This window comes from Petromyzon marinus, chromosome 36 (genome assembly GCF_048934315.1).
Source record: "Petromyzon marinus isolate PM22_M1 ecotype Great Lakes invasive population chromosome 36, UKy_Petmar_22M1.pri1.0, whole genome shotgun sequence".
In the NCBI taxonomy this organism is placed as follows: domain Eukaryota; kingdom Metazoa; phylum Chordata; class Hyperoartia; order Petromyzontiformes; family Petromyzontidae; genus Petromyzon; species Petromyzon marinus.
In genome coordinates, this window is record NC_133702.1 from 5,493,909 (window position 1) to 5,638,087 (window position 144,179).

Below are 144,179 nucleotides of genomic sequence, written 5' to 3' on the forward strand. Positions count from 1 at the left end.
CACTGATGTGAGTCATGAAATATTTCACTCAGTTCGTGTTGGGAGTTGGAATTCAAGTGCTTAAATTAATGGGTATGTGGGTATTACGTTTTCTGTGTGTGTGTATTTTTTTACAATGTTATGTAGCCCTTAAATGATTCATTTATAATTATGCATTCCACTCATTCTCAATCCACCAATGAATGAAGGCCAATCCATGCCATGTCGTCTATGGGTTTTTTCTTCACGTGCCATACTTCACCCCTGATGCTAGCCGTGGCAGGGAATCAAACTCAGGTGGACAGTCCTCAGTTTGTTTCTGCACATAAAGATACAATATCATTTAGTCCTTCAACCTGAGTTTAACTAAGACACCTCTGAGTGAGGCTTGCTTAAATTGCCCATTGTGCTGGAAAATTATTTATATCTATATTATCCGTAACATTATCTCCTGGATTATATTTAGTTACGGCTTAGCAAGCAACGTTTTAAATATTTTTTTACTGTTTTATTTACCAGGTAAAGTGAACTGAGCTCTTATCTCTTTTTCAGAGACGATCCAGCAAACACAATATCGCTCATCTAAGTGGCTTATATGATCACATGTACGAATTTTAAGTAGCTGAATAATCTGGACGCATGATTCTAAATATGCAGAGCAAAACCGGAGGAACCTGTAGAAAAATTCATACAGCCACCACGGAGAGAGAGAGAGATCACACGAACTCAAAATATACAACAGGCCTCGTCAGGGTCGGGATCGAACGCATGCCCTCCTTCGTACCAGGCAATGGTGACAACTCATAGCTCCTCGAACGTTATTGGTCATGAGATCTGTGTGTGTAAGTGCGTGCGCTGTGGGTGGAGCGGTAGTGTAGCGATCAACGCGTTGCGCTACAAACCCGGCGACCCGAGTTCGATTCCCGCTCACGGCCAACACCAGTGACGATTACCTGAACCGGTCCTGGGCCTCCCCGAGGTTGACTCAGCCTCAAATGAGTACCTGGTGACTGTGTGTAGTAAGCATCGCCCACCCCCTGGTGTGCCGTGTTGGCTTTCATAGGAGCTCGCTAAGAAGCACTTGCCCCAACAGTCTGTTAAGGCTATGCGGGTGAACTTTTCTTTGTCTTTGCCGTGGCCCCTAGCTGAATTGTGGATATGCTTTAAACAATACACGTGCAGCCCCGAGTGAATCCATTGTCGGATAAAGGGCTCTCCAAGTCATGCGGGGTCGTTTGGGAGGATTCCCCCCCACCCCCCACCATACTTCACCACGATGGCCGGTGCAAGTTAATTCAAGTGAGGAGCATAGCAGTCGGACCATTAAAGGACTGCGCATGACAATGGATTTTTCCCACACTGCCCTCTACAACACACAACGAAGTCCCCCAAACCGCGCACGAACAGGTGACGAACCTGCTTAGCTTGCGAGATCTGACGAGATTGATGAATTGGATAAAAAACAACGTTAACATACTACAACTCACAAGGAATACTAGATCGGTTAATTAGTGATGAAAAGGCGGCTGTGCAGAATATTAAAATGCCAATATTTAGGAAAGCATCGGGGAGCCTCAAGACTCTTTTAGGGCCGTTTTGCATCAGGAATGTTGTCCAATTCTGTTTTTAGTGTGCGATGTGTCGGATGCAATTATAAAACACATTAGCAAACAGAGAAACCCCCATACGAGTGACACTCAGTACTGCTACATCACCTGGCCACCCATCCACCCCGCCCCTACTACTACCTGGCAATCCTCGGTTGCCACCCGTTAAAGTAATAACGAGAAAAAAGTTCAACAGTCTTCAATGACACTTGCCTTAAAAAAAACTTAAATTACAAGCAATGGCTCATTAATAGGCTACAGAAATCGCGTTCATGAGAGTTGGAGCCTGCCCTTAACACCATGGGGTCTGATGATAATTAAAACAACTTTTTTCCCTATAAGAGCAGTTTTTACATACTGTATGCCTGTAAATAATTATCTGATAGCTATTAAAAAACAAACCCCTTAACAATCATCATGAGCGGGTGACGTATTAATACGCATTTGTATTAATAGTAAAATTATGAAATATTGATGTCACGTCATATTGCATTGTGGGAAGGTTTGTTCCACCTGGCAATGCATTCCAGGGCCCGGTTACCATTTCAAGTGAAGGAATTTCTATAAATGTGTCTTTATAAAGAACGAAACAGGTGGACTTCTCCACTAATCTGGCTGTCGTCTGATGAAGCTAGTTGTAATTACTGGCGAAACGTCGTACTCGAATTGTAAATGTTATGGCTTGGCTCTCCAACACACCGGTGTGCTCTACTCAAGGCCGTACCCATGGAGTCAACATTTGGGGGGACCAAATCTTCCAGGGTGTCTGGGGGTCCCAACCCAGAAAAATATCTAAATTTGAAAACGGATTTCCTGTTTAAAATATTTTAAAAATCACTAACCATATGGGATGGACTTTTCTTTTTACAATGTCTAATAGTGTATTGTATTATATTGCTCTGTTTTTACTGTTTTGCCATTTCTTGTTTCATTGTATGTAATGGCAGAGATTGGGGATTAATAAAGTACATCCATAACCACAATCTTATAAACATAAATCTATGCATTGATTTATATGAAGACAAGTTCAGATATTGTGGCCAAGGTTTAGCAAATTGTTGTCTTTATTTACATAGCACAGCAATTATTTTTATAGCAATATATTGGGGGGGGGGGGCATTTTGAGCATATTTGAATATTGGGAGGGATGTGTCCCCCACCCAATATATATTATAATTACGGCCTTGGCTGTACTAGTGACGAATTGGCATGTTCTGTTTACGTGACAACCCCTACTAGTTGGCTGTGTCGGGTGGTGGCGGGTTTAATGACAGATTTATATATTTACGCGATCTAACCCAAAAAATCCCCTCTATTATGGATGATATTGGCCGCGAAAGTCTACAACGTGTTTTAAACTGAAGAAGAGGAGCCTGAGAAAGAACATTTGGGGTACAATTCTGAAACCAAAATCAATAAAATAAAACGAAAAACGCATATAATAGCCAGGCTCGTCTTCTTATTTGTTATACCGGGACACATTTAGGCTGATAGAGTTCATTGCCTACCGCAGGAGAGCCTCGATAATTTTTTAGTTGTCGTACAAAAGGAACTTTGTTGTCTTCAAATGAAACAAAGCTTTAATATGAACCATTGCTGAATTCTCAATCCTGCTATGTATTCCTGCTGTATTATATGCAGTATTTTACAAATACGTTGCTTTGCTTGTATGTAAGTTGAACTTCTTTCCCATCGTACGTAGCCTACCGTGCGAATGGGAGGTGCAGTTTGCAAGTGGACAATCCGCCGCACGAGATGTTCTGAGTGCCAAAGCTTTTGTGACTGCAGGAATTAATATTCTTTTGGTCTTTCGGTAAAGTCACGTAGATAGGTTCAAAGATATGAAAATAAAATTTTAAAAAACTACGACGTTTCGATCACAACACAAGCGATCGTCATCCTGATGACTTCATTTTTTATATCTTTGAACCTATCTACGTGGCTTTACCGAAAGAACCCAAAGAATAAGTAATGCTAATTTAAAGCTTTCGTGACTGCAGGGATTCATATTCTAAAGTCACGTAGAATGGAAACAATAATATATTTTATTATTATTTTATTGTTTCCCTTCTACGTGACTTTACCGAAAGAACAAAGAATATATGTAATGCTGTACTTTGAAATGTCTGCTGGCTGTGTAGGTGGTTCAACACTGCCCCCGGGTGTTGATGAGTGGTAGTGACAAGCACTGAACTTCAGTACGCCTCAGAAGGAAAACAATGATGTAGAATCGCATACTTCAGCATTTTTCTTGCTGTGGTTGTTCCACCTGATGAAGATTGCTTGTGTTGCGATCGAAACGTCGTGATTTGTTTTATTTTATTTCTACCGACGTGACTTTACCGAAAGAACCAAAGAGTAATGATAGACTAGACCAGGGGTCTGAAACATTTGAAAGAAGAAGAGCCATCATTCTGTTTTATGTCTTTGACCAAAATAGTTCGAGAGCGGCATCTCACACACACACCCCCCGCATCACACACACAGAGCCGCATCTCACACAAAGCTACTTGTACACAAACACAGCAGGTATACAGCAAACTACAAATTCTGACTTAATAAACAAAGTAGGTGATGGAGCTGCATTGATTTAATTCCTCCCCCCCCCCCTTAGTTATACATTTTGTTGTCACCAAGACAGTGACCCGTTCCCCTGCCATATTTAATAAATTATCGTTTCGTGAGATTGTTTGAGATTTACGTTTTTTTTCATTTGTATTTGTTTAAAAACGCTCTGCCCGCAAGGGGGCAGCCAAAGAGCCGCGAGGGGCGTGGGGAAGAAACCAAAGACTTATTCATTGTTTTTTTCGGTAAGGTCATGTATGTAGAAATACAATAAAATTATATTTAAAAAAACAATCACGACGTTTCGATCACAACGCAAGCGATCTTCATCAGGTGTCAAGAACAAATCACGGAGGTAAATACAACAAAAAGATGAGAGACGATAATTCAACAAACTTGAAAAAACATTATGTGAAGCACATCCAGTCAGGCCAACAACACAGACACTTCCTGGCGGACCACGAATTTCAGAAGAGTGTTATTAAGAAACCAACGAGCCACCGCAATCCAGTTCCAGAGACGCAGCTTTGCCGAATCCTGAACGAGACCAATGCTTTCAAGAAGGCAGTAACAACAACAACAACAGCAGTCAGCAGGGTTTAATCTCATCCGGGGGGAGAGTCCGTAGCGCTGTTCCGAGAATTGTTTTGCCATCTATCCCCTAATTTTACAAATCTGTTCTTAGGATTATAGGAATATTGGGAATAATAATATAGTATTATAGATATGCCGGGTTTTTTTCCCTCTCTCCCTCTCTCTACTCTAGTGGTAGATTTAGTGTCTCACGCCGATTTGCCGGACTCAAAAAGTCCAGCCAAGCTACACGTTCTGGAAAATATCGAGTGAGAAATTAAGCCCTAACAGGAAGTAAATTAAAAACTTAGCTTCGTAGGTTTCCCCCCCATCCCCCCCCACTTTTTTTCTGGCAACAAAAAAACCTTTTTACAAGGAATCATGTCTGCATTAACCACAATACTTGTGGCCAGAATACAAAACAAAAAACATACTCTGATAATATATGCATTGTCTTTGAAACTGATTGGTCCGCACCAGAGACAGCTTTCTTTTGAGCCTCGTCTCAAACGGTGTTAGACCAGAGGACGCCAAAAGGCGCACATACGGTATCCGTGTAGCCACGTAGAGGTACGCATATACATATTGCGTGCAAGCCTCTATGACTTCTGGATCAGTGTTTTGTCAGCAGAATTTGTTTAAATAGGCAAATTCCAGACCGGTTTTAACTGCATGAAGGGTGTGGGACTACGGCCACAGGCGTGGCCTGGACTGCGCCTTGAATCTAGCACCCTGAGTTCGAATCCCTCTCCCCAAGGCGAACGGACATCAGTGAGTGAGTGGTATCTGAACCTGTCCTCGTTCCCTCCGCCACCCACCCACCGCTTCACCAACTCGTACTGACCAGCATGGTGAAGTATGGTCAAACAAACCCCCAAAACCACCATGGCTTGGGGAGGCCTTCATCCAGCAGTGGATTTGATAAAAGTGCTCAATATTGTTTGTTATTATTACAATTGTATAGTTAATTTAGTGGATTCCCATGAATTGGAAGAAAGGTTTAGTAAAAGTAGATATTAATGAATGTATTGGAAATATGCCAAGGATACATTGTTGCCATGTATGCTAAAGTACATGATTGGTATGTAAAGATTAGATCTCAACGTTTTACTTTAGCTTTGAGCGTTATATTGTTTGACTAAGCTTTTATTACCACCCATTGTGTGGGTTATTGACTGGAGCACAAAATGTTTTATAGCTATAGAGCCCTGATTATTAAGTCCTTATTTGAAAAGATAACATTTTGGGCATTGCACCACCACATTGTTGTTTTTCAAAGTCTCATTAAAACTGTGTGGTGGATGGATGCGACGGTGAGCCAACACGTGGTTCTTTACAAGATCAAGCCTTTAAATCTGACAAATAGTAGAGGAACGGCACATTCTTTCTGGGCTGGCTTCAAATCATAAAATAAAACCCACCGGCGTTCTCATGGCACTAAAAGTCTGACCTTGTGCGGGCCCCAGTCTCTGTGTCGTCTTATTGTGCCGAGTGCGTGTGAACCTAGGGTGTATTTCAGGCGGTGGAGTTAAAAAGCGCCCTTTGTGGCTCATGTCTTCTCCTCTCTCCACTTTAAATAACCCGCCAATATTTGCCAAGGCATCACTCCCCCCCCACCCCCCCGCAGTGTTTCTCTCGCACTGTATACTTCTGATAGGTCTCCTTGTTGTTTTCTATGAGACTGGTCATGCCCCTGCTGCTGGTGCACCAACCGGCTTTTGCTATGTCATGATAACATTCATTCGTGTGAGACGGTGCGTTAGCGTCCAGGCTGGCCATATTTCTTCAGCATCAGTAATTGCGTATCCTTCCAGCAGACACGGTGCTTAATTTCCGGCAGAATAGTCCGTCCAGAAGGCTGTTGCGGGAGTGAGTACTTTGGTATGACACATCCATCTCGCCTTGTTTTGCCTTCATTGTACAATGATAGAGAATTGCAATATCGTGGATAGGCGGTACTTGTACTATGGTGATAGTCCTGCCTTAAGCTGATAATATCTTCTCCAAGCCGGCTTAGCAACAGTCTTGGATTTCTTTATTGATAGATCAAGCATTCGACGGATATATAGTAAAGTAATATTTTCAGAAATTGCCTTCTTTCAAAGGACGAATATAAAGCTTGGGTGATTGTTGCAGTTGTAATTGGGTACCTTGATGTCCTATTCTCACGACTGCTGAAAACACTGACAACTGGTCAGTCCAATTTGTGCTAATTGGCAAAGTGGCCCACACCCTTACCATGTCATCATCACAATCAGCCACGATCTAGCCACTGTTTAACAAAGGCCTCCCCAAAACTCGACTTAAAACTTTCGTGACTGTTTTCATTATAATTTTTTTTTCTATCTACGTGACTTTACCGAAAGAACCAAAGAAAATGACCTCCCCAAATCGTCTATATACAACGTGGTCCAGATATCTTGTGGCCGCCTATTAATTGACCCCTAACATTTTAAAAAATGCTTTCCTGTTTTCACACCAATTGGTATACAAAAAAAATATTACATTCTAGAGCATTAAATGGAGGTCACAAGACATCCGGACCACCATGTATATGTATAGAAAAGAAGTTAGGCAACCAGAGCTAACTTCTGTGTACAGTCCATCTTTCCAGTGGCGCGGTCATCAGATCCATCTCATGATCTTTTTCCCCCAAAATATTTAAAAGTCGACGCACGAGGCAGTGCGACGTGGGAAAGGCAACACAACTGTAGTGCGGCGTGGTGTTCAAAGGCCTGCGTGAGACGCTCACCCTGCCGCTGTGGCCTTAGAGACATGGGGCGTTAATCTCTACTGGGTGGCGAGATCAATCAGCACGACTTAACGATAAGGATACAGCTTTGCAATTGCTTGCTCACACCGCGGATGCCACTCCATGGAGCCACGCCCGTGGGCGTTTGGCCTCCTCTTCTATGCCGGCCGCGCCATCTGAGGACACGCTGGACTACCCACACTTTACTCCACCACACGCGATCTCTAAATCGACTAATTGCGGTGTAGCCATTCATACAGCCACACCGAGAGATCAAACTGGAAACGTCCGGATTGTAAGTCCGGTGTGCTAACCATTCCACTTGCATCCCAAGATAAGCACGGTAACTTTCCATTTTCACTTCTTGTGAGATGGTAATCTGAATAGGGAAGTTCCCAGACCAATCAGACAGGTTCTTTCTATCCAACACATGACCCAGTTGTTGCCCCATTATTTATTTTTCAAACCTGCCACATGCTGGTACTTGTCAGGTCATTGCAGAGCTGAGAAATTACATAATTAATCGAGCCGTAACCTGCTGTGTCATGCATACTTCCTTTTTTTGTGCGTAGCTGCTGTGCAATATGCGTATGGGGCTGGGGTACTGTATTTTTCGGAGATGTTGCAGTTGCATTTTAATGCAGTTCTAGTGTTTGGAGGGATCTCCTGTTGTGGTAGTTGAAAAAATAAATTAACACGCTTCTTCAATGCTTCCGCCTCTGTCCACCACGACGTATAAATGGGTTCACCACAATTAGTCGATGGGCAGTGCCAACACGGTCTGGTAATGTGTGGACACTGAACTAAACTAAACAATGGGATTTGTTTTTTTACCAGGTCAGGCCCACTGAGCTGCTATGTGGCTCTTTTTCGGAAGCGGCCTAGCTATCACAAGTGATAGCTCAGCGAAGTGGCTTTATCATGTTGACATTGTATAGCAGCTTTTGTGATCGATAAAAAAAACCCCGACTGAAGTGGCAGGTCAGGTCCAGTGTGTTCTTAGTCTATGGTTGTAAGTATGAATTTATTTTTCAGTATCAAAATGACAATGGGGTATCATGAACAGAAGTTGTGAATTTGTGGCATCATTATTGCCAATGCACGATCGTGAATTACCACTTGAAGCGTTTCCCCAGGATTAAACCAAACCGTGTCACGTAGTCTATCCTGATAATCCACAACCGTCCAGTGAAGTGCTTACTCACTACCTTGAGTATTTAAGCATTGACTTTAAAATGCGTACACTCTGCTTCACTTAGAATCGTCCTCAGCCTTACTCTTGAAAAGCCTCGTGTGCATAGATAAAGGAGCAGTTCTGTAATTAACTTGCTCATGTCACTGCTAATTGGATATCCGATTAGCACATTTGGCTACGTACGGTGCGAAAGAAGTTCATCATACATACATACTGCTGGCAGCATGATCTATGGCCTGCCCATTTTCGCTGGCCAAATACATCTTGGAGGAGGTTGGAGTACCCACACTTTACCTCACCACGTGTAACCAGCTGATTGGCCAAATGAGGGGTACCCATTTACACTGCTGGATGAACAGCGGCTGGGGGGGATTTAGGATGTGTTCACTATTTCAACTTCCGTGCCCGGAGTTTGAACCCGATGACTGCTGGACTACAAGTAAAGTGTGCTAACCATTACACCACGTGTATGAACGCCTTATATGTTTCCATTCATGAGAGTCTTTTGGAATGTGATTAAAACTCGCCTTTGGAGCTAAAATTAATTTCCAACTTTACAGTTTGGACAGGGAAGCAAGTCATTTGTTGTTGTTCTCGTTTGGTTGAACCACAACACAGCATGACTATTCACAGTTTCCACTGCCCGTGAGAGACTTAAAAGTTTTAATTGGGGTACAATGTACATCTTGCTCTTCTGCGGCGTCTGGAACGCTCTTCCTTCCGATATTAGGAGGGCACTGAAGCTGGGCGCTTTTAAATATTCATCTAGATTGACAAGTCATTTCTTTAGAACTGCCTTTTGTGTTTAGTTAATCTTCTCCCGCTCCTCCGATTAGCACTATTGGCTGCATACAGTGCGAAAGAAATTCAACATACATACATTCCTTTGGGAGAACATTTTTTAGACATAGACTACTGCGCATTAAATGGTTTAGCAACTATAATGCAAAAATTAAAATCCAATTATGAAATCACTGTTCTATCCTGATTTTCAAGAACAATAATACTAACACTGGCAGTTTGCAATTGCCCCAAGTGTTTAGCCTACTGTATGCATAATTCACAACCCTTTGTCAATCCATTGCTGGTTGAAGGCCTCCACCACACATTGTCCATCATGGGGAGTTTGTTTGACCTCTGTTAGCCATGCTGGTCAGTGTGGGATGAGGTGTGTCCGCGAACCAGTTCAGATGCCACTGATGGTGGCCGGGGACTTCATAGTACAGGGTGGTCGCGATGTCTTGTGACCCCCGTTCAATCCTCTAAAACTTATGTTGCATACCAATGGGTGTGAAAACAGATATGAATAAGCAAAGGGAAAAAATGTCATGGGTCAATAAATTGGGGGTCACAATACATCTGGACCAACCTGTACCAGTGCGCTAACCAATGCAGCACCATTGCGCCCCATTCAGATTATGCTGGAATAAAACATTGTTAGAAAAACAATCCCAACATTCATGGATGTATGGTGCTGCTTTGGCCTATACGTTTGGTGTTATTCATGAAAAATAAAATGTGCCTTTAAAAGTGCAACTCTTATTAAAAGAAAATAAACAATGTCAAGCAACGCGCTTTATTAATATCGATCAAACGAGTGTCTGAATTTAAGTATCTTAAGTTTATAATTTATAGCCATTTGCAAATTTAAGAAAAAAAAGTCAACCTAATAAATCACTCTTCATTTTCTGGTGCAAGGGAACTTTTGCGGAAGTGGTCAAAGTATTCAGAAGAAGAAAAAAACCCCCGCTCAGAAATAAAGGAGGGAGAACAGGAAAAAAGGAACCACAAAACAAAACACGTCTCTTGCAAAAGCACGAAGCCACGGTAACATCCTCCTCCCTGGGCGAGAATAGAGAGGCAGCAGCAGCAGTAGCAGCGCCGTGTTAGCACGCACGCACCTCGTACGCAGGGGGAGGAGGGGTGGGGTGACCAGGGATCCAGCCAGCTCATGATTACGCCAAAGGGGTGCATTTCCGCACGCACGCTTGCCAAACGTGTCAGCGGCGAGGGCTCTCGGAGGGCAGCTGTATTCTCGCCCGAGTTCTCCGAGTGACAATTCCCCAGCCGCCACTGCTTGGCACTGCCCTGCTGCCGTGGACATGAAGGATATCGCTTTGACGCTGAAAAGGTGAGTCCAACGAAACGCCTTTGAAATGCTGTGCGGGGGTGGGGGGGCTTATTTTATTCGATTATTGTCCCGCCGTGTGTCTCTTTAAGTTTGGCTGCATCAACAAGACGTTTGGTAAATGTTGAGTGAGCGGCACCGCCGATGACAAAGCACCGCGACATTGGATTGTGGATTGTGCTTCTCGCAAAGACGCGCAATCGGCGGAATTTGATCTTACGAACCGGCGCTGTGGTCCAGTATTAGAAAGTTTACCCGGGTCACTGCTCAACATCGATGTTTTCCCCCGGGAGCGCGAAGACATAGCGTGCGGCAGAACGGCGACACCGAAGCTTACACAATTGTGATTTGGAATCACCTCTGATACTTTAATCTTGATTTGAATCTTGATTTGAAGCTTTCGTGACTGCATGAAGCCATACTCTTTGGTTCTTTCGGTGCTGGGATGATGACAACGGAAATTGTGTACTATACACACACACACAATGCATGTTTAAATTACAGTGGCTTCGTCTATTATGAGATGACATGACAAAACGACAAGCTGCAGGGCACAAATTAGCGTGCGAATGTTTTGCTTTGGTATAATCGCGGGTTAAATTTTACTGCTTTGCGTTCCTCTTTTAAAGACGTGAGCATTTGATCATATTTACCGATGTCATTTTAGCGCAATTAAATGCCATTGTGAGTTCACGCAGTATCACTGTGCCGCTTGATTTTTTTCTCTCTCAAAAGAGACAAGGTCTGTATTTGCCCGTACATCTCTTTGTCAATCCACTGCTGGATGAGGGCCTCCCCACAACCCATGCGGGTCATTACTAGTTATCATACTTCACCACGCTGGTCAGTGTGTGTTGGTGAAGGCCGAGAGCATAGACATCGGAGCTCGGTAGAGTACAACAATGGATTTTGTTACACTTGCACTCCGCTCACAATGTTAGCACCGCAGCAGCCTATTGCACCTGATTCAGCTATGGCGGTCGACCATCCGAGTGCTCTGCGTGCTCTTTTTCTGAGATTTTATGAGATTGGGAACATTCCGAATGATTTAATCATCGGCATATATTAACAACAACAAAAACCCCTCAACATTCAACGACAACATTGTGGCATTAAAATAAGTGCATTATAGGCGACGTTTTGGACAATGGCCCTTCTTCATGTGCGATGAAGAGCGAGCGTTGTGGTTTATTTTTCGTTGTAAGGCAGAGTTATGGACGCATGTGTTGGAGTTTGTCAATTGTGGTGTACCACCGCCAATGTAGCACTATCACCACACAATGGGCATATACACGGCACAAAACCACTAGGCTGTACATAGTATTCATATGCAAACCGCATCTCACACTGCTGTATTGTGTCACATAAGTACACCACATTTAGTATTGCAGTCACTACAGTCTACTTTCAATCTCGGAACGATTTTTCCTAGCTTGCTAAAGCACTCACACAATTGTATGGACGCGGTTGGCTTTCCATTGTGTGGTGCTGAGTGCATCGTAAACACGGGGTTTGTGTCATGCAAGCAAATGCTGCACAGTTACTACATCACCACGTGTGGATTTTAATATCAGAATACAAACGCCGTATGCACCTCCTTCCTACGTGTTGCAACATATGATTACAGTTCTTTAAATCAGCTCGTGTACAAGTGCGAGGTGGATTTTACATCACAGGATCATGGGAGATGGCAAATGCTTGGAGGAGCTTTTATCCAGCAGTGGATTGATCATGGCTGATGATGATAATAATGATGATGAATACGTAGCCTGTATAAGTTTTATGGGTTCCCAGGATACCTCTTACTCTACCGTATTTGGTAGTTATGCTTATAAAGTGGTCAGAGAGTAAAATAACAACACGATAACAACAAGATGAGCTTGAATAATTATCCACGAATTTGTGGATAAGAAACAGAGATGGGCAGGCAGGAAGTTTTCCGAAGTGTACGGTGAATTATTTATTTTTATCCTTCATGAGTTCGTGAGTGTCCAGTGGCACAAGAAGGATCTTCTTTTTCAACGGTGAGCCTAGTCACGTGTGACTACACAGAATAAATCTTAAATTTGGGTCTGCACTTAATCTGGTTAAATTCTTGTGCTGAGAATATGAAATATCTGCATGACCCTGGTGTGTGGACAAGTGGCAACTTAAAGGGATCTCAGAAGTAGTTCTACAGTACCTGTTCCACGGGCTGTTCTATAATATGAGCCCTCTCTAGAAATGTGCTGGTAAGAAATGGTTCTCTAGGCTGCTCGGCAATTGGCTGACCAGTACGTTTTGTGTGAACAATTAAGTGGCAGCTGACGGTCGCTTGCATGGATGTACATTGAACTTCTTTCGCGCCGTACGTAGGCAACCGTGGTGTCGGAGGAAGGATAAACGAAACACACCCAAAAAAAGTTCTAAATAAATGAGCTTTCAATCTAGACGCAAAATCGAATAGCGCCGGTGGCTTCCTAATATCGGAAGGAAGAGCGTTCCAGACGGCCGCAGAAGCACACCTGAAAGCGCTCGATGGGGTGACCGTCATCGTTCGATGGCGAGCCGAAAACCGCTTCTGCTGCGAGGATGACCGGAGTTCGCGTGATGCATTCAGCACCACATTCGGTGACTCGAGTGAGCTGGAAGCCGTCGTGAAGAGGGGAGCAGTAGCGGGGGGGGGGTTGGCGAGCTGGTGGTGTCAAAGTGTTTGGCAGGACTCATCACAACGATCCGTTTAGGAGACGCTCTGCTGTGTGCTGGCTGAGACAGCTGTTGTGTACGGCCAAGCTGGCTGGAAATGCTGCGTGCTGTAATGGGGACGGCATGTCCCGGTAGTGTCAGGTCTGCCGATATGAAGGTTACGTGGTGGTTGTTGGACGGAGGATATTCCAATACACACAGTGTTAGGAGTTCCAATTCCAAGTGAAGCTTTTAGACGGGACTTATATGTGACGGCCAGTCTTCCTCTAGCCGCTGTTCAATGCTGCTTCTCCAAAACCTGTATGAATATCCAATTACATTATGGATTGTATACAAATTTTAATAGCTGCAACATTGGAGAATGCACATGCACAGACCTTGGTCATTCCACTTCACGATGAGGACCTCCCCACTCTGTGCAGGTTTCAATGGTTATTTGGCCATACTTCACCATGCTGATCAGTGAAGGTTAATAATGCCAGGGAGCATGAATGTAGGAGTATGGTACAACAATAGATGTTTCGCCGCTACTCTATGCTGCTCACCGCATAGGCCCTTGGGTGAGCCATACATTAACAGTGCCCAAATATTACCACAGCGCAGTGGTGGCGCGTGGCACTAATGGCAGATGCAACAGGGGTGATGGGGGGGGGGCAACCCCCTCCTCGCCACCTCCCACCCCACCCTGAGACCCATAACATTTATATTTATTGACCAAATTTTTTTAATTAAATGTATGTTATTTTTAAGCGTCTGTGTAAGGCCGTATTTAACATTTTGACGTTTTGGGACTGCCCCACCCAGTCTGCGTGGTGTATAATGTGGTCAAGCCGTGTTTGAGGCTGGAGTGATTTATGGACGTGTTCCAGGGTCCAAAAAAGGGGTCACCCAACGTGATGCCTTCGCACCAGGCGGGTGGTGTGGACACAAGGGAGATGTTTTCTCATATCGAGCAAGCAGCTTTGAGATCGTGCAGATCCCCCTCCCCCCCCCCACCTCCGAGGTCAAAAAATGGAGCTCGACATATCGAAGCTGCCTTGCATCAAGTCGGCCTCCCACAGCAGCATTATCTCCGATCAGAAGGAAAGTCGGTTTCATAATGACTACTGACAGACGCACCCCTTCCTTCTCCCACTCTCTTCCCGTTCTTAGAAGTTGGTGAAGTCAAAATGCGAGCCAGTAGGCTTAAGGGCTCCAGAAAGTTACAGCCTCGTGTCAGCATTTACAGAGACGCACCGTGGATTAAAAAAAAAACATCCCATTGGAGGACTCATTGGAAAACACTCTCATAGGGCCCTGTGTGTGCTTCCATGTATGTGTGTGTAAAGATGTGTTGCGAAGATGACACACGAGTATCACTATAACTGTTTGTATACATGTGCGTGTGTGTGTGTGTAATGGGGAGCGGTAGTGTAGCGGTTAGCGCGCTGCGCTATGAACCCGGCGACCCGGGTTCGATTCCTGCTCACGGCCAACACCAGTGACGATTATTCGGACCGGAACTGGGCCTCCTCTAGGTCCATTCAGCCTCAAATTAGTACCTGGTGCGGTGTGTAAACATCGTCACTGGGGAGACAAAGGCGTGGTGCTGGTCACCCACCCGCTCGTGTACCGTCGCTAACAGCACTTTCCCCTACAGTCTGTTAAGGCTATACGGGGGATCTTTACCTTTGTGGGTATGTTCCCGTTTACTTATTTAATTTTTACTATAGTATTGTATTTATATATATGAATATGAAATTGAAGTAGTTCAACATGACAGTGTTGTACATGGCTCATCTTAAAAGCCCTTGACGCAGAAACGATTTTATGACTCGGTAACCGTGGTGGTATTTTTTTTAAACACTTTTCCCTCTGGCTTTCTGGTATGAGTTTTCCAGGGTTGTGTCCGTATTATTGCCCGAAACGATGTCGGAAGCTTCATTCCACGTGTGCTGTGAGCTTCTTGAGGACGTGAAGAGCACCTGAAATCCAAATCGGTTGAATCTAAAATCTCCGACGCGGAACTGAAAAGCTGAAGAAGCTCCCAGTGCGTGGGGCGAAATGTCGGACATCATGTCTAACGGCACGCGATGCAACCAGAAAGCACGCCAGGGCAACCGCGAAAACCTGAGTTTCTCGGCAGGAATCACACGATGTGAAAGCCAATAGGAAGACGATTATAACAAAGCCACGGCACTCTTCAGAGCTGATCTTGACAGTCCATTATCAACTGTGCAACACTTGCAGTGTAGCAGATTACAAAAATAGGTGGCACTGTGTGTATGTGACTGCTTCGGTGCCATGATCTGTGACCACCCTTTTTGAGACCGGGTCTTTATTTTAATGCACGTGACGTTTCCATTGTCACTGCACGGCCGCACAAAGCGTAGGTAGAAATGTGTTTTGGTGAATTAAAGGGACCCAAAGTGTGACTTGCAATATTTGGTCATTGAATTACCCAAAAGCAGTAGCACACACGGTCACCGGAACCACAAAGAGCGCGGAGGTACCCCTTGTCCGTTGTTGTTTAACCGGACAACGCGCGTTGGCATTTTCCTTATTTTTTCACCGTTTAGTTGAGGCTGCCGTCGCAGGCTGTTTACCAACAGCCACATCCTGCAGCCACGGCAGACAATTGGTCCAGAGTGCCCATTCAGCTTGAAAGACAGTTTTGCTGCCACAGGGCTACGCGTTGTTGGCGCCAGCTGAGCCCTCTCTTTGGACATTGGGCCGCAGTGCCAACGCATTGTTTGCCTTGTCAACCGTGACAGCTACGGGAAGGTGCCCCGACCGAGGTTACATTAAGACTCCCATCGAATGAATCCCTGCGACGTCCTACGTGACGTACCGTGGAATTACTGAAGAGAATTAAGAAAGGTCAAGAAGCAGCCCTTCAATTGCTTGCTTGCTCACGCCACTGCTGCCGGTAGGGCCCACACTAGAGGGGGCTCAAGGGAACCCCAACTATTTTGCCTGCTCTTCCACGACGGCCAGACGAGGTGAGAGTACCCACGCTTGACCCCACCACACGCGAGCCTGTCAATCAAATGTGTGTACGTTGAACTTCTTTCGCACCGTACGTAGGCAACCGTGCTAATTGGAGGTGCAGGGAAGGACAACGAACTTAACGCAAAAGGCAGTTCTGAATAAATTAGTTTTCAATCTAGATGATTTAAAAGTGCATAGCTCCAGTGGCTTCCTAATATCGGAAGGAAGAGCGTTCCAGACGGCTGTAGAAGCGCATCTGAAAACACGCGATGGGCTAACCGTCTTTGTTCAAAAGCTATCCAAATGCCACGGTGAGGATGACCGGAGTCTGTGAAATGGATTATTCTGTTTGACGAGAAATCAGCAAGGTGTAGCGGGTGCAGCCACAGCAGTTTTACACCGTAGCACCGTCGATTGTGGCACCATGAGAATGAAGGATGGCAAAGGCGAAAGGAGGCATTCATCCAGCAGTGGATGATAAATGGTTGATGATTTGTGACTGAAAATTCTAAGGCGGGTCTAATATTTCTAGCGTTATTGCAGAATATTCTTCTTCGGTGTTACATGAATGCGCACTTTATGAGAACGCTTATTTTAAATGAGTTATTGACAGCACATTATTGTTATTATTTTTGCCCAACAAATTGCCTTTGCACTATTAAGGCAATAGTCATTGTACTCTGGGTAGATTCACCAATGCTTCTAGAAATGTGGCATTTCCCTACCGATTAATGACCGTAAGAAGTACATGCATATGGAGACCACCTGTTTAAACGGAAACGTATTTAGACTTTTATTTGAACGGTTACGTTATTTGCTGATTTATCTATGCACTCATGACTTCATTCATAATAATACTTTCTGCTATAGCATGAAAGGACCAACAATTAGGTTCCATTGAAATGAATATTGAGTCTACTGTCATATATGTACAGGGTGCTTACATTTTTTTTAAACACTTAAATGGGACTATCGTTTTTTTTATGGGAAAAGAATGGATAATACACTGTAACACGATAACAAATGTAATGTTGATAGCTTCAAAAAGTCAAAGAGTCTCCCACATGTTCGCCATCGTTGGCAACGCGTGGCCTGGAATCTTCTCCAGGTGGTCTCCAGAGCCCAGAGGCAGCAGCACATGTCACGTGGTATTGTTGCAAATTCTCGGTAGTGTTAACATTTTTTTGAAGCACCCTGTATAAGCAGCGGTGGAGTGGTTGGCGCGCTGTGTTACGAACCAGGCCACCGGTTTTGTCTTCCCCCCTGCTACCCACCTTCAACACCCTACAATGACCGTTGTGGTGAAGTATGGTCAAACATCCTCCATGATGTGGCGTGGGGAGGCTTTCATCCATGAGTGGATTGACAATGGGTTTTTCTTTATTCGCAAGAGATATTTGGGGTTCGGCCACTTAATGATCTTGGCAAATGTGTGTCGTGATTGTGATGACCCTCCGCTGCCCAACATAGCCAAACAAATTCAATTCTCACTTGTACAAAGCATTTAACAGGCCGGGTTTTATATCAGTGCACTCTCCGATAAGCTTAAGGGGCCGTCCATAAATGACGTCACGCACCTGGGGGGGGGGGGTCAGACATTTGTGACGATGTGTGACGAGGAGGGGGGGGGGGTGAGAAATGTGACGTCACATAAAAATGCGCAACTTTAAATAAATATAAACAACACGTTCTACTTATATTCTTGGTTCTTTCGGTAAAGTCACGTAGAAGGGAAACAATAAAATAATAAAAATATAAAACAAAATTCTCACGACGTTTCGACTGCAACACAAGCAATCATCATCAGGTGAGAAAATTTTCTTGCTGTGGTTTTCACATCTGATGATGATTGCTTGTGTTGCAGTCGAAACGTTGTGAGAATTTTATTGTTTTATATTTTTATTATGTTATTGTTTCCCTTCTGCGTGAGTTTACCGAAATAACCAAGAATATGAATCCCTGCAGTCACGAAAGCTTTAAATCAAAACGTTCTACTTATTTAAATATATATTTTAAAAATGTTTTCTCGTACAACATCAGAGTGCAGCGCCATATTAAATACGCACTACAATGACAATAGTTTAAAGCGATTTGAAGCATGTTTTAAAAAAATTTTGGGGGGGGGGGCAGAGCTTTGTGACGACATTTTTAAGGTGGGTCTGACATTTTGTGACGCTGTGTGACGAGGGGGGGCGGTGTAAAAAATCGTCCAAAATCGCGTGACGTCATTTACAGACGGCCCCTAAGTACAATTCTCCAAACATATTTCGCGATTAGATACAACATGTCGCTTGAAACTGCATCAAGCCTCTTCAGGACACGGTCCAGAAAGCCAGATCTAAATCCAGGAAGCCAGAATAATGGTACCGTGAGAATAACCATGGGGTTTAAGTTCACTCAGTAAACCTCCACGCTGTAAAAAATATGTAATGTTGGTGGTTTCTATGGACACATATCAGTGGAGGTAATATTCCTACTTTCAGGTCGAACGATCATATAACGCCTGACACAAACCTGTCTGTGCCTGTTTTGGAACAAGGAAGTTCCAGGTGATCCCTGTGCTTCACGCCAGATCTGCCAACGCAGTCAAAGCCCATGCTTGGGTGCCACTGCCAAATGGTGATTGCTTATCTTGGTCTGAGAACCCCACGGTTGACCGAGAGTAAAAACTTTTTTCACCTCCCAGTCCATTTTTAGCTTGGCTCTGAGTGCTCATCTGGCACGGCGTGAATATCGGAGGTGCAAATTTAGCAAAGCAAATTACTACGTCGGACAAACAGCATCTGACGCTCAGGGCCCTGCTGCCGATGCATCCTAGCGTCAATCGAAAGCGTACAAGTAGAATAAAAATACAGGGGTGTCAACATATTTTAAGTCGTTAATTTATTTTCGGTTAGACCGTCTAGATATGACGTCACTCAGTTATGACCATAACCCTCCAGCACCCGACATAGCCAATCGAATGAAGCTCTCACGTGCGCAAATATGTTGATTGATTTGGTTTTTCAGCCAAACGGAAAGGTTGAAAGGCGAACCGTGCAAACCCTGGAGGGAATGGAGGGCTGAGTTGACTTCAAACCTGGATTTTGAACCTCACAACCTTACAATTTCAAGCGACATACTGCCACTCATCCAGTTACATTTTCTTAAAAAAAACATATGCACCTAATCATACTAATTTACAGACTTTGTCAATCCACTGCTGGATGGAGACCTCTTCGCCCATGGGACGATTTGATTACACTGCACTATGCTGGTCAGCGTAGGTGGATGGAGTTGCTGGGTACAGGACCAATTCACTTATCACTCGCCAAGGCCAGGAATCAACCCAGGTCATGGGGTCCATAGGTCAGCGTGTGAACCGCTATGCTGCCGCTGCCCAATATCTACACAGTAGAGAAGTGAGATATGCGGACAGAAGCTTTGAAAGTACGTTTATCGTTGTCATCAGTGCTGTACCATCTTGTACAACTGAAGTATTCTGCAACAATAGTAAAGAATGCCAAACAATGTTTGTGATCAGCCATCTGTTGAACCCTGATAACAAGCACACTCACTGGCAGAATGGTGGCCAGTATTTGGATAGTTTTGGACAACATTAACCCAACATTGGCTCAATGCAATATATTAACTAAGAAAGCAAATTTCTGGAAGGCACCTTTTATGCTTATTCCAGCATGCTGAGGTGGCTGGATGGATTATGTGTGCTTTTAATGTTTGTATTGTAATGCAGCCTGATGGCTCAGCACCAGAGTGAGCATCTTGCAAGCATATCCTGGTTTGGGGTTGACTCAGCCCACCATCATCATCCCTCTGGGAAGGGATTGTTCACTTCCCCACTGTTGACTTCTCCACCATAGGCTCTCCTATCCATGGGGCAGCCATGTGTGTAGACTCACTTCTGCCATAGGAATGTGGAATTCCCACCACTGGCTCAGCGCTCCTAAACGGGAGATGAGCACCGCCTCTCTGTTCAATGGGGGCAGGAAACCGCTGACACTTCGACTTTGAAATAAATGTTGATTCTGATTCTGGATGTATGAATTCGAGCTCTCAGGCAACAACTGTCTTGATTCTGGATTCATTTCCGAGTTCACCCACCCGCGATTAAACCGGCCTTTCAAATACACATCGCGAGTGCATGGTTTTGAAGCAAAAGCTATCTGAGGGATGGGCTTTTCCTGAAGGATGTTTGTATTATTTCTTCGTATTACTCTTGGGGTACGTTATATTCAGTCGATGGTAATGAATAAAAGAATTATAATAATCGCCAGTCTTTTGTCGAACCAATGCCGAATGGGGGTCCCCTCATGACACATCAGTCATGGGGGTTGTTTGACCATACTTCACCATGCTGAGCAGTGTGGGCCAGGTGAAGAAGGGGGACCAGGAGTAGGCTTGCTACCTCTCCCGGTGTGACGTGGACAGTCTGACAATCGACATTTGGTGTCCGGGTGGCAGGAATTGACATGCTCCAGAGATCTGGTACCATTATTGTTGTCCACCTTTCTTTACAGTACACCTGCACAGCTTCGATAGGCCCAATGTCGACTTGCGAGATATGCCCGGGCGATTTTCGTCTGTGGAAAAGGGTGGCAACTCTGTCCACCACACACGACGGGGGTGCAGAAGGGCTTCGGTGTCCCGTGCTGCCCAACTCACGGTGCGCTTTCATTACGTCCAGGGTACGCGCAGGGAAATAATGGCCGGGCTGTACCTCCGCCTCGTCTCCGTGTTCCACCCCAACCCCCCCCTTCTCTAGCAGCGCGTGTCGTGCCGGGGAATTCATCTCAGGTTGAGTCGACCTGGCAAGGACGAGTGTTGAATTGGGCCCAGGCCAGTGGGTTACGGTGTCTGCCAGCAGCAGATACATTTTCCAGGCAACATCGATGATGGCATTCTTGAACACCTCTTTGCCTCACTCTCGATATCTCTGCACTTAAAAAATAAAAATGACAGCCCTTTGTCAATATAACTGCTGGATGAAGTCTTCCCGATGCTGTGTCGGTCATGGGTGTTGTTTGACCGCCCTTCGCCGTGTAGGGTCGGTTGGTGAAGTGGGGGCTAGGACTGGCCCGACTTTCACTCGCCACTGGCAACCGTTGCCGTAAATCGAACTCAGGTCACCAGCTTCCCAGCCACTGCGGCACCGCTCCAACCCCTTCTCGTAACATGATCGACTTCGTCAGGAAAGTCTCGCTGAGTCTCGAGGGTCCTACGTCGGGAAGTTTGGCCAGTTTCATTGTCGTGAGTATTTTACATCCGGGATGACACTGGAGTCTGTGAAGAACGCCATACTTCCCCTCGCTCGGCGGTGTGGGTTGCTGCACCAAGCATTAAGTGGTTAGTGCCCTGCATTGTGAACCCACTGCTTAATAAATAGTTATTCTGAAGCTCGGCCCATAAATTTAAACCCTGCTTGTGGCAATGGCAAGCAGCCAGAGTTCCCCCCCCACCCCCCCCCACTCAAGGATGGAACGATTATTTGCCTTCGGGATTGTTTTTTGTAATTTCATCAAAACGTTGATATCAACACCATGTTTACTAAACCTCCGCCGGGTAGAGGCGGATGCCCCATTCGCTCGCATGCCAATGAGGCTCGGGGATAACGTCGCGGGGCCTGCACGGGGGGGGGGGGACAGCGAGCGCGAGCGTCCACGTGCCGCCAGTGCCCGGCAACGCGATCGCTCCCTCGCACGCGTCCGTGAATGGAAACCACCCTGTGTGTTTTTATATATATATAGCACTTAGAGCGGTTTATATGACACGGTCCAGAACTTCTACCATGTGGCTTAATTGGCCACAGGTAAGCCGGTTGTCTCCGTTTAAAATATATAAGTGGAGAACGAGTTGAACTTTGATACGTAGCGTGCAGCAGCTTATATTCCACGAGTTGGAAAGAAGTGATTAGGTCTTGCTGACCTAGCCCTGCATTTTCACAGTATCGCTTATTTATATTTGGGCTTTAAATTGTTTTTTTTTACGACAACGCAAGAATGTAAATTTCCCAAGATTCATACAGTGAGGGAAAAAAGTATTTGATCCCCTGCTTATTTTGCACGTTTGCCCACTGACAAAGAAATGATCAGTCTATAATTTTAATGGTAGGTTTATTTGAACAGTGAGAGACAGAATAACAACAACAACATCCAGAAAAACGCATGTCAAAAATGTTATAAATTGATTTGCATTGTAATGAGGGAAATAAGTATTTGACCCCCTCTCAATCAGAAAGATTTCTGGCTCCCAGGTGTCTTTTATACAGGTAACGAGCTGAGATTAGGAGCACACTCTTAAAGGGAGTGCTCCTAATCTCAGCTTTTTACCTGTATAAAAGGCACCTGTCCACAGAAGCAATCAATCAGATTCCAAACTCTCCACTATGGCCAAGACCAAAGAGCTCTCCAAGGATGTCAGGGACAAGATTGTAGACCTACACACGGCTGGAATGGGCTACAAGACCATTGCCAAGCAGCTTGGTGAGAAGGTGACAACAGTTGGTGCGATTATTCGCAAATGGAAGAAACACAAAAGAACTGTCAATCTCCCTCGGCCTGGGGCTCCATGCAGATCTCACCTCGTGGAGTTGCAATGATCATGAGAACGGTGAGGAATCAGCCCAGAACTACACGGGAGGATCTTGTCAATGATCTCAAGGCAGCTGGGACCATAGTCACCACGAAAACAATTGGTAACACACTACGCCGTGAAGGACTGAAATCCTGCAGCGCCCGCAAGGTGCCCCTGCTCAAGAAAGCACATATACATGCCCGTCTGAAGTTTGCCAATGAACATCTGAATGATTCAGAGGACAACTGGGTGAAAGTGTTGTGGTCAGATGATACCAAAATGGAACTCTTTGGCATCAACTCAATTTGCCGTGTTTGGAGGAGGAGGAGGAATGCTGCCTATGACCCCAAGAACACCATCCCCACCGTCAAACATGGAGGTGGAAACATTATGCTTTGGGGGTGTTTTTCTGCTAAGGGGACATGACAACTTCACCGCATCAAAGGGACGATGGACAGGGCCATGTACCGTCAAATCTTGGGTGAGAACCTCCTTCCCTCAGCCAGGGCATTGAAGGTGGGTCGTGGATGGATATTCCAGCATGACAATGACCCAAAACACACGGCCAAGGCAACAAAGGAGCGGCTCAAGAAGAAGCACATTAAGATCCTGGAGTGGCCTAGCCAGTCTCCAGACCTTAATCTCATAGAAAATCTGTGGAGGGAACTGAAGGTTCGGTTGCCAAACGTCAGCCTCGAAACCTTAATGACTTGGAAAAGATCTGCAAAGAGGAGTGGGACAAAATCCCTCCTGAGATGTGTGCAAACCTGGTGGCCAACTACAAGAAATGTCTGACCTCTGTGATTGCCAACAAAGGTTTTGCCACCAAGTACTAAGTCATGTTTTGCAGAGGGGGTCAAATACTTATTTCCCTCATTAAAATGCAAATAAATTTATAACATTTTTGACGTGCGTTTTTCTGGATTTTGTTGTTGTTGTTGTTATTCTGTCTCAACACTGTTCAAATAAACCTACCATTAAAATTATAGACTGATAATTTCTTCGTCAGTGGGCAAACGTACAAAATCAGCAGGGGATCAAATACTTTTTTCCCTCACTGTAAGTTGGCTGCAAGTTTGTCAGTTCATAAAGAACAGTTCACAATATACGTTTTATGAGTATCATATAAAAATCCGCGGAATATAAAATGTAATACTCGGGGTGTATGAAATTATTTTGTGAGATTGTATAAATGCTTGAAATTCCATATCCATTATTTTCTAATTCTCAGAAGAATATTAGAAATGGTGTTATAAATACTGAAATGTATTTAAAAATAATTTCATGAATGAGTTTTCATAACTTATTACGCATCAAGTTAACGCAAAAAGTCAAAAAGGTTCCACTCAGATGAGTGTGGGAATCAATTCCTGTTTAAACCCTGATCCAGTTGTGGAAATTCCACATTCCTATGGTGGGTGGGAGTCACTACACAGGGCGACCACTCCGGACTTCCCCCAATGTGGTACGTGCTTACTTTATCTATCCTGGAAGGCAACAATGGCTGAGTCAGCCCCTGAATGGGATTTGAACTCACATCCTTACAATTGTGAGTCAAGTGCCCTGAGTGCTGTGCCACCATCATCATCATCAGCCATGATCTGGGAAAAAGTTGGACGAAGGCCTTTTCAAACCATTGCCCATCTCTCATGGTCTTGCGACGCTTCAATCCACGTGGCATCTGCACTGTCTCATCCGGCCATCAATAATAACATTTCAGCCCTTTGTCACAATCCAATGATGAAGGTCACTCCGTACCTTGTCAGTCATGGGGTTTGTTTGACCATATTTCATCATGCTGGGCAGTGCTGGCTGGTGAAGTGGGCCACTGATCTCACTCGACACTGGTGTTAGCCGTGGGTAGGAATGGAACTCAGGTCATATCACAGTGTGTTAACAAATGCGCCACCACTCCGTCAATGTGACGATTAATTTGTTTACGTTATTTTCTAATGCGATGTTTAATGAAAATTGTAGGATGTTCCTCAACCGTTAAATAACAACGTTGTTTTGTTATTTTGTACCTTGCGCTCAAATCTTTACAATCGAATGCCTTTCAAGGTCATTGTAAAACAAGTTCCCTGATGTCTGTTTACCACCTTTTGACATTTTTTCGTGACTTGTCTGCAGTGTCTTGCATTTTCAGTGTGTTCTGTCTGAAGCCAAACTGTTTGGTAAATATTAGCGTGAGCTGATAAAGCAGTTCTTCCAAGGGCCACCTGGGGAATGTTAGGCGTCTAGTGAAATATTAGGGACTGCGTTGTAGCCATGCAGATGCGCAAATAATAATTTTGAAAAAGAGACTCACCACGTTTACCGTGAACGCTGCCTTGTAAAACAGCAGTTTGGGAATGTGCCGGAAGGGAAAACTAAGTTTTTAATCAGTGGACATTTCCAGCTGTGACCTATGAAATCAGAGACACGCACACTGAGAGGGAAGCTCTGAGGTCCGTGTTTGTGTTGTCGCTGAGCCACTCGGCATCAGGAACAGCAAACACCAACAGATGCAGCAGCAGCAGACAGCCCCGTGCGGTAAGTGGCACATTACGTTGTGATCGTGCTGCTGCTGCTGCTGTGCTTGCAGTGGTGCAAAATAAAGGAAAAAAAAACCTCGAGACATTCGTCAAAAACACTGTGACCTTAAAATAAAAACAAATACAAAAAGTAACTTTTTAGCATAGGCAGAGTTTGACTTCTCTATTTGGGGGTGGGTGGGGGGGTGGTTGCAGAGGTTTGCTTTGTCCCTAGGAATCGCGGGTGCATATAATTTGTTTATTATCTTAATTGTAAACTACTGTAAATAAATTAATAAAGGTGTCCAGTTTTGGAGGGCGTTGTCCCCGCCCTTAAACTCCACCCCCGATATTTGGGTAAGGTTGTGCTATGGAGAAGGGCCATGGCCGCCAATGTCGCCTCTATAACATTGTCTCTCTTAGGGTGTTGTTATTGATTAATGTGCTGGGAGTTTTGTTGTTGTTGTGGAGAATGCAGTTCACACGAGGGAGAAAACGAGATGCTAATTTAAGTTCCTGAAGAAGTCCCCCTCCCCCCCCACGTGAAGCGAAACGTCGGACATTGTGCCAAACAGTACACGGTACAAAGACAAAGATCCCCCGTATAGCCTTCATAGACCGTAGGAGTCAGTGCTGTTAGCGAGCACCTACGAAGGCCGGCACACCATGGGGTGGGTGGCCAGCGCCACGGCCGGTCGCCTTTGTCTGCCTAGCGGTGATCTTTAAACACCACACTAGGTACTTATTTGAGGCTGAGTCGACCTGGGGGAAGCCCAGGAACGGCTCGAACAATCGTCACTTTTGTAGGCCGTGAGCGGGAATCGAAGTCGGGTCGCCGGGCTCGTAGCGCTAACCGCTGTGCTGCCGCTCCCCGGTACACGGTGCAGTACAGCCCTAAGACAACGTCTGAGAGCCGTTACATCATGGTCACCTAAATACCTACCCAGTAGGACTGGCCAAGCAAATGGAACAAAATCTGCAAAGTGTTTCAGGAAGCGTGAGTGCATGCATGCTCGCAATTACCACAAGGGACAGAAAGAGGAAGGCGTGCATCAGGAAACATAAGCAGGCTGGAGATCTCATGTTGACGATTAAGCATAGTATGTGGGCCTGGGCAGGACACATCGCTGGAAGGGACGAGGGATGATTGACAACACTGGTGACAGAGCAGGACCTGAGAGTACAGACACCAGAGAGATGGAGCAATGAACATCAGCTTTATGTTCCGCGGTGGCGAGATGTTCACTACCTCGCCTGGTATGCAGTAGGTCGTGGGTTCGATCTAGACCGTGCCACCTGTATATTTGGAGTTTGCACATTCTCCCTGTGGTCGCGTGGATTTTTCTTTGGGTCCTACGGATTTTCCCTCGACATTTATAAACATGCTTTTAGAGTATTTGGCTAATGTAAATTTCCACGCGATAATCGCCTTCGTTGAGCTATCATTTGTGACCAGGCCGCTTCTGAAACAGAGCTACTTAGCCCAGTAGGCCTTAACGGTAAAATGAAAATAGTTAAATAGTAAAGTGCATGAATGAGTAGGATTGTGAGATCTCAAGACAGTGAAGGATGGCAATGACATGGGAAACCTTCCCCTTACCAATGGGTAAACAATGGCTCGTCATGGGCAATATCAGAAAAGCATGTAATGGATTATTGTGTTGGGCAATTTGCATTATTTAGAGTAAAAAGAAACCTCTACATATTTGCGTGAAGTTTTGGGCTATGGCCCTTCTTCAGAGTGGTGGCCTGAATCTTTGTATTTTGTTAATTTAAAATGAACACGTTTCAATCGTGCAACTCTCTTTTCGAAAATTTGGTTCAGTTTTTAGGGCAATGCAGTGAAAGAGCAATCGCCATCCCCGAGTTAGCCTGTGCTTCCGCTCTCTCTCCGCTTTGAAGAAGGGAATTTACCAGAATGTGAGTGCATTACATATGTTATGAGGTTGTGCTAATGATATTTTTTTATTTATTTTATATATGGGATTGTTGAAGCCAAGATATTGGGGGTGATTTCAGGCGAGCGCTCTCATACAATATGAATGTCCCTCGATGGCATGCCCCACTGAGGACCATTCTATTCTTCTTTGGTTCTTTCGGTAAAGTCACGTAGAATGATAATAAAATAATAAATTGATAAAATAAAATAACACAATAATATTCTCACGACGTTTCGGCCACAACACAAGCGGCTTTCATCAGGTGAAGGGGGCGAGACTGTCTGGTAGGACAGCGCTGGAGGTCCTACCAGACAGTCTCGCCCCCTTCACCTGATGAAGGCCGCTTGTGTTGTGGCCGAAACGTCGTGAGAATATTATTGTGTTATTTTATTTTATCAATTTATTATTTTATTCTCATTCTACGTGACTTTACCGAAAGAACCAAAGAAGATGAATCATTGCAGTCACGAAAGCTTTAAATCGAGACCATTCTATTCTCGCATATGGCTGTGTGCTCAGGAGCTAAATGCCAATGTCGACATTTGCTAGCCACGATGAGAGGGCCTCAGGATAGAGTTTGTGTGGTTTTGATACTCCTCTGCTGAAGGATGGCAGACTGCAGTGGTTTACTGTATGGTCTAATGTTTGGGTTGCATGGCCACAATCGCGCCGTGGATTGTGTCTTTAACTTTCCTTTTCATGAAGGAGCTGTGCGTGTTGGCCTGTTGACGTTCTGATGCCACTGATGGTTCCAGCGGTGTCTTCGAGGAATGTCAAAGCAAGGGAGGTGCGACGTTTGAACTGTGTAAAGGACTGCCATGGTGTATATGCACAAACCAAACAATCTAAACTAATCACCTCCTTCGTAAACTTTTCAGTTGTGAATAATGGCCAATGCCGAAAAATATGTTTGCCCAATAAAACATTTTGGCCCAACTGTCACCTTCACGAGCGTTCGCTTCCATCAGATTACTTTAGCAAACAAAACATTTACGCGCATGTGTCCGTTACGTGAACGACAGAGGCAATCACCAAGGGTCAACGTGTCTCCGCTGTGTATTATTTGTGTCAAGATGCGGATTTGGCTCTTGGGCGTGCGTTTTTTTTTTGGTTTTGCGTCGAAGACAGCGACAGACGAACTCGGCGAGCGGAGAGCTTTTCTTCCTTGAACAAGAGAAAAAACACACCGCTCAACAAAAACGTGTCCCCGTCGCTGCAGCTCCACTTCGCCTGCCTGAGCGACAGTTGCACGAGATGTTTTTTTATTTTTTGCTTTTATTTAGCACGAAGCGTGTCGAGATCTTCCCGTTGTCTTTTGTTGCAATTGCGCGATCGGCGTTGACACGTGAGGAGGCGATGAACCCTTTCACGGAGCCGCCTCTGTTGGCTGCTGATATTAAGAGGAACTTTAGCGTGCAACTTTTACGAATTGACGGACGACGATGCCGTTCTCACGTAATGCGATCAATATTGTGTATTGTGAGAGGAGAGAATTGGTTTTGGTCAGCAAGTCAATTCGTGGTTCCACCCCCATAAACTATTGAAAGGTTTTTTTTTTGCTTGGCGTGCGCACATCTATATGCATCCAAATGTATTTTCGCAAAAGAATGCGTTGCGGTTAGCGCCCCACGCTACGAACCTGGGCGACCGAGTTCGAGTCTCACTCGTGGCTAACACCAGTGACGATTATTTGAACCGGTCCTGGGTCTCGCCTAGGTCGACTCAGCCTCAAATGAGTACTCGGTTTAAAGTTGTAAGCATGGCCACTAGGGGGAAATAGGCGGTCGGACGTGTCTGCTGGCCACCCACCCCCTTGTGTACCGTGCCGTCCTTCATAGGGGCCCGCTAACAGCCCTTGCTCCAACAGCCTGCTAAGGCTACACGGGGGATCTTTGGCTTTGTTTCAACAAAAGCCTCCTTACCTGTACCTCCATTTAATGTATATGTGGGAAGGTTTATTTTTACACCGCACAAATAAGCCACGTGCTCTCAATCTCTTGGCCTTGCAAATAATTGTGTCTGGAATGATGGCATTGAAGGGGTTAATCCTGTGGGCCACAATTAAATCCCTTAAAATCCACCAGTGGCTCTCTGTGGTGCCTTAAGTCGAGAATAATCCCAGGCTACCTGGGCCATCCTTGATTGCCGAAAAAAACCTACCGTGTTGAAAAGTATCCTATTGTAAATTATGTATGAAGAATTCACAGTTAAAGTGCATGTCCTTTTTTATTTAAAGCTTTTGTGAATGCAGGGATTAATATTCTTGGTTCTTTCGGTAAAGTCACGTAGAAGGGAAACAATTAAATACAAATATTTTTTTCTTATTTTATTGTTTCCCTTCTACGTAAATTTTTTATATAATTATTTTATTGTTTCCCTTCTATGTGACTTTACCGAAAGAACCAAGCATACTGTATGCATGTCCTTTGTTAGTATATTTTTTAAAGTCCCATAAGAACGATATGGGCAGTTCCACAATTTCTGACGCATAACTCACGCTCCGTAACTTTGGGTAATCGTTGCGTGAATTGCCAACATTGTTTTACTTGGACATAGTGTCTCCAACCATTTAGGACTGTCATCCGTATATAAACGAAAATAATTTGTCCACCTTTTGTTGTTAATGGGATATTTTTTTTGTAAAATGTCGTACGTACATAGACAAACTGAATATTCACCCACACTGGGATGGTGCTGATTGTGCAGTCAGGTTTGCGTACGCTTCAAACCTATTGTCTCGTTACATAAATCAGGAGACAAATTTTAACACTGTACGCGAATCACATTCAAAATGATATCCCGTCTATTTTTACGAGGATGACTTCAACATTTTGACTGCTGGGTTGATTGATTTGCGAAACTGTCCACATGTGAAGTACTTTCGATGTGCGGATGTTGTGTCATGTTGAGTAATACAAGTTTCGTGGCAGGGGCTGAGATGTCCATCAACACCGGACAGGGTCTGATGGGCCCTTTACGGCAGGGTAGTCCAATGCAAATGTATATCGCCCTCTGCTGAACACTAGCGTGACATGTTTCGGTCACATTGGGGAATCCACACTCTTGTCATGATTTGGGGCTATGAGATGCCTGAGGAATCAATTTCTTCTTTTGCCTAACTTTACTGACTCGGGTCATATTGCTCGTCACGTTTTCTGCCTCGTTTGGTACAGATGTGTGCACTCCGTTAGTCTACATAGAAACAACGTATCATTGGCATGTGCTTTCATTTGCACAAATATTAGCGTTTGGACAGAGCCGTGGCACAGTCGTTAGCGCATGGTGCTCTGAACCCAGTAACCCCGGGTCGACTCCGTTCAACGCCTAATGACAGTGACGAGCGATAAGTGAACTGGTCTTGGGGCCCACCCATCAACACACGCTGGGCAGTGTGGTGAAATATGGTCAAACAGGCACCACTACAACGGCATAGAGAGGATTTAATCCCTTCGTGAAATGATAAAGGGCTATGCATGAATGCAATTGTTTTTTTATGTTCGGTAATCGATTTCCTCATGCGATTATTTGATGTGTGTGCATTGGTCTTAGCAGTTGATCTTAATAAGTGAATTGATGCATTGTGCGTGTGTAATAGACCCCAGAGGAGACCGTATTTGAAAGCATATTGGGAGCATGTATACATGGTGGGGTGACCATTAATGCTGAACAGGTTTCAATGTGTTGCTGCTTAGGATTCATTAAATACATTCGTTGTACCTTGTTCGTATGGTGATCCATTTACAGGTTCCCCACTCAAATAATATTGATATATTATAGGGAGGACATAATAACATTGTTATCAAAGTCGCTACGCGTCTTCCACTAATTTCAGCGCAAGCATTGCATCTTTTAACAACACTCCTGACAGAATTTTGTCCAACATAGCTCTTTGCAATATTCACGGGTTGATCAGAATGTAAGAGGGTCATTAGAAATCAGTATGGTATCTGTACATGGATCGCCCTGTGTAGTTATGAAATTTGCCACTGATCTGTAAAATGCTGTGGCAGGTTTGAGACTCTACTCAGAAGAAACGTGGACTTCCTAATGATATGTTTGAAAAATACCCTGTTGATGTTTTCTAAGTCTTCACGTGTCAACTGAATACTCAGAGCTGAACTGTCATTCACTCGTTTTTGGTAAGCGAATTTACTAAATACAAAGCGATGATTTGGTAAACCGTCATGTGTGTGCATAGCCCATCGACGCCAACGCATGTCCCGTTCCCCCGTCTGGGAACGCGCTGTCACCATCCTAGAATCTCACCCAGAAAGGACGCTGGCGGGCGTACAGAGTGGAGCGACGCAGACGTCCAGAAATAAACCACCTGCTCGTTCCAGACCCCAAACATCGCCGCACCTCCTGGCTTTGACATTCCTCCTCAAAGGCACCGGTGTAACCATCGACCGCTTCAGAACATCAACACGGCTATGCGCACACCTCCCTTCGTGGATGGAAAATGAAAGGCGAGCCACAGGTGCTACGATTGTGGCCAAGCAACACAAACTACAAACTCTATCGTAGACCGCTGCATCCTGCGCTCCGTCAATGGAGGCGAAATGGCAAAACTAAATGAACGTTGGCAGTCAGCGCCTGAACATGCTTCCACGCGCAAGAACAGAACAGCGCATCAATGCTGGTGGTCCCTTTGACGTTTCACTTCATTAGTTCGGTGGTGGGCACGTGAGTGGAAAGCATTAGAGGCTTGCATTCCTGCCTTTGATCGAGAGTCTCGGATTATCGGCACTTGTTAAAAAAAAGAAGAGATGTACCATCCTTTACCAACGTCTTACACGACTTTTTATTATTTAAGTATTAATCCCACGTGTATGCCTTGGTCTCGTTATATATTCTAAACCCATTGTAGCTGGTTTCGTGGAAATCATAGATGCATCTTTGGAGTGTCTGTGTCACTTGTAAAATATCGCATTGCTTTATTATTCTGTGGGGGGTGTTTTAACACAGTTAATTGTAATAGTTGAATAACAGTCACGGCATTCATATTTGTCATCCTTTACTCGGGTAATTTGATGCATACTGTTGCATAATTTGTTTTTATCTGTAGTAATTTTGGTGTCGTAATAATATTCAGCACCCACGATTTATCCACTGCTGGATGAGGGCCTCCCAAGCCCTCCCTCGTGGTCCCGTTCTGCCACGATGCCTGCTAGAAATGTCCACGTGATAAGCCACTTCGTTGGGCGATCATTTGTGGCCAGGTCGCTTCTGAAAAAGAGCTACATAGCTCAGTGGGCCTTACCTGGTAAAATACAATATAGTTTAGATTAGATCCAGCTCGCCGCTGCACGGGAGCTCAGCTCATCGCTGCATCTCTGCGGAATGCGTTGACCATTATCACTGCTAGTGACGTGTCCTGCACTCCTAGCCCACTGGCTTTTGTGAACACTCTATCTATGTATGTTGAACTTATTTTGCACCGCACGTAGCCAACCATGATAATAATCGGAGGTGCGGGGGAAGGACGACCAACTCAAACACACAAAAAAAATCAGTTCTAAACAAATGAGTTTTCAATCTAGATTAAAAAGTTCATAGCTCCAGTGGCTTCCCAATATCAGAAGGAAGAACGTTCCAGACGGCCGTAGAAGCGCATCTGAAAGCGTGTGGTCACATTGACCGTCACCCTATACGGTCTAACGGTATAGGGTGATGGTCGCTCTATATAGCGTACAGGGGGATGACAGTGCCAGTCTTCATTTAGCAATTGGCTTAGGTATACGTAATCTATCATGTTTATTATAATTGTGCCCCTCCAGAATGTATATATATATTATGGTTCACTGAAAGCGTACCATGTCTTTTGTTTTGCTCACATTTATCTTCAGCCCACGTTGCAGCCTTCTGTTGTTGAGTTCTTCAATCGTTTACCACATACGTGCTGTGAATTAGACTAGAAACGAGACCAAATTAATGGTAACTACAATACGGTAATTCCTGGCTTTGGTAGACTGTGAACAGGCGTTCGATTTAGTGTAAATGTATGCCGTCGTTGAGACTTTCTTAAGCCAGGGCCTCGAATGTACATATTAAAACAGTCAAAACTGCTTAGAAATAAATAAATAAATAGATGCTTCTTTGTTACGTGGAAAGTCCCATCAAGCAACAGTCACTCAGCTGGTGTGCAAGTGAGATCTGCAGGGCATCATGATCACAGAACAACAACAACAGCTTGAGTCATACGGAGGAGCGTGAGAGGGAACAAAAAAGCAGAACACGTTACACGTCAGAGGTGCGGGAAAAAAAAAGAGTGCTTAAAGGACAACAACTATAATAAAGTGATAATAATAATAAACAACAGGCGTGCTGTACCAAAAAGATCGACCACCTTACCCTTCCGATTGAAATGAACACAAAATAAATCAGAAGAGGAGCCAGGCAAGGCTCTCTCACCGAGGTTATTCTCAGAGAGGGGTAGGGGGCATTTGACTACACGACCTGCACATTGCTTGGAGATGATATACCGGCGTAAACAAAACATAGAGATAATATAACATTGCCAGGGACGTCCTGAAACAAAATAAACATTCGTGAGACTCGTTGAGGCTGTCGTGTGTATACGAGCGTAGTCATTAAACACATTGGCTGTCGCGACCAATATTATTCATAATAAAGGTTTTTTTTGGGGTTAGGTCGCGTGAGTATAAATGTGTCGTAACTCTCCACCACCCGACACAGCCAATGAGTAAGGCATTTGTCACGTAAACAAAACGTGCCAATTCGTTACTACTTCAGCCCACCGGTGTGTTGGAGAGTAAATCCACAACATTTACAATTTGAGTAGTGCGAAGTTTCGCGTGTAATAACATCCAGCATCATCGAACAATTTGCCAGAATATGAGCGTAGTCATAACGACGATGTCAGCGATGGCCACACGCAGTCATTATACAACCACCCGATGAGAAACTGCTGCCGTACTGATTTGCAGTTAAAATCAGAGGCTCATTCCTGAACAGTGGAAACGTTGGAAAATGTCCTCGGAACGCACTTTCAGAAGGTACTGTATGGTGTGAGTTGGTGAATCTTCATTCGCATTTTCGTGCGCGTTTGAGTTCCCTATTAATGGGTGCCGCTTAAGTGAGCAGCAGATAAGCAAAACGGCAGTCTGTTCACAGACATGGGGTCAGTCATTGTACAAGGAAATTGAGTTTTCAGGCCCATACGGCGCACAGCCGTTTCAATACGGGCAACATTTTTTGTTTGTGTCTATTTCTATGTTGTTCTCCCTTGTGATGAGACTTTATAGGATGAACGTTGACATTTATAAGGGGCACGGGGTGACCAGTAAGGTCTGAATTGGTCTGTAATGAGGTAGGCACTGATAAGAGGTTGACGGGTTTGCTCATGACAAACACCTCTTCACACATTCCTAGGAAAATACCGATTCCATTTGTTCTTCTGTTACAGCAGGAAATTACGGAGAGTTGCTCCACTGTCTCTTTCCTCCGCGCTTGCCGTACATTTTTTTTCAACGGGAAATTTCTGCCGCTTGCAACAACAGCAGCAACAACGGGTGAAAAACGCACGAAGGCAGTGCCGTTGGAATATACGAAATCTACACACGTGCACCACTTTCAGTGCACAGTTTTCAACGCCTCAAGCGCGGCCGGCGCCGCTTGTCTGTTTACTCGAAGGCCAAACTCATCAAATATAAAATGGACCGACTTCACTCAACACGTACACGTGAACAAACCATACCTGTCAACCCCTTATCAGTGCCCTACCTTGTTACAGACCAATTCTGACCTTTATTGGTCACACCCCGTGCATTTAAAAATCTCAGCGTTCATCCTACAAAGTTCTATCGCAAGGGAGAAACACAAACAAATAGACCACACGACTTCGATTCCCGCTCACGGCAAACACCGGTGACGATTATTTGAACCGGTCCTTGGCCTTCCCTAGGTCGACTCAGCCTCAAATGAGTAGCTTAGCATTGTGTGTAAACATCGCCACTCGGGAGATAAAGGCGGTCGGGCCTGGTGCTGGCCACCCACCCCCTCGTGTACCGTTCCAGCCTTCATCAGTGCTCGCTAATAGCACTTGCCCCAGCAGTCTGTTAAGGCTACACGAGGGAATATCTGTCTTTATGTGTGTATTTATTCACATGCATTGGCGGCTCTTGAAAATTTCACAAAAATGTGGCTCTTCTTGTTATTTTTGCTGACCCCCTTCCCTGACCTTGACATTCTGCCGAGAACCCGCCTCTCTCGAAGATGAGCTGCGTTCAGCGTCCACGTCTCTTTTTGCCCACCAGTGTCTCTTCCTGCGATGTTTACGTCCTATGAAGAAGGGCCATTGCCCGAAACGTCACCCAATTATGTAAATTTGCATCTCGGCAAGCTCGTGCCGGTTGTGCGTGAGTATTTTGCGGGCTCTCGGTTAGCATCACCAACTCTGAAAACTGTCAAGTTCCTTTAGCCAGTAAACTTCCTCACGAATATACAGAAACGTTACACAGCCCATCGCTCGCAACTGTCTGATTGTGTCACCTTCCGCTGGTTCTAAATGCTGCTGACGGCTCTCGTAACGTGCACGATTTGTGTTGGATTTGCACTGTTCTACTGTGAGATAATACCCCGGCTATTTTTTGCATTAATTATGAGTGTATTCCACAGCACCGTAACATTTGTAAGTGTACGAATAATTGATATACCCTTTGTCAATCCACTGGAGGATGAATGCCTCCCTACGTATTGGTTGATCGACCACGCTTCACCATGCTGATCAGTGTGGGTTGGTGAAGGGGGTGCCGAGGACCGGTTCTGGTATCGCAGCCGTTGCTGATGTTAAGTGTGCCCAGGAATTGATCTCAGGTCGCCTAGTTGGTAACGGTGTGCGTGCTAACCACTGTGCCACCATTCCACTCCATATTTGTATTGGGTTACCCGTAAATAAGCGTACTGAAATGCCGATGATTCGTAACTGTTATCGTTGGAGCTGCTGGTAGGCAATGGTTAGCACTCTGGACTTGTGATCCAGAGGTCGCCGGTTCGATTCCACCTTCCGGCGCGACAGTTGAAACAATGGGGCAAGTTTCTCAACAGCGGCGCGAATGGGTTTTTTCGACAGTTAGGCGATTGGCAGGGTGGCGCGTGGTGGGGTGAAGTGTGGGTACGGCCCACGTCCGGCCAACGTGGAAGCGTTCGCACCTCCGACTAGCACGGGTGGCTGCGAACGGCGCGAACGCAGGGTCAACGTGCAAGCGTTGACCCGGGGCTCTCCCAGAGTTTGCTCGAGAGCGGCGGATGTCGTCCCGCCAGCAAGCGGTGCGAGCGGGCGATGGCGAGGCGCTGCACCTCCACCTGTATTGTGGCTGCTGTCGCAAGCCAGGCACTTCCTGCAAATGAGACTCATCCTTGGCACCGTTCGAGTTCTCACCTGGTTACATAATTAAGCTTGACTTGATAGGGGAGACAAAGACGGCCGGGACGTGGTGCCAGCCACCGACCCCCCCCCCCCCACCTCGTTGTGCCATGCCGGCCTTAATAGGTGCTCACAAACAGCACTTTCCCCAACAGTTGAGTAAGGCTACACTGGGGGGGGGATCTTTGTATGTGTACCTCTAAACATTTCACCTAACGCACTTCTGGTTAGCACGGTTGGCTATGTACGGTGCGAAGGAAGTTGAACATTCAAACATCACACTTAAGCATTTCCGTGAGCCGCTGTGAAACGCTGACAACGGCAAACTCTAATGGATGCGCCATTATATGTGCGTGTGTTGATCCACACTTCACTTTTCACAGTTCTGTATTGGTAACAATGTCCAGCCTCGTTCTACCCCTGGCTCCATGAATAACACATGCCCTTTGCCACAACTAGGTAAAATCCGTTTTTTGTCAGTTTAACACGAAGGCTTTCGCGACCAATATCATCCATAATAGAGGGGTTATATATTTTTTTGGGGGGGGGTCAGATCGCGTAAATGTATAAATGTGTGGTGGCGGGTTTTAACGACACATTTATAAATTTACGCGATCTAACCCCCCAAAAAACCTCTACTATCCGTTATTTGTTATTGGGCCAGGCTGCCTGAGACCGTTTGTACTTGCTGTGTGGGTCCACTGATGCCTTTTCACAGCTCGTGTTTGTGCGTTGGGTTTGTTTCCCATTGGGGTTTAAGATTTTTGTTTATTTGATTTTTCGGGAGTGTCCTGACTTGTTGCCGCTGCAGGGGGTGATGTCCATCTCCGTGTTATCCCCGATTCAGCGATTTGCTAGATGCATTTTGGGTATTGGCCAAACATCGCAATGTGGGTTTTAACTTTTTTTTACTTTGGGAGGAAACCTGAGAACCTGGAGGAAACCCACGGATAACCCACGGACAACCCACGGATAACACACGGTTAACCCACGGATAACCCACGGATAACTCATGGACAACCCATGCAAACTCCGCACAAGTCGGGAATCGAACCCAGGCCCTTATTGCTGTAAGGCACAAGTGTTACCACTGCACCACCCTGCTTTCCAATGCAATTGGTCCTGGTGTGTTTATGTTCATATGCTTGCCCTGTTAAGCATCCCGAGATGCTTGTATCGTAGTACTTATATTGAATGTAAATTCAATATAAACAGAGGCTGCACAACCCTCAACTGTTGACATCACTTGACATCACTTATCTGCTCTCTTGCCTGCACGCCCAGGATTTGACTCTTCTCCCAATCGAGTTCCCATCACCGGCTGACCCTTTAGCTTCTTTGACTCTCTGCTGATGACCTCTTGTGCGTTGGGGGTCATGGGGGTTATCTGACTATACTTCACCACGCTGGTCCGCGCGGGCTGGTGTAGGCGGAGCGTAGACTTGGTAGCGTGGAAGTATTGCACACTGCGACAATGGATTTTGGCGCACTGCCGCTTACTGCCCCCAGAATAGCCTGGGGCAGTCTTCCTCACCTGCTGTGCATGGTGGTTGCCCATCCAAGTGATATCCAGGCTTCAAATCCGGCTTAGCTTCCGATATCCGACAAAATAGGGCACATGTCCTGGCGGTTTGGTGACAGGCTTTGTATTGTACATACGTCAAAGTTAGTATTAATATAAACAACCCTTAAGGGTATGTGACAAGCTTTGTTGCCGATTGCCGGTATAACCCATACGTAATGGTGCACTCCTCTCCGACGCAGACCGGGGAACGGGCTTATCGCATCGCGTTCAACGCCGCTCGACGCACCGCAAATCTGCTGATGGGTACAATCCGCGACGCGTGTTTTGTAACGACCCAGCAGATGTTGTCTGCGATGCCTTCCACGTTTCTGCGAGTCGAGATTCCAGCTTCCTGCACACGGTCGTTGTCTCCGCCCCCCCCCCCCCCCCCGTGGCCAGCCCTTCCCCGCACATCAGCACCCAAGCGTGCGTCTTCCCTTGAGCAGGCGAAATGAGTCGACGCCCCGCTGTAGCTTAGCGGCTTATAACGATGGGGGGCGGTGGGGTGGGGGGGGGCACTGGGGTTCTGAGTTGGACTCCATGGTGCCGAGGAGGCCGTCGTGGCTGATTCTTGTCCGTGCCAATGCTGCAGTGGCAGGGGTTCGAGCACGATGCCTGGGATTGTTTCTGGCTGTAAGTGAACGTTCATGTTTTATTTTACTGACGCGTGTGAATTGCAAGACGATGGGTGAATTCAGATTTGACCGTTGGTTGTTTGAATTGCATGGGGGGAGTAACCCGGGCCGGAGGTGGTGCTGGCCAATTTGTGGCCCTTGAGGAGCCAATTCATTTTGGGAGCCTCTCCCCTGTAGATTCATAAACTCAGAGTGAAATGACAGAAGAGATGTAGAGAAGAGATGAAGATGCGGTGAGATGAGAGCGGACATATGCCGATGAGCCATGGACGTAGTGAAATGAGAGAGATGATAGATGTAGACAAGGAGCAAAGATGTATTGCGATGAGAGCAGAGAGAAACAGATGAGATAGAGATGAGAGAGATTAATTCACTTTTTTGAGCTGCTTAATCTCCTAATTTGTTTTAATGAATTTAGGCTCAGCCCCTTGAGCTGCCTCGTGCCTGAAGCGTTTGTTTCGTTTGGTTACGCCTCGCGCTCCTGCTATCTCAGACCGGTTGCTTGTTCATCTCGTGTTTCCTTCAGCAGCTGAGCATTAATTCATCTGCCTACAAGCTCGGATGTGAGCTTTTTTTGATAACTGCCAGTCGGTGTTAAGAAAATGTCTGTGGACTTTAACAGTTAAACTGACTTCATTCTGTCATGTCATTGTGGAGAATATTCTGTTCATAAACTCCTTTGTTATGCTTTCATTTTATGTTACAGCTTCGTCATTAATTAAGTGGTTACGGTATTTTGTATTGCACATCTACAGTGCTTATTCGTGGTGGATGTAAGTCATTGTGTGGGATTTTATGAATGTTTCTGTTAAGTTGTGATGGATTATGACGTGCGTTGTTTGAGCATGCTAAACATTAATGAATGCAATTCCTCGTTCATTATGGTTGTTGAAGTGACAGTGTTGACTATTGGCACGAGGCTACTTCGCATTAGCGTTTCATGCATTTCCATAAAATCCATGTACGCGTGTTTCATCATTCATCACTAGCGATAACTCGGGGTTAGGTTGGAGCAGTGTGCATAGAGGGTTATGGCATTGCATAGCCCACAGTAGCAATACAGTCGTAATCAGCTGTGGGTGGGGAATTATAAGATAGGAGGCTGCTTTGGGAATGTGCTGACCAACTCCATGACATTGCGAGGCTCTGAAGGGAGGCCATTGTGTGGGAAGATGGTTTGCCGTGTAGTCATTAGTTTGGCCGTGATGTTCGGACACTGTGGTCTATTATTGTGTTGATTTAGCCGTATAGTCGTGGGATCACTTTTTGATCTGTTCGCAGCCGTGATAGTTCTGCTCTATAGGAGATTCTAAAGTCTGAGTAGACCGGGACCTTTACCTGTAGAAGGAAATTACACAGAAATGTCCCATCTCCTTACACTCTCAGTGCCAAACCAAATCGTGTTTTTATTTTCACCTGACCTACTTGTTAAAATGTGTAATAATAAATGAGGTACTGTAGCAAAGATTTAGTGCCGCATGAATAGCAATTTAATACCACATGCCAACATGGAATTTGGTAACCATTCTAAAGCAGAATGCTCACGAAAAAGAGGAGTGAGACCCAATGATAATTCCTGGGTAAATATAGGGCACATTATTTAAAGAATTCCAGCTGTGAGTACCATGATTTTGTGGAATTTAGTGCAGACTGGCACAGTGTTGTGAGACTTTCATCCAGCTAATTCATTGACAAAATTCTTTAAAATATTTGTTAGAATTATAATAACTTCGGGAGAGAGTGGCGGATGTAATATAGAGTGCACTGCGATAAGAGCCCAGTTACCCGAGTTTGAATCCCGGCCAACGCTAACAACAGCAGCAAACGATATTCTGAACCGATTCTACCAACTCACCACTTCACCAGCACGCAATTGCAAAGGTCCCCCATCGTACCAGCGACGGATTGACAAACCCGGCATGCGAAACAACGCACTCGCAGTTTGGCAAAGCTCACAGGATTGCAATCGTGGACAAAAGCATCGTATGATGTGTCTCTCCGTGTGCCCGTCTGTTGGCGTGTGCGTCTGCACTTGTGTGTGTGTGTGTGTGGGTTCTATGCAGAGCGGTAACACAATGGTTAGGGCACTCCACTACGAAACCAGCGACCCGAGTTCGATTCCTGCTCACGGCCATTAACAGTGGCGAATATGTGAACCGGTCCTGGAAGCCCCTTAGGTTGACTCAGCCTCAAAACGAGTACCTGGTGCGGTGCGTAAACATCGCCACTTGCGAGACAAAGGTGACCGGGACGTGGTGTTGGCCACCCCCACCCCCTCGTGTGCCGTGGCGACCTTCATAGCTGCTACCCGCTAACAGCACTTGCCCCCAACAGTCTGTTAAATGCTACACGGGGGGGGGGGGGATCTTTCTCTTTTGTCTTCTCGCGACGCACACGAATGACAACGACAGCGGCGGCGTCGGCGGCGTCGGTGTCGACTCGGAGCTGAAGCCGCGAGCGAGGGAACCCGACGTCGGGGCGACCCCGGCGGCAATGGCAGCACCCCGGCTGCTCCTGCAGACGCCCAGGGAGGTGCTGCTGTGCCGCGCGCGAGAGCGGAGGCCGCCGCTCGCTTCGCCGGGGCAGCCCGCCCGCGCCTCGCCTCGCCTCGAGTTCAGCCTTCAGCTGTCCGCCACCGTGCCCTCCTCCTCCTCCTCTCCGCTGTGCCACGCGCAAGGGAAAAAGGCAAGGCACCCCCTCTCCCCCCCCCCCCCCCCCAATCCCACGTGGAGTCGCCGACCCACGAGCACAGAGGGCCGCTTTTGCTGGCCGTACGTGCGGGGGATGATGCTGCCAACGCATTTGATTGTTTGTGTGTGTGTTGTTCTTGTTGCTGCTGGCATAGTAGAGGGCACAGGTGGTGCATCGGCCAGTCATCTGAGTCAGTCGACCCATTGCACCTGGGTGTGTCCTGTGACCTCCTGCCAGCGGGCGTTCGACACTTCACGTGGCCTTAAAGTGCACATGGCCGGGCACAAGCGCCATTGTGATGTCACCGCCACTTGGAGGCGAATGGCGGTTGTTGTTGTTGTTGTTTTGTACACACAGTTGCTGAGCACAGGCCCAAAGGCTCAAAATATTAAGCGGCCAGCAACCGGCACAGACAGCGAGTGTGTGACAATTGAGCAGTTGTGGAGAGAGTGGAGGAGTTCCCATACCTGGGCAGTGTGCTCATGACCAGCTCCGCTTTGGCAGTGGAGATCTCATGTTGAATCTGTCGAGCTGCATTTTCTTTCCAATGGATGCATAGTGCTGCCTGGAAGTTGCCTGGCCTTTTGCACCACGCAAAGTTCCGGGTCCTCTGAACCTATCTTCTCAATGCATGGGAGACGACACTGAGCTTCATAAACGAAGACTTGAAACATCAAGTTGGCCTGCCCACGATCCAACCTAGGTTAACCAGGCAGAATTGTGTGAGGAGCTTACAGATCCTTGGCAGGCCCTGACACAGTACCATCAGTCAGCTCCTCTGGCAGGCGGGGTTGTGTTGGCCGGGTTATGTTGTCTACATGGCCAGCCACCGCATGCCCAAGAAGTTTCTGTTTGGCTGGATAGAGGGGGCTAAATGGGAGCAGCATGAACTAGAGATTAGATGGACTGATGCAGTACAAAAGGATGTGGAGCTTATTGGACTTGCCAATGACTGGCACCAGCAGTGTTTAGAACAGCCTCTGTGGAGAATCCAGAATCCTTGTAAAGGATGCTATTGGGCAGTTGGAGGCACTCACCCTCCAAATACATTGGCCCCACTGTGTCTCGCCCTTCTGGCCACGATCTTGCTGAGGCCACAGGAGCTGTTACCATTGAATTCACTGTTAACATTCGGTGGTACACTCTGCGTTGAGCTCCTTCTACAATGCGTTGTGTTTCCTCAACTCTGCGTTGTGCGTCCTCGACTCTGGGTTGTGTTTACGCTACTTGAAGAAAATGAAGATCTCTTTCAGAGTTCAAACAGGCTGGCGAGCGCGGTCGAAGAAAGAAGCCTGTTCTGTACTATAATAAAAGCCTGTCTTGTCGCCGCATTCGCCCAGTCGGAGTGCTGAACCTCGCGCTCACCCTGAAACATTAATTCTTGCTTCTAATAGAGCAGTGCTCTTCACTAATTTTCAGGAGGGGGGCCACTTTCGCCGATAAGACTCCGTCAGTGTGAGGGGCCGCCACTCCCACCTACAAGGGGGGTGTTTGTCACGTGTTGTGTATTGTCGGGCGGCGTGCATCAGGGGCCGCACTAAAGGCCACCAGGGGCCGCCAGTGGTCCTAGGGCCTTGCGATGAAGACGAACACTGCCATAGAGAGAGGCGTCGTCGTCTGTTGAAATGAAGGCTGCTGATCGTGAGGTTGGCTCAATGGAAACAATTTGCACGAGTGACTTTAAAACACCTGTACGGTCACGATTGACAAGTGTGGACTACGATTGGTTAATTTGCCATCGTTTTCATTTCTACGTGGTCACCGTATAGCAATACAAAGCACTAGGAAAAAATACTGCAGCACAATTAATTCCTGACCATGGTTAAACATCAGTGGCGAGTGTTATCTAAACTGGTCCTGAGCACCTCTTAACAACCCACACTGAGCAGCGTGGTGAAGTATGGTCACATGACCCCCATGAGCAAGATTTTTTTTGTGGGAGGCTTTCAGGGGATGAACAAAATGTATTTAAATATATCCATGAAGGCCTCGCTTCGTTTCAAGACCCTTTCTACGAAGTCCTGCATAAGGATGTATTCACAATATAATTGTCAGTGTTGTACACGTGAGAGGCAACTGTAGTGCCTGGATCAAACCCACAAAATACAACAGCATGACACTTCATATCAACACAACGAAACATTCAGGAACCTGCTTGCTGTGCTGCCATCTCCTGGACACCTTGCAGCCCAGCAGCTTGGGGGGTATCACATCATCATCATCATCATCGCAACTCCTGATATGGTCTGCCAGCTATGGATTTCATACACCCGATATCAGCTAAGCTGGCTTGGACTTGCATATAGTGCTTGGATAGGTAAACACCACGCAGAACAGAGAGGTGCAATCGGAGTCGTGAGCAGTAGAGGGCAGTGCAGCAGAATCCGTAGTTTTATATTTTTTATGCACTCCCCTTCACCTTCGCAAAACCCATACCAGCCAGCGTGGTGAAGTATGGACAAATATTCCTCGCAGCCCGCAAGGCTCTCATACAGCAGCGAATTTCCAAGGCTGGGCCGTGCATACCACCACACACAGAAAAATGTTTGAAGCTCACTGTGCGTGCCTCGATTGATATGAAGGCTATGGGGGCACTTGGGGGGGGGGAGGTTGGGGGGCAGAAACAGATTTGCCACGCCAACGTGAGCATGAGAGACGCACGGTCAGAGGAGCCAGGCTCAAGTTAACGGCGATCGTGTAGCTGAAACGCCTCGTCCTAAGGGCGTGAGAATATTGCCCTGGAGAAACGAGGCATCTCATTCGGCGGGGCATTTCAAGAGGCCCGTCAAATAAAAAAAAAACATCAACGTGAATATGGGCAGTCACTCACCGGGCTCGCCATGCGCTGCCTGGTGGTTTAGTCCAGAGGGTTTTCACCAGCCATTCCTTCTCACGTCGTCATCGTCAGCCATTAGATATCCACCACTGGATGAAGGCCTCAAGGAGGACACTGTTTGTCTCACCTCTCACCGAACATCCGACTGGTTTGGGCGACCCTATCCGGGTAGAGCCACTCAAGTCCTGTAAGACAGCAGCCCTCCATCCACCAGCCATGGAAGGTACAGGAACAAGGAGTGCTGATAATTATATTTTACGTGACGCACAGCATGTAGACTGCACAGGACACACACGTATACCGGTTGTATCCATTGAGCTGATGAATGTGTCTTAAAAATGTACTGAATGTTATGCCCCTCAGTGTTTGGTGACTCATGACTCTTATTTCCTTTTCCACACGCACATCCGGCCCGAGCCAGCGTGGCAGGCCCCACGTACATGTTTTTCGTTTCTACTCGACATTATCCATATCGAGCTGGAAACAAACTCACTGTCCTCACTAGACATCTGAATTTGGCTCTTGGCCAAGCAGGGCCAGGGGCGGGGCTAATGATGCGCGTGACGTGAGACTGCGCAACAGCGCAAATCAAACGTCACCGGTTGAGTCATTGCGTGCGTCAGTGGCGCGGCTCAGCTTCTGCAGTGGAAAAACAACCAGGCGCCGACTGAGCCCTGTCTTGTCAAGGCCCCAGCGCGATTTGGTTGTACAATGGAAAAGAGGTATTAGGCAGAGTACTATAAACTATAATATATACAATTTTTTATTCTTTTTGGTAATGACCACTGAGCTATATAGATTTTTTTTCAGGAGCGACCTGGCCACACATGATAGCTCAGCAAAGTTCCTTATCATCACGTGGGAATGTATAGCAGCCAAATACTCTAAACGCGTGTTGATTCTAAATGCGGAGGGAAAAACCGGAATCCACGGAGAAAATTGCACGCGACCACGGGGAAAACGCGCAAACTCCAAATATACAGCAGGCGCCAGGGTCGGGATCGAACCCAGGAAATCCTGTGTACTAGGCGAGGTAGTTAACGTCTCGCCACCGTGACGCAGTAAAACGCTTCTAAAGCGCTTGCGTCGTGAATTCACAAATGTCTCGACGCATAAGCAGCGAAGCACGCGAGTTGAAAGGTCAGCAACCCAGGGGCGCATGTTTAGCCACAAGGTGCGCACCGTTTGTGGAATTCGTTCGCTGGCTGTGCGCACACGGCGGTGGTGGTAGTAGTCCGGCACCGCATCCCCGGTCGTCGATGTAATTATCCAGCTGGTCCCTTGACCTCACTAAAAGAATTACAGAATAGCAGAGGGGATCAGAGCAGAGCGGGGTGGCTCTCTGCCCAGCGCTACTTTAGTAATGCGACCAAGAATGTCGGTAATTAGCCCTGTAGCTTTCGTTGTTTTAGCCGCCTTTTCTTACAATTCGTTGACTCCAGATAAAGCCTCCAAGTTCATTATCCGCTCGCTTGGCATGGGCGGCAGAGAATGTGCGGACAAAGTGTGGGTCTGTGGATGCACTCTGGGTTATGCAAAAGCGCTCCTGCGTGGCAAGGAGAGTGTCCGATTGTTGCGTGGAGGGTGGAGACGGTCTTGGGCAGTCGTGGCACGGTTGACTCGGTCATGCTGGGTTATAGCTGGCTACCCCAAGTGAGTTTTTTTAACTTCTTTGTTTGTTTCTAAATATTGTGAACGCGTTACCAGTATGAATGACGTGCTTGGCGAGCGTCATTGTTTTCGATAAGTTTTGAAAAGTGCTTTGTTTTTCAAAATGACTGTCATTTCAACGGTATCAGAATTTCGCCTAAGAGCCACTGACAGGTCACGTAAAATATATCTCGCTGTGTAATTGTTTTCCTCAGTTTGTAATTAAAATCAATGCTTATGAAGTGTAATTAATTTAAATTGCAATGTTTTATGCAATGGGTCTACATGATGTATGCGCTTTGCAGCAGTTTGTAATATTAAAATGCTGCTGTGCATTTTTTAAAAAGTGTAACATGAAAACAAATATGCAGTTATTTTAAAGTTTCGTGATGTAACTGAGTTCTGGTATGAAAAAGAAGAAGGCTGTCTCTGATGTAGGCCAATCAGTTTCAATTGCAAAGCATATATAATTATCAGAGCATGTTTGTTTTCATGCTCACGACAAGTGCGTGTGGTTAATGCAGACTTGATTCCTTTCAAAATGTTTCTATTTGATGTTTGAACATCTTAACGCCTGGTAATTTGCCAAAAAGGGTAAAAACTATTTTTTTTCCAAAATTTTGATCCTGGCAAAAAAAGGTCCCATTATGTAACAAATTGCTCTAGGTTTTTGTTTATTTGAGTGATTGATATCGTATCACGGCACTTAATATCGGTGATTATTATCAATGAACGTGTCTTTCTAGTAGATGTGATTATGTTGTATCAGGCCACGACATGATGCCTTCATTCGTATTTACAATAAAAATCTGCATACGTTTCCAATTGCAAGTGAATTATATGTTAATCTTTCAATTGTTAATGAAATTTACAAAATAATGTGAATGTAAAGTATTTTTTTGGCCACTATGTTAAAAAATATATAGAGCCTAAAACTCATTTTTAACATCTCAAGATTCAACTGTATTTCTTTTTTTGCCGGCTTGCATGACAACGCACGGACAGGAACTGTCAATGGTTCATAATTCGTCTGTTTTCGTTTAGATCGTGTAGCTTTGGTGTCAATTTTTTTCTCCAAACTTTAACCCTTCACCACCCAACAGTCAATCAAATCAAGTTACTTTGCGAACAAATTTGCCGATTTCTCTTCAACCTCCCTTCGGTTTTGCCGCTGAATCAAATCGGTTGACATGTTTGCCCACGTGATAACTTAATTTTTATTGTCTCTGTCGGGTAGTGGAGAGTCATACAGTATACTCTCGTTATGCACGAACTGGCCATTCGCGATTTTGGCTATCGCATCTGCAACTCTACATGACTGCATCGAGAGAGAGAGAGAGAAAGTGATGACATAAAGTGATGATATAAATTTTGATTTAAATCTTTCGTGACTGCAGGGATTCATATTCTTGGTTCTTTCGGTAAAGTCACGTAGAAGGGAAACAATAAAATAATAAAAATATAAAACAATAAAATTATCACGACGTTTCGACTGCAACACGAGCAATCATCATCAGGTGTGAAAACCACAGCAAGAAAATGTGTTTCCCTTCTACGTGACTTTACCAAAAGAACCAAGAATATGATGAGATAAAGTGATGCGAGAAAGTGATGAGATAAAATGATGAGATAAAGTGATGGGCTTTTTTAAATATATTTACGTAATGTAATTCATTCAAAAGATAAGTTTTCATAGGCCAATATCATTATCCACGAAACTTTGTTTTTTTCTCTGGAGCGTCTCCGGAATGTATCCGTCGCGAATACCGAGGGAACATTGTAGATAAAAACAAAACCACGACGTTATACCTGCACGATGATCTTACCCCGAAGCAGGGGCAGAGCCAGGGGGGGGGGGGGGGGTGACAGGGGTGACATTCTGCGTGTAAGTGTACGACACTCGGTCTGGCGGACTCCGTGCAACTGCATTGTCAGAGTGTGTCGCCAACCGATGGCGTCTAGTTCAACAGCCTGACTCTCTAATCATTCTTGAAATTAACATTTGTTGAATGTCACCGCGGCCTGAAATCCTGGCTCCGCACCTGGCCCGAAGGAGCCTAATTATGAATAATAATAATATTGGTCGCGAAAGCGACGTACAAAAGGCGCCTCAATATTTGACTGTTAAACTTTGCCGTTTTCTGTTCATCCGTGACGGAATTTTTTTAAATATCCGTCACTGAAGCGGACATTTCTGTCCAAGCATTATTTTTCGCAACAACAACACCAAAAACCACCGGCGCTTAAATGAGCAACAAAGCGGGGCAACATGATACTTTGAAGACAAACGACGATGCGGCGTGATCTGTGGGACGCGGCGCAGGCGAGGAAACAGTCGCGTACGTTCTCAGAGAAGTGATGAGGACATCTGTCCGAGTGATCCCATCGAAAGTGAACGCTCTCTGATATTTAAAAGCTTTCATCTCTGTGATCATGCTAAGCCCTGCGGCGGAGAGATGAGCGGTTTTTTTTTGTTTTGTTTGGGTACCGGTGTGCAGCTATGTATTTTTAAAGTACTGCCAGCACCAAGTCACTTGGGCTTGAGCCAAGTGACATCCGAGCAGGGTAGTGCCCTGCTGCGTGCAGCCAGCGAATCCGAGCAATCGATGCCCATTGTCGTTCATTGCCTCGGAGCCACCATCAACGCAATGCGGATTTATTTTAGCGGCGTGCCGGTTTATCACGTTGAGACAGTTAGTCGGCTAGCGGGTCGCGTGCGGTGGCGCGAGGCGTGGGTGTGCACACCGAGCGCTGACCGAGTACCCTCTTGGAGTTGGCTCGAGCGGAGGTGCCATCGGCCAGCAGTGTTTCTTAAATTCTCCCCACCACCACCGCCGCCGCCGCCACCGCCGCGTCTGTCCACCGAGCGGAGGAAATGGGTCCACCGCAATGAGACGATCGGCAGGTGGGGGTGGAGCGTGTGGTGCGGTAAAACTGCGGACGCTCGAGCATCTTGAGCGATGTTTGGCCAGTGTCGGGAGTATGGGCCAAGATACCTCCTACAGGGGCCCTACGAAAGTTCGCTCCTCGTCCAGAAGCCGATTTACAAAGAGCCGTGCGAGTACATTGTTCTATAACAGTTTGCCAGAATGCCTCCTCTCCTCACACACACAAAGATAAGGATCCCCGTTAGCCTTAACAGACTTTTGGGGGCAAGTGCCTTTTGCGTGCACTCATGAAGGCCGGCAACAGTACACGAGGGGGATTGGTGGTCAGCACCATTCCCGACCGCCTTTGTCTCTCCAGTGGCGTTTTTTTTTTTTTTACGCACCATGGCAGGTGCTGAATTTGAGGCTGAGTCTACCTAAGGAAAGCCCACGCCCGGTTCAGATGATCATCCACCGGTGTTGGCCGCGAGCGGGAATGGAACTCTGGTGGGCGGGGGTTCCGTAGAGGCAGCTCGCTGACTGCGGCACTGGCGCTCCCCACGCACGCACAACCCTCGCAGAGTTTGAGATTGCAAGCGCTCGTCGATGCGTCTGCCGGAGCACAATCGTGGCTCCACGACGACTAAAAAGAGCCCCCACGTGGTTTACACACATTCCAGCTCGCAGTGACGCACTTTGGTTACTTAAAGCCGATTTATATATTACATATTTTATTTGCGCGGCACAAGATCGGAATATCGTAAAGATGTGACACGCGGACAAGGGGCAAATAAAAGAGGCCATGCATCTGAGAAGGGCTCAAAGAAGCGTGAAGAGGAACATTCTTGGCATTGCACTGAGAGACAATAAGAGGAACACATTGATCAGAGAAGCCATGTTAGTTTGAGATATCGCAGTGACTCACCAGTGAAAGTTAAGTGGGCTTAGGGCAGGATATGTGGCTACGAGGGATTATGGCTGGTCGCCGAGACTAACAGGTGACTGGCAGCCAAAGGTGGGAAAATACGCTGAGCGAGGATGTCCACTGCAGAGGTGGAGATATTTAGTCCGCTCATGTGCAGTAGCTAGATGGATTTATCCCTCTATTTAAGACCGAAACAGGAGGATTTCTCCACAATTATGGCTGTCTCCTGATGATGCTGGTTGTAATTACCAGCGAAACGTCGTGCTCCAATAGTAAATGTTGTGGGTTTACTCTCCAACGCACCGGTGTGCTGGACAAGTAACTCATTGGCATGTTTTGTTTACGTGACAAACCTTACTAATTGTCTGTGCCAGGTGGTGGCGGATTTAACGACACATTTATATTTACGCGATCTAACCCCAAAAAAAAACCCTCTATTTTGCATAGATGGATAACGTCTAACACTGTGAGAGATGGTGATGGTTTTGCAGTTATCCTCAACCAGCAGTGGATACATCACGGCTGACGATGTGGCGTAAGCGACAGGGTCACTTTGGGTAACGAGGATGTGCACTGTTTTATTAAATGCCCTTCAAAAATGCGAGGAATATCACGGACGATGCTTTGGATATCCAGTTGTAGTCTTAAACAAGGTGTTAATAAAATGGGATGGGTTTTGTTTCCTTTCATATATCACATTCAGTGCGTCGAACTCATTCACATTTTTGTTCCTTCGTGTCCTCAAAGTGTGTCCGTTTTGCCCCTTCGTTACGGGCGTGAACGTAGCAAGCGATCGCCAAACCGTAATTGTGAATTCCCCCCCCCCCCCCCCACGTCGACATTCTTACGGGGGAAATGAACTTCTCACGTGTGATAGCTTTCCCAACATTGCCAGGGTGCCGTTGGTCGCTCGCCTGTGTCATATGAGAGATGCGCAACGGGCACATCGAAGCATTCATGCTTCAATACATTTGCGTCATTGGAGGAATGCTCTGGAAGAGATACAAGCTAACACAAGCGGGATGTTGTTCGGCCGCATTTGGGGCAGTGGCGTGCCCCCAAGCGATAGCGCGCGTTCGCCGCTCGTCACAGAGTAGTTCGCGGTTCGAATCCAGCGGCCGCCCCGGTTATTACCTCGGTGTGTATCAAACGTAGCCGTCTGCTTCACAAGGGACGTGAGAGGTCATGTGACGTCACCTGCAAGAGCAGCCCATTATGCGCTGGCGCCATCTCCAGATTTGCCAAATGTGAAAAAATTACCTGCAAATTAATCAATTGGAATACATACGATCGCCCCTAACTGCAAACATTTGGCAGGATACTCCTGAAAAAAAAACGTGCGAGACTCAGCGAGGCTTTCCTGGATAAACAGGTGTAATAATGATAATAATAAGTACGTTATCGTGACGTTCATTATTTGAAGCTGTCTCTGATATTTTCTTTTTAATAAGCACCATGTTGGTTCATCATTCACGTAATTTTAAATGGCTGATCATCATCATCATCATCAACAACAGCCGTGATCTATCAGCTGCTGAATGTAGACCTCGTCGCAATCCGTTACGTTCTCGCAAATACCGTGATCCATTTCTCGCTGCTGCACTTGAACTGAACTCAACACTCCATCACCATGGCAGTCATTTTCTTGGGCGCGTTGCCTCTATACTGTATGGTTCTCACCATTCTCGCCCACTGGTCTTCATCCATTCTGATGGCGAGATGTTAACTACCTTGCCCCTTTATACAAGAGATCGTGCGTTCGATCCCAGCCCTGATGCTTGGATTTTTGCAGTTTGCATATTCTCCCCCGTGCTCGCGTGGATTTTTGTCCGGATTCTCCGGTGTTTCCCTACCGCGTTTATAATCAACACGCCTTTAGAGTATTTGGCCGCTATACATTTCCACATACATGATAGGCCACTTCATTGAGCTATCATTTGTGACCAGGTCGCTTCTGAAAAAGAGCTATATGGCTCAGTGGTGAATTAAAAATAGTTCAGTTTTTTGTGCTATGTGCTACTGAAGCCCACTCTATAGTCAATATAATGTTTACTAGCTTTCGCCCATCCTAGGACGGAAGCTGTAATATTTTAGAAAAAAATTAGCAGAGTATAATTGTATCTTTGCTCAATTTAACGGCAGTGAATCTTGCACGAAAGTATGTCATCAAACACTTAACTGCAGTTCACTGTAGCACTGTATATAACTGACCTTAAACGTGTTCAAATTCACTGCTTTGATACTTTATTCTCTCATGATTTCGGTCGCTGGGGTTGAAATAAATTGGAAATCGATACAATATCTGGTAAATCACCGAGAAATGTCTATTTTACCATAATGTGGAAGCATAAATTAGACTTACCTTTTGTCTCAAGTGCAGAAGAAATAAATAAAGACACCAAATCCACTTTGTTGCTGCGTAGAATTATTTATTAGATGCACTTTCAATAAAGAAACGTCAAACGTAGACCTGCGTGAGTGTAAAAATCCACCCGCTCATGAATATTAATGACAGGGGGTGCGGCATGTGGAGTGACGTCACGCGCGTTACACACAAACAGACATTCTTGGCTCATAAAAGTAGTAGTAATTTGTTTGTTCCACGATGCATGTTTTTCTTTCCGTGTCTCAGAGTAATCCCATACATGCATCTCTACATGCCTCTGCACACGCATGATTCTTCCATTTTTTTAGGTTGGTGTCAATATTCTCGATTCACACATGGCAGCTGGTAGTATGCGCTAATTGACAACGTTCCTGTTCAGGGCTTGTCTGTGTGCTGCTTCTTATGATCAAGTTCAGCATTCCGGAATATACTCTTCTTATTTTTTTTCACAGCCTTACTTTATTTTTTATTTAGATACATCTTCGTGAATTTTCTTCAAAACGTAGTCTTTTTTTATATTGTGACTTTCCAATTGATACTTTAATTTGTTGTTTAAACTTGCACATCAATTTCATTTTTGCTCCAGTTTACATGGAGTTCAGATTTTTAGCCTTTTTTTGTGGCATTGTTAAATAATTATTTTCTAAATTTGAATTTCATTGGCTGTTACAATAACTACATTGTGAGTACAATTGAGATGGTTGACACTTTTTTTCCATTTAATGTTCATGCCTTAAAGTTTCCATTCTGCGTTTCTGACAAAAAAATGTGTTATGTCACTGTAAATAACCTTGGTGAGAATCTTTGTCCGATTCCTCTTCTCAAATGTGTTTTCTGCTCGCTTCATGCACCCTCTTTGTAAATGGCTTTTGTCATTTCTCTCTCTATATATTTTCATTACACCCTTTGTGTGTGAGAGCTTGGAAGATTGGATCAGCTATTAACTGAATCGAATACCCTTTTCTTGTTGTTCGTCATTAATGTGTACAAATATTTACGTTTTTTCTTTTTTACAAATGCAATGAGGATGGATCATGTAAATATGTGGTTATTTAAGCTAAATCATATTTATTTTCTTTGGTTCTTTCGGTAAAGTCACGTAGAATGAGAATAAAATAATAAAATAAAATAAGACAATAAAATTATCACGACGTTTCAGCCACAACACAAGTAGCCTTCATCAGGTGAAAGAACAGAACTGTCGGGACGACAGTGCTCCAATGAATTTTATTGTCTTATTTTATTTATTATTTTATTCTCATTCTACGAAAGCTTTAAATCATATTTATTTATCACACATCTCTAGCTCAACCAGTTGTACAATATGTTTTTTACAATACCGACATGTTATATGTGTCTTATATATATTTCTGTATTATATATACTTGTATTTTTACATTATAAATATATTTATACTTGTTTCCAATATACCGAACATATTAAAATTATATATTTGTTGTGTCATTATATGGTGTGGCAGATGGAGTGAGAATTGATTTCGGTGTAATTTTATAAAATGAGTCCACGCCACGTTCGTATAAATAATTTTTGCCCACAAATTCTGTTTATTTTGCTAAAGGATTATCAATAAATTACGTGAGTGAATTCGTTATACTTAAAACTAAGCTTTGTTAAAGTGTAACAAAGAACATGGATTGAAAAAACATTCTTGTCAATCTCAACGATTACAATCGTGAAATTTACGTACTTATTTAACTTTCAATTTTAAACAAATGCTTCCATGGATGGCGATCTTTCATAACACTTCCTTTTGCAGTGGACATCATCAGCTGTTAATTCATCGTCATGCGTGTCCAAGAGGCAAGCCTTGACTGGCGCGGCATATGCACCAATCGCCTCCGCTGTTTGCGCGCTTATAACCACGCAGACACCGTGGCATTGTCCCCTCGTGTTGCGTGAGACAGCACGCGCATTGCCAATATTCCCGTGGCCCATTTGCGCTCGACATTTCACGGGTCCTCTTAATTTACAGGGATGTGGAACAGAATGCCCGAATTAATGGAGTACACCTCTTACCACGTGAGTACGACTTACCGCGGGCCCTTCAGCCTTGCGTTTGAACCCTTAACGTGCATACGTTACAAATAATTCTGAATTCTTTATCGAAATGTCATGTCCCTCGTGTGTTTGTTCGGTGATGCTTTCACGGACATTAAACGATTAGTTTGTCATGTTTTCTTTTTAAATTCGACTAGCTATGCCTGAGCCACAGGTTCATTTGAGATTCTAGCAATTCTCGTGATTGCATTTCTGAAACAAAGTGCCCGCAAGTCTTTATCAACATTCGGTCACGAAAGCCTGGAGCTTACCATCAATAAATTACCGTTGAAGAAATGACATGCAGGCTTTCATAGCTTCACGTTATATTTTGGAGATCTCATATATCGGAGACGATATTCATGTACTGGTAAACTAAACACATTCTAACTCACACCATTTCAGTGCAGGTTTCCCTTGCTTTGTGCGGGTTCGCTTTGTGCGATTTCTCCGTGCACGTGGCGAACCCACGCCTGCCCAAAGTCCACTTCGTGCGCCCGTTAGAACCCACTCATAGGCGGCAAAGCGGCAGGCAGCTGCCTCATGCGGTGTCGATTTGTGCGCCCTCTGTACGTTTTATTTAAAGTGCGTTCCCGAATTTAAATATTCACCTTGCGTAGATATATATGTATACCTTAAAATGTTATACGAGTGAGAAAATTGTATTTTGTAATGTTGATACAGTAATTGTCATGTTACTTTGTACGTAATGTTTTATTTAATTTGAACAGAAAGTATTGTAAAAGTATGTTTTGAATGTTTTATATATTATTATTTACTTACAATCGCTATCTCGTGAAAAGTGACAATGTTTTATAAATAAAAGACATCGACGATACATGTCAGTTAAGCTAGTTATTTGGTGATACTGCATTGGCAATGGTACAGAAGCACAATATAAAAAAAATACATGTAAAAATCATACAAAAACATATAAAACATAACATTCAAAAACATGTTAAAAAAGTCAACACTTTCGTCAATAACTCTGAAGCCTTAAAATGAAAAATATATAATAATTGCAGATAAATCAAGTGTTTATCAATTATTTACATACTATGAAGAAAGACCATTGCCCGAACATCACCGATTATATATTTAATGTATATATTTAGAACATATTTTAAATATCTATATTTTTTATTTTAATATACTTAAGTTGCGATTTGATCATTTTACCCCATAGTTATTGTGCAAAAAAAAACAAATCAATTGTCGTTTAAATTTATTCCATCAACTCCGTGTTCATGGCCTTACATAATGAAAAAATAACGAAACTTGGAAACACTGACAAAATAAAAACTAATTCCTTTAAAAATGTATTTGTTAAACAGCACTGTTATTTTTATATAAACTAGCAGCACTACCCGTGCAAATATCTTTCCTATATTGTGCACTCCTATCGCATGTTGTATTGTTTGTTGTTGTGACATTCTGACCTGCCCCTACTGGACATTTGAGAAAAAGAGCTTCATAGCTCATTGGATTCCTCCAGCATAAATAAATATTCTGATTCTGAGTGGGTGGAGGGTAGGTGGGGGGGCAGACGTGGCGTCAGCACGAAGCTGTGCGCGGTGACGTCATCACGTAGATGCGCGCGTGACGTCATCACGCACATGTGCTCGGTGACGTCACCATCGCACGAATCTCCACCCGCGCACCAGCCAGCAAAACTTTTTTGTCATATACTCGACTGTACTATGATCTCTATGCAATTCGCTTATAATATATACCGTATTACATACATGTAAATATCAAGTGTAACTCGTGTATTCGTAGATAATTAGGTATAATAATGTTTAATATGTTTAATGCATTTTCGTTATTTTGTGTTACCATTCATTTTACAAACTCGTTCATGATTGATTTCGGGCCTTGTAAGCCCGAAATGCTTGCGTTACATGCAAAGGAACCGTTCTTAATTTAACAAAAAATCAGAAATGAGTCTTGATTTCCACGTGCATAATAGCGCTTATTCTTAGCTGAAAAACGATCCTTATACTTGGACCGCATTCATGAGTTCTTTACAGATTACTTGATAGTTCATGACAAGCACACACCAACTTTTTTCAAAAATAAAACTACTACTTATGTTAAAATTGCTTGCTTTAAGTAACAGTATAGCATTTGTTTAAGTTGGTACAATAATGGAAAAGGTGGCAGAGTGTACCTCTGAAGTGCTTTTTGTAGAATCGCTGCACTGGCAGTTGTCGGCAATATTATTTACAAAAAAATGTAGTTCGGATTTCGCTTCAACGTTCAAAATCAATATTTGTTTGGCCATCTAAAGGCAACCGAGATGTAAGCGTAATTTCCACAGCTGTTCTAAATGTTCCCCTATTTGATTGGTCGTGTTAGTGCGATTTTGAAAATAACTTCCCATAGTCATGTTTAACAAAAACAAAATCCTACGAACTGCATAAAGTAAATGCCTGCGTAGTTTTATTTCACATTTCATCAAGGGTTCTGAGACGGTCTCGTATGGACCCATGTTTCGTTAGTATACTAATTTATTTTACACACAAAAAGCAAACTATGTATTCCTAGTTTAATACGTAGGCTTTCGCGACCAATATCATCCATAATAGAGGTTTTTTGGTTGAGATTCCGTAAATATATAAATGTGTCGTCAAAAGCGTGGCCACCACATTTACGCCTCTATATAAGGAACGAAACAGACTTCTCCACAAATCTGGCCGTCGCCTGATGAAGCTACTTGTAATTACTGGCGAAACATCGTACTCAGATTGTAAATGTTGTGGCTTGGCTCTCCAACACACCGATGTGCTGTACTAGTAACGAATTGGCAACGTTCTATTTACGTGACAACCATTACTAGTTGGCTGTGTCGGGTGGTGGCGAGTTTTAACGACACATTTATATATTTACACGATCTCACCCAGAAAACCCTCTATTATAGATAATCATCATCGTCATCGTCAATGGGGTGGACTTCGTGCACCCCATTGACCCAAAAAAAACTCTTTAACGTATTCCTCACTTATCTATTTCTCCACGTGGAAATTAAAAAGTATTTATTTCCTAATCCATCAGCCGAACAGAATTCTGGGAGTGCGTAATTTCAGCAGCATTGATTCAAGACGAGCAACGTCTCGAACACTTTCAACATACAGGGAGGGAAAAAAGTATTTGATCCCCTGCTGATTTTGTACGTTTGCCCACTGACAAAGAAATGATCAGTCTATAATTTTAATGGTTGGTTTATTTGAACAGTGAGGGACAGAATAACAACAAAGAAATCCAGAAAAACGCATGTCAAAAATGTTATAAATTGATTTGCATTTTAATGAGGGAAATAAGAATTTGACCTCCTCTCAATCAGAAAGATTTCTGGCTCCCAGATATCTTTTATACAGGTAACGAGCTGAGATTAGGAGCACACTCTTAAAGGGAGTGCTCCTAATCTCAGCTTGTTACCTGTATAAAAGACACTTGTCCACAGAAGCAATCAATCAATCAAATTCCAAACGCTCCACCATGGCCAAGACTAAAGAGCTCTCCAAGGATGTCAGGGATAAGACTGTAGACCTACACAAGGCTGGAATGGGCTACAAGACCATTGCCAAGCAGCTTGGTGAGAAGGTGACAACAGTTGGTGCGATTATTCGCAAATGGAAGAAACACAAAAGAACCGTCAATCTCCCTCGGCCTGGGGCTCCATGCAAGATCTCACCTAGTGGAGTTGCAATGATCATGAGAACGGTGAGGAATCAGCCCAGAACTACACGGGAGGATCTTGTCAATGATCTCAAGGCAGCTGGGATCATAGTCACCAAGAAAACAATTGGTAACACACTACGCCGTGAAGGACTGAAATCCTGCAAGGTCCCCCTGCTCAAGAAAGCACATATACATGCCCGTCTGAAGTCTGCCAATGAACATCTGAATGATTCAGAGGACAACTGGGTGAAAGTGTTGTGGTCAGATGAGACCAAAATGGAGCTCTTTGGCATCAACTCAACTCGCCGTGTTTCGGAGGAGGAGGAATGCTGCCTATGACCCCAAGAACACCATCCCCACCGTCAAACATGGAGGTGGAAACATTATGCTTTGGGGGTGTTTTTCTGCTTAGGGGACAGGACAACTTCATCGCATCAAAGGGACGATGGACGGGGCCATGTACCGTCAAATCTTGATTGAGAACCTCCTTCCCTCAGCCAGGGCATTGAAAATAGGTCGTGGATGGGTATTCCAGCATGACACTGACCCAAAACACACGGCCAAGGCAACAAAGGAGTGGCTCAAGAAGCAGCACATTAAGGTCCTGGAGTGGCCTAGCCAGTCTCCAGACCTTAATCCCATAGAAAATCTGTGGAGGGGGCTGAAGGTTCGAGTTTCCAAACGTCAGCCTCGAAACCTTAATGACTTGGAGAAGATCTGCAGAGGAGTGGGACAAAATCCCTCCTGAGATGTGTGCAAACCTGGTGGCCAACTACAAGAAACGTCTGACCTCTGTGATTGCCAACAAGGGTTTTGCCACCAAGTACTAAGTAATGTTTTGCAGAGGGGTCAAATACTTATTTCCCTCATTAAAATGCAAATCAATTAATAACATTTTCACATGCGTTTTTCTGGATTTTTGTTGTTGTTATTCTGTCTCTCACTGTTCAAATAAACCTACCATTCAAATTATAGACTGATCATTTCTTTGTCAGTGGGCAAACGTACAAAATCAGCAGGGGATCAAATACTTTTTTTCCCTCCCTGTACAGTGTCTCATCAGCAGAGTCATGCCTTCTTGAATCAGTGCTGGTGAAATTGTCAGTTGTTGTAGGCAAGGACCCTCTGTTTAAAATATTGGTCCTGGTTTTGACGAAAAATTATATGATACGTAAGGGGCCGTCCATAAATGACGTCACGCGATTTTGGACGATTTTCGACTCCCCCCCCCCCCTCGTCACACGGCGTCACGAAAAGCCAGACCCCCCTCAAATATGACGTCACAAAGCTCTGCCCCCCCCCCCCCCCAAATAAAACATGCTTCAAATCGCTTTAAACTATTGCCATTGTAGTGCGTATTTAATGTGGCACTGCACTCTGATGTTGTAGGAGAAAACATTGATTAAAAAGTATATTTAATTAAGTAGAACGTGTTTATATTTATTTAAAGTTGCGCATTTTGAGGTGACGTCACATTTCTCAAACACTCCCCCTCGTCACACATCGTCACAAATGTCTGACTCTTCCCCCTAGGTGCGTGACGTCGTTTATGGACGGCCCCTAACTCAAAATAATTAGCGTCGTCGTGGAGAATATAAATAACAAAACAAACAAGCAGACAATGTCCCCTTCACATATCCGCACCTCCGATAAGCATGGTTGCCTTCGTCCCTTGCAAAATAAGTTAAACATACATCTCCAAATACAAAAACATTTATTTGTTTTTTTCAGTGTTATTTTACGTGAATTAGAAAATAAGTAATATTTTTAAAAAACTTGTTTTAAACACGCTTTTATGAAATGTACCGTACTCGTAATGGAAAAACTCCACGACTCCAGGAAGTGGCCCCGAAGCTTGCCACGAAGTAAGGGGCCCGTGGTCAGTTACAGCCAACGTGAGTTGAGCGTGGACAATTTGACCCAAGCCGAAACATAACATATAAAAAATAATGTTTAAAAATATATATATATATTATGATAGAATATAGTATTGTCATCAGAATGACATACGTATACCAAGTTTGCAGTCTATACCACATTGGGAAGTGGGTTAAAATTGAGTTACAAGATTTGAGGATACAACGACACCAACAGACAGAGTTGAGTTTAAATAAAGCGTGTAATAATACAAGGAAAAACAACACATGAACAACATCTGTACTGTCAAATTACTAAAATCCTTAACATGTTGGCATTCGTTTGATAACATTTCCAATTGTTCTGTTGGCATTATGCCAAGCGCTTTCGCAGCGAACATTGCTTACTGCCTCGCGTCGCAGAACTGTCCCAGAACATCGCATTGTTGCATCACATCCCGTGGCATCGTCACAACTTGAGCAGGCTTCTTAGCTACCCTGTCGTACGCCCTGCCAATCGCTTTCGTTGCACACAAGGGGTGCAGCCACTGTGGGCGTTCCTAGGTGTCTGGACATCGGCAACATTTTTATAAAAAAAAAAATCATGGGATTAATTATTATATTAAAAAACCCAACATTAATTACGGATTATAGAGCACCTTTCGTCAAATCTCAATGCGATTTACATCTCAGATTGGCTACGTACGGTGCGAAAAAAGTTCAACGTACATACTGTGCATACGATGACAATGGGGGTTGTGTTGGGTAAGAAGTGGATAAGCTAAAACAGAAAGTTCCCTCTGAAAGAGAAAAGTTTTTCGGCGGGACCTTAAGAAGTTAACCGAACCGTGCTGCCTGACCACTCACAGCCTGGTGTATCCATTCACCAAGGTGGCACAAACGGTGATTTTTCTCGACCATTGGAGACTTTGAGTACACAGGAGGCACTCGGGTCAGTGGGCTCACTACGAAGTCAGTCGCCAGTAGTTGCATCGACTTCGCATTACTTACGACACAAATTATTTGGCAGCTCGTACAACTCTGGTGGCTCTGTTTAGTTGAACGTACGTTAAATCGGCTTTGGCAGGACTACAAATATATCGTGGTAAAGGGCGTTAACGCTCGCGTGACGCTGTGTGTGTTGAAATAGACTAATAATAAGATCCCCTCCTCCTCCTCTCCTTTTAGACTCTTTGAAAGACGAATTCGTGCACGAATGATTTACGTTGGCTCGTCGTTGATCACCGCTGATCACGGCGTCAACTGCAGTGTTCAGCCGCTGCCGCTAGTTGGCAACAGGAGGCGGGCACCCTAACAGTGACACAACGCAGCGTGCAGGCCACGTGCAGCGTGGGCGGGAAACCTGAACGTTAAATTGTATGGGGTTCCGCGTGCATCGCACCAGAACACATTTGAAATAAATGTGCGGCCTCTAGGCACGTTCTGGAAACTAATGAGGCAGGTTCCAATGAGGTGGGATTTCCCCCCCCCCCGCAACCAACAGGCCTCGGTGCATTCCGCGATGCGACCGAATAAAACCACTTCACTCGTCGCGGGTTCGTCCCCACCAACCCCCGACTTGGACGGCAATCTGAGGTTCGCTTGGTCCTCGCCCGCCTCGAACGTCAAATTGCACTCCCCCTCGTTCACCGCACTGAACCGCGACCTTCGCTCCAACCCTCCCCCCCCTCCCCCCCCCCCACCGGTGTGTTCATATACCAGGCACCGTCGCACATGGACGCCTCGGCCAAGTACCACATGCCTCCGGGGCAGAGGCCGTCGGTCAAGAGGTTCCTCTCGGTGGGCCCTGGTGGCGGCCACAGGCCCCCGGGCAACGGGGCCTCGGGGTTGCCTAGCGGGGAGCCGGGGCACGCGCTGCACGGGGACCCCCCCCCTACCCACGGTGCAGCGCACCCCGTGGCCATGCTGAACCTGCAGCTCAACCCCGAGCGAGAGGTATCGGGCGCCGGCAGACGCTCTGCGGCGGGCAGGGGGGGGGGGGGATTGCGGTCGCTCTCTCGACACCCCATTAAACTTCTCCTTTCACGCGCCCCGGGCCTGTGCCATTCCATGCTATGCCGCCGAGTCGCGCGCCGGGCAGCGACGAGCCCCTGCCGCACGCGTGCGGCGTTCGCGGTCGCGCCGTCCGGGGGGCCCTGCCGCTTGGGTTTTCGACGTCGTAGGCCGTTTGACATGGGCCATCCTAACATTTCTCGGTCCACGTGCCGGGAGCTTTCGTCGCTTCCTGAAGTTCTTGAAAGACGCTCTCAACCCCGTGGAGGGGAAATGACGTCGGACGACACGTGGCACAACCCGAATGCACATCGGACATCTGTAAAGCGCAACGGCCACAATGGCCTACACAGAGGTGGTCGCTGCCCACGGCGTGGTTGGCACTGGCCCTGGTGCTCGCAATGATATGGTAGCCCGGCTCCTGTGCGCTTGTGGCCAATTTTACCCCCTGTACAGCTGCACCACCTGCACACTCGATAGCTGCAGGAATCAAATGATTTTGTTATCTGACCGCTCGGGCTAGCCCTGGCGAACAGCGCTGGTGCACCGGTTGTTAGGGAGCGCGACCGGCCAACTCCCCCTTGTCTGGTTTGATTTGCCCACTGTTTTTCTCATTTTGACCATTTTCCACCGCGGAATCTTCCGCTACATATTTGGAGATCCAGTGTGGACGTGAAACGGTCTAGTGGCGCACAGTTAGATCGTGTGGTTGGCAGTTGGAAAGTTTTTCGTTCAATTCATGGCCCATGGTCGACTTGGACACTCATCCTTTCCGTGGTTAATCAAAATGAGTACTGAGAATAAAATAATAAATTGATAAAATCAAATAACACAATAATATTCTCACGACGTTTCGGCCACAACACAAGCAGCCTTCATCAGGTGAAGGGACGAGACTGTCTGGTAGGACAGCGCTGGAGTGAAAAAAGCCACGTTCAGATCACGACCTCTAAGCTGTGTCAGAAGAAACAAAGCGCCTTGACAAAGGAATTAGCATATAATTTAGCATTGAAATGGCCGAGTGATTAGCTTGTGACTGGTCACAGAGATGGCTATGTTAAAGTTAAAGCATACACATCTGCAGAGGCACCCCTTGACAAAGGAATTAGCATATAATTTAGCATTGAAATAGCTAAGTTAAAGCATACACATCCGCAGAGGCACCCCTTGACAAAGGAATTAGCATATAATTTAGCATTGAAATAGCTGAGTGATTAGCTTGTAACTGGTCACAGAAATATCTATGTTTAAAGTCAGAGCATACACATTCACCGAGGCACCTAGTACAAATCAAACAGGAGAATTTAGCATTGAAATAACTAGGCGAATTTAGCATTGAAATAACTGAGTGATTAGCTAGTGACTGGTCACAGAAATGGCTATGTTGAAGTCAAGGTCTACACATCTGAGCTATTCACAGTAACTGGGTATACAATACAATGTATAATGAATACTATATAGTAAACCAATAAAAAACTAAAATATATATTACCTTAATGTTATCAATAAACTCTATATTCTCCAATCAGCTAAGCTACCAACAATAAGTCGTTATATATCACAATGCTATATGGCGAAAAAATGGGTGGATTCTTACCCTCAACTTTAGCAACACGGATAGCTACGGGCCCCGTTCAGACGGACGAGTTCATCCAAGGTCGGAACAGAGGAGGGGGAGAGAGACAGCTGCGAGGCGCTATTATACTCCATGTTGTAAACCATACCATTAACCGTGGTGTGAGAGGTATTAAGAGTCAATGCTGGTGAAAGAGCTGCGGTCTGAAGGTCATCGTAAAATACAATTAATTAAGAACAGAAATGGTTTAAAACATCTTTCCAATGGTTACTAAGCCAGAATCCATCTTCTCGGTTGAAATTGTCTCTGTGCTTGTATATGTGAATGGCCTGAAGGCCGCTTGTGTTGTGGCCGAAACGTCGTGAGAATATTATTGTGTTATTTTATTCTATCAATTTATTATTTTATTCTCATTCTATGTGACTTTACCGAAAGAACGAAAGAAGACGAATCCTTGCAGTCACGAAAGCTTTAAATCGAAAAATGAGTACTGCTTTGTGAGGAAGTCAATTGTGGTTGTCCGAAGGATAGACTGACCCTGATATTGAAATGTGGATATTTCACAACTGGCTCAGGGCTGTATACAGAACATGATTCCTGCTATCTCCTTGTTTGAGCACTAAGCCACTTTTGTTTACTTTTGACATCTTACATCACACAACTCTTGTGTGTATTCATAAAGCTGCCACCCCTCGTACGTGTATTTGTACGCTTGTTACTGAACATCTGTGAAAAAGAGCTTCATAGCTCATCGGATTCCTCTGGTCTAAGTAAAGATTCTGATTCTCATTGTGATTGTGAAGATAAAAGAAAATAATGCAATAGACGATGATCCGTCTGACCATGTAAATGCAACAAGTTGAGTGCATCTGTCAGTTTGACTCCTGGATAAATGTTTTCCAGTGGCATTTATTTAAGCAGGGAAATGCTGGCCTGGTTTCAGCTCTCACAGTCACATCAGCAGGGTGTGGCGCAGTTATAAAATACCACTGGGTTACCTGATGTTATTGCTAAGAACGCCTTTCAGGAGAACTTTCTTTCAGCAACCTCTGGACTAGTTCTGACCTGAGTGCTACAATGGAAGCATTGTTATTTATTTATATGTGCAGACAGACTTTTGCGTGTTTGCTCATTTGCACATTATCATTCATTTTTTAAACCAGCTCATCGTAAATTCAGACCGTTTTGCTGCTTTGTGTTGAAATTGGCCCCGTAGCTTAGCGGACGGCGCTTGACAATAATGTCTCTCAATAAAATAGCATTTGTTTAATAGGGCTGGCTCTGCTAAGAAGACCCAGGAGGTCGAAACCACTGCAGCGTGTGTGTGTGTGTTTAAAACAAACACTGCTGTTACATATTTATCAGGCGGGACCCATATACAAATGCACTAAAATGTAGTTTCATTTTACGTGATGGGATACAATTTTGCCGGTTGATGTTTTGCAAGTGCGTGCAATCGTTATTTAATCCTGTGAGAGCCCTTCGAGAAGTCGTCTTCCCTGTGACAGGACTTGGGAGAAACACAATGGCAAAATGTGGTGCAAGTGTACACAATTTTAGAATATTTTAATACTTAATATCCTCTTTTATGAAAAGCATCATTTAAACAGTTGCACAGCTCATAATTGTGTCATGGATAAGAACTAAAATTAATCTGTAGTTAGGAATATAAGAATTACCCCTTTTTTAAGTTGAACTTGTGCTTGCTATATAATTGATTAATTCATGAATGAATGACAGCAATAGTTCAACAAAGTTACAGAATGGGATGTTACTCTTACTGCCTATTAATTTTGCTTTTAGTACGGTGACCATGTGGTTCAGGAGTCAAGGTTCAGATCACTGAGCTGGCACTAGTAAAATTGTGGGCTCGAATCTGAGTTCATGGTCTTTGCCCAGTCATCGATGACCGCACACAAAAACTCGTCATTAAATGTGGGTTTTCACTTATATTGATTCATCTCCAGCTCTGAGATAAAAACAAAACTACAGTGGTTTGAATGCCATAACATTAATGCATCTCTATGCAATCATGGTATTGTAGTGTTTATAATGACGAATACACTTCTTATGAGGCACACTCTGTTTATTGTAATACTTCTCTTACACAGTCCTTAACACACAGAGGGGTATACGGTCCCCTCACCCGATACCCTAAGGTACAGCCTCCGGACTTAGCGTGACCTACACACAGGTCTCTTCCTAACCTACCGCTATCCTAGGCTTTGACCTAGGGGAGGCTATCTGACCGACCGCTGGCCCGGTGGGTCTTGACCACTGGATGCGCCGAGTCTTAGCCCTCAGAAGGGCTGGAAGGCTGGGTCCAGGGTCCTGGCTATCTTCAGCCCGGGCTTCGGTCTTCGTGTAGGGAGAGAACTCCCCGCTCTGCGCGGTCACCCTTCTTATAGCCGTTTGTAGCCAGGTGTAACCAATCCCACATTCCCACGTGGAACTGTCTGATTGGTTCTTACCAAACTGTGGCTACGATCCACTTCACCTCGTCTGACCCCAACCGTTATGTACACACAGAGGTAACGCTGCACTGCCCCTTTGATACCTAGTGGCAATGCAGGTTACCGAACAGTGAGTAGTTAACGCCTCTACAGTATGTTGAAAGCGCATTGATTTGGAGATTGCTTGAAGAAATCTCAGAAGTTGTTCTGTAATATCAACTTCAGTGGGCTATTCTCTACCACGGATTAATGCACTGATCTGTGAGAGTGCCAAATTCGTACTTTGTATCATGACATAACAGTGTAACACCTATGGCAGAACTACATTTAAATACAAATGAAATTTTTTTAACAAAAAATGTGTAGTCGCTTTTAGTGAGTGAAATGGAATTTGAATTGATTCCATGCACCTCATCCATAAGTGGAGCAGATCACTCTAATATGCAGTCAAAAAAATTAGGAAGGCGCTGCTATTAATGTAAAAAAAAATCCAGTACTTCCACAATAAGTAATAAATTGTATTTTTTCAAATTTTATTTGTGAGACACATTTGTTAACCTCTTAAATCAGTGCCCTTCTTTAGTCACAGCTCATTGCAGCCACCGCGTGGGGCGTAAAGGCGTGCAGGCCGCATGTGATCGCTCTGCTCACGGGCGTTGACCCACGACCCCAATCGTTTGGCATGAAAGAGTGACAGTGTGTTCAGATCCTTTTCCCATTATTTTTTAATGCACCCTGACCACCGTGACAATTTAACGACCATCAACCCGCCCGTTCTCTGCAAAGCTTTGACTTTCTTACTTCTTTGGGTATGATACGTGCATCGTGACACTTCATTGTAGACGAATGAATGATTGAGAATGGCCTACAGAAGTGAAAACTAAATTATAACAAAATAAACAGTTCACAGATTATGATTAAACAAGATAGCATACATTGCAACAGGCAGCATGAGAAAATAGTATGTAATTGGTCGTAATTCTCCAACCTTTCCTTACAACAGCTATGCATTTTGAATATTCGCTCAATATGACCCCTTTTCCCAAGAACAGCCAATCACACTGGTCTACACTGTGGCCTTCCACTCCTAATCAAGGTTGTGCCTTGCTCGGGTGTGGCCTGCAAAGACCATATACAATCCTGGTTTTTTTAAGGGTTGGTTGAACCCTATTTGGTTTAGTGCCTCGATGTACAGGTGAGCAGCACGCTAGATTTGTGAGCCAGAGGTCGTCGGTTCAATCACCCAACACGACAGTGTAAACAATGGTGCAATTTCCCCCCCCCCCGCCACCATCGAGTAGTATACATACTTACGCGACAGTTAGTCGATCTAGAAGCCACGTGCGGTGGGGTAAAATGTGGGTACTCCCCCCCATATCCCAAAGATGCCTGGCCAGCGTGGAAGAGTAGGCCAAGGGCCCTCTGGAGGGGGCTCTCTCGAGCTCGCTCAGGTGAACAATTTCATGTTTGCAGCTTTGGCAAAGTTATCATAATTCTAATTTATAATGTGCATCCCATCCTAGGATCCCAATGTACAATGCATGAAAAGTAGGAAACAAAAACAGACCCAGGGAAACCGACCAAACTAAAGAGGGAAGGCCACTTTAAAGAGATGGGGTTTTCAAAGCAGACTTGAATGTATCTACCGACTCCCATTGCCTGATTTTAGGTGGCAATGCGTTCCATAGATTTGGTGCCACGCTAACAAAATATAAATCTAGCAGAGCCCCTTCCTCACCAGCAGTGGCATGAGCAAGTCATTTCAGGGCTGCACCTTGAGCATATACAAATCCTTTGTTAGAATGATGTCGATGAGCAACGTGAGATAATTCTTCGCGTGGCGAGGCATCTGATACGATGTTCAGACTGACAACACAACGGCGCTGGGCTTTGCTCACCACTTTTAGGAAAATCTCTGCTGAGTGGATCATCGGCAGTGAGTGGGCCACTTGCTCGAAGCGGCTGCTTACTCGACGGAGCATAAGGCCATCCCTTGTTGAGATCGCTTCCCACGTGATGTTTACTTGCGTTGGTGTTCACTTGAAAGTTACTTACACCCATGGAAACAACATGGCGGGTATTATTTGAGCTCTCACCAGCTGAGATGTTGTTTCAAAGGTCATTTTATTGTCAGAAATACACACAAATACGCAAATCTATATTTTTCCTCCACTAGTGTGGACACAGGGGCTGGGAGAATGGGCCAGGGGCCGTGTCCTGCGCCTATCCTAGGTCGACTCAGCCTCAAAATGAATGCCGAGTGTGGTGTGTAAACATCAGCACTTGGGAGACAAAGGTGGCCGAACGTGGTGCTGACCACCCACCGATTCGCACACCGTCTTGGCCTTAATAGGTGCTCGTGAACATCACTTGCCCCAACAGGCTGTTAGCGCTGTAGGGACGGGGGGAAATCTTTGGGTATTACACAGGCATACCAATGTCATTATTCTGTCAAAGGTGCCACATCGCATTGTTCTTCATGTCTCCAAATGGCTGGGAATGCCTCATTAACGTCTCCTCTGATACACTGCACTCTTATAAAGGACCAACGTCAAGTTTAGATCGACAAGGTAAAAACCTCCAGGGGCAAATTACAGCGTTAATGCTGTTTAATGCTGTTCTTTTTTTATAAACATACCATTAAGCTGAAAAGTATACATTTATTTTGGTAGGAAGATCATTGTTGCACTGAAATTCGTAAGTGTCTTGAATGTGAAATTTCTCTTAAACATACTGTGTGTTTGAGATTCATAAAATAACATGCCCTGTATGGTATAACAGTTGCCAGCAGGTATCCCATACAAAACAGGTGATGAATATTGCATGGTCTCTCATCGCCACCTTGAAAACTCAGTTTTAAAGTGGCAGGTTTTTTTTTATACCATTAAAAAACAATTTGCTCAACTTCGATTTTGAGATTATGAATTGTTTATCGTGGATACCTTCATGAATATTCATGGCCTATTTTAGGCTGGTCCGGCAACATTTTTGGAGATGCTGATTCAAAATGCCCTTGCAAGCAGCAGGGTGACTAACCTGGTACAGCGAGCAGTCACAAAATGAGAGGTCACTGATCTCGTTCACGTCTCGTTCATAACTTCCTTCTATTCGGATTTCAACGAGAATCGACGCGTAAACACGACTTGACATAAAGCGACAGTTACGCGAGAGTTTTGCCAATGAAGGATTCATATATTACCGTTTTTTAAACGGTGATTTCGTAGTTCTTCTGATGATGGCATTATTTAGCAGTCCAATGCATTGATTTGTTGTTTGGCTATTTGTGACCACGAATTGGCGGGAGTGGGAGATGCAAATTTCCCTTCACAGAGGGTTATTTTATATCACACGTGTTTGCTATTGACGAAGCTGGGACCATCACACATTGTCACCATCGGCCATGGTCAATCCACTGCTGGATGAAGTCATCCCCAACCTGCCGCGCTCGCTCAGGCGTGAGAGCTTTTTCACCCCGCGTGTTACCCGGTTAGCCGCGGGCCCAGCGTTACAGATTTGCAGGACTCAGCCCTCTGACGTAGGTGGCAAACAACCTGTTTTGCCACACTGCGCTTTGAAACCCAAAAATATGACCGAACAATTACGAATAAATAAGCAGCCAACTGTAAATGTGTAAATTTTTCCAGTTATCATCATTTGAATCATCATCGCCTTCAGTGACTGCACATGAGCTCATCTTATTCCTCCATGGCTGTGGTAGTTGTCCTTCTTTGCTTTGGCTGCCATCCTATTGTCAGTCTCATCTATGAACCATGATCCATTCTGGTGATGTGTTCTACCCACGCTGAATTACTGCATGGTAATGCCTCTAATTTGTTATTGTTTTCCCAGCCCATGTGTTCCTCTTTCTCTTTCTGTGCAAGTCCAGGCATGCATCTCTCCACGTTTCTTTTGTGTACTGTTCAAATTTGTTTTAGCACCCACGCTTCTGATCCGTGTGTCATGGAATATGCACTGATTGAAAAGTTCTTAATCAAGCACGTTGATGTGTCACTTCATTATCAAATTTAGTGGAGGAGTGGTACAGTAGTTTCACGTACGTCACTACTAACCTGGGCACCTTAGTTGGATTTCCAGCCACAGCCAACATCAGTGACAAATAGTATCTGAACTGCTTCTGGTCCCCCTCTTTCACCAACCTACCCTGGCCAGTGTGGTGAGGTATGGTCAAACAAATCCCGTGGCTGACACGGCATGGAGAGGACTTCGACCAACAGTGGATTTGACAAATATTTCCAGTAATCTGTCTGAAATGTCACGCAATGCGATCCAGTGTAACTGGATATTCATAATTATCACCATCAGCCATGGTTAATCCACTGCTGGATGAAGGCACCCCCAACCTACCGGCCTCTCTCATGATCTTGCGATGTAACAATCCACCCAGCGCCTGCACACGGATTCATGAAATTGCATCCAAACTCCTGGATACTTTTAAAAAGGCACACTAGCATGTATCTCTTTAGTGTTAAAAAAATTGCTATTATTTTTTTTCTCCCGAAATTGAGGTGGGAAAAAAAGACTCATTCAGCAAAAAGTGCATTCTTTGCACAAATATATAAATAAGCGCACTGTCATGTGAGGAAGTTTTAGGTCACAAAGTCACATATCCATTAACATGCCATTTTCTGTCGATGTGGAAAAAGAATCTGGAGTTAAGAAAGGGCACTTTCTTGAAACAATCCTTTGGTCGTCCTATTGACATTCTATCATGTGATGCCCTCCATTACCAAGGTTTATAAATACGGTCCAGGGATGGGCTGTCCCCACTGGGCAATGGAACTGCAAAACCACCGTTTAGTCCGTCATAATTTAACTCCGTTTTTGCGGGTTGGTGATTTAACTTTGCAGAAGGTGCATTTTATATTACACTTCGAATAATAATCTGGTGATATATAAACTCCACGTATTACTACAAATGGAAATAGTAAAAAAAACAGCAACATACAGTGTGTGTACTTGTACGGCCCAAAAGTCAATTCAGTGCCGGTTGAGGGCCTCCCTATGCCGTACGGATCATCGGAGTTATTTGACTATATGTTACCACAGTGGTCAGCGTGGGTTGTGAAGAGGAAAGCAATAGAGTGATGTACTATAAAATAATGAAAGTTGATTACATTACAGTCCTTTGTCATCCCATTGCTGGATCACTGCCTTCCTATGCTGTATAGGTCATGGGGGTTGTTTGACTGTCGATCACCATTGTGGTAAATGCAGATTGGTGAAGGGTGCTTGCAGGACCAATTGCGTATTGGTAAAATAGCATTTAGAATAGCTGTGGCCTTTCTTTTGTTCATGTTGAATTCGTTTTTGGCAACAATTTACTCTGTTGTTACTGCAAAGGGCCTTCTTCCAACGTGTTTTGTTTGTTTTTATACGTGTCCGTTGTCTTTACGTTCAAGTCATGCGTGTTTCTCTATGACAGTTTTGCCACTCAAAGTCTTCCTGTTTGATGGCATGTGACTAAAGATCTGTGAGCGGAAACAAAAATCTGGCCACAGAATTCTGCATTTTGTTTCCTGTTATTATTTTGATATCATGGGACATACTTGTATTGCTACCATGTGACAATGACAAGTTCGGGGTCTTTAGTTCAACCTCATTTTTCCATACAGATGACAAATCACCTTTCTTTACTCACCCGAACGCCTACGGACAAATAATCATAATATCCCCTGATCTTGTCAAAAGTCAGAAACAAAGCAGGGTCGTTGAGTTTGTATTGTCCGTGCAGGCTTGGCTCCAGGACAATGAGGCCAAGGCCAATTCCAGACGAATTTAGATTGAAGATGCAGTTGCTTGGACAGGTTTCAGTGTAGCACAACTCCTCGCAAGAACTGCCAAAGGCAGAGCCCTTCGGCGTAGGATAGTCCATCTCACCGTCAACCCTCGAATAGAGGAAGTATAGAAACAAAACGGATGAGAGACTGAGCAGGAATTCAAGGTGGCCAGCAGATGGGCATATAGCAATTGATTCTTGAACATATCTGGGTGGAGATTTTGAGTGTTATCCCCTTGTGTTTGTGGGCTTCCTGTCACTTCACCCATTTTTTTTTGTTTTACCCACGTGCCCTTGCACTCTTTCATGCAATTGGCCAGACATCCCAGTGGAAGATAAAAGTGCAGGACTGGACAATTGCTTTCTCACCCCACTCCTGGGAGAAGGGCCTCCACTTGAGGCAGCTCTATAGACTATTCTTCCACACTAGACAGTCATCTGGAGAGTACTCACATTTTACCCCACGGCACTTGATCTGTGAATCAACTAACTGTGGTGTACTAATTTTTACAGTTTAGTGGACAGGGGGTGGTGGGGAAGGGGGGCATTTGATAAACTTGCCCACTGTCTCAACTAAAATGACGCTTTTGAAAAAGTTTTGAGACTTAATCACGCTTTCCTGGATTTAAAACGGAATTAATGTTTGCGTTTTTATGCCAAGCAGGATGAACCGATGCGCACATGACTGAGCGACCCCATTTATTTTTATCACGTAAAACTAAATTTCGATTTAAAGCTTTCGTGACTGCAGTGATTCATATTATTGGTTCTTTCGGTAAAGTCACAGCTTGTGTTGCAGTCGAAACGTCGTGAGAATTTTATTGTTATATATTTTATTATTTTATTGTTTTCCTTCAACGTGACTTTACCGAAAGAACCAAGAACACGTAAAACGAGTTTTAGCAGCAGTATTGTAGCCACGCGTTACGCACAATTCATTCTTTAGATCCTGTTATTAGATGTTAACTCCCTCACCTGGTGTGCAGGAGGTCGTGGGTTTGATCCCGACCCTGACGCCTATATATTTTTAGTTTGGTGTCTCTCTCCCCATGGTCGCGTGGATTCTGCTCCGGGTCTTCTGGTTTTTCCCTCCACATTTGGAAACATGCGTTTAGAGTATTTGGCTGCTATGAAGCTAAACTGTTTTTATTTTTATTTTACCAAGTAAGGCCACTGAGTTACATAGCTCTTTATATTTCCACATGATAAGCCACCTCGTTGAGCTATCATGTGTGGCCAGGTTGCTTCTGAAAAAGGGCTATGTAGCTCAGTGGGCCTTACCCGGTCAGATGAAAAAAATGGTTTCGTTTTCATTTTCATTCAATAGGTTGCACAATTTATCTTATTAATTTTATAATTAATCCCTATACTGTGGATATTTGCAAAATATAGACCAGTATAAGATGGCATTGAGGGTGGAGCGGTGGCACAGTGGTCAGCACACTGTGCTATGAACACTATGACCTGTGGTCGATTCCAGACCTGACATCGGTGGTGAGTGATATCTGAACCCCATTGCTGGATCCACCCCCCTATACTAACCTAAACTGATCAGCGTGGTGAAGTATGGTCAAACAACTCCCACGACTAACACAGCAATTTATTGACAAATTATTTTAAAAGTGATTAATTGTTATTATATCCTATGGATTATAATACAAATTTTCCCCCATGTATGTTAAAGCAATGGTCGGGAGCACATCTTATAATCAGATGTGTGTGTATAAGACCAGATTTGTGTAAATTGGAGAATACAGTATTGTAATTAAACTCCGATGTTGACGTTGCCACTTTTTTCAAGGTGCGCGAGAATTACCTGTTCTTTGTCGCACGCTGCCGTTAACCCTATTTTTTTTTTACCATCAAGTCTGCCAAGATCAGGGTGGCAGCCTTTCCCTAACACCCTGGTGCAGCGGGCCTCTTCGCAAGAGCCCTTAAATTGAATTCTCGCGCGTTAAAGCCCCGTCTCGCAAACCCGGCCTCCCACGACCAAGCGACCCGGGGGGGGGGGGGGGGCATGGAACTGGCATCGCCGCGCCGCGCGAAAGACGTGCGCGTCGTTGGGATGAACCGGCGACCATGGTTCTCTCGATGATTGTCTGGCAGATGGACGATGTCATCGACGACATCATAAGCCTGGAGAGCAGCATGAAGGACGACATGATCAACGGCTTCCTGGACCCGACGACCCTCTCCCACCCGGTGGGTAGGACGCGCCACCGTCACTTCGCTTTGCCACCGCGAGGGCGGTTTTTTTTTTGTTTGCCGTTGTCGTCATGGTTGTTGTGCTCAAGGCAAACGTCGACGAAGGTGAAGGGCTAGCAGCCGTGCCATCGCTCGCTCGTCAAACTGCTGGCGGGATGGCCTCCGCTAGAGGGAAGCTCTGGAGAGCCTCTCTAAAACGACGGTATATGTTGTGCCTACTCTTACACGCTATCCTGCCTGACCTGCCGATGGATTGCATTACACCTCCGATTAGCACGGTTGGCTACATATGTTTATTTACACGTGTTTTTTTTTCTACTTTAAAATGTGGTTGCATCCATTTATACTGCTGGGCAGACTGAAGTCCTTCTGGACATCTGTGAAAAAGCGCTTCGTAGGTCATCGGATTCCTCCAGTCTAAACACATATTTTGATTCTGAAGTGGCGGGTGTGGAATTTAAGAAAATTGTCCATTTCGTTAATGTCTAGAGTAGGAGATTGAACTAGCCACCTCTGTAATGCAAGTCCAGTCTGCCAAACCATTATAACATACACAGAACACTGGTTCTGTGTCGAAGGGAAACATTAAAGTCCGTGCAAGTGTACATGCTTATGTTCCATACACGAATACAGCCTGGGATTGTCGGAAAGTTAATTAGAATTTACATTTTACTTCTAATCCTTTGTGTACGTGATACCCCTTAACAATCACACTCTCTTGTGTGGGGCCTGGACAAGATTTCAATGTACTGTGTCTCACTTCCATACAATTGTCTCATTGATGCGTTTTTTTAATGAGCACGTTATATCAATGTATTTGTACCCACGTATGGTGAGATTGCCTTATGCTCACCAAAATAGTGCTCTTGTTCATATTTGACTGTTCCAGCCGCTACTGACACTTGTAAAAAAAAAATAAACCCCCGTGACCCAGCAGAGGATTCTCAAAGGAGCCGTACATGCAAAGTACTGCAGCCACATTTACCGCGAACAAGTGTGCAAATACTACGTGCAACCAATTTATTGCTGCTATTTTTCCAGCACTCCTTTGAACATGAGATTCAAAAATCAAGGGATGTGTCCTGACCATATCAATAAAAATCCAAATAGCAATAACCATCGACATCTGCCATATGCCAGTTACCACGTTGTGACAGATTTGTTATGAGTTCAGATTAACTGGCAATATTAAAATGATGGCTTATCGCCAGTTACCACGTTGTGGCAGATTTGTTATGAGTTCAGATTAACTGGCAATATTAATATGATGGATTATCGCCAGTTACCACGTTGTGACAGATTTGTTATGCGTTCAGATTAACTGGCAATATTAAAATGATGGCTTATCGCCAGTTACCACGTTGTGACAGATTTGTTATGAGTTCAGATTAACTGGCAATATTAATATGATGGCTTATCGCCAGTTACCACGTTGTGGCAGATTTGTTATGCGTTCAGATTAACTGGCAATATTAATATGATGGCTTATCGCCAGTTACCACGTTGTGACAGATTTGTTATGCGTTCAGATTAACTGGCAATATTAAAATTATGGCTTATCGCCAGTTACCACGGTGTGACAGATTTGTTATGAGTTCAGATTAACTGGCAATATTAATATGAAGGCTTAATGCCAGTTACCACGTTGTGACAGATTTTGTTATGCGTTCAGATTAACTGGCAATATTAATATGATGGCTTATCGCTTGCGTTAGAAGTGGCACAACTTGCCCAAAAGTTAACTTTTTTTTTAAGATCACTGCATCTATTATAAAATGTAAATGTTTGTCGATGTGAAATAACATAATCCGTAGAACAGTGGGATGAGTAGTGCAGTGGATAGAGTGTGCGATTCACAATCAGAATGTTGTAAGATCAGGGATTGGCTCGTTATCCATCTGATGTCAATAAAATAACGTACCGTGTTTTCATGAAGTAGACAGTGGATTCCTATGGATAAACTCCCCATTCACCATAGGAATATGGAATTCACAAATGGCTCATAGCTGTGAACATGAGAATAGCACCGCCCAATTGTTAGTTGAGCAGATTTTTTGGTAGTATTTTTCAAGTATTATTGTGAAATGATGAACCTTCAAAGTCGGTTTTAAAAATCAACTGTAGAGTGTTATTCAATCACTCAAAACTATGACCATGTAAGTTCTAAAAGCGTGTATTTAAAAAAAAAATGTGTCTGCTCAGTCAACGCAGGCTGCATCCCAAAATAGCTGGCATCATGTCACAAGTAAGCTTTATAAGTGGCACTTTCCCGATAATTAAGGTCGCCACAAGATGAAATGCTGGAAGAGCTCAATGCACTCTCTACACTGAGCTCATCTTACCCATGTGTGCAAAAAGTAAGTTCAATTTCCCTGAAGGAACACACGGGCACAGAGAAGATGAACACCGAATAGGAAGTGGCACGACCCATTGGCGATGCTGAAAGTTTACGCTGCTGAATAATGATTGTCGGGTACAATGGACAAATAATTAATTGTTTTCTGAAAAACATGCTCGGCTTATAAGAGTATATTACAAAAAAATATTTTTAAAAATTCCAAAAGAGTCTCAAGCCCTTTTCTTTCCAGGAGGGTCCTGCATCGCGACGTTCGGCAAATGATCGTTTTGCAACCAGAGAGGCCAAAGGAAACCCACCGATATGAGGGGGCGGGATAACATTCAATAATCTCTCCAAGCGACTTGCCGTACTGCCACATTCTGGCTGCTTTCGTAGCTCTGCAGATCGAAAGTCCGATCCGTGCTCCGAAGCCCACGTGGTATCCCATCCACGTTTGTTTTAAAACTAAAGTAGACTTTAATTTTCTTTTTTTTACCAGGCAAGGCCCACTGAGCTATGTACAGTAGATCTTTTTCAGAAGCGTCCTGGCCACAAATGATAGCTAAGTGGCTTTTCACGTGGAAATGTATTGCGGCCAAATACTCTACACGCGCATTGATTCTAAATATGGAGGGGAAAAACCGGAGGAACCGGAGAAAATTCCACACGACCACGGGGAGAGACAAAGAGAGAACACGCAAATTACAAATATACAGCAGGCATCAGGGTTGGGATCGAACTCACGACCTCCTGTACACCAGGCGAGGTAGTTAACATCTCTCAGCCACCGCGTTTGCTGGGCCTTCTCTGGCTAAAGGACGAGCATGGGCGCCAGCTGCTCGTCTCTGCGTGTTGATCACGAGCGCAAGCAAAGCCCCGCTGTGGCGTGTGCGGCGTGCAGGTGGCCTTGCCCGGCGGACTGCTGGAGGGGTACGTGGGGCCGGGCATGGTGGTGCCGGGCGTGAACATGGCCAATGGCTCGTGCCACGGGGGCTTGCCCGCCATGAAGAGGGAGCACGCAGGGAGGGGTGAGTGTCACCACGCGTACGGGGGGTCGGGGGGGGGGGGGTGCGTCGTTCTCTTGGTGTTGATTTCGCCGTGTTTGTCCGACCTCTTTGATGGTCAGTGGGGACAATTTTTTTTCCAGGTCAGGCCCACTGAGCCATATGTAGCTCTTTTTCAGAAGCGACCTGGTCACAAATGATAGCTGAACGAAGTGGCTTATGACGTGGAAGTTTTATAGCCGCCAAATAATCTAAACGCGTGTTTCTAAATGTGGAGGGAAAAACCAGAGGACCCTGAGAAAATTTTTCCCGACCATGGGGAGAACGTGCAAACTCCAAATATACAAGCATCAGGGTCAGGATCGAACCTACGACCTCCTGTACACCATTTGGCTTATCGCCACTGTGCCTTCCACGGTGGAGCCTGTGTAAGGCACGGGTGAAGCATCCTGTCGCCGGGATAACCCTGCACCTGCATATGTGGTTCAGTAAGGCGTAGGGATGATTAGAGTCTCATCTGTCCATCTCTCAAAGCAGTTGACGCATTCTGTTGCCATTTAATGGCAGCCGAAAGACACAGGCATTGCCCTTAATATCAAAACGATATATACGATAATATTAATTTACAGTCCTCGTGTAAATCTTCTGCTGGGTGAAGGCCGCTCCACTCCGTGTTGGTGGTGGGAGTTTCTGGGCCCTACTTGAACCACAGTGGTCGATCCGAGTGGGAGAAGGGGTGCCAGGACCCTTTTTTCTTTCGCACATCCCTCGCTCGGTGACGTCAGCCACGGCTGGGACTCAAACTCGGGTTGTGTCGGCTTCAGCTGAAGACCGAAGTTGATCCTACGACAGCGCCACCCTTCCACCACCTCTTGTTAAAATATTAATACAAGCGTAACGTCGACAAAACGTTGGCCCCTGCACCATTAATCCTCACCGACAATAATTTGACGTTCCCCTTCACTCTTCACCCACCGCACGCTTGTAGAAGATGAATCGTACGGGGTGCCCGGGCCTAGGAATTGGCAGAGGTGACTGAAACTCGAGACCGGGACACACGGGGTGGGGGGGGGGGTTTGTTTCTCCGGTGGATGTTAATGGTGAGAAAGTTCAGTCCTCCTCGTAAAGAAAATCACTGTCCGTCGTCCGAGCTGTGGCTGGGACACGCGAACGCCAGAAAAGTGGTCTGGATGGTGTAAGAAGCGAGGTTTCTTTTTTAGGGCAGAAACCAAGCATGTGACGTGCATTAGCGTGGCTGGGGCCAGAGCTTTCGCAAACAAAGATCGCTCAGTGTGGTGTGTGGGGTGGTATGTGATAACAAGTGCTAAGAAGCACTGTTTGCATGCATTGGACCCCCCCCCCCCCCCCCCGTTACAGCCTCCAGCTTGTGTACTTTGAATGTGGAAATGCAAATTGTTAGTGAACAAGCGCTGAGGCTATTCGCATTTGAAGTACCCATTGTTCGCACAGCAGTGTTGTTTACGAATTCCGGTGTGGTGCTTTTGAATACTAGGGATACGTGTGTATGTAAAGTTTGGCTTGCTGTAAACGTTATTTCACTACGCTGTACATAATCGTCATCATCAGCCATGATCAATCCACTGCTGGATGAAGGCCTCCCAAAGACGTAGCCTTTTCTCACGACCTAGGGATGTGATAATCCACATAGGAACTGATCCATCTCCTCAGTGGATTCCCTCTTGGGCATGTATCTATAATAATTAGTGTAATACGACTATGCTCTGCGCGTGTAGAGTATATAAACAAGTGAACGGACGTTCAATTCAGCATTTATCCAATATTTGTGGTGGCCTCTCCGTTGGCTGCCACTCCACTCTCTAAGCCTCACTGTATCTATGTTGAACTTCTTCCGCGCGGTATGTATCCATTCATATTAATCGGAAGGAAGAACAAGACACTTAAACACAAAAAGCAGTTCTCAAGATGTGAGTTTTCAATCTAGATGATTTAAAAGTGCATAACTCCAGTGGCTTCCTAATATCGGAAGGAAGAGCGTTCCAGACGGCCACAGAAACGTGTCTGAAAGCGCACGATGCCGTAACCGTCTTATGTTCCGTGGCTCGCGAAAAGCCGCTGTGTCATCCCTTCTAGCGACACGTCCAGCACAGATCCCATTACTATGCTTAACGGTCACTTTTAAAATTAAAGCGTCATATATGAACAAACAATGAATAAATACATTTATGAAACCCTGGCGAGTGTTATTTGTGCCACGCGGCTTGTTTAACTTTGTCGTGGTGGTGTGTTACAGATCCTGATGTCCGGGCCCTCGCTAAAGAACGTCAGAAGAAGGATAACCACAACTTAAGTGAGTTTCATGGCCAAACAAAAAACAGCGGACAGAATTGCCCACAGTGAAATCCCGTAATTCTCTAGATTACCAAACTTCAGTTCACCCATTTCAACTCATCCTCGTGAAAAAATGCGTCGAGTGTATTTGGCTGCTATAAACGTCCAAATGATCAGCCACTTCACTTTTGGCCAGGTCGCTTCTGAAAAAGAGCTATAGATCTCAGTGGACCTTAGCTGGTCAAATAAAAGTTGTAAAACAAAAAGTGTAATTTATCAGACAAGGGGGTGGAGCAGTGGCGCAAGTTGTTAGTGCACTGTGCTGTAAAATTGGTGACTTGCGTTTGACTCCTATCCAGTGGTGAACAATATCTGCACCAGTCTTGGGCATGCTCTTTGCCAGCAAGCATTGACCAGTGGAGTGAAGATGATCAAACGACCCCAATGACCAACAATTAATACCACGGCAAGCACCTTTGTGCTTACCGTGGTTATAATTTACTGTTATTTCCAAAGCTGACAAAGAAAATGTGAGAAAAGCTGAGAAGTGTGGAAAGAAGTTTGAGAGTTGCATGCTGGGAATGTTGCTTCAGAGACAAAAAGAGGAACGGATTGACCAGGGAACAAAAGCTTCTGATTTGCTTTTGTTCCCAGCATAGGATGATGGCTACCGCAAGGGATGATGGCCATTAAAAGACACTGGTGACAGAATTAGCAACTAAAGGTCACGTGAATTGTAACATCACATGACTGCTAGGGATGGTGACGGCACGTGGAGGTCGTGGAGGCAAACGCCTGCAATCCATCACTTCGTTTGGCGGGAGTTGATGGTACACCGTACAATTGTTGTGAAACTCCCTTCCCGTGGGGATCCAGTGGGTGTGATACGCTGGCTCGACAGGAGAAGGCAGAAGAGCAATAATGTGGACTTCACCTATTCCGTCTTTGTGGAATAGAGTGTTGCCCCCTCACACGTGTGGGTTCTGTCTGGGTGCTCCAGTTTCCTCCCACATGTAAAACATTCATTAATTGTCCGAAAACACCTTAATACATAGAGGACCGCAGAGCTTGGGGGTAATTTGGCATCGGCTCACCACGTGGCTGCCTTTTCCGCTTTGTGGTTCTTCATGCCTCTGAGTTGTTTTCTCTTTTCAAAAGTCAGCAAATTCTACGTGGCGTATTAAATATTGAAATTATTATTATGCACTAGTGAATTGACTATGACTGATAATTTTGTTATGATCATTATTATTATGGGCTCCTAAATAGTTTCTTGTCACAAGTTGTAAATGTGCAAATAGCGTGTTCCGTAACAGTGGCATAGCATGGTTGGCATCGGCTCTGGTGCAAGGAATTCAATTGGTGGGGGGGGGGGGGGGGGTGCGGTCTGTCCAATTTCCTCCCACGTCTCGATCCCGTGATGCCTGGGCCTCTCCAGCCCCTTGGGCCCTGGCGTTCTGTCGCACCGCCCTGCACTTTCGCTAGCTATGCCACTCCCGTAATGTAATTCCGTGCGCGTTTTACTTTTCGTAGTCACTCTCAACTTGGCGATGCTTCTCTTTCACGAACAGTTGAGCGCAGAAGACGGTTCAACATCAATGATCGCATTAAGGAGCTTGGAACGTTAATCCCCAAGTCCAGCGACCCGTAAGCATTTATTCTTGATTCTCTTTCCGCATAGCACTCGTTTTTTTTTTTCCCCACCACCGAGGTTGCGTTTCAGAATAAATAAGAATAATGAGAATAATAATGAAAATGTTTTATATGTCCGTATTGCAACACATTCATCTTTGAGGTGTGATTGTTTCAAAGTAGGCACATAAAGTAGGCACATATATAAAGGAGGCCATGAAAAGTTGGCACATATATAAAGAAGGCCATGAAAAGTTGGCACATAGAAGCCAGGCATGGTGGCTGGCGCACAACCGTGAGTCCAACATTTTGGGGGCGGGAGTTTGTGGGTCCAAACAAATTTGTGGAACTTCAAAACCCCCTCCACCTGCTGCAAGGTGGCCCATGTTGGCAGTAGAGCAAGCGGATTGACGCCAATTGTGCGGAGTTATTTTTTTTATCGATATTCCCTCACGAGCGTGTGGTGGGTTTTCTCCAGCCACTGCTGTTTTGGATCCACGAGCCAAACACTCGACAGTCGCCGAGGGAAATCGGCCAAATGTTCAATTGTGAGGCCTCTCCGCAAAGGAAAACCTGTCTTAAGACTAGATGAGGCCTGCCCTGGTTAAACAGAGGCGAGTATTGTTATCGCTATCTTATAATCCGTAATTACAACACTTGGAAAACCTGGGTTACCCTTGGAAAACAAGTGCCGAAACTCAGAATGACTTCACACTATATTTTCTTTCAAAGGCCTTTGTATGTTAAAGTAAAAGCAAGTCATTGTTGCCTGCATCATCATCACACAAACTCGATTGACCCGCGCGTTGGCTCTTAATGAAAACACCACAGTGGCGTTTTCTTTAAATGCACTTTCCGTGTACCTCAGTTTGTTTGGTTGCGTGCAAATAAAAAATTGGAAAAAAGTTATTACAGTGAGGGAAAAAAGTATTTGATCCCCTGCTGATTTTGTACGTTTGCCCACTGACAAAGAAATTATCAGTCTATAATTTTAATGGTAGGTTTATTTGAACAGTGAGAGACAGAATAACAACTAAAAAATCCAGAAAAACGCATGTCAAAAATTTTATAAATTGATTTGCATTTTTATGAGGGAAATAAGTATTTGACCCCTCTGCAAAACATGACTTAGTATTTGGTGGCAAAACCCTTGTTGGCAATCACAGAGGTCAGACGTTTCTTGTAGTTGGCCACCAGGTTTACACACATCTCAGGAGGGATTTTGTCCCACTCCTCTTTGCAGATCTTCTCCAAGTCATGAAGATTTCGAGGCTGACGTTTGGTAACTCGAACCTTCAGCTCCCTCCACAGATTTTCTATGGGATTAAGGTCTGGAGACTGGCTAGGCCACTCCAGGACCTTAATGTGCTTCTTCTTGAGCCACTCCTTTGTTGCCTTGGCCGTGTGTTTTGGGTCATTGTCATGCTGGAATACCCATCCACGACTAATTTTCAATGCCCTGGCTGAGGGAAGGAGGTTCTCACCCAAGATTTGACGGTACATGGCCCCGTCCATCGTCCCTTTGATGCGGTGAAGTTGTCCTGTCCACTTAGCAGAAAAACACCCCCAAAGCATAATGTTTCCACCTCCATGTTTGACGGTGGGGATGGTGTTCTTGGGGTCATAGGCAGCATTCCTCCTCCTCCAAACACGGCGAGTTGAGTTGATGCCAAAGAGCTCCATTTTGGTCTCATCTGACCACAACACTTTCACCCAGTTGTCCTCTGAATCATTCAGATGTTCATTGGCAAACTTCAGACGGGCATGTATATGTGCTTTCTTGAGCAGGGGGACCTTGCGGGCGCTGCAGGATTTCAGTCCTTCACGGCGTAGTGTGTTACCAATTGTTTTCTTGGTGACTATGGTCCCAGCTGCCTTGCGATCATTGACAAGATCCTCCCGTGTAGTTCTGGACTGATTCCTCACCGTTCGCATAATCATTGCAACTCCACGAGGTGAGATCTTGCATGGAGCCCCAGGCCGAGGGAGATTGACAGTTTCTTCCATTTACGAATAATCGCACCAACTGTTGTCACCTTCTCACCAAGCTGCTTGGCAATGGTCTTGTAACCCATTCCAGCCTTGTGTAGGTCTACATTCCTGTCCCTGACATCCTTGGAGAGCTCTTTGGTCTTGGCCATGGTGGAGAGTTTGGAATCTGATTGATTGCTTCTGTGGACAGGTGCCTTTTATGCAGGTAACAAGCTGAGATTAGGAGCACTCCCTTTAAGAGTGTGCTCCTAATCTCAGCTCGTTACCTGTATAAAAGACACCTGGGAGCCAGAAATCTTTCTGATTGAGAGGGGGTCAAATACTTATTTCCCTCATTAAAATGCAAATCAATTTATAACATTTTTGACATGCGTTTTTCTGGATTTTGTTGTTGTTATTCTGTCTCTCACTGTTCAAATAAATCTACCATTAAAATTATAGACTGATCATTTCTTTGTCAGTGGACAAACGTACAAAATCAGCAGGGGATCAAATACTTTTTTTCCCTCACTGTATTATGCAAATCACTCCTCTACCTGCGCAGTGCCTCGATATGTGTTAATTTTTTAGTTGTATTGTACCAATCAAATTGCATTAGAGAATTGGACAGCGCTCTGCGAAGTATGCAATTCTGCACGTATTACTGGGGCTGTTGTTAGCTCACATAATTACTTTCTCATTCCATCCCCTTGTGGTATTAACTTGTATTAAATGTCTCATTAGCCTTCACGCACGCTCCCACACAAACAGCTCGCTCATGCTCATCAATGCACACAGTCGTTAAAGTGTAGTATTGTACAGAGGGAGCTGGCACCGCTGAGATCCTGGGTTTTAATATGGAAAGCCGCTCGCGATTAAACCAGATTCTTAAGTTTAACAAGCTGATGGTGTCAGCCCAGTTAATAATAACTGCACCAAAAAAAATTCCCATCACCAGAAATTGAATTCTGCACGTAACTTTGATAAGTTCCACTAGTGAGAGTTATAAAATTGTTGGTTTCGCTGACATCCGATGAACATATTTTTCTATCAGCGTGTGCGGGAAGCGCATTTGTTAGTGTGCACAGAAGAAAAGCTCTTTTTAAGGGATCTCAGTACCAGTTCTGTGATATCTCCTTCCACGGCCCATTCTCTAACACACGGGATGTTGCGTTACTCTGCGAGAGCTCCAAATGGATATAATCGTCCCATGACCATAATGCCAATAGCACAATCAGAATAAACATACAATTACAGAAGAACGTTCTCAAATGCATTTTCGGGTTGTCCCACGTTTTGTTTGGCATGATGTCCGACGTTTCGGTGCACGTACTGGGAGCTTCCTCGGGAACCCGAAGACACATCAAAGTGCTATGCAGCGCAACGGTGACAACCTATGCACAGGAATTTGTTCCAGGCGGGTGTATCCGGGTCGGCAACCCCAACAAGACTCCAGACCCGGCACACCACATCTAATATCCCTTCGAGAAATCGCTGCAGCTACTCATCGCATCTCCGCTCCAGATGGCTGGCTAGCAACGTGGACACACATTCAGCGAGAAAAATTACAAAGGCCTGCCATACGCAGCGCAGAAAACAAACCTGTAAAAACAAAGCAAATAAAACAAGAGAAGTGACCTGTGCGAACACAGGGACATGCGCTGGAACAAGGGAACCATCCTGAAGGCGTCGGTGGACTACATCCGGCGACTGCAGAAGGAGCAGCAGCGCTCGCGAGACATGGAGGCTCGCCAGCGCCGGCTCGAGCACGCCAACCGAAGCCTCGTCATGCGGGTCCAGGTGAGGCCGGCGGCCGGCGCGGCCCTCTGCCGTACTTCTTACGCCGTTCGTCCGCGCTGTCCGCCTTCGCACCTCCGATTAGCACGGTCGGTCACGCGCGGTGCGGAAGAAGTTCAAACGTGTGTGTCACGTGGTTGGGGTGAAGCGGTCGCGCTGGTGGTGAGCGCTACGACCGGAGCTATCCGCCCCGCGAGATGAGCTTGGCTCGCTCCCGCGGCTGACGTTAGTGAGCGAGTGATACCTGAACCAGTCCCGTTACACGGTCCTGGGCCCTCCTCGCTTCAAGTATAGTCAAATGACCCTCACGACCCTCATGGAAATTGGGGGAGGCTCTCATTCAGTCGCGGATTGACAAAAGGGCTACTACATGCACACGTGTACAATTTCGATTTTTTTTCTCTCCCCAGTTACGTTTGTCATTACACTTATAATTTGAGACAACACAAGTATAGCACAAAGGTGTGTAAATGTGTCAACGATCTAAAAAAAAAACATCCCCTGTACGTAATGCGAGGTCGTTTCGACAAGAGCAGGGGGTCAGCAAACAAAATAACAAGAAGAGCCTTTTTTTTCAAATTCGGTAAAAAAAACTTAACACTTCAAGAGCCGCAGTTGCAAGTGGTGAATACGAGACGGTGGGTCGTGAATACGCAACGTCACGAAGCAGTCCTTAAAGAGCCCGCGTGCGGCTCTGCAGCCGCAGGTTGCTGACCCCTGGACAAGAGGGTGTGTGACCTCACCTGGGGAGCAGTGGCGGCCCGTGGCATGTCCACTAGGTGGGACTGTTGTGAGTGACCTTTGGTGTTCTAATTAAGAAAAACCTCGTCACGCCATTGGCCTTCCCGTGAAAGTGATGCAACTGTCTTATCTAACAACGGCGAGGACTTTATAAACAATACGAAACAAAATAACAAAGCACTTTAATGCTGTTCCCATGATCCTCAAGTCCACACGACACAACCACTTTGACACTGCCAAAAGCCTAGAGAGTGTAGGCTGACCTTGCTACATTTGCACAGTGCAACCTCGCGTTGTGACATCGTCATCACAGCCACGGGCGCCTTTCTCACCGCCCTGAATGGGTCTCAAACGACGTGGCTAAAATGCGAAGCTGCGAATCGCAACGAACGAAGGGAAATCTGTCACTCGGACGCCTTCGCAGCCGTCCCGAGACCTCCCCGAGGCACAAATCAGACTGTGGTGTTGCAGTGGTTTCTAAAATGAAAAACTTAAAATCTTCATAGGGAAATTCACGTTGAAAGAATCGTTACATTTGCTTTTTTTTACGCGACAAAAAGATTCTAAAGTACTTTTTTATTCGAAAAATAATTTCTCACCTCCAGCTGCTTGGTCGGGCGGCGCCCCAACGCCCCTAGTGGACGAACCGCGCCTGCTGGGGAACTTAGAGAAACATTTTCTGGCATCTGGCGTTGGGTAACGGGCAGTGCGTGAGATTCGCCACTTGTCACCACCAGGGGTCGCTAGGACCAATTGGTTAGACGTTAGGTAGGGGGTGAAGTCTAAAACGGTCGGCAGAAGGTGGCGGTGGAACGCCAGGGCCATGCAATTTCAACTTTCCTATCATGCCGCTGATGTTAGCCATGGCCAGCATTCGAACTGAGGTTACCAGGTTAATTGACCACTGACCACTCCACCCCCCATAAAAAACACACACAATCCCCTGCGCCAATTCAGGTAAGCGTCGAATACCGGTTCGATTTAGCGTAGCATTAACTCTGCATTAGGGTTCAGGCCCGTGCCGTTCATATTATTACGGTACATCACTGAAATTTTGAAACGGCCCCATCGTGCCGAAAGTGAATGTGACAGTGAATGGCTTCACTGCCGCCCTCCTCCCCTCGTGGCTCTTCTCCCGACCAGGAGCTGGAGATGCAGGCGAGGGCGCACGGCCTGCCCACACCCTCGCAGGCCACCGTGGATCTCAGCAGCTCGTCCATTAAGCAGGAGCCGGGCATCCCATCCCACGGCCTCGAATACTCGCTGCTGCCCACCGCCCCCATCCCCGCCAACTCCAGCCACGTCACCATCCTCGACCTCAACGACGGCACCCTCGGCTACTCCAATCCCCTAGAACCGGATCACCAGGACGTGTTGGGTCACCACCACTCCGAGCACCTGTCCGGTCACGGGGACCCGGCAGCTAACTTTTTGGACTATGGCAGCGGCCCATTCGGCAACGGCTTGAGGCTGAGGGACTTTCTGCTGGACGACGGTATGTCTCCGATCGGCGAGTCGGACCCCCTACTGTCCTCCATCTCCCCATCCGCCTCCAAGTGCAGCAGCTTCAGTGACGATGACGACGACGACGGGGAGGAAATGTGATCCGTCGCCTCCGCGGGCAAAAATGTCCGAAGATTTGTATCTTTTTTTGGGAAGTTTTATACGGAATAAAAAAAAGCAAAGTAGCTCAAGTTATTCTTCAGTTTAAAGGTGCAATACGTGATGCTTAACCGTTTCCGCGATGCGCGGCACACTTATATCGGGTGCTCGGTGCAGTCCGGCGTGTGATTTTTCCTTCCGCCGATCTACCAAGTTCTGCCAAACGAGAGGACCCATGTTTACAACGCTTGCATTTCAATTAAGGCGGAGTCGCTGGGAAAACCACGCGGCGGGCAGCACTGTGTGAGGCTTGCCAAACGAATGCCACTGCCGGCCCATACCCAATATGTTGCAACAAAGACACGCACGCCAAACAGGAGATCAACACAATGCGAAGCTAGTCGCGTTGACGATGGTTAAACGGGTGCATTAAATCCTCTCTGGGCCAAAACCAAATTTTCCCCACTTTGATGAAACGGCTGAAATGCGTCGACTTGGCGGCTTGCCCCCTCCAACCCCCAGTTTTGTTTTAGCGGAGATATTCGCCTGCTTTCTCCCGCGAAAAAAAAATAGGACGGAAAAGTGGCAACGTCCACGAACGGCACGTTACGTTCGCCCCCTCTGCAAATTTCCAATGCACGTGGCATCGCTGGAACCTTGGTCAGCCTCATCCGCACGTGCCAACGTGTTGTCTCTGAGTGGCGCATCGCAGACGTCTCCGCCCCCCGCCCCCGGGGGAGCGTTTTTTGACGGATCTGTGTGCAAGTGCGCAAAGTCGTTTGCGCAAAATAATAGGGCCTTGACACCGACGCACAAAGCCCCGCTTCTATATCGAGCAAATTCCATGGAACCCGTCACAAACCACGTGAGCCCCAAATCTTGACGGGGGTCGGTTATGAGTGCGTGGGTGTTCAGCGGCACACAATGTGCAGTGTTTAGCCTGCGTGACTTATTGTACCTTTAACACTAAATAAAAGGAATTTGTTTTATTAAACAGATATGTACATACAGTATATATATTTTTTAAGATTTAAAATGACTGCTTAGTCTTTTTTTTATATACATATATACTTTTTCAATAACTTGTACATCTGAACATTTTTTTTAAAGGTTTAATCTTGCGATTGATACTGTACATCCAAAGTTACAGGGCTGTCAAGTGAGGGTAAGACCATTTTTTGTAAATCTAACCTGTCAACCAGAAGTAACTCAAAGGATCTCAGAAGCACTTCTGTGATACCTGCTTCAGTGGGCCCTTCGTTCCCTTGCGAGAGACCCCCAATGGTCTTCTTCATCTCATAACGTGACACACGGAGCAGTCAGGATAAAATTGGGAAAAAAAAGAAGAAAAATCACACCCTATAAATGAGTGCAATGAGGGTTATATGATAATGATGATATTTATTTTGAGTTTTTGGTGAATTTGGCAAGTATGTGTGCGTTGTGTGTTTTAGGATGCAAAAGTTCTGGGGGAAGGGGTTTTGTGTTAGGCCCATCGAGACTTGACAGCCCTGCGAGCTAAAATGTAATTTCAACTTACATATTATGCAAATTATCATAGTCTTCGAATGGTTTTGTGAAACAAAACAAATGCAAAGGTTGTGAAAGTTAAGCTTGCGACTTGCTGCCATTTTATATTAAAATGAAGAATGTGCCATTATTGTAAGCACTGTGAAACACGAGTTCCCAAATCCTTAACGGCAATGCAAAGAGCAAATTCACTTTGGCATGAACCTCATTTTCCCAGTGTAATCTATAGGGGTAAATGTGCATTCATGAAAGACGGAGGCCTAGAAATTCCTTAATGTTTCAAGATAGCCTACTAAGCTCTGGAATTAAGATAGCCCTTGTCAGCATTGAGCCCACAGCCGTGCGTTGACACGGCCTAGAATCGGTGTACAATATATTGTTGGTTGGTAGTAGTGCCAGGTACATAAACACAGTCACTGGATGATCACTGGCTTTTTAGTGTCATCCCCCCCTCTCGTTGTAGATTTTCTTTGTGCACTTCGCTTTCCTGGCACGTGCAGAATAAAGATGATGTTGGGGAAAAAATATCACGGAATCTCTGTGGGATATAGAACCCAGGAGGGGTAGAATCCAATTAACCTAATTTTGACAGTAAAATGTATTATCAATAATACACACTAATCGAGCATTTAAATAATGTAACTGTCCATAATAGACTTTTTTGGGTTAGATCGGGCAAATATAAAATGTGTCATTAAACCCGCCACCACCCGACACAGCCATTAAGTAAGGTTTGTCACGTAAACAAAGCATGCCAATTCGTTACGAGTTCAGCACACCGGTGTGCTGGAGAGTAAACCTCACTACAACATTTACAATTCGAGTACTGTGACATTTCTCCGGTAATTACAACCAGCCTCATTAGGCAACAGCCAGAATTGTGGAGGAATCCTTTTTATTGTCCGTCTTCAATAACTTGACTGTCCTTTTGTCAAAACCCACCGCTGGATGAAGGCCTCCCTACGGCTTGTCAGCGGTTGTTCTATCAACTGTCGTTGCGGCGGTCAGCGCTGGTGGTTTAAGAGGGGTGCCAGGACCTTGTCAGATTTCACTCGCAAGTGATGTCAGCCTTTGACGGGAATTTAACTCGGGTTGCCAGGTTCATGGCACAGTGCGCTATCCGCTGCTCGACAGAACGATATTAACCCGTGTGTGCATTGGTAATGCAACGGCACTCCGTATTATGTAATAAATAACCTTGCTCAGTGGACACTGTAGCCGAGGGGTTGGGTAAAATAAAAATCCCGTGATCTGAAGCAGGAATACATGCACGTATTATTTGCTTGTGGATCTCAGCCACCTCCTGTCCCTTTAGCGATAGATGATTTTGCTTTATTATTACGGCGTGACATGTGTGGTGTTGCATGCGCCTCAACCCGTCCCCACCTCATGTCCCCTGCCCTCCACAACTCCTTCCCACTTTTTTTTGTCGTTTAGTTTGTGCTTCGCCCCGCACCTTCGATTAACACGGGTGGCTACGTACGGTGCAAAAGAAGTTTCAACATAGGTACATACTTAAGCCTCTTGCCTCTAAAATCGTCCTGTCGCCCGTGTACTTCTCTGTGTAAAAGCCAGACCCAGGGCCTCTTTTTAAAATGATTTTTTTCGAGCCACTGCCTTTACCTGAGCGTGCGTTCTTAGTCTCAAGAAGCACACGCCATAGAGATGCACTGACGAAGAGCATTTATTGTTTTCGATGGAAATCGAGTGGTTTATAAGAGCATAAAAGGGTTCGTTCTCGTATAATAGCCTTCGGCAATCGCATGTTGTAATAAATAGCATCGAGTGCCTTCGAAACTTTTCCTTCAAAGTGAATGTGTGCGTGTCTTAGTTGCAACGTGCAGCAAATATCTTACTCCTGTTGATTGTTACCTTTTTTTAATACAGCAACTGATTTTGTACTTTTTATTTGAATGCAGTGTAATGGTAGGCAAATCATAGAATTATATATTGATAATACTTAATATATACACAAACGTAATATTCGTAAAGTAGCAATGTATGACGGTAATTGTTGGGAGTGTGTTTTAAAGAAAAGAAACCCTTTTTTAACGGCATTGTAATATTTCTTCACAACGTCCGACCCGGGAACTGTTTGTTACTGATGCCAGTTGTTTTTTTTTTTTTAAAGCGTCCTTCAATGACAGTTTTTTGACAATAAATACTTTTTTAACGAAAAGCACAACACCTCTGGACGCGCTTGTGCTCTCCTGGGGCCGCGTGCCTCCAGGCCAGGATTCAAGGATTTTGAGACCCTACGAGAGCCACAAGGCCTGAGGTCTCGGCTGGCAGCCGCAGGACCAAAGCTGACACCTAGGCCGGAAAGCCTTCTAGGTCAAAGGCCGCTGTTCGGGCCGGTCAAGGCGGGATCCTCTTGACCGAGGCAACTGTCAAGGCGGCTGCCTCGATGTAAAGTCCTCAGCCTGAGGTCACACGCCGCTAATGCCGAGATGATGGGCGCTGAGACACGATGTCCTCATGCTGGCCTCAGGGACCAGGACATGATTGCCGCCAATGCAAAATTGCAAAAGGGCTGATATACACTGGACTCCCACGGTAGTTTACCCATGCCAATTAAATGCTGGATGAAGGCCTCCCCACGCCGCTTATGGGGGTTGTTAGACCATACTTCAACATACATACAAACTCTATTGGAAACTCCTTCCTTTACAACTGCTGTTTGTGTTTAGTTTTTGTCCATCGACGCACGTCCGATTGGCACGCTTGGTTACGTACGGCGCGAAAGATGTTCAACATACATACTTCACGCTTAAATTTCGATTTAAAGCTTTCGTGACTGCAAGGATTCATCTTCTTTGGTTCTTTCGGTAAAGTCACGTAGAATGAGAATAAAATAATAAAATAAAACAATAAAATTCTCACGTTTCGGCCACAACACAAGTAGCCTTTTTCAGGTGAAGGAAATTCTCACATCGTGAGAATTTTATTGTTTTATTTTATTATTTTATTCTCATTCTACGTGACTTTACCAAAAGAACCAAAGAAGATACTTCACGCTGATCAGCGTAGGTTGATAAAGAGCTTAAAAACGTTAAAATCATTACTACCACGATGCAGTTGTGAACATTGTTTCTTTATCTTATGAGCAAAAACATCTTTAAACACGTAAAGTGTAAATGTATACTGCAAACCTAAACCACAATGTGAAAATCGACTTAGAAAATATAATATGTACATAAAATGGCTTAAACATTGTTCTTTGTATGGACAAGCTCGTATTATTTATGACTCACCTCTAGAATTGCATGTTGTAGACATAAATCAGCCTTGACATAACTTACTCATCATTGCACGCGTAATGTACGTAAAAGAAATCTAAATTTGGCATTGTAGTGAGGTAAGCTATAACAATAATTTCAACTTGTAACACGCATAGACAGAAAGACTCAAGAGGCGTGAATAACCACTTACAAGTGGGAAAGGCAGCAAAAATCTCCCCCAAGCTCTGCGGTCCTCTGCATATTAAGGTGTTATCAGTCAATTAATGAGTGTTCACGCATGTGAGAGTAAACCGGAGCACCCGGCAAAACAAAACAAAAAACCCCCACGTGTATGAGGGAGGCAACGTTCTATCACATACAGATGGAACAGATGGAGATTCGTCCCCTTGCTGTGCAGTATTCTCTAGGCAAGTCAGGGTATTGGCAACCTCGACTTCCACGGGACGGGAGTTTCACTACATTCGTGTGATCCACCAACCCTGGCTACCGCAGTACTCTATGACAGCCGTGTGCCACCACCACCACTGAGCGGTTATCCAAGTCCATTAAATGCAGACAATAGATGCCGAAGATGGGTAACGCCATGGTTATGAGGATTGCTCGTGCAATAGCATCAACGTTTTGCAATAATGACAGCATTTCAGAAGCAGTTGAGATGCCAGGAACAAAGTATAGTTTTCCAAAGAGAACAAAATAAAATTCACACATCTAAGCACATTCGGATCAAGCTATCAAAAATGCTGTTACGTAAGATGTACATCTTTACCAAATTCAACTCCAAAGCATAGACAGTAAAACACCTCTCATTCACCACTCTTATCCACTCTTCCTACTAGATCTCATCCGCAGAGATTCGTATTATCCACAGCTCTATTGTTTGTGTTATCGAGTATCCGCAGGTTAGAGGAGTTACCAGGAAGTGGATGTTCACAAAACGAGTCATGCAGTGGCAGCCATTCATGCGGGCATTAACCTCACCATATTTATGATAATGGATTGATGATGACAAAGTATGAATACGGTGTTAAAGATGATCATGATCCTTTGCCGCTGCCACCATGATTAATTTCTGCATTTTCAGGAGCATTTACCTTCCTGGGTAGTTGAAGATGATTAGACCTGTCGAAAGCATCCCCAAAACACATCACTGTCGAAAAAGAGTTCCACTGTGAAGTATATTAATACAGAAAATTGGAATCCGTTTGTTTCATGCAAGACGGGGGAAGCATCGACGGCTCCCACACTCCAATACCCCACCGGGGCCCTGTGGCCGCTCGCCGGCGCCTGCTCAGACGCTGCGCGGAATTCTGTTGCTCTTGCTGTGCACGCTGTCCTGGAGAGGCCGCCACTTGCCCACGTGGGTCTTGTGCTTCCCGTGGCCCCACCGCTGGCACCACAGCCTCTGGCAGAATTCCTCGGCCTGGCGCGACGGTCCACCGCGGCCAAACATGGCCTGCAGGTCGCCGTACCTGCAGGCGCGGGGATGACAGCACAGCGCAGAGGAGTGGTGAGGGGATGATCCGTGGCGAGGTATAGCGGTGGAACCGACTTCTTGACTTTTGATGTCCATTTCATTTCCCACCGTGTTGATTTTCACGAAAGGATGGCAATCATCTTTCTCCAGTCGACGTTCCTGGTGCGTTGAGAAATATACCTACGGTGCCGCTTACAGCAGTCCACACAGAAAAGGCAAGGGACGTTATTTATCGGACGAAAAATTATAAGATGATTCCTGCAGAGTCTTGTTTCATGTTTGTTGCCTGCCCGGCTGGGTATGTCTCCTGTCAGTAAGGGCGTTCAGTACTGGGCAGTTGGAAGCAGTCGCCCTCCAATAATAGAGGGCGGAAGAGTGATGCTTAATAATTAGTGGACTGCCGGGCGGCTAAAATGCAGCAAACAGGCATAATGGGGGGTGCAGTTGGTGCATCTGCTAGTCAGCTCAGTCAATGAACCCATGGCACTTGGGTCTGTCCCATGCCTAAGTGAAGAATGGCGGTTGTGGTTGATGTCTGTACTAGAAGTAATGAAGCCCCATAAATGAAAAAAACTAAAAGGTCAGAGTGGATTTCCACTTGAATGAGACTGCAGTGGTGCTCACCTCAGGTTTACAGCTATGAGCCAGTGGTCAAGATTCCACATTTCTATGATGAGGGAAAACCTATACAAAGAAAAACTACTAGTTCCACCAACGTGGTATTGATATTATAAAGCCCTGATTGATGTGAACACACGGGATGAGAGGGGACGCAGATAAAACAGGGGGGATGCCCCATTTCATTCATCACACCAGGCCCCAAGCCGACAACGCTACGCGACTGGACACAGATGTAAATGGTAGACGTCTAGGCTTGCCATCTCGAGGTACAAAAAAGAACAACATATCCTGGAAAGAATATCTCACAATACCAGATTAAGGGAGAACTACATATACATGATGCATTGTCTCGGGGTGTCGCATTATTACGCAAATGTAAAATACAAAGATAGTTTTCGGCCCAGGAAGACTTGCAGAGCTCCCAGGTCAGCTACCCTGAACGCCCTCGGAAAACCGGGGAGAGGTGGCAACCCTATTGAGCCTGGAGAGAGCCCCGCCAATTGGCGAGTTTGACGCCACTGCACCGAACCGACGTCCCCGTCGGCGTACCAAAGCTTGGGCACGTCGCGGCCGCCCCCGGTGTCCATCTCGTCGCACGGCTCCCAGCGGCGCTGTCGGTCGTCGGTCGAGTCGTGACCTTCGCCAGTGGCGGCGCCCGCCCTGCCCGGGGAGCGCTCCTCGGCGGACCCGGCCGTCGCCGCGGCGGAGGGCCTGCCGCCGGCGAGGAGCGCTCGCCCCACCCGCTCGGCGGTGAGCACGCGAAGCTCCACGCGCAGCAGGGCCCTCTGGTAGCCGAGATCGTCCGTGCGGCAGGTGTACGAGCCGCTGTCCAGCGCGTGCAGCGTGCGGAACAGGAGGCCTTGCTCCAGCTTCAGGACCCGCTCGTCTGTCTTCACCTGTGTGGCCGGCGGTGGCGGAGCAGGAGGGTCATTATCTGCAACGCCTCTTTAAGTAAGGCCGAAAGCTTCTGTCCAGAGATGGATATAGAAACTTCTCAAGGGGTGAGGGAGAAGGGAGAAGTGGGGGAAGGACGGATGTCCCGGAATCTCAAGCGTTTTAACAAGGGCCCCACATTAATAAGAAAAAAATCCATTAAATCTATTTTCTCCGAAAAGTAGAATAAAAATACCGATTTTTTTCTGTTTAGGTCTTAAGGGCACGGGCGCAGGCAATGCCCCCATTGCCCCACACTGTTCCTTAGCTCCACCACTGGCTCTGAAACCGGGGGTGGAATTATAATGCTCACATATAATCCAATATGTATTTAGGTATGTTGAACTTCATTCGCACCGTACATATCAAACCGTGCTAATCGGAGGTGTAGGGAAAGGACAACAAAATAGACAAAAAAGCAGTTCTAAATAAATGAAATTACAATCTAGATGATTTAAAAGTGCACAGCTCCAGTGGCTTCCTTATATCGGAAGGAAGAACGTTCCAGACGGCCGCCGGAGCACATGCGGTGCCCATCTTTGTTCGATCGCCAGCCAAACCCCCCGCTGCGAGGATGACCGGAGTTCACGTGATGATTATGAGCTGAAGGGCGTGTGGAGGAGGAGGGCGCAGTGGCAGGGAGGGAGGGTGGCCCGGGGTGGGGTAGTGGGGGGTGTGGAGGAGGGCGCAGTGGCAGGAAGGGCGGGTGGCCCGGGGTGGGGTAGTGGGGGGTGTGGAGGAGGGCACACGGGACGGAGGGCACGGGGTGGAGGTGGGGGGGTGTGGAGGAGGGCACGTGGGGCAGGGGGGCACAGGGTGGTGGTGGGGGGCGTATGGAAGAGTCCACGCGGGGCGGGGGGCACGGGTGTGGGGGGGTGACACGTGGGGCGCTGCGTGGGGTGGTGGTAGGGGGAGGTGTGAAGAAGGGCACGTGGGGCAGGAGGCAACGTGGGGCACCTGCTCGCGCTGCTCGCTGCCGGCGTGCTGCACCAGCCACGTGATGGAAGCCCGCAGGGACGGGGGGCGGCACTCGAGCAGCGAGGCGTTCCTCTCCACACCGTACACCACCTCCACGGCCTCGGACGGCTCCGCTGCACGCGCGCGAGGAGGTGCGGGGTGGCGGCAGGGGCCAGCAAGGGGGGTCATGACCCCTGCTTCGCCAGTTGCCCGCACGCGGCCGATCCATGCACCCTTCCGTGCCGTCGTAATGTAAAATGATAACTTTAACAAAAATATATACAATATAAGCTAATGGGAAATTTAAGTATTTTTATTTATTTAACTTGATGAAGGCGTTTTAAGTAGGTATGTTGACCACTGTGCCAGCACAGATCCCTGGTATAGCTGTTGGGCAAAGCTCCGTGAGCACCAACTAAGGCTGGCACAACAAATGAGCGTGCGGTTTGGCCATCAAGAGGTTGATGGTCACACACCTTGTCAGGTTCCCATTTAAGGCTGAGTCGACCTAGGCTGGCCCAAGACCAGTTTCACTTTGCCAGGATACTGTAGTCAAGTCGCTTTGTTTTGGAACCCAGTGATTGATCTCCGCACCATAAATGCAACAAATTTGTGCACAAACACAATACGCACAAACATACACGTGACTTCCCCCGTGCTAAGGGGCCGTCCATAAATGACATCACGCGATTTTGGCCGATTTTTGACCTCCCCCCCTCCTCGTCACACGGCGTCACAAAAAGTCAGACCCCCCTCAAATATGACGTCACAAAGCTCTGCCCCGTCCCCCAAAACCTTATTTACATTTTGAAAATAAAACATGCTTCAAATCGCTTTAAACTATTGTCATTGTAGTGCGTATTTAATGTGGCGCTGCACTCTGATGTTGTAGGAGAAAACACGTATTAAAAAGGAGGCGTTGGAAAGCTGAAATTTAGCATAAAATTTACTTTAAAATATTCAACGTCTAACTAAAACTGCAAATGTTCAGAATATTATATTGAAATTCTCGTATAATTACAAAATATTAAAAGTAAATACAACTATGACAAATACTTGAAACTTTGTAGTAGAACGAAGCAAAATGGAGAGTACAATTACAACACATTCATTCCACAGAATGAAAAGCCCTGGTAGAATCATTAAAATCAAAATGTTTAATAACAATCGTTCAAAGAATTTACAAAATTTATGCTTCTCCATTCTCCCATGGAGAAGCAAAATGCTCCTTCATGGAATACATAAAAGGTGACCTTAGTAAATTTAAATTATCAAATAGTTAATAATGAAAATGTATCAAAAGTAGTGTTGTTATAACAATTCTATTTCATGAAGTAGAACGTGTTGCTTATATTTATTAAAAGTTGCGCATTTTGATGTGACGTCACATTTCTCAAACTCCCCCCTCCCCCACTCGTCACACCTCGTCACAAATGTCTGACCCCTCCCCGCCCCCGCCTTGGTGCGTGACGTCATTTACGGACGGCCCCTAAGACGGCAGCGGTGTGTTGATGCATCGCACCTCGAGATTGCTGATCCCAGCACTGATGGGTAGCGTCTCCTTTCCTGATATCCTGCCGCCTCATCCTCCTGGTGACCCTGAAGGCAACACGACCGAGTCCATAGGGGCACAGTGCACACCTGGGCGCCACGTCACGCGCAATGGTCCCACAGCGCCATCCGTTTCTCACAACCAGGCTCTATCCCAAATTGGCGTCCGCCTCTCTCGATCACCACACGGACAAACACTCCAAAGCCGAACGCAATCGAAACGCAACGACGCGGTTCACCGCGCAATTGTTACCCAACCATCTCCCTGCGTCGATATTTGAATCATTTGGCGGGACCCCGGGGTCCCGCAAAAATCCGGTCAATAATAATTATTATTGTTTTTCTTCAGTCCGCCCCACTACGTGATCCCGACAGCAACGCGCCACCCGCCCAGACTCGCCGCGCCAACAAGCGCCAGCAGCAGCAGCAGGCGGCGATCAACACGATGGGGGCCACCCCACCGGCCAAACGCGAGCCCTGGGGGGCGTCCGCTGCGGTCGCGTGCGGCGACGACGCCCCCCGGTCAGCCGTCGATCCTCGGCTTCTTTGCCAAAGCGAGCCCGCCCCCCCCCCCCCAGGCAGTGAATTTAACGTGTTTATGTAATTTTTCAACTTTTTACGAAACTTAGTGCCCCGAGTAGCTCTGGACGAGGCCAATCTGATCGACGCTAGTTTTGTTGTCGGTAAGGCAACAAGACTCGTGTAGCCACGCGGTTTTCCCCACCCCGGGGCAGTGATGGGACCCCGGGGTCCCGCCAATTGCTTCATTTGTCGATTGCGATTCTGCTAGTGACCCCTAGTGGTGTGAGCGTGTAACATGCCATGCATTTCTGTTCCCAAAACTAGGACCCCGGTGCACGTGAACTTAGTGAATGCATGCTCCCAATCAGTGCCGGATTAAGCTAGTGAGGGGCCTGTAGCATATGTTATAAAGTGACCCTAAATATAAAAAACACGTCAATATTAAAACACATACATTTTTACTTGCATAGTAAAGTAATTGTACTTTTTTTCATTTGCTATACAGCCAGATAATACGACAAATCACTAACCTTAAACACCCAGTCGTTCATAAAAGTTGAAGGCAGTATAGTACTATAAGTGCAGAATCACTTAACTGGAATTGATAGCTTGAAAACATTTAGCGCGGGGCCCTTGAAAGTGCGGGGCCCGTAGCACGTGTAGCTACTACACGTGTAGCTACTACACGTGTAGTAGCTACACGTGTAGCTACTACACGTGTAGCTACTGCACGTGTAGCTACTGCACGTGTAGCTACTGCACGTGTAGCTACTGCACGTGTAGCTACTACACGTGTAGCTACGTTTGCTATGAGGATAATCCGGCACTGCTCCCAATGCACTGGGTTCTGTTTATCTCTCTCTCTCATTGTCATTAACAAAGATGTGGAAAGATGGTTGTGATTGTGGGTTTTAATAGGGTCAACAATATTGTCGACTTTCGGGGCAAGTTCTGATTGCGAGCAGCGCCTACGAAGGCTGGCACGTCACACGAAGGAGTTGGGTGGACAACACCACGCCCGGCCGCCTTTGTCTCCCTAGTGGCGATGCAGGTTATACGGGGAGATGTTTGCCTTTGATCATGCTTTAGTACTTTGTTTCTACAAACCACATCTCTATTTTCAACAGAGAAAATTTAGGGTCGAATGTGTGTATGACTACGTGCATACTCGGGATGGCATAATACGTTGATTCGTCGATTAACATCGATTCTAAAGCTCGGGATACACGCTTTAAATCGTGTGCGAGAGAATACTTTAAATGCTTATTTTATTCGCACTTGGAGTAACTAAATGGTCTGCGTGTCACCTTGCAGCCACCACAGGCGCTACCACTCACCACAATAAGAACAACGAATTAGCATCCAGAATCACGGCAATTCATTGAATCACCAGTGAGGGGCGGATCATTCGACACGGACACACCAAATGTGTGCGTGATAAAAGGTATGGCTGGGCTACGGATCATTATGTACATCGGTCCACCAAGCAACAGCGGCGGTGACGATGATGACCTCGGCGGTTGTGGGGATTTCAAGGTTGTGTTAGGCAAGTACCTGGACTCTGGGTAGTTCTGTCCTGCCGTAGGAACGCCCCTCGATTTCCGGCCTGGCTGCACCCAATTGTCGACGCTCCTACACAACGCAGGTTTCAGAGCATAGTGACACACAGAGAGCCCCTTCATTTATAAGCAAGCGAGAGCCAACTGACCAAATTACACCGAATGCAACCGATCTCATGAGATTTCGGAAGCTAAGCAGCATTGAGCCTGGTCAGCGCATGGGTGGATGACCGCTATGCTCAGCATGCTGTTATACGTGGAGGGGCAATGTGATGGGCAGCAGAGGCCAGCGCAACCCAAATTTTTCCGGAGCCTTCACCTACCCGCAACTGGCCAGCATGGTGAGGCACGGTCGTAGATCTCCCGCAACCCGCACGGCATGGCGAGGCCCTCGTTGAGTAATGGATTGTGACAAAGAGGCCGTAGGTCTGCACGCGCGACACATGAACCCCCGGCTAATTACGAACCTACCTATCGCTCGCTGTAAGCTACCATAACTCCACAAACCTGGCCGTCGCCTGATGAAGCTAGTTGTAATTACTGGCGAAACGTCGTACTCGAATTGTAAATGTTGTGGCTTGGCTCTCCAACACACCGGTGTTGCTGTACTAGTGACGAATTGGCCACGTTCTGTTTACTAGTTGGCTGTGTCGGGTGGTGACAGGTTTAACGACATATTTATATATTTACGCGATCTAACCCTAAAAACCTGTATGATGCATTCTAACTCCATCACGTATTTAAAAACATATTTTAAATGTGTTATTTGACAAGAGCCTGGTAAAAGGCACGAATCGTAATAAAGGAAGAGGGTGGGGGGGGATACAGAAATTCTGCGGACCAAAGTGCAAACTCAGTGCTCCGGGGGTTCTGGGTAGGGGAGAAGATTGGGCTCACTGCTTCCTCCCCTATCTCTTGACAAACATCCATCGCTATCTCTATGGGACCCTTTTCCCCAGGATAAAACATTTTTTTTTTTAATGAAAAATGAGAATAGGTTTTACCTTTTAACTGCTCGGCCCGAGCTATAAGTGTTCTGATGCTTGCATTGTCTTTGTACTGTTCGACTTTTGGCGCTGTTCTCTGCTCTGACACTGGTGGTGAGACTAGGTCATGAAGAAGGCTGTCTCTGGTGTAGGCCAATCAGTTTCAAAGACAATGCCATATATTGTCAGAGCATTCTTGTTTGCATGCTCACCACAAGTACGTGTGGTTAATGCAGACTTGATGCCTTGCAAGAGGTACTCATTTGCTAGTCGAACATCTTAATACCTCCATCTTTATCGTCGGCGGCTCTGTGAGAATGAGGGCGGCGATTAACCCCGCGGACCCGCAGAGCGGACCCCGTGAGTGGAGCCCCGGGCTTACCGTTTGCCCGGGTGCCGGTACTTGGTGCAGGAATGTCCATCCCACGCGCAGTAGGGGTCTCGTGCCAGGCAGCACTCGGCGCACGTAGCGCCGTACAGCTCGCACTGCTGCAGGGACACCTGCGCCGCGGCCTCCCGCGTGCCCACGTACAGCTTGCCCTGAAATCCGACAGCAACCAAATTTGACATGGTTACGTATGTGCGCGCGTGTTGAAACTCTTTCACGCCTCTACGTAAAAAAAAAACATGTTAATTGGAGGTGCGGGGGAAGGACAGAAAACTAAACTGAAAAGCTGTTCTAAAGAAATTAGTTTTTCAATCTAGATTACAAGTGCATAGCTCAGTAGCCTCCTAATATCAGAAGGGAGAGCGTTCCAGACGGCCGCATCTGAAAGCGCGCGACGCGGTCACCATCTTTGTCCGATGGCTGCCAAATTATTGCTGATTATTACAATCGTAATTTTTTTCCGAATTTTGAATTTGTAACGTGCGCAGTTCTCGTTTCACTCTCAGACAGAGAGAGAGAGGATGACCCGGATGCGTGGGATACCACAGACAAGTGAGAAGGCAGACCGAAGCGGCGCTCGCAATTGCCAATGCTCTATGGCCCTATATTGTGACATTGAGTGTTTATACACGTGCGAGGAAACGTGGAGTGCCCGGACAAAACCCACGTGTGTGAGAGGGGCGTAGCATTCAATGCTTGTTAAGGTGGATTTTCATCCACTAGCCGTACTGCCATACACTTTTAAAATCAGTTTTACAAACTTCCAATCCACGCCTCCAAAGTGCTGTATTACAGGCGTGCATAGCTACCAGCGCCCGGCTTGGGGAAGGAGGATTTGAAATCCATAATAGCAGGGAGTCGAGCAGTGGCATAGTGGTTAGCGCAATGCACTCTAAAACCAAGATTCCCGAGTTTGATTCCTGACCACAGCTGCCGTCTGTGGTTAAGATATTTGAAGATTTATTAACTGATCTTGCCACGCTCCCACCAACCCCTCCCTCCAAAACCTCCACTCAAAAACACCCTTGACCGACACTGCATAGAGAAGTCTCCATCTAGCAGCTGATGTTGGTCACGAAAGCCGACTTGTTAAACCATAAACGAACAGCTGTAAAAGGCTTTCCAGTGCATTCATTCGTCGTCATTCTAGCCATGGTCCATTCACTGTGGATGGAGGCCTTCCGGTCTCGCGATGCAACAGTCCATCAAAGAAACGTGGATAAAAGCAAGCTTGGAATCACACGCAGAGCCAGAAAGAGGAATGCGTGGATCAATCAGATATATCGTAATGACCGTTGACAAAAAGCTACCATGTGCTTGGGCAAGGCACATTGCCATGACGAAATGTTGCCTGCTGAGCAGGACAGGTGGCAGAGAGGCAGCTAAAGGCAAGAACGTTCCTAAGAGTCACGACCACAGTGCAGATGGACCAATGAAATCACGTGCAGGAGCCAGATGGGTTGTGGCGTGGCATCACAGGACTGTGAAGGATGACGACGATGCGGGGAAGCATTCATCCAACAGTCGATAGACAATGGCTGTTGCTGCTGCTGAGCATTGTAATGATAGCGTGATATGATTTATTATGTTTTTCAGTTTCATTTATTAGGTATAACCCTGTGAGCCATGCGGCTCTTGACTCGGGTGCAACCACAACAAACAAAAACATGAACAAGAAAAATCTTAAAGTGACTACACGCTACAGAAAAATCCAAGAAAAAACAGCAAAGTCTTCCATGTTTATGCCACTATACATTGTTGCCCCAAGCAGTGACTGTTCATTGAATCACGGAAGGCATTATATTTGCACTTGGGCACAACTATTTTACGCCAAGGAGTTCCAAGAACAATATTTTTTATTGCCTAAAGTTTGAGCTCCATACCTACAGAGTGTATAAGAAACGCAAGCTCTGCATGTTCTGGTACATTTAGATTTAAGTGGGTTAAAGCACAGCTGCAGTGAGTTTGTCTCTGTATTCGGTCTTGCCACAAAAATACCGAAAGCTCAAAGAGCCCATGTGAAGTCCTCCTGGGCTTACCCTTTTAACAGAGAGGTCCATGGTAAGAATTGGCGAAGGTTTCTGTGAAAACAAAACAATACATCAATGTTGTTTTAGAACAAATCTAATGATCATAAATGTTCAGAGTCCTCTTTACATACCATGCACATGACTGCATGCCACGGAGTACATAGATCAGTGATTACTACCATTACTCTTTACCTCAAATACTTGAATTTCCTCCAAAATGATTTCTTCCGGTGGAAAATCCTGGCTTGTGGATATCGATATGACTTTAAGCACTTGCCCTGTGTCTGCAGGAAACATTAAAAACGAGGGCACTTTTTCAGGCTGGAAGGTTAAGTTTTCAGGGTATTGCCCATGTCAGGGCATTGAGCCAGCTTCTCTGAGCTGGCTGCTATCCTAGTGCAGCGAGTAAAAAAAAGTATTGCTTGTGAAATTTGTAAGGGCATTCGACAACTAAAGGTGAGTGGCTAACTAAGAGAGAACAGAATCTACCTCTGTAGGTTACAAGTGAATGTAATTTGCGTTGGAGCAAAGCAAAGAGGCAGTTGCACCCCCTTTGGACAAGGGAAGAAGGCCACGATGAACAAGGCCCACCGGGTTTTGAGATGCGGTTGAGTTGAATGCATAACCAAGGCAAATCAAAGTTATGACTGTAACAATTTGTGCTATGTCGACAACGTTCATGGGCCACCTTTGCTGGAATTTGGCCCAATGTCGCTATTGGTAAACTCGGCTGAGACCATCAATTCAATACACTGGAGAACCCGGGATTTTGTCACAGGCGGCTTCGCTGTATGCGAACGTAGGATCTCAGCGCTTCTGGCTCAGCGCTCTGACCTCCCATGTGTTGGCTTTAAATAAAGTTTATTGACCACAAAACTTCTCACGATATTAGAAACAGTTTATAAACAACAACAACAACAACAACGGTTAACACAGCCGTGCGTGGCCGCAGCATAGGCAAAGAGAAAGATCCCCCGTATAGCCTTTAACAGACTGTTGGGGAAAGTGGCGATGTTTACACACCGTACCAGGTATTTATTTGAGGCTGAGTCGACCTAGAGGAGGCACAGGACTAGCACAGATAAACGTCCCCGGTGGTGGCCGTGAACGGGAATCGAAGCGCAGCGCAGCGCCAACCGCTCCCCACAACCACCACCAGCGTGGGTGACCCCAGCCACGCCCCCCGGCGGGGTCACCTGTGCCGAGGAAGATGGCGTCGTAGGCGGCGTCCTGCGCCTGGACGCGGTCGACGGCGATGCGGGTGAGCCGGCGCCCGGGCTGCGTGCTCACGAACACGGGGCGGCCGTGGCGGGGCCGCGCGGGCTGGTCCATGAGTGGGTGGGACCGCGCGAAGTGCAGGACCTCGTCGGGCAGGCCACGCGTGCTGTGGTACGTCGAGCCCGGCGGGGCCGTCAGGTCGCTGAGGCACTGCGCACCGCGCGGAGGGGGGGGGAAGGAGAACGGCAAAAAAGGTCCCTTAGGGTGGCCAAACGTCCTGTGGAACGGGCGTGGAGATTACCGGTGGTGGCCGTGAACGAGAATCGAACTCGGGTCGCCGGGTTCGAAGCGCAGCGCAGCGCCAACCGCTCCCCACAACCACCACCATCTCCAAGGCAGAGGTTCTTTGCAAGCCATCTGGCTACCATGAGAGATTCGTTCATGAGGCTATCCACATATACAAACACAGAGACAATTTCAACCGAGAAGATGGATTCTGGCTTAGCAATCATTGTAAGGATTTGATAAACCATTTCGGGTCTTAATTGATTGATCACGCTTAAGGTGGCTTTCAGACCGCATCCATGATTTTCCCTCTCCCCCCTCCTCTTTTCCGAACATAGATGGACTCGTCCATCTGAATAACTGCCAAATCTCTCTCCGTGGTGCTAACGTTAAAAATAACCGCCACTTTTTTCAAATTTTCTTGTTGTGGTTTTCACACCTGATGACGATTGCTTTTGTTGCAGTCGAAACGTCGTGATAATTTTATTGTTTTATATTTTTATTATTTTATTGTTTCCCTTCTACGTGACTTTACCGAAAGAAGCAATAATATAAGGTGGAGATTACCGTCACACGTATCAGGATTGAGTGGAGGAAGACGACCGTGAAGAGAGATCCCCGCAAAACGCGAGTGGGAGGAATGCCAGAAAAAATAGGTTTAGCACTATCATCCATCTGTTCGGTCCAATTTTTAACCAAACCCTAACCCATTGGCCAGTACCGTACGCGTATACTTTACGTAAAAAAAGGGATACATAACCAACATGTAGTGGTGTCACTAGGGTTGGTGTCACTCAGTGCGGTAACTCATGGTGTCACCCCTCATGGACCGCCACCCATACCAGACCATACAGAATCCTTAGTAATATTTTTTGTACTAATGTTACTCGCAAATCGTAATTCCCGTATGTCACTGAATGTAATGGCAATTGTAGTGACATAAACAACTAGCAAAATTTAAATTACACCTTTAAATTACAATATTTCCTTTTATTACTACTTCATTCTCAACAAAGTTATTCATATAGGTTCGCAGATACAAATAACCACAATATTGTAGCTAAAACACCAGAAAATTTTACAAAATCAGCGACTACAAAAACACGAGCAGCAACGAAAACAACAGCACGTGCTCGCAGCGCGTGCAGACGAAACCACGTGACTCGAAGCGTCACTGCAGTTGGGTAACAGTGACAGCTCTGACCGGAGCGCATTAGAAGGTTCAAAAAGTAAATTAACACAGAGTTTTAGCCTTGTAGGTATATTGACACAGTACATGTAAGCTGGGTTTAGTTATAACAACAAAAAACACATTTCGTCGTTATAACTAACTACAGGGATATTTTTTTAAATAAAAAAAGATCATACATTTATGCTGAAACACTGCACAAAAATTGTATAGACAGTCATTTTGGTGTCACTCCCTCTGATGGTGTCACCCGGTGCGGTCCGCACCCCCCCGCACCTCCCTAGTGACGCCACTGCCAACATACACGTGCAGGTAGCAAAAACATTCACCAGTGGGAATGAACATTTGCTCCCGCGGAGTTATATATGTATTTCTATTCTGGGGAAGCAATGTTCATTTAACCCTTACCCATTCTGAGACGTCTGCAAGTTGAATCTCTGAACGTGCAAGCAGTCAGCGTTAATTTTATTTAGAGAGGCGTTAGAGGCATTATGTTTTAAGACATTGCACTCACAGCAGAGAACTGTAGCAACACGACCGCACTCTATGATAGCTAGCGCCAAACTGCCACTCGCCCTCCCGCATAGCCTTTTACTTCCAATGACACGTACGTCATCAGAACAGGGACAGTGTCAAATGGGTTAAATGGCAGAGCACAAGCAAGTTTGGCAGCCTGCTAGATGTACATGTACCTGTTGCCGCGACGCGAACGACTCACCGTGCCAGGCCGCGGGTAAGGCACCCTGCCCTGAAACGTTGCCCAGTGGTGCCTGGGTCCCTCTCGGTGAGCAAAGGCCCCCTTGAAGACGTCTCGGATCGCGGCCATGGAGTATGCGCACACAGCGAAGCCCTTGAAGATGTCACTGTGCACGTGCGTGTGGACGACAGGGGGCACAAAGGAGGCCGTAGAAGAGATTTATAAAATTGACAAGTATTCTGACAAGATATTCAAATATTGTAATGTGTGAACATTTCATTAAAAAAAATGTCAAAAAACAGATTTGTTTTAAGATATACATGACAATGGAACGAATTCTACATCGGAAGATTGGGAAGTGAGGATATATTATTATTGCGTGAAAACAAAAAAATCACGGCTCGTATTATAATCGAATGTGTCATTTAAAACAAACGTCACGAGCATGCAAAGTGTACGAAGCACAGTACCTGACCGTGCTAAAAATGGCATAAACTTCGGGATTTTTTTCATCACTGGTTTGAAGTAAGAATACATCCTCTGGAAAATAAACAAATCAAACACAGACTATGAGGTTACACGTAAGGATGACACACCTGCCTTCTGAAAACATTTCTCTCAGGGCCCCCCCCCCCCCCACTGTGTAAACTGTGACCTCCAACGATGAGTCAGTCCAAACTTTTGCCCCCTTCTCTCTCTCTCTCCTCTCTTACCCCGTTGCTCTAGAGAAGCACTGCAAATAGTCATAATGGAGTGTTTTTGGATTAGACCGCGTAAATATTTAATGTGTCGTTCAACCTACCACCAGCCGACACAGCCACTTAGTGAGGTTTGTCACAAAAACTAAACATGCCAATTCGTCATGAGTACAGCACACTGGTGTGTTGGGAGAGTAAATCCACAACATTTGCAATTTGAGTACGACTTTTCGCGAGTAATTATAACCGGCATCATCAGGTGACAGCCAAAGTTGTGGAGAACTCCTCCCGTTTCGGAAACGGTCAGCCTGATATAGTTTGATCCGTGAAAGGGCAGTGTTAATGTAGGTACAGTACGGTACTGAACGGTACGTCAAACTTCTTCCGCTGCCGTACGTAGCCGAGCGCGTGAATCGCCGGCAATGTCGAACGTGGAGGTGACTGTTTTTTTTTTTAAAATCTGTGATTGTATTTGGAGAGAGACTTGCCCAGCTGATCGAAGTGCGTGTCGATGCCGTCAGAGCCTGGGATGGAGCACAGGAGCCTGGCCTTCGTGAAAGTGCTCCACTTGTTGACCAACACTCTCTGCCCACCCTCATCGTTCTGCACAAACGGAATGGCAAAAAAAATTAAACACCGACTTTGAGGTTAATGAACACTAACCGTGAAGCCCACATCAAGGAAAACAATCGTGAAGTCCAGATCCAGGACGTTTTGCAGGAGAGTCCTGCATTGGGATGTTTGTCAAAATAACCTTTTAAAGTGTCTTCATGCGTGTGGAATGAAAGCGGATTACCTGGAGAAATCTCACACGTATGAGGGGATTACACTTAAAACGCGCGTGTAATGATAAATGAGTTAATTAATATCGACTAGGATTACAATATATACGTTTAATTATGTGTAAGGATCAATGCTTTTCATTTGTAATTCATTCACATAAGCCCTTCCAGCAATTGAATAGCTACACCCCCCTTATCAGGCATAGCCGGTTCAGTTTAACAACAAGGTGAGAGTCAGGCCGGCCTCCCAGCTCCTCTCGGATGGGGCACCGTAACAGTGAAAGAACGCCAGTAGGGTGGAGAGAACTGGCGTGGGCCAAGAGACATTTTCCCTCCCCCCCCACCACCCCACCCGGTGCGAGAGTGAATCGGGACATGTGATCTGGCTCGGAGGAGCATTGCGGGTGCGATCGGTACCGCGCAAACGCGGCCCACGCGCGAAAACCTCGCCCGGCTCCTGCCATCGGCCTCGGTGGCCCGCTCCGAGAAGAAGAAGTAGACCTTGTTGTCGAGCGGGTCGTCCGTGTCTGGGATCAGGTGCGCCGCCACAAACCGAGGCTCTGGCAAACCAAAAATACAAATCACGCGTAATGTTTTTGTTTTTGCTGCTTAACGAATGACGCCGCTCGAGAAACCAATGGCTTTCATCTTCTCGTTAAAGACGTGGGGAAATATGCGGCTGCCTGGCACCAGTTTGAAGGTTCCTTAATGAGAACAGCGGCTTTGAAAGCACGGTTGTCACGTACGGTTACGTGGAAAGCTGGTGGGGGGGGGTGGGGGGCAATGGCAAGGTTGGTGGAAATGTGAAACATGAGAGGTTGGAGTTCCAGTGTGGGTGTCCCAAGTCAAAGGTCAAAAAAACAGGAGCACGGGTATGTTTAGTTAAACCTACGTGGCGCTTGCGAAGTTATTTGGGCCGGCGAAAAGGTAAAAAAACCCCACTGTTTTCGGCAATGGAGGAAAATACGTGATGTCCTTGTCTTTCTTAAGATTTGTTTTAGCACTGTCTGCAGTTGAAGGTGGCAGCTCCTGCTTTTAAGATGCCAATAGCAACCATCTGAAAGGGGGACAAAATTTACCAAACCGACGAGCGATAAACGCAGATTGGTGTGGTTGTTTGCCAGAACGTGGAAAAATACAGCTATGTAAAAATGTATGGGTTAGGTGCCCCATAATGGCAAGAGTGACTGGTGTATTAATATATATGGGAATAAGATGATACTGATATCACTCGTGTTATATGGGAAAATATATTAATATATTACTCAAGTATGTTTTTTTTCCTGATTAATGCGTTAACAAAGACTCAAACACATGCCAGACAGATCACAACACACAGCTTATGTAGGCATCTGCAAGGGAATAGTTATTTGTACTTTTATTTGGGTCTCACTTTCATTACAAATATAAGGTGACCACCAAAACCCTTTCTCTACCCACTGGTACAGGAACTGAGGAAGACTGCCATGTGATTAAAATTTTATTTAGGGATTTCAAGTCAAGTCAAATGTTCTTTCTTCTGAAAATGAGAAACGATGCGATCTCCGTTATCGGTTCTCAGATTCAGAACACATACATCACATTGCATGTCCGAGAATATATTTTGCAATTTGCACATGTTTTACGGAATGGGTTGACGTGACCCCCTGTAGTCACTAGTGGCTGATGAATGCACCATTGTTATAAATGCACCATTGTGTTAATTTATAAAATAACAACTTGTTAAGTCAAATCAATGGCTCCTATATTCACCACAACTTAAAAATGTATACATATTCATAAATCAAACCATGACCCTGAATTGCCACAATCAACTTGTTGCAATCAATCATCAAACTGCAAGAAGGAAGATTGTGGGAGGGGGGGGGGAGAACGAAGGCCCAAGTCTACGAATCCACACGGCTTGTGAAGCCCTGGGACAAGAAATAATCCATGCTGGATAATGTTGAACTTCTTTCGCACCGTACATAGCCAACCGTGCTAATCGTAGGTGCCCGGGTTAAGGGAATCAGAGGTGCGGGGTAATTCCATGAGTGTCCCAGCATGGTTTGGGTCCGGTTTATAATCGTCAGAGGAGCTCCCATGCCCACCGCTGTGCCCCCTTGCGTCATGCATCACCATTGAGAACTTGCGGGTTGGAGTGCTCCGTCCTGATCGCTCGATGCTGAGGGGTGCCCGTGCGAAAGATCGCGGCGTCTTCCTCAAAGAAGTCGGCCAGTAATCCCGTGTACAGCTGTCCGTCTGGCCATTGATTGGTTCATAACACAGGGAGGACAAAGTACACAATCACGATGATGGCAAAAGCGCCAGGTTACATTTCGGAATTCGAATGTGGCTATGCTTGGGTCGTTTCGGTTATGTGTGCCACTCCACACAGCGAGATTGTCGAATTATTTAAAGAGTAGGGTGCAATTGTTGTTCTCCCAGTATTGTGTGTGTGGGCATAATTTCAAGCAAAAGTCGTCAAACAATAATTGCTTTAAGGTACAGGTATTTCAGAACTATAAATTATTTCAAACGAATTGCTGATGATTAATGGTCAGCTCAGTGCAAATGTTTGAAAAGCCTTCTACGAAGCATACATGATTAAGGACTATATATTGGTTGCAGCGACAAAAGTATATATATATTAAATCAAATCCTTGAGTTGAAGGTCACTTCTTCTCCCTGCTGCCGACGCTGTCAGGAACTCCTTCCCACCAATCATCTGTGCCACTGATTGTCTGCCCCACATTTAAGCCCAGGCTCAAGGCCTCCGCCTGCTACTCTCCCTTTGGCTGTCTGTTCTCTCTAAGAATAAGTGTACATTATTTCGTACAAAAGAGTAGGCCAATTACCATCTAGAGGTGCTCTCTAGAGCCCCATTTATTTGGAAGCCCTTCAGCCATTAGTGGAGTGAGCAGGGCTGCACCTGTAACTTCCACCTCATATATATGCCTCCTTGTTGCCTGTGATAAATATCCCACTGTTTTGTACAGCATCTTGGCATGCAGTTGTATTTAGTCATCATATAATTATACACTATAAATGGTAATTGTAAGGGTACATAAAAAAGTGACCAAACAATCATAACAATGGACTAAACATAACAATGATTTTTTCCCTTGCTATTCCCAATGGATGTAATCAGTCCAGTTTCCATGCTGCAGCTTGGCAGTCTCAAATTAATGTGTGTATTTAACTCTTTACTGGTTATGGGCTGGTTTGCAACTCAATATCAGCTCATGAAAACAGTTCGTTCACATTTTGAAAGTGCCATACCGTAAAGTATGAATTCCAAATCTGTCAGCCTAGTCTCTTTGCCCTCTCTCTATGCAAAAAATGGGCCATTGCCAAAAACATATCCTCCATTTTTCGGTTATAATGAATCGCTAACAAATGAATGTGGTGAGTTTTAGTTTTTTTTATTGCCAAATCTCTGAGCGTACTGCAGGACAGCGACTGCACCAATTCACACATTTCCTCTTGTCCAATTCACATTCGGAAACCCCGCTGGCCCAGTGGTGCAGAGCATGGCCGGCTGGGGGCCCACGGTACAGCGAATTAAACCGAGCCCCCCGGTCCAATTCTCCTCCCTCTTTACAGCCCGACGCCCGCTGGTCCCGCAGACTCATGGGCCCCGGTGCAACTGCACCGCCTGCGCGCTCGATATCTGCACCACCCCTTGCCAATGTTTAACAGCGCACGCTAACACCGCGATGATGTATTCTCGCTCAGGCCCGAAGCCAAACACCTTTCCCTTCTACGGTATTCTTTGGCGACGATGTTCACAGCCGTATTTCATCCAGTGACTCGCGTGCCCGATTCGACGAACGGCGGCACAGAGCAAATTTGTGCGGTGGACGGAGCGAAGGAGCGCTGATATATTCATGACCCGGGGGGGTGGTGGGGGGAGGGTTCTGAGCTGAATTGGGGAAACGGGGCTGCTAAAATTCACGTCAGGGAACACGTGAAAAAAGATTATGACAAATGCGGCTTCAAATGTGGACAGCTCTTTCATGGAAGCCGTTGTTTGTGAAGGGAAATGGCTTCTGAAGGGGAATGTGCGCGGCCCCGGGGCGAATTCCCCGTTATTTGTGTTTCAACCTTAATTTAAATTCCACAAACACAGAGATAATTGCGACTGGTGCATAACACGACGAGACAATTACACGGCGACGCGCACGCTCGCTCGAGACACACATGGCCATCACTTCCTTGGACAATTGTTGTTTACATGGCAGGCAATGCGATTGTACACATTTGTCATGTAAATATATATTTTACATGTACCTAGAGACGACATTTCCACGTAGTTCTGTACATACATATAGAACTATTAGTAGCCGGTCGCAGGTTTAGCCTGCTTTCTTTTAAGTCACGTAGGTGACTTTACCGAATAGAACCAAAGAGTATGGATCCTTGCAGTCACGAAAGCTTCAAATCTAGAATTGCTTTCTTTTAACTTTGGTATCACACTCCATGGGAGTCAAATTACTTGGTTAACGGTCGATGGTTCACTAATTAATTTAGAATTAAATATGTTTAACCATTTAGCATGAAACAAAGTAATTTGGAACTCAGGCTGAGCCTCCCCCATGAGTGAAGCAATCAACATCTGGGCTACAATTTCTTGGGACACCAAATTCTGAACAATGTCATGACTTTGGTTGCTGTTGTTATAAGCAGCATTGACTAGACTGCAATTGTTCTACACTTCCGTTGTGTAGTCCCTTACTGAACCCTATTAGAATTCACATCCGTTAGCCGCGGCCAGGGATCAAACTCAGGTCAACGGGTTCACAGCATGGTGCACCAACCGGTGCTACAGTTCCCCCCTACATGGCTATTTACGGCGCGAAAGAACTTCAACGCGCATACATAATCAAATAAGACATTATTCTTAGTTCTTTCGGTAAAGTCACGTTTCCCTTCAACGTGACTTTACCGAAAGAACTAAGAATATGAATTACTGCAGTCACGAAAGCTTTAAATCAAAATAAGACATTGTTTAAATGCATGCCTATACAGGTCACCATACTTCAATAGGGATGGCCGTTGGTACGGCTATTTTAGTACACGCAATTGACAGGAAGGACAAGATCAATGGGCTCGCATAATGCGCATGCATAATGTACGTCGACTCATTAATCCCCACCCCCCTCACTTTGTGCAAGAAGAGCACAGGATCATGGCCACCACATCTACGCCTCTATATAAAGAACGAAACAGGTGGACTTCTCCACAAATTGGCTGTCGCCTGATGAAGCTAGCTGTAATTACTGGCGAAACGTCGTACTCGGTTTGTAAATGTTGTGGCTTGGCTCTCCAACACACCGGTGTGCTGTACTAGTAACAAATTGGCACGTTCTGTTTACGTGACAAACCTTACTAGTTGGCTGTGTCGGGTGGTGGCGGGTTTAACCAAACATTTATATATTTAAGCGATCTCATTAAAAAAAAAACCCTCTATTATGGTACATACATTACAGTATATGTAAATAATGCTCAAAAGGGGTGATATTACACTGGTTGTCTGGCCTATTAACTAAGCAATGTTGTTGTTGTTGCAACAACTTGCAAAGGGAACCAACGGGCAGATTCCACAGCAGATCGCGTGATCTGTAAACGCGCTGCCGGAATTCACTTTACCGACTACTGTGGACGCAAATGGCTCCTTGGGGCCAAAGGGGCACCTTCCTTGTCCATTCTCAATGCTCTGTGGCTCCAGCTTGAATGTGTGGTCCTAAAGGTGGGAGACATAACAAGCGCACGACTGCATTCATTCACCGCGAGTGTTTGCGTTTGACTTTCCACTGCGTTGGCGCCTTGCAGACTCATGTCAATATGCGCTGAGCTACTGTGACAGCTCTGAAAAGAAAACGTTCGTCGCCGCGTCGGTAATTTCTAGAAGCGTTAGGCGCTGGAACATTTTTTTTTATACGTTTACGATCTTTTTTTTTCTCGGAACCACAACCGTAAAGAGCATCACGACACGAGCGTGCGTTTTGCCTGCCGTCTGAGTCATCACACATTTTTAACTTGGCTTTCACATTCCAGTCCAACATGTTAAATAAAGAAAAAAGAGAGAAAACGTTATCCATTTAGGCACAGAGACTTTCAGGCAAACGTGATGATAGAGCACCCCATGTAGGGAAAGCACACCACCCAGTGCCCACCCACCAGTACAGAGACGGTTAGACATATTGTAGGAGGTACTCATTTTAGGTTGAGTTGACCGAGGTGGAGGCCAAGGTCAGACCCACGTACCCATTGCAACTGCTGGTGGACATCACAACCAGCAAAATATCCCTAGGGTAGCAAGGATCACGGGGGCAGTGTCTTATCGAATACCCCAACACCTAATAAAGCGCTGTTAGCGAACACCTATGAAGGCCGGCACAGTGCACGGAAAAGGGTGGGTGGCCAGCACCAGGCCAGTCCGCCTTTGTCTCCCTATTGACGAAGTTTACTCTAGGTAATCATTTTGAGACTGAGTCGACCTAGGAGAGGCCCAGGATCGGTTCAGATAATTGTCACTGGGTGTTGGTCGTGAGTGGAAATCAAACTCGGGTGACCGGGTTCGTAGCGCAGCATGCTAACCGCTCCACACGACACACACTTGCACGTGTGTGTCATTAATTTCAGAAAGGCTTGTGCCTTTCTGAAAATAATTAAACGCGTGATATGGAATATAACAGTGCAACGAGTATTATCACCATATCATGGCAAAATACTGCAGTTTTACGATCTTATCTAATATATACATAGCTAGTCATGTATGAGTGAGTGACTGATTTAAAAAAAATGTTTCAGAAGGGCTGGAATTTGGCACAAATATATGCTCATAAGTACAATAGATATGTGTTGTAAACTTAGTGTTATAAGATTTTGTATTTTTAGATTCATGTCAATTACGACATAAGCTTTTTTAAAGAAATAATATATAAAGATTTTTCTGCACACCAAATATTGTGGGTAAAAGTTATAACGTGTTTGTTTTTTTTAGCTTAAACTGGTTAAAGTTTGTATTTAGGACTGTGTAACACTGGCAAAACACGATAGTACGTCAAAATGACGTCAAAATTAGAATTTAAAATTATAAAATCTTAATTTTCGATTTTTAGACCCAGAAAAATTGGGGGCCTGAACAATAACTTTACATTTTTGTACACTGGGCCTATAAAAACTTGTGTATGTATGTCAAACTTATCTCGCACCATACGCAGCCAACTGTGCTAATCGGGGGTGCGGGGGAAGGACAACATAAAAAAAAAATATCTGAATCGGTCCTGGATGTTGAAAACGATGCTAAACCCAAATTACACTTTTTTAAAAGCTACATTCTCCGAATACTTTTTTTGGAAGTGTGACACCCAAAGCCAAAGCAAAGCGGGTGACGCTGACTACCAAGTAACTCATCATGTGCACTGTCCTGCAGCAGCAGAAGCTGCCTGCTCATGTTTATTCTTACACGGTATTTATTTATAGCCTGAACAGACTGTTGGGGCAAGTGCTGTTAGTGATCACCTATGAAGGCCAGCACGGCACACGAGGGGATGGGTGGCCAGCGCCACACCCGGCCGCCTTTGTATCCCTAGTGGCGATGTTTACTAACCCCACCAGGTACTCATTTGAGTATGAGTCAACCTTGAGGGAGGCCCAGGACCGACTCAGACAATCGTCACCGGCGTTGTGCAATGAGCAGGACTCGAACTCAGCTCCCCGGCTTCGTAGGTTAGCGCGCCGACCGCGACTACACGACCGCTCCCCGCACACACTCACATCCACACCTCCATGCGTACATACAAAATGACCCCTCGCTGTCAGTTCTGTGGCATCGTGGTTGCCGGCCAATGGCCCACGTCACAACGTCCGAACAACCAGGTAGGCACAAAGAGCCGCTCGACGCAGCGGCCGCGGGGCTGACGGCGTTGGCGGCAGCCAGACTGCCGCTCTTTGATTTTATCTGTCGATCGCAGGCGTTGCATTCGACCCCAAACGACCGGTGGACCCCCAATCTCTCCCGCCCACCCTGGGGTTCGCCAGGCCTCCCACGGGGTCAACGCGCTCTGACCCCACGCAATTAAAACAAACCGATAAGCGGGACCCGCTACCGCCTTTGTTTTTCCGCGCTGACCCACGCCGACTCGTCGACCGGGGAGTCCTGCCCGTGCGGGCTCCGTACGTGTAGCGGAGGTTGGGAACGACCCTCACGCGATTTAAAATCCGTTCGATGATGCCGCAAAGCACGGGGAGATGTTCTGAGGAAGGTGAGGATCGATAATTATGAAGACTTTAAATTTGAAGAATCGTGGGTTTCTCCCCCCCCCCCCCCACCACTTTTTGGCAGCCTTTAGTCACGCTCACCACAGCACCGATGACGAGCAATTGATTCGACGTCACTTATTGCGTGTGAGGTGATATTGGGACATTATTGACGAGTCCTATTAATCCACACAGTTTACTGCTCTCATAATTGATAATAATGGGAGGATTCTGCCACTACTTCTGAGTTACTCCTCTCGTCTGGGGATGAGTGCAGTTATAAGGTTACACTCTTGACGTGCATCGAAGGAAGATTCTCAGATTGATTCGGGGCCGTCAGTGAGAGGAGGAGCGAATGATAGGGTGGATAACATGACCCTCACTATCGTATTTTGCTTCATGTTGGCAATGTTGACTATGTTTGTGTCCAAACATCTGGCAGGTGTGGAAATTGCAGCGCAATTTAAGCAACGTGCTGCGCATGAATTGCTATGCATGAGGTTAATCTAGAGTGTTAATCTATTGGACAGTAACTGTCGATTTATTTCCAAACTGTATTTTTTAATTTGTGATGTCGTATACGGGTTTTCAGAAAGCAAAATATTTCAGGAGCATTTAATGAGCTAACGATAATCAAGATATGACAATATTTTCCCGCACCTCCGATTAGCACGGTTGGCTACGTACAATGCGAAAGAAGTCCAACATGCCTACGTGCGTACATGTTGCCAAGCGGACAATGCAATTACAATGGATCTCATCATCATCGTCATCCATGGGCGGATAGCCCGTAGGTGTCCACTGCACATTTCGTCACTTGTTTCCACCTTGGTTCTTTTGGTAAAGTCACGTGGGTAGAAAAAATAATAGATGACGACGTTTCGATCGCCACACAAGCAATCGTTACCTGAAGACGATTTGCTTGAGTGGCGATCGAAACATCGTGATCTATTATTCTTGGATTTTTCGGTAAAGTCACGTAGAAAGGAAACAATAAAATTATAAAAATATAAAACATTAAAATTCTCACGACGTTTCTACTGCAACACAAGCAATCATCATCAGGTGTGAAAACCACAGCAATACAAATTTAAAAGAACCAAGAATATGAATCCCTGCAGTCACGAAAGCTTTAAAGCAAAATCGTGATCTATTATTATTTTTTCTACCTACGGGACTTTACCGAAAGAACCAAAGAGTAGGGATTCCTGCAGTCACGAAAGCTTCAAATCAAGATTGTAGTTGTTCCTCTGCATCTACAGCAACCATACGATATAAGAAGAATACAAAGGCAAGAGTGGGTTTCATCATTGGAAAGTCTCCATAACATATTTAATGGTCCATCCATATCAGCATACAAACCTTTTGGACCAATGTAATGTTTAAAAAAAATCTGTGTACACATTGAGGCGTTTAGATAACATGTATACTTGAATCTTTAAAAATACAGTACTGTATTTTACACGATGGTGAACAGTCCATATTTCCTATAATACTTTGCCCTGACCCGCTTAATAATATATCCCCAAACCATTTGGTCACCGGATGTGTTTGTATTATTTCGTGAGCAGTATTCCACTTCTCTCTGCCTCGTGCGACATATTTCTGGCACCGATCTCTTTACGTCATCGCCGAGCCATTCTCCGTGAGGTCTTCCTCCCTCTCTGCTCAGCTGCTGCTGACGGATCTCTTATCGTACGACGACCACGACATCGAAGCATTGGACCTTATCGTAGTAGCACAAGTAGCTACGCATGCTACGGGCCCCGCACTTTCAAGGGCCCCGCGCTAAACGCTTTCAAGCTATCAATTCCGGTTCAGTGATTCTGCACTTGCGCTATTACTATAGTACTATACCGCCTTCGACTTTCATGAACGACTGGGGTGTTTAAGGTTAGAGATGTTGCCGTATTATCCGGCTGTATAGCAAATGAAAAAAATACAATTACTTTACTACGCATTTTAAAAACTTTTAATATTTACGTGTTTTTTTATTTTATTTTAATTTAGGGCCCCTCTATAACATATGCTGCAGGCCCCGCACGAGCTTCATCCGGCACCGGAGGGGAGGGAGGGGAGGGAGGGGGCACTTGCCTCGGCCTTGCGACCTACGTTGACGAGGGCGCACGACGGGTGGAAGGCCCCCGTGCCGCAAGCCAGCAGGTGCGTCTGGTTGAAGGGCTGCAGAACTCGCACAAAGTTGGAGCACTCCTCCTGAAAGAGACAAAAAGTGGGGGGGGGGGGGGGGTCACCGCACGACCCGCCCCGCCACCCCCCCCCCTTCGTGCAGCCGTAAATACCGACGGTGCTAGCAAGTCCTGACGGCGTAGCACCTATATTCTTGGTTCTTTCGGTAAAGTCACGTACAGTAGAAGGGAAAGAATAAAATAATAAAAATAAAAAAACAATAAAATTCTCACGACGTTTCGGCTGCAACACAAGCAGCAATCATCAGGTGTGAAGACCACAGCAAGAAAATTAGAAAAAAGTGGCGGTTATTTTTAACGTCAGCACCACGGAGAGCGATTTGACAGATTGTTCAGATGGACGAGTCCATCTGTGTTCGGAAAAGAGGAGGGGCGAGACGAAAAAGCCACCTTAAGCGTGAACAATCAATTAAGACCCGAAATGGTTTATCAAATCCTTCCAATGATTGCTAAGTCAGAATCCATCTTCTCGGTTGAAATTGTCCCTGTGTTTGTATATGTGGATAGCACCTATTTGAGGCACCCGTACAAAAAAGACACGCACGCTGTGCCGGATGAAGCGAGTGCGGGGCCTGTAGCATGATGTTATTGATGGGCCCTAAATAATAAAAACACGTAAATATTAAAACACACAATTTTTTTCTTGCATAGTAAATTAATTGTATTTTTTCATTTGCTACACAGCCAGATAATACGACAAATCGCTAACCTGAAACACCCAGTCGTTCATAAAAGTTGAAGGCGGTATAGTACTATAGTAATAGAGCAAGTGCAGAATCACTGAACCGGAATTGATAGCTCGAAAGCATTTTACAAGGGGCCCTTGAAAGTGCGGGGCCCATAGCATATGTCGCTACTTTTGCTACTAGGATAATCCGGCACTGCACGCACGTAAATCCATATCGAAGCATTGTAGGTCGTAAGGGTAAGTGCTCTTTGCTAGCACAAATTAATAATGTGAGCACGGACGCACACGTGCATAGACACAACACAGACAAAGCACCCCGTATAGTCTGCAAAGGATTTTGGGCGCGAGTGTTATAAGCGAGCACTTATGAAGGGCAGCACGGCACACGAGGGAGTGGCATGGCCAGCCTTTGTCTCCCCAGTTTTGATGCTTATATACTGCACCGAGTACTCGTTTAAGGCTAAGTTGACCTAGGGGAGGACCCAAACCAATTCAGATAATCACTAATATTAGCCATGGCCAGGAATCGAACATGAGAAACTGGACTTGCAATGAAGTGTGCTTATCACGACACGATCACCCCCAGATGCATATAGAGTACTGTATGTATATATACATATATGTATATCAAGAGTGCTTACTACTTTACTTAAGGGAGCTGGAGAGTTTACACCAATAAATATTTATAAATTTAACAAAAATTGATAATCCAGAAGAAACCAAACCATCAGCCTCCATATTTTACATTAAGTAAATAAAAGAGTTCGTCAAATAGGAAAATGGGGGAAGAAAATGTTTTCCAGAATAAAAGTCAGCCAGTGAAAACAATCTAACTTCTTCCATCTCTGTGACTCAATGTAAATTTGTCAAGAAAATGTATTTGTATTTTTACTTAATCAAACTGCTGAGCCAGAATCAAAGTTGACTTCATATGGTCTGAATATGACTAATCAGAGCCATTCCCCTACTCTGCTTTAGGAAACATTTGAACACAGAAGACAAAATCATTCTGGGACAAATCTTTGCAGGTGGCCATCGGCAAAGATGCGTGGATCTTATGAAGACCGTCATGGGGCCCTTTACAGCTGTGATTGGACAGCTGCATTAACATCCTTTGCAGGGACGGCACGCTTAAACGCAGCATATTATGAGTAGCCTCATGAGGGCCTGAACTGTAGAACTTCGGTCTCGGAGAAAAGCGATTCCCCAACTAAACCTGCAAGCTGTAACCAAGCGTTCAGTGAGATTTTTTTTTTTTAAATCCAGTTCTGGTAATGTATCATCAGGGGGGCTAGGATTTTTGGGGCTTCAACTTGTTAAACTTGGGTTTTGAGGCAAATTACACGAGGCCCTTAGACCACCCAGTCTGTCCAATATGAACTTTCGGTATGTATCTTCTCTCAAAAGCCAAAGAAAACACGCTCAAAGATAGACTTTGGGAAAAGGAGCACCCCCTTCTCGCGGTGCGGTGTGCTTGGCGTGTACAAACCCCACTCGCGCGTGCAGGTTGCGCGAAATGGTTGATATTTTTTCCCAAATACGAGAGGCAGAAATGTAAACCAGCCCGTGCGATTATACGCAGAAGAAGAAGAAAAAACACCGTGGCATACGCATCCGCCGTTTGATATGGCGGGACGCTCACGGACTTAGCAGACTTAGCAAAGGTCTTCAAACACACATTCTCGACAACTTAAGTCGTACACCGCTAAGGGGGAGGGGGGGGGGACTACGGCGACACGAAGCCAACCTCTGCATAAACATAAGCCCCCTTCTGTTGATAGCGCATTCGCCAGGAATTCCCCCCCTACGGTGTTTAGAGTTGCCGCTTCACTTTGATGTTTTCTACATCCACGTTTTACTGCGACAGAGCGTCGATGACTGTGGCTGCGGCTGCTGCTGCTGCTTGCGGGAGTGAAGGTGACCTTGACGAATACGTCTTTGGGAACGTTAAAGATCCCTCGTAAGTTATTCAACAATGGTCGTCTCACGTGCGTGCAACAAATATATTTTCCCCACACACCAAGGGAAGGTGTTTTCCTCCTAACGGGCAGTACGAAGTGTAAAATGCGGCATTTACAGTTTGACATCAATAAATAACGAAATAACTTCCAAATTAAACTCAGCACCATTCACAATTTGTTTGCATTTGGGCTGTATTATGTCCACTGGTGTGCCTCTGCACTGGCAAGGCACTGAATGGTAACAGTTTTGAATTCCACAGATTTTCTGCGCACACATTTCAACTGGAACGGATGGTTTCCAACGTTGCAGGCCGCGCCGATTCCTGGACTCTTTTTGAGGCCCAGAAGAGCCATTTGCAAATGCCCAAAGCACCAGAGCCAGGCTTTAAAGCCAGGTAATGAATGGTCATCTCTGTAGGGCCCAAATTCACAGTGACCCCAAGAGACAACACCTGAAGCTGGCTATTTTATGAGCACATAGCACAAAACACGTGTGTGTGTGTGGCCCTATTGTGTGCAAGAGCTAATGAGCGTTAGGTAATCAAATCACTACCGGTGGAATGGTTCACCCTCTACCCCTTGGTGATTTAATGAATGATTGTGACCAGGGTCATGATCCGATGTATATATCAATAAAAAAACTACATTAACGTGAAAGAGAGAATCCTTAGTGGCTGCATGGGTTATGTTAACCAATTACATCAAGCGTATCAATGGGAAAACATCAATTCTTACGCACGAAATTCCCTGCACATATCACTGCACAGCGTGAGTGTCCACATCGAAAATCAATGGCTCATTCCATGAACTGCCACTATAAACATCTTGTTACTTTCCCCTTATTGGCAAGTTCACAACATATAACGATAACACTATTACTATGTATAAATTTTGATATTATTTTCAGCCCTTTGTTACTCCACGGATGGATGAATGCCTCCCCATTCCATGTTAGTCATGGATTTGTTTGATCGTAGGTCACTGTGCTGGTCAGTGTGGGTTCGTTAAGCTCGGTGGATGTGCGCGACCATGTCAGATTTGACTTACAACTGATCTTGGCTATGGTAGGGAGCCCAGCCGATCTTGGCGGGTTCGTAGTCTTATAACCACTGAGCCACCCCATATCTAAATGCCATCAAAATTATTATTGTACAGCACTCTGAATTAGCATATCGATGTCCACTAGAACAACGGGCAGCCACTATCACTTTAACCTACACACAAATTGCTACACTTACCGTGAACATGTGTTACCCCATACGGAGTAATTGGAGGAAGCTATGTTTCTCTTGTTTTCCTGCCCAATTCACCCTCTGCCCCCTTTAATAACAACCAGCTACTGGCAATGCCGACCGTGCGTGTGCGAGTTGCCTTTCCCGGCCACTCACGTGCACGTCTTTCCCCTTCAGCTCGCAGTCTTCTCTCTGTTCGCCAGTGCAGGGCCATGAAATCTGTAACAGTTTTACGAGCGCCGACACAAGAAGACTCGGTCTCAAACAAAATATTTATTGTACTTTCCAAGAACGTCAACTTAAACACAAACGAGGAGTTGAAGATTGTTTTGCAATAAAGCTGCATTGCATTATGCGGCTCTCAACAGATGTTTTAACGAGCTATCAGTGGCTATATTTAAAAGTTATACGTGGCACACATTAATGTTTGCTTTAACTTATTTTGTTAGCGCATGTGTCCCAAATGTGCCATATGCATCTCGGCATATAAAGGCATTGAATATTTTTTCCCCCTTTGAAAATGTATTTTGAAATTCAGTTAACCATTTCAAAAACGTACATGCATTCAATCTGTGACTGTTAGTGGTAAAATGTAACGAAACTAATGTGCACCGCAACAGAATTATACAATTAGCAAATAATAACAATACTTCATCTTCTTTGGTTCTTTCGTGACTTTACCGAAAGAACCAAAGAAGATGAATCCTTGCAGTCACGAAAGCTTTAAATCGAAAAATAACAATGCTCTTCTGTAATTCTGGTCAACTTTGTTACAACGATGCATTCTTTCAGGAGTTTTTTTTTTTCTATCATCATAAGCCATGGTTAATCAATCCCCCGGCTGGAAGAACAACTCCCCAGTCCGCCACCATTTCGCATGATCCTGCAATGTTAATAATGAATCTATCAAGCACCTACACACGAGCTAATTTCATTGCTACATCGACTCAGAACGTACCCTCGGACGCATTACACATTTTGGCTGCCACTCCGTTAATGTTATTGTTATTCGTGTATTTTCTTCTGTTATACAAAAAAAAATGAAACAATGGCAAATGTTGTGATGGTAAACTTGCAATGTGGCCTCTTCCCACAGTCATAGGAACAATAGCGAAGTCAAACAGGAAGTGTCCAGAACGGGACACCTTCGGGTGGCCAGGAACAGACCAACAGGACCACAGCTGCCCTCATGCGGGAAACGGGTCACACGCCTAAATATACTGCTCAGAAATAAACTGTTTGGGGGTATTTATAACGTACGTCCAAGGCTGCCAAATCTTCTGGCTTTTTTGTTAACATTCAGAATGATTTAGAATTGCACTGATGTTTATACGCATCTAACACAACGCAAACACCATTTCCATCCACGTGTTCATTCAATGTGCAGTGCCAAACAATAATATTTGTGCGTTGCTTTTTGCAAATCGTTGTATAAAAGATAACAAAATAAAAGTAATGTATGATGCTTTGACACCCCCACCGCTGGATCAAATGAGGCTTTCCTGCACTCTGTCAGTAAGGGGGGGGGGGGGTCATTTTCCCATTCTCGTAAAGCGGAGGCCTGGACTGGTCAAGATATTCACTTGCCAATGAAGTTTGCTGTGGCTGGGAATTGAACTCAGGTTGCCAAATTAATAGCAAAGTACACTCAACCACTGCACCACCGCTTCCCAATAATAATAATTTGTGAATCATGAAAAGCTTTAAATCAGTCCCAAATCTTTTGAAAAAAGGTTTTTACTTTGGGAAGTTTAGCCAGTTTTAGGTTATTGCCCAGGCAGGTGGGTGTCTCTCAAGTGAGGCCTTAATCTCTGCTTGATCCACTAATCCCACCTCACCATCGCTGGCTTACAGTCTTGCGTCATTGTAACCAAACCTGCCAATCACTGGGTTCCAATTATATTTTTTTGCTTTTTACAAGTATGGTTTATTTGAGTAAAAATTGTCCCATAAAATCAATTACATGCCTGTAAGAAAAGCATACACCTTGAAAACTTCAAACAATGATAATTATTTACACCATTAAAATAGTTTTTGTTTGTTTTCCAAATTGCATTAATGATGCATTTAAAACAACATAAAGAGAAGTGCATGTTATTTGTGTTCTTGGAAATAAATATTTCAAACTACCTGTAAACCCAGCGATTGTCTTTGTAGATTGGGAGTCAGGGCGCAATCTGTTTCTGAAATGAAATCCTTACATGTGCATTCCTAAAGTTGTAGCTCCAGCAGTGGTGATTGTAATAGCAGTCACCCCTACCTGCCCCCACCACTTTCAGAGGCAGATTTTCTGAGTGGCTTTGGAAGCACTCAAATTCTGGTAATTATAATGTGATTTATGTACTCAGGAAAACCTGGATATTTAGCACACGTCATTTGCCCTTGATGCTGCCACACCTCGCAATCACTTCCTTCCTCCTGCCGGATCCCACAGGAGTTGCACAGTCAACACTTGGCCTCCAAGGTCGCTTTGCTTCCCATTTGTTGAGGTGCGTGAGTGAAAAGACGTGGTCCTGCCATATGAACGTGGCCTTTCCACCATTTTATCAGGGTTGTAGGCACTAGATGAGTTCCACGCCCTCACGCGTTTAAACTGGAAGCCACCTTGACTTTTGGGTTTTCACTTTCTCTGGGCTACTGTGGCCTCTAAGCCTTTGGCAATGTCCTGTTGCCCCTATCTTAATACTCGTAATTTATTTTTGACAGAGCGCCTATTATTCCAGAGTGCCGTAGAGTGCTATACACGCGACTCACATCACATTATCATTGCAAACATTTCAAAGGGCACCCCCCCAGTGGCAGCTATCCCTGTGTTGCACTAGGAGACTCAGCAATTAGCCTGCAAGTGGGCATTAGTCAGCCACCAAGGGGGGGGAGCGATTATGGCTCTGTGGAAAAACCCAATTGAGTAATTTAACATGTTACTGATTTGTTAATATTAGGTAAGTTAATATTAAGGTTACATACGATTGCGTTTAATTTACATAATCAAATAACTAAATCGTATCATGTGGATTGTCTTCCAGACAACTGATGAAAACAAAATTTCTTGAAATGTCACGCAATCCGTGACGTAGCTTTATCCTTTGCCATACCAATGATGGAGATGCACATTCACCCTCTGAAAGGGTAAAAGATAAAAAATAAACGCTCTCATGTTTGTGAACCTTTTATGTGCGAGCCAGCACGATTCATATCAGGTTGTTCATCTTAACATGTGAACACACTAATTATATTAAATCGTATTACGTTACTTGTAATGCACAATTATTAAATCACACGTTAAATTTTGATTTAAAGCTTTCGTGACTGCAGTAATTCATATTCTTAGCTCTTTCGGTAAAGTCACGTTGAAGGGAAACAATAAAATAATAAAATATATATAAAACAATAAAAAAAAATTCTCACGACGTTTCGACCATAACACAAATGGTCGTCATCAGGTGTGTCGGTTCGTGAGAATTTTTTGTATTGTTTTATATATATTTTATTATTTTATTGTTTCCCTTCAACGTGACTTTACCGAAAGAGCTAAGAATATAAATCACACGTTGTTGATAACGTACGGGGAACAGAACATTGCCGACACCGTGTGGAATCACAGTAATAATCAAAATATTTACCGACTCTTTTTAAGGAGGGTGTCACATTGAGACATTTGGCCACTACCATTAATAACTTGGAAGGAAACCGGAGAAACCCGACACATACGAGTGGGGTGACTGTCATCCCCTGGCCACCTCGCAGGCCCCATATGTACAACAACAACAACCCGGTGCTGGTGGTCGTCCCCCGTGCGTTTACCACCCAGGATCAAACCTGCTCAGGAGGTCATAGTGGCGAGATGTTAACTACCTCGCCTGGTATGCAGGAGGTCACAGTGGGGAGATGTTAACTACCTCGCCTGGTATGCAGGATGTCACAGTGGGGAGATGTTAACTACCTCGCCTGGTATGCAGGAGGTCACAGTGGAGAGATGTTAACTACCTCGCCTGGTATGCAGGAGGTCACAGTGGAGAGATGTTAACTACCTCGCCTGGTATGCAGGAGGTAACAGTGAAGAGATGTTAACTACCTCGCCTGGTATGCAGGAGGTCACAGTTGAGAGATGTTAACTACCTCGCCTGGTATGCAGGAGGTCACAGTGGAGAGATGTTAACTACCTCGCCTGGTATGCAGGAGGTCACAGTGGAGAGATGTTAACTACCTCGCCTGGTATGCAGGAGGTGACAGTGACGAGATGTTAACTACCTCGCCTGGTATGCAGGAGGTCACAGTGGGGAGATGTTAACTACCTCGCCTGGTATGCAGGAGGTCACAGTGGTGAGATGTTAACTACCTCGCCTGGTACGCAGGAGGTCACAGTGGGGAGATGTTAACTACCTCGCCTGGTATGCAGGAGGTCACAGTGGAGAGATGTTAACTACCTCGCCTGGTATGCAGGAGGTCACAGTGGGGAGATGTTAACTACCTCGCCTGGTATGCAGGAGGTCACAGTGGTGAGATGTTAACTACCTCGCCTGGTATGCAGGAGGTCACAGTGGTGAGATGTTGACTACCTCGCCTGGTATGCAGGAGGTCACAGTGACGAGATGTTAACTACCTCGCCTGGTATGCAGGAGGTCACAGTGGGGAGATGTTAACTACCTCACCTGGTATGCAGGATGTCACAGTGGCGAGATGTTAACTACCTCGCCTGGTATGCAGGATGTCACAGTGGCGAGATGTTAACTACCTCGCCTAGTATGCAGGAGGTCACAGTGGTGTGATGTTAACTACCTCGCCTGGTATGCAGGAGGTCACAGTGGGGAGATGTTAACTACCTCGCCTGGTATGCAGGAGGTCACAGTGGAGAGATGTTAACTACTTCGCCTTGTATGCAGGAGGTCACAGTGGGGAGATGTTAACGACCTCGCCTGGTATGCAGGAGGTCACAGTGACGAGATGTTAACTACCTCGCCTGGTATGCAGGAGGTCACAGTGGAGAGATGTTAACTCCCTCGCCTGGTATGCAGGATGTCACAGTGGTGTGATGTTAACTACCTCGCCTGGTATGCAGGAGGTCACAGTGGAGAGATGTTAACTACCTCGCCTGGTATGCAGGAGGTCCGTGGGTTCGATCCCGACCCTGACACCTGCTGTATATTTGTAGTTTGCATTTTCTCACCGTGGTCGCGTGGATTCTTTTGGCCTTCGCATTTAGAAACACGCGTTTTGGGGTATTTGGCTGCTATACATTACCACATGATGAGACACTTCGTTGAGCGATCATTTGTGGCCAGATCGCTTCTGAAAAAGAGCTACATAGCTCAGTGGGCCTGACCTGGTAAAATAAAATACAAAATTAGTTATCGCCGATCCTGCTCGACGATAGCCCTCCATGAGGGGGAGGAGGGGGAGGGGGGTGGGGATTGTTCTTAGGCGTAGCGAGTGGCTGCGGGGCACGTGCCTCTCGGTAGTCGCTGTGCGTGCCGTCCAGCACCAACGAGTAGACGCGGTCTCGCGCGCCGACGAACAGCCGCTCGTGGTACTCGTCCAGCAGCGCGGTGCTCAGGTCCAGGCCGGAGCCGCCGTGTCCCCGGAACGAGGCCACGCGGCCCGACAGCCTCGCTTCTGCGACCCGAGCGCAGCGTGAGAGCGCGTCGAGTTCTCGTCCATCGGGATGACACGCGGCAGGCATCGCCCCCCCACCCACCCACCCACCACACGAGTGCGTTCTGGTGGGCAGCGCACTGAGTCACATTGTGCCCGCACGTTGATGCCTTGCTCCTGGGAGGGCTTGCCCTTCGAATGTTTGAGAAGAGATGCGACGTGAGTCGCTTGTCGCGTGTAATGCGCTCTGAGATATCCCGGAATGAAGGGCGCTGAATTCGAAGAAGAAAAAAAACCGAATCATTGTTAGTGATTAATTTTATTATTGGCACTCGCATGGTGGTTTCACCTTGCCGCAGATTGGTCCCGCGCTATGGAGCTAACCTGGGCTTCATTTCTCACCTGATATTTCTGGAACGCTACAAGGCTGGCTGAGAGCAGGGATTGTCAGCATGAGGCGCTGCCACTAGCTTACAAGTAAGGCATATACATAATCATCCGATTTTATTCTTCCATGCATATTCCTATACTCCTACAAAAAGGTTTTTAAAAATGATTGGTTAAACAAAACGAGGTGAGATCGATGCGTTTGCGCCAAAATAATTCCCGGAATCGCGTTGCGGTCTATTTGGGTTCGATTTAAGCACTGGAACTTACCCTTGGTTAGACACATGGCCACTTGGCTCCCAGTGAAAGCTTACGAAGGTTAATGGGGTTAGCGTGTTTTATGGGTGTCTATAAAGGACAAGCGGCGACAGGCTACCGAGCATGCTGCTGGGGAAGGGGGGGGGGGGGGCTGGCTGGTTAGGAGAAGGCTCAAGAGGACGCGACAAGAACGTTGCACGTCAGCTGACCAGAGCGACATCAAAGGACGACCCACGGGAGTGGAAGCAGATCAGGAGAGAAGAGGCACATAACAGGCACTCGTAGACAGCAAACGAGGTGGTGCAGCGAGAACGGCAGCAGATGTGCCCCGATCGGTGGCAAAACCAAAAAAAAACAGGCGACTGAAGAGGAATGGGTTACGTAATGTATACAAAAATAAAAAGTGTATAGATCTGTAAAAATAAATTTAAGTCATTTCCTGCTCGACGGGCAATGAGACATTGGTGCTTATCCCCCCCATAATAGAGGGGTTTTTTTGGGTTCGATCGCGTAAATATAAATGTGTCGTTCAGCCCACCACCGCCGGACACAGCTAAATAGTAAGGTTTCTCACGTCAACAAAACGTGCCACTCGTTTAGATTGACACCATCTAACCCATAAAAACCCTCGCTTTTGGATAATATTGGTCGCAAATGCCTACTACGTGTTAAACTGGTTATCTCCCGTTCACAGCCCGAAGTTCGTGGTGAAAATGTCTCAATCTTATTGTCGGGGGCGAGTCTATCCGCGGGACAACCACTGTTGAGCTTCCCACAGAGTGGTACTAGTTTTATCGACCACAGAGGGTTGGTCGTCTGAGGCATCACCCAACCAGGCTTTTAACTCTCAGCCTTCTGATTGCGAGCCGCCCGCTCTACCGCTGAGACACCTGGGCGGAGAGTGAAATGTGAACTCATTCTTTTTAAATGTCGCCACGTCTTTAAGGGCATCTGTCGCGTGGATAAAGCCACGTATCAAAGTGACTTATGAAGTAGTCTCTCTCACGTCGTCTTCCGAGGCATTTTCTGACACAAGGTGCATGGTAGTGCACCGCTAGCTGCAAGAGTTCCACATTAAGACGTCGTCTTATGCCACACTGCCAATAGCACACTTTAAAATATAACTATGGTTAAAACAGTTGATACTGGAATATCCATAATAATCCCAATAGTAGGAAAGTATTATTTGTATTTTAAGTAAGTAATCCTAATCTACTGTATGCATACTATGTCAGTAAAATCAGTGGCCAGGCGTAGTTTAATGTACAGAAAGAAGCCGTAAAATTACTGCAAGCCTTTGTGAAGAATTAACACAAACGCAATTGTAATACTGCGTTAGCGCGTTGTGTGCAAGCACACAAAAAATCCAACACACCCATCTATAACACTACCGTAATAGAACAAATATTATTTTCTCTTTTTCATAGCTATGAAGAAAGGCCATTTCCTGGGGTGTCACCTATTACATACATACATATATTTTTCCATCTTGTAGGGCAGTACTTGATATGTGAACATTGCCTTTTTGAAATTCATTTAAATCTAGAATTCATTTTAAAAAACTCAAAACTAACGGGAAAAAAATGAGCCCGTTCCTAAAAGCAGAAATCTCTCGTCTGGAAACACCACGACACGCTAGCAAAGGTTGTGATGGCCTGTGAAAATACCTGCCAGGATAAAACAACTGGCACACGCGTTCACTTCCACTAAGAGCAGCCAGTCGCTTTAGCGCAGAGTTGCATGCTTGGCCGCGTACAGAAAGGAAGTCATCGTGACAGCGTCGAGATGTTTATATATACGTGTGTGTGTGTGTGGACTCGTCCAGTCTGGCACAGAACAAACCGAGACGTGGGCTCTTAAAGGGAAAAAAAACACAATACCTCACCACGCTCAAGTCCACGATTCAAAAAGTCAGAGCGATTTCCTGCTCGAATGAGCAACGAGACAGTGCTCACATCTCCTGCATATAGCCCTGAGCCAGTGGTGGACACTCCTGTGCCTGGGGGTGAGTCTACCCGACATCCACCGCTGTTGTCTTCACCACAAAAAATGCAAATCGTCCTCATCGGCCCTGGAGGGACGGTGGGGGGAGTCTTTATTTATTTATTGCCATGGGCGGTGAGGCAACGCCGCTCCCAACCAAACTGGGCACCTCTATTAATTTTGTTTCAGTTGTTTACGATTAAGTTAAAACATGAATTTATTAACTATATGCGCCCGCGATTCCTCATGTGAGGGACAAAGCGAACACCCCCCCCCCCCCCCCCAAATATAGAAGTCAAACTTCGCCTATGTTTTTCGTGACTTGCTTACATTTTCTCTACTTTGCACTCCTATCGTTGTTTGATGTTGTAACTTGCTGATGGTGTAACTTGCTGATGGACATCTGTGAAAAAAGAGCTTCACAGCTCATCGGATTCCTCCACGATAAACACAGATTCTGAGTCAACCCCTAGACCAAGATTCCAACTCGTGAATCTTCAGACTGCGAGCGAGCCGCTTGCCCTACCCCCTGCTCCGTCATTCTTGATGTATACCATCCCCATGTTAAAGCGTCAGTTGTATGATAAGGATCTTTTGTTAATGGTGAACGCACATTCATAGATACAATGATGATAGAGAAAGCAACATTTAAATGTAAATGCTCTACACATCTTGCACCTACATCAATACAATTATTCCATGTTTCATCACTCTCATCTGTATGATGTGGAGGCACTGCTTCCGCAATGTTCAATCACCCGTGGAGATGATAGTTGAGGGGGGCATAAGAGAGCAGCTGGGTACTTAGACAAATATCATTCTGGATTTTTCCTTCAGAAAATATTTTTCACCAACACGCACGAACGTTGCGGGATGGGCAGCAGTGGATTGACAAATGGCTGTGGATTATGCGAATTACATTTTAGATTTTGATTTAAAGCTTTCGTGACTGCAGGGATTCATATTCTTGGTTCTTTCGGTAAAGTCACGTAGAAGGGAAACAATGAAATAATAAAAATATAAAACAATAAAATTCTCACGACGTTTCGACTGCAACACAAGCAAACAGCATCAGGTGTGAAAACCACAGCAAGAAAAATGTTAACGTTAAAAAACCGCCACTTTTTTCAAAAAATTCTTGCTGTGGTTTTCACACCTGATGATGATTGCTTGTGTTGCAGTCGAAACGTCGTGATAATTTTATTGTTTTATATTTTTATTATTTCATTGTTTCCCTTCTACGTGACTTTACCGAAAGAACCAAGAATATACATTTTAGATGTTTTTATTTAATTGGAACACTGTTCATGGTAATGATTATTTTGTTTACTCTTTGAGGTTTGTTGTATCACTATTATGTGCAATGCGATTTAGTGAAGAGGGGTTGCCAGGAATAGTTGCAGATATTACTCGCCACTGAAGTCAGCCGTGGCCGGGAATCGAACTTAAGTTGGCGTGGTTCATAGTGCAGTGCGCTGACCACGGCAGCACCACTCCAGCCATGTATTTTATTTAAAGAGACAATAAATTTGGGCTCCTCGCTGATTCTACTCATACGAAGCACCCTTTGCAAAGGCATAAGATGAATCACAACTGCAATGTTACATCCTAGCTCTACAGCAAAATGTGGCTCAATACTGCTTACGAAAATAAACAGATAAACTTCAGTTAACCTAGGAGCGGTCACAAACGTACGTGTTAACATGCTTGTAAAAAAAAGCTCCTCCCTGTGCAGACCAATCCATAATGCATATTAGGCAGCACTTGAAGTTGGCGTTAGATTTCTGGATAGGACTCGTGTATGTATATTGAACTTTTTTCACACCGTACGTAGCCAACCGTGCTAATTGGAGGTGAAGGGGGAAGGGCAACAAACTAAACACAAAAGGCAGTTCTAAATAAATTAGTTTTCAATCCAGTGGCTTCCTAATATCGGAATGAACAGCGGTCGAGTCGGCCGCAGAAGCGTAATGTGAACGCACGCGATGCAGTGGTCGTCTTTATTTGATTGCTCGACAAAAGCCACTGCGAGGATAACCGGAGTTCGTGTGATGGTTTGTCGGAGCATACTTCACTATATGGACGACAAAGTAAACCACGACAGTCTACGCTCCTTCAAAGCAAGAATCGCAAAACTGCGCGATCTCTCTCCGGAAGCTATCTCGATGTAGCTTGCAAATATCGAAAATTTCATATCTCCTTAACTTATTGCATCGATACGCAATAAAAACAATAGCACATCGGGGAAGAGGGGGGACCGGCTATCACCTGCCACGAACGTTAACCATGGCCGAGAAATCGAACTCAGGTTACCGGGTTCTTACACAGCGCAGCGGGCTAAATCCTGTGATACGCCTTCACCCCGAACGCACACTACACGTGCATACCGAACACATTGTCACACATGCCTAACGGCCAATGTATGCATCCTACTAGACGTGTCAATACTATGCACTCAAGGTGCCCTGTAATGTCAGTGTATGTGTAAGACCTGTCGGCTCACACAATGCCAATCCATTTTGAGATGCTGTTACATTTAGACAGTACGTTTGCAATCCAAAGATTCACGAGCCACTGACGTGAGCCATGGGCTCGGAATCAAACTCAGGCGCCCCCCCCCCCCCCCCGAGTTTATTGCGCAGTGCGCTGACCACTTCGCACCATTCGCTGCTTCTTGAAACTGGAGGATCATTATCAGCAGACGATGATAATGATGATAATTATTTGTTTTACGCTGTAGGTTTTCGCGGTTTTGCTGTACAGCTCCCCTGTTTTCGGGTTGCACCCGCGAGTTGTCCGGCACGATGTCCGACGTTTTCGCCCCACGTTTTTGCTCCAGTTGCTGCGAGGAAGCTCCCGGCTCGCGGAGCCGGAACGTCGGACATCGTGCCGGACAACACGTGGTGCGACCCGAAAACGCATCGGAAAGAGAGGACCATTTCGTGCACGAACCGGCAGCCGCTTTTTGCTCGCTTTCACCGCAGCCCGCCTACCTTTGTAGGAGACGCGGAGTCGCAGGTTGTCTCCCTTCGTCTCACTCATCACGAATGACCACAGCAGCAGGTTCATCATCAGCAGGGCGCCGCGCCCTGACAGTCCACGCCGTCGCCCCATGACTCTCCACACAGGCACGCGCACTCTCACGCCGACTGACTCGATCGCTCGCTCACTCACTCCCGTCTCATTCCAGAAGGCTACGGCGCCCGATGCTTCCAAAAGCAGCCTCCTTCCTGGCCCACCCGCCCAAGATTGTGCAACCTTCCCCCGCCCCACCCCCCTCCATCACTCTCCCCTTCCCACGCCTGCACGAGGGGTGAGAGTAAAAAGGGATAAGGGGGTGGGTGGCGCAGTGGTGGTGCCGGCCCATTGAGCGGCGGGGTGGGTGAAGGGGGCTAGGCAGCAATTATTTTACCCACCCCACTCCTCCGCTCCTTTCAATTGCGTGTCTAGACTCCTTGTGAGACGACAGAAGAGATCGATACGAGAGGTGGAGTTGTGGCAGAAGGTGCAATCAGATGTGGCCAGGTCGCTTCTGAAAAATAAGCCAATAGCTCAGTGTGGTTTAGCTGGTAAAATAAAATAAAAATTCGTTTATTATTTCGAGTGATTTGCTTACCTTTTCTATACTTTGCACTCCTATTGTGTTTTTTGGTATTGTTTGTTGTTGTAACATTTTGACCCGTCCATTCTGGACATGTGTGAAAAAAAATATTTATAGCTCATCGCATCCCTCCGGTATAAATTAAGATTCTGAAATGCAGATGTATATGTGTATGTTTTCCACCTGAGGACGACTGCTTATGTTGCGATCGAAACGTCGTTATTTATTTTATTTTATACCTACGTGACTTTACCGAAAGAACCAAAGAGTATGTATATATGTATGTTGAACTTCTTTTACACCGTGCATAGCGAACCGTGCTAATCCATACAGATCTTCGACAAGAGACAGAGATGTCGTGAAATGAGCTCTGATAGCTCGTCTGAGGTCACGTGCTATAATATCATATCTATAATGTCTATAATCTCTTTAATCTCTAAAATGCTATAATGTCATATCTCATCTCAATGCATCTCTTGTCGATCTCTTAACTATACACCAGTCTCTATCACCGATGAATACTTTGCCGTATTATATATCTTCTGAATGTATTACTTTCCCTCGTCTGAGTGATTCTCTCTCCTTTCTCTTCACAAGCTATATTGCCATGCTGTGTCTGTTCAATATCACCACACCTAAATTAACAGCTCTCATTTCGCTACGTTTATCTTGTCTACATCTGCCTCATCCCCCCCATCTCCGTCACGTCTGCAATCCTCTTCTCTCATCTCTACAACTGCGTCTTTTGTTTTCATCACCAGTGAGCTCTCAGTGCATCTCATTCTCTTGCCGTACCGTCTCTCCTCTCATCTCTCAGCATCTCCACCTTGTCAACGTCACCCTCAGCTCACTACATCAAACTTTCCGTTGTCTGCTTCTATATTTCAATCTCCCATTCCGGCAAAGAGTTCCATAGTTACGGAGCAAATATCGCGAAAGCTGGAAACACGGTTGGCTACGTATGGTGCGAAAGAAGTTCAGCATACAAAATAATTGTAAGTTGCACCTGAATATATATCTGTGTATGTTGCCTACATACTCGTCAGCGCACCAGTAGCTTATATATTAAGAGGACGGAGGCTCAAACATAAGTGTCGCGTAAGGCTCCCAATGGGGCTAGCACTGCCACTGGTCTGAAGACATAGTACACATACATAAACAGCACATTATACATACTGACAGTGTACGTATACCAAGTATAAATACACTCAAGATGAGTTATTATGTTAGTGCATCCTCAAGACCTCTCTGCTAAAAAACAATGTCATTCCATCTCGAGATGCGGTTGCTTTTAGACCCGACATAAATTCTTGCTGCATGAGAAAAAAAAACCTTGATTGATGTACCTACGGACTGGCCTTGCCCTGCAGTGGGACGTTACAGGTTGACATCAACAACAAGAAATACTTACATTCCGTTAAGATAAGATGACAAATCCATTAATATAACCTTAATATGCTCTCACTGGAGTGCAGTAGTCATGCGTTTAAATATTTCAAAATTCGAAGTGATTTCTTTCTTAAATGAGCATTGAAGTGGTGCTCGACTTTTGTTTATTGCCCTAAGCCGTGGTGGAAATTCCATATTCCTATGGCAGGGGAAAGTCTATTCGTAGGACAAGGAGTGGTTAGAATTGTATCAACTTGCAATCCGTCAGATTGCGAGCCGCTCGCTCGACTGCTGAACCACGTGGCCGGATTATGGAGTTTTGTAAATTTTTACAATCGACAATGTTAGCAAGACAAACGTGTAACATTATTGAATGTTGGTGCACACGCGTCTCTCTGAAACTTGTGCAGTGGTGGGGGGAGGGGTACTCAATGTGTCTCATCGAATGTTTTCCCCTGCGGTGGATACACATCGAAATTGCCCACGAAACATGTGGAGGAATTAACGCTTCACAGACTACCGTTGGGCCCGTTTCAAAAGGAGTCAGACGCTCTGCTCCATAGGCAGCGGCGTTGCCGTGCAAAAGAAACGGACTCTGAGCTATCCTACGACGCTAGATCAACATTAAATATACGGCGTTTATTTGTACGCATGGCTGAGGGCAAAGTGAGGAGGGTCTGTTGTATGTGATGTGGCAACTGCAGTATGTCCATCTGGAAGAGTTTGTATAAATTAAGGGGTATATTTTCCCACACTTTAATAAGTAAAAGGGGAAAAAAACCCACCAACAATCTACCCCTGCAAACAAAACAAATACTGTCAGTGTTTCCCACTGCTTACTCACGGCCCAAGGCCGCACCACATTTGTTTTGCATATTTCTTTTTTTTAATGCAAAGTCTAAGTGTTTATACATATATTCAACCAATTATCAAGGCATTGAAATTGTTAACAGAGATTTCGACTTGCATGGCTCATTAACTACCTTCAGTCAAAGATCAGAAACTTATTTTATGAATTTATGCTTTCTTTTAATGTAATGGTTTAATAATTATTATGCTGCTGTACGTTATTTTCAGCTTATTACACTAATACGATCTTGATAACACAAAACTCCGCTTATCTGTGTGTTAATGTGGCAGACATTCATTTGCCCAAGTCATGTTTGTTCAATTAAGGCCTCTTATATACGAGGTTATTCCCTGGGAAAACACACATAATATGACGAACTCACTGTCCATCATTACTTATCCTTGAAAACAATGTGAATGGCATGAACAATTTCACACCTTTAATAAACCACTTCAACTCCTTATCTATGAATAAAAGCGGATAATGAATATTAGGATGAATGCGCTGCGTGAATATTTATCTGAGAAGAAATGTGGCTCATAGGAATACGTGAAGGCGCGCGGTACTGGGGGGGGGGGGGGGGGGGGGGTGATGGCTAAGCACGTGGCCTGTAAGCCAGCACTGTGGAGTTCAGAGTCGGTGGATCACGAAAAATGTTGTGATTATCGAGGAGACACCATACCCTAGCACACCACGGGGAAGTGGACTCTACCGATGTTATCTGTATGGGTTTTCTCTGGGCGCTCCAGTTTCCTCCCACATGTAAACGCTTATTCGTTAATCGGCTGATAACACTTCACAATATAGAGGACCGTAGATCTTTTGGGAGGGGGGGGGGGCATTTTTTGCCGGCACATCGTGTCACTGCCTTACCGCTCCTCTGTGGTTCCTCGCCCCTCAGAGTCGATCTCTCTCTCTCTCTTGGAGAGCGAGCGAATACTGTGCCGCGTGTTACAGTTAAAATAAAACAATAACTATCATAAGTAACCTTTCCAATTCCGATGACGTACGTCATCAGTTTTTGTACGTTCATAGTAGGAAGTAAAAGGCCATGCAGGAGGGCATGTGGCACAGTCAGCTATGCTAGAGTGCGGTTGTGCCACTACAGTTTTCTGCGGTGACTACAATGTTTTTAAAAACAGCAGTGCTACGCCTCTCGAAATAAAATTAACGATAACTGCTTGCACGTTCCAAAATTCAGCAGTAGACGGGACCCACCCTGCAACTTGCAGACGTCTCGGAATGGAAAAGGGTTATATATATATACGTAGTGTATTGGTGCAGGGTAATGTGCCCTATCTTGCTTTTAAAAACAGAAGTGTATTCTGGACAGCCTTAGTTTACTTCACTAGGTACGTCTTCCAATACCACAATGACCAATGTGTCTGTCAAACGTGCTGTCTATATATCAGATCCAATCCGTGGTTGAAAACCACATTATCAATTTCAGGTCCTCGCACACCTTCTTATACTGTGCACATAACTTAAAACTCAACGTATTAGTCAATAACAATTCCTTGAAAGGAAAAAAATATAACACGTGACCTTCTGGGCATTGGCCCTTATTCATCACCTCATCATGTGTTGAGTGTTTTGTTATTTGTGCTTGTGCACCACTGTCGCCGCAGTATCAACAAATAATTGTGTAAACAAATAATTGTGTAAACAAATAATTGTTGATACTTTTCATTTGACCCAGTGGACAAAGAGACCGTCAAGCACTCCTAGGAGGGCCTATATTTACGCGAGTCTGGCTAGGTGGCACAGAGGGAGGGTGTGCGGAAGGTCACGAGGTCAAATCCTAGTCAGGGGACAACACGGCCGTTTCTCCCTCTGGATTAATACAATTAATTCCACTTTATGTATATATTTATTTTGAACGTCCTTCGCATCGTACGTAGCCAACTGTGCTAATCGGAGGTCCGGGGGAAGGACAACAAACTAAACACAAACAGCAGTTCTAACGAAATTAGTTTTCAATCTAGATTTTAAAGTGCATAGCTCCAGTGGCTTCGTAATATCGGAAGGAAGAGCGTTCCAGATGGCTGCAGAAGCACATCTGAAAGTGTGCGATGCAGTGACCATCTTTATTCGATGGCTACCCAAAAGCCGCTGCGAGGATTACTGGACTTTTGGGGAAAGTGAACAGTACTCTTTGGTTCTATTGGGTAAAGTCACGTAGGTAAAAAATAAAATAACAAAAATCACGACGTTTCGGCCACAACACAAGCGGCCTTCATCTAGAAAAGTGAACAGTCATTGTCCTATGGGAAGACTCGCCCTCGCCATAGAAATTTGGAATGTCCACCGTTGCCTCGGGGCTATAAATGGGAGATGATCGCAGCCCCACGCTCAATTGAGCAGGAAGCCAGCTTGACGTTGTTGACTCCAAGACGTCTCAACGGCCAGACTATACTTGAGACTGAATTTCCAGGGCGTGGGGCATGGGACAGGATGCCGCATGTATCGGAACTTTGTTTCAGTTTAGTTATCCCGGTTAGCTGGTGACTCAAGGGTCAGAGACCTGAGTGGACAACACTGAAATGTTCGGTTCAACTCATGCAGCCGCCTGTGATTAAACCGGGTTATTACCTGTAGTGAGTTGATGGTCTCACCTTGGTCACCAACCATTGGACGAAAAATATCGCATCAAATCTGGTTGCTCCATTAATTTTCCTAAATTCCATCTCAGAATTAAAAGTACCGTTTTGGTTGCTACGCGACAAAGAATACTCTGCTGTATTGCAGCGCAGATGGTAGAGTGCTGCCCTATGCTGTGTGGTCCAGAGGTCACTTCAAGCCCTTTCATATGTAGTTCTGCGATATCCGGTTCTGTCGCGCCGTTTTTTTACAATACGAAGGTTTGCAATTGCGAGAGATATACAAATCGATTCATTGTCTCGGGACGTGACACCGAAAAGACAACAAGTAGCATCCTGGCATTGGAGCTTACACGAGGGATGGTGTTGATGGCGAAGGAGAATTTCAACAGCTGTGAAAAGAAAGGAAAGACCGAATATTAAGCCACGAACTCTGGCCAGGTGTGTCACGCTCAGGTAGGTCTATTCCAAAGCGAAAGTGGATTTGGAGTGACGAATCGTTTTGCATGGAAATGTTTCACTTCAGCGACCCACAACACAGGGTTGTATTGTTAACATTGAATCATTAACCTTGATTAATCCGCCGCTGGACGAATGTCTCTTCAAACCGTCGCCATCTCTCACAACGTTGGGATGTAAGGGGCAGAGTGAGAGATGGCCACCTGCACGTGAGCCGCTCTCAATGCTCAATCCCCACGGTGGACCATCCTCTTGGTCACGTTCCCTCCTCTCGGCCGTCACTCAGTTCTTAGTCTCGACTGTGGGGCCATCATCTGTTCTAAAATATTCGGCCTCCCTTTAATTACTTACACGTACCGTATTTACATATCCTCAAAGGGGGACATTTAAACGATAACATTGCAATTAAAAAAAAACAAAAACGCGTATTTTTTCTGCTTAAGAAAATTATCGTAAAGCAATGTGGTGACTTGTGAGCGGAGCGATGGGGGTTTGGATATTGAGTGGGTCCCCCCCCCCCCCCCCCCCCACATGGGCGCGGGACCCGGGGTTTATTTTGGTTGAGGCTGCACCCCGCGGGTTCACGATGTGTGTGTTTGTGTTTCCCGCACGCTGCCCCCAACTCAGTGAAGGACAACAAACCAGCCGCCAGGCCAGCTGACAGATCCATCCCACACAGGACGGTCCTTCTTGCCACCCTGGACTTTACTCAAACTGCTCCATGGCACAAAGCCCTGCGCATTTTTTTTTTATCCAAGCTTAAGTTTTTGTTTTAAGGAATTGGATTCGTCACACGTGACGCGGGAATAGAACGTGCATATATAATAAAAAGAAAACCCCATTTATTTCCACATCACGTGACGGAAGTTCAATAAAACGCAATAATGTGCACAAAAAGCGTTCGGCTTTATTGAGTTATACAAAAACTACCAGAAGTTTCTGGAAAACGCCATCGTAGTCCTATTGTCTTAGGTCACCATCAACATCACTTTGAGCAAGACGTGACCGACTGTACGCCTGTTTCGTCTTCACTTGGACTCATCAGTGCGGTACAGTCACCAGTGCTCACTGCTGCAAAGCCTGCACTGGGTACCATAGATGTCAGAATCAGAAAATGTATTTATACTGGAGGAATCCGATGAGCTATAAAGCTCTTTTTTGCAGATGTCCAGTAGGGACAGGTCAAAAAATGATAACAACAAACAATACGAAAATACAATGAGTGCAAAGTATAAGAAAAGTCAACAAATGACTAAATATATGTATATCGGTTTATTTTAATAGGTAAGGCCCACTGTTCTATTAGATTATTTTTCATAAGCAACCTGGCCTCAAACGATAGCTCAACGAAGTGGCTAATCACGTGAAGATTTAACATCAGCGCTTGCACGTGTCTATAGACGGTGAGACGCACTATCTAGAATCCCCAATTCTACACCGTGTGGGCTCATTAGCCTGTTCTTTAATGATAGTTTTTTTTCGTCACTTACATATTAAATTTTTCACGTTACGCAAACGGACAAGTATGTAAGCACACTTTAAAACCCAACGCATCCTCTCAGACGTATTCCATTCCTTGGCCACCACTCCATTATTATTATTGAACATCGTCCATCAATCACCCTTTCTAGCGAATTGCCCTGGCCATGCCCACTTAATTTTCTAAATAGTTTGGACGTCGATGTGATGAAATTCCGTACGTTCTCTAATCTTTCTGTCTCTCGTTGTAATTCCAAGCGGTCATCTCTGCACGCTTCTTTGCGCGCGTTTCAGTTCTCTGTATTTAATGACCGTGTTTATTGTAAATACACACGTGGCAAAACCCCGGTAATGGCCGTGTAACGTCGAGCAATTAGCTTTTTTTTATCTTGAACCTCAAGAGTTGCTTTGAAGTAACTGAAGACAGAGCACACTCTGGCCACTTTCATCGCTCTCAAGGGGTTCAGCACATGGCAAATTTGCCTCCTCGTGGGGAATGCGGTGAAATTCATTCCGGGCTGTTCGCTGCTCTTGTCAATGTCAGCACCTGCCCAGGAGAATGAATGAAGAAGAAAATGTTGAATGCACCCCTGTGACGTCTCCTCTTCAATTGCCTTCTCAGTTCGCACGCAGGCCACGTGCACGAGTTAGGTGGCACGCGTTGCATGCATCGGCGGTGGCCTATTCTGCGGACAGATTGGTCCCCAACCAGATGGAATTTCCACCTCTACCTCTGGACCACCAACAAAGAGGATGCCCCCCGATATTACTTCCAGTTGCTCGTTTGAACCGTAGGACGCTGTGACCGAGCTATTTGCCCGTATTAAATTTGTTGGAAAATTATGCCAATTGAGCGGAATTATATTTACTTGGGGAGAATAAAAACACAGCAAGGTCAGATTGAGGAAGGTGAAACAATATCAAACAAGCGGTGGCGCAGTGCAGTGCAATGGTTTGCAAATTGCAGTGTGAACTCGGCAACCTGAGTTCGACTCCCGAACAAGGCTACCGTCAGTGGCGAGAGAATATCGGAATCAAACCTTGGCTCTCCTTGCACCAACCAGCACTGACCATTGCGGTGAAGTAAGACCAAACAACCCCCATTACCAGCACGGCATGGGGCAGCCAGACAAAGAACTGTAGATTATTATTATTATTAGTCTAAACCCTCGTTTCGAGATAACGCTACTCTTACTAAACCAGTATAATAGACAGTAAAATACTTTAATCGACCATAGGGATTTATGTTTTTTAATGAGTCTAAACTCGGCAACTCACCCCCCCCCCCCTGTACCACTGTCATCCAGCAGTGTATTGAGAAAGTATTATTATAGTTCTTATATTATTTGTAGACGTTCCTTCTTTAAAAAAAGGGCGGAAAGGTCATCACCTTGTGGTGGTCACAGCAGCGGCCCTCGTATCCATGGCAGGTCGTTGTTTATACAGCGGACACTGCGTGTGACGTCGCAGCGTTTACACGGGCAGCCTTTTGTTTAGAAACATTTCCCACAGCTGCGGAAAATTATCTTGCCTTGTTGTTGGTCAGAATAACAATATGTATATATAATAAATAAACTCGCTCGTCATTTTCGTATTTACATTTGGAACGAGCAACACTAAACCGCTGTATATTTTGTCACTTTAAAATATACGCGCGTGGCTGTGCTTGCTGTGCGGTTGAGCACCGTTTGCTACTGCACTCTTGTGCAAGAGCAACTTAGGAATTCATTCATACGTGGACGACATGAAGGCACATGGGGCTCTCATGCCGTGTTTCCACGGCCATGAAAATTCAGACCTAAGCCGTGCCGGGCGATTTTGTGGAAGAGTCTGGCCATGTATGTGATGTATGTATGTATGTTGAACTTCTTTCGCACCGTACGTAGCCAAACGTGCTAATCGGAGGCGCGGGGGAAGGACAACGAACTAAACACAAAAAGCAGTCCTCAAGAAATGAGTTTTCATTCTAGATTATTTCAAAGTGCATAGCGCTTTGGTTCTTTCGGTAAAGTCACGTAGATATAAAATAAATTAAATTAGATTTAAAAATAAATTAAATTTGATTTAATTTATTTTATTTTATACCTCCGTGACCTTACCGAAAGAACCAAAGAGTATGGATCCCTGCATTCACGAAAACTTTAAATCTAGATTGCATAGCTCCAGTGGCTTCCTAATATCAGAGGGGAGAGCGTTCCAGATGGCTGCAGAAGCGCATCTGTTGCTCCTGCACCCGTGCACAAGGGCAACTTGGGTGTTCATTCATACGTGGACGACACACGGGCACATGAGTCTCTCATGCCGTGCTCCCACGGCCATGAAAATTCAGAAACTAAGCCGTGTCGGGCGATTTTGTGGAACAGCCTGGCACGACTCATTTCCGTGCCAACGTGCTGCTTGGGCCCGTAGCTTCTCCTGCTCCTCCCCACCACGCGCTGCGATACTAAATCTGTGTAATTTGCTTCACCTACGCTATTCGATGCAACTATATACGTTGTTTATTTCGTTAGCTGTGTTTTTGTTCGTTAAACACTCAGCGCTGGACCTCCGAAAGACCCCCGACCCGACATGGGTAGGGCTGACGGAGGAGAGGGCTCACGATAAAATCTCCGAGGCATTCCGACTCCTACTCCAGGGCCCTAACGAGGTGAGACAAAAGACCAGGGCGCTTTGGGAGGGGGCGCTGGGCCCGCCCGATCCCATCGGAGTCTTGGAAACTAATTTGGCACAGCCCCCGGCAAGGTCTAAGATCCCTCCCTCTCAGGACCAATCAATTTAAGTTCCTTCACGGCACATATCTCACTAACCAACGGAGGGCTTAATTATCTTAGACCATATCAACGAGACTGTCCTAAGTGCCCCCGGGGCACCATCCAAACGTACATTAACGCCTTCTGGGACTGTCCCATCATCAGGACATTCTATGATTAAAAAATAACCGATCTGTACAACGTGGTGTCTGGCACCGAGATACTATCTGGCATTGAATTCTCCCTCCTGGCCCTTAAACCCCAAGGTATCACATGGCACCAACACGCCCTTTTCCGAGCATTTAACATTGCGGTTAGAAAGACCATCCTGAGCTCCTGGAAGAATCATCTGGCATAAATCCCCATTCGCCCTAGCATCTTTAG

At 45.6% G+C, this 144,179-nt stretch overlaps 2 protein-coding genes across 6 annotated transcripts; one reads left to right on the plus strand and one right to left on the minus strand.

The window, feature by feature from the left end:
• Positions 1-10,338: 10,338 nt before the first annotated feature.
• Positions 10,339-90,236, plus strand: LOC116949372 (transcription factor EC-like). 5 transcript variants are annotated; one of them, XM_076072060.1, is made up of 8 exons: positions 10,339-10,802; positions 41,473-41,746; positions 73,957-74,052; positions 77,295-77,421; positions 79,670-79,726; positions 81,279-81,354; positions 84,945-85,110; positions 86,992-90,236. In XM_076072060.1, the coding sequence occupies exons 1-8, from the start codon at positions 10,774-10,776 to the stop codon at positions 87,451-87,453; spliced, it is 1,287 nt and encodes a 428-aa protein (XP_075928175.1). In that variant the 5' UTR covers positions 10,339-10,773; the 3' UTR covers positions 87,454-90,236. The 5 variants fall into 5 exon arrangements, with proteins under 5 accessions (XP_075928175.1, XP_075928173.1, XP_075928174.1 ...); XM_076072058.1 differs by lacking the exon at positions 10,339-10,802 and adding an exon at positions 38,938-39,059; XM_076072059.1 differs by lacking the exon at positions 10,339-10,802 and adding an exon at positions 38,938-39,059 and having other exon boundaries at positions 84,963-85,110.
• A 1,819-nt stretch (positions 90,237-92,055) lies between these two features.
• On the minus strand, positions 92,056-133,935 carry LOC116949370 (semaphorin-3G-like). Its single transcript, XM_032966613.2, has 19 exons — positions 133,661-133,935; positions 127,897-128,060; positions 122,604-122,666; positions 118,454-118,573; positions 113,744-113,837; positions 110,231-110,353; positions 108,530-108,672; positions 107,819-107,933; positions 107,103-107,172; positions 106,654-106,798; positions 104,440-104,671; positions 103,436-103,527; positions 103,253-103,294; positions 101,208-101,365; positions 99,835-99,912; positions 97,730-97,806; positions 96,208-96,341; positions 94,867-95,213; positions 92,056-93,691 (listed from the first exon to the last, which is right to left on the minus strand). The coding sequence occupies exons 1-19, from the start codon at positions 133,779-133,781 to the stop codon at positions 93,511-93,513; spliced, it is 2,499 nt and encodes an 832-aa protein (XP_032822504.2). The 5' UTR covers positions 133,782-133,935; the 3' UTR covers positions 92,056-93,510.
• Between the last annotated feature and the right edge of the window lie 10,244 nt (positions 133,936-144,179).

What these genes read in the sequence shown, in the direction of transcription:
- LOC116949370 (XM_032966613.2), bottom strand. Translation starts at nt 133,781, where the DNA reads ATGGGGCGACGGCGTGGACTGTCAGGGCGCGGCGCCCTGCTGATGATG. An exon ending in GCGTGGGCCGCGTTTGCGCG is followed by an intron (nt 107,934 to 108,529) that starts GTACCGATCGCA and finishes CCGTTTGTGCAG; the next exon opens with AACGATGAGGGTGGGCAGAG. An exon ending in CTGGGATCAGCAATCTCGAG is followed by an intron (nt 96,342 to 97,729) that starts GTGCGATGCATC and finishes GCGCGCGTGCAG; the next exon opens with CGGAGCCGTCCGAGGCCGTG.
- LOC116949372 (XM_076072058.1), top strand. Translation starts at nt 39,010, where the DNA reads ATGCTGCAGTGGCAGGGGTTCGAGCACGATGCCTGGGATTGTTTCTGG. An exon ending in GCCACGCGCAAGGGAAAAAG is followed by an intron (nt 41,747 to 73,956) that starts GCAAGGCACCCC and finishes ATTGTCTGGCAG; the next exon opens with ATGGACGATGTCATCGACGA. An exon ending in GAAGGATAACCACAACTTAA is followed by an intron (nt 79,727 to 81,278) that starts GTGAGTTTCATG and finishes TTTCACGAACAG; the next exon opens with TTGAGCGCAGAAGACGGTTC.